General features: G+C 37.6%; 4 protein-coding genes, 2 long non-coding RNA genes and 3 pseudogenes across 12 annotated transcripts; 7 read left to right on the forward strand and 2 right to left on the reverse strand.

The window, feature by feature from the left end:
- Positions 1-689: 689 nt before the first annotated feature.
- On the reverse strand, positions 690-20349 carry LOC103700041 (uncharacterized; annotated as a pseudogene). Its single transcript, XR_015974659.2, has 5 exons — positions 20247-20349; positions 11556-11955; positions 2879-3428; positions 2684-2750; positions 690-2489 (listed from the first exon to the last, which is right to left on the reverse strand). The product of XR_015974659.2 is annotated as an uncharacterized LOC103700041 (transcript).
- On the forward strand, positions 16054-17997 carry LOC120103904 (uncharacterized; annotated as a pseudogene).
- A 10040-nt stretch (positions 20350-30389) lies between the features above and the next one.
- On the forward strand, positions 30390-31086 carry LOC149750913 (uncharacterized). The gene is made up of 2 exons (XR_016398983.1): positions 30390-30591; positions 30801-31086. It is a non-coding gene; the product is annotated as an uncharacterized LOC149750913 (long non-coding RNA).
- A 4165-nt stretch (positions 31087-35251) lies between these two features.
- On the forward strand, positions 35252-40384 carry LOC103696962 (uncharacterized). 4 transcript variants are annotated; one of them, XR_016398972.1, is made up of 8 exons: positions 35252-35420; positions 35493-35547; positions 35689-35739; positions 38349-38440; positions 38531-38608; positions 38705-38825; positions 38983-39069; positions 39986-40124. XR_016398972.1 is itself a non-coding variant. In XM_039131816.3 (6 exons), exons 1-6 carry the CDS (start codon positions 35365-35367, stop codon positions 40134-40136), a joined length of 483 nt encoding a protein of 160 aa, XP_038987744.1. In that variant the 5' UTR covers positions 35252-35364; the 3' UTR covers positions 40137-40384. The 4 variants fall into 4 exon arrangements, 2 of the variants coding, with proteins under 2 accessions (XP_038987744.1, XP_088570231.1); XR_016398973.1 differs by lacking the exon at positions 38983-39069 and having other exon boundaries at positions 39986-40122; XM_039131816.3 differs by lacking the exons at positions 38705-38825; positions 38983-39069 and having other exon boundaries at positions 39986-40384.
- Positions 40385-41817: 1433 nt separating this feature from the next.
- On the reverse strand, positions 41818-53944 carry LOC103696963 (pentatricopeptide repeat-containing protein At2g30780-like). 2 transcript variants are annotated; one of them, XM_089928430.1, is made up of 2 exons: positions 53642-53944; positions 41818-43896 (listed from the first exon to the last, which is right to left on the reverse strand). In XM_089928430.1, the coding sequence occupies exons 1-2, from the start codon at positions 53879-53881 to the stop codon at positions 42898-42900; spliced, it is 1239 nt and encodes a 412-aa protein (XP_089784556.1). In that variant the 5' UTR covers positions 53882-53944; the 3' UTR covers positions 41818-42897. The 2 variants fall into 2 exon arrangements, with proteins under 2 accessions (XP_089784556.1, XP_008776923.1); XM_008778701.6 differs by having other exon boundaries at positions 41818-43893; positions 53642-53943.
- An 11162-nt stretch (positions 53945-65106) lies between these two features.
- Positions 65107-75514, forward strand: LOC103698876 (E3 ubiquitin ligase PQT3-like; annotated as a pseudogene). Its single transcript, XR_016399009.1, has 16 exons — positions 65107-65309; positions 65622-65721; positions 65947-66028; positions 66213-66379; positions 66557-66636; positions 67041-67106; positions 67212-67320; positions 69613-69660; positions 69746-69894; positions 70020-70184; positions 70267-70563; positions 70962-71003; positions 71159-71417; positions 71607-71729; positions 73531-73612; positions 74938-75514. The product of XR_016399009.1 is annotated as an E3 ubiquitin ligase PQT3-like (transcript).
- Positions 67559-69393, forward strand: LOC149750914 (uncharacterized). The gene is made up of 3 exons (XR_016399010.1): positions 67559-67807; positions 68687-68731; positions 69340-69393. It is a non-coding gene; the product is annotated as an uncharacterized LOC149750914 (long non-coding RNA).
- A 30207-nt stretch (positions 75515-105721) lies between the features above and the next one.
- Positions 105722-106919, forward strand: LOC103722460 (late embryogenesis abundant protein D-34-like). Its single transcript, XM_008813027.4, has 3 exons — positions 105722-106133; positions 106227-106517; positions 106612-106919. The coding sequence occupies exons 1-3, from the start codon at positions 105783-105785 to the stop codon at positions 106774-106776; spliced, it is 807 nt and encodes a 268-aa protein (XP_008811249.4). The 5' UTR covers positions 105722-105782; the 3' UTR covers positions 106777-106919.
- A 15355-nt stretch (positions 106920-122274) lies between these two features.
- Positions 122275-124026, forward strand: LOC103722463 (uncharacterized). Its single transcript, XM_026810545.4, has one exon. The coding sequence runs from the start codon at positions 122343-122345 to the stop codon at positions 122994-122996; it is 654 nt and encodes a 217-aa protein (XP_026666346.2). The 5' UTR covers positions 122275-122342; the 3' UTR covers positions 122997-124026.
- Positions 124027-127899: the final 3873 nt, after the last annotated feature.

Consider the following 127899-nt stretch of genomic DNA (forward strand, 5'->3'; position numbering starts at 1 on the left):
AACCAGCCAAGGTAGGAGAGCATGGGTGGAAATGAGAGACATGAGTAATTTTGCATAGTAATTTTAAGAGATTAGTCCTATTATACTTGGTGAATGTTCCAAAAACTGTTAATTGCAAATTAACTTGGTGCATTGTTGGTGAATTTCTGGGATAAGTAGGTTTTTCTTTGCAAATACATAAGATCAAGATCGTTGTATGAAAATTATCTACAACGGGAGGAGCTTTATGCTAAAAGACTATTTACATTTACCTAACAAAAAGTTAAGGAACATTGCTTGGTGCAATGGTAAAAGGCTTGGGTTAACAAGCGCGGTAGCACAAGTTCGAGTATAGGCTAGCCACTTTGTGCGAAAAGATGCCAAAAGGTTAGGTTTGTCCCTTGTTTGCTCCTCTCAGGACCCTAGATTGTTGACTTCTATTTACCTCACAAAAATTAATGGTTCTTTGGTAATAAATATGATAAAAAAACAATCTTCTAGAATTCATGAACCATCATATTAACATACAATAAGTAAATTATATTCTTCTGCTAGGATAATGAGTGACGCCTCTTTAATGCATGGCTTGTTATTAAAATTTCTATAGCAATATAGAAGTTGAATAAACAACATCAATACAAGGATGATTATGAATGGGTGATATGGTAGTTTGATAAAAGGAGAAAAACAATCAGCTTAGAAGTTTCATAGACAAAGGAAGATTCAATATCTTTTGTTTCATGGAAGAAAACCAATTTTTAAAACATCCATATCTAAAAGGCTCAAAGCCTTTCACCGATAATGCATCTTTGTTTCAGACTTCCGATGCTACAGTATGTTAAAGAAACATCAAATAAGAATTTAAATATAAAAATGCTGAATAAACTAGAAAATATCATTTGGTGACAATGAATCCACTGCAGAACCTACAAAAGATGGAAAGTTCGGTAACTAGAATGCATGCAAAACCTGCATGGTATAACAAGAACATATTGACAAAAAAATGCTTTGAAAGAAAAAGGGCTTATATTAGACCAAGGTTTTAAAAAACAGCTGCAATGTGCACGTGGTCAAAATAATGCATGGTGCATATGCAGTATGTTGGTGCATTTGCACTTTGTATTTAGAACCAGATAAAGTTCATATATAAGACAAAAATAAGTAAACAAGAAAGAAATACAAGAAATCAGGAAGCAAAAGAAAATCCATTTTAGTATAATCTTAAATATTAACATAAAAAGTAACAATATATCCTATGAATTATGCTCAACTTCAGGTTCACTAATGCAGCAAAAGAAAAAAAATATAATTTTCAAATGATGAACAATCAAAAATCAAGCAAAAAGAATGCATGATTTAAATGATAAGGAAGCCAGGTTTTCTTGATCTTCTTTTTTTTTGGATGTGACCTATCAAACAAGAAGCAATTGTCATTACAATTCAAATGAATTTGAGCTTCATATGCAAGTTATTCTGGTCTACATAGGCTCCTAATGGCTCAATATGCGGCCAAATGCCACTGTAGTCTAGTCATCAGGCCTTATCTGCATATGCAAATAAATATGTACCTGCACTGGACTGCATTTTAAACAATAATTAGAGCATGAAGTGATCAGTGGGCATGATGCGTGTTTACTTACAGGTGCACATTGTTAGCTTGAGGTAGCCCATAGTAATATGTCTATAATCTTCTCTCTTCTCTTCAAAATGCCTATCCTTGATGATGCATGCATTTGAGCTAAGAAAAATGTTTCTTCACAACCTTTTTCCATATTGTTTTCCTTTACATTACTTTTATGGACGTGGATCCAAAAACCCTGTGCCTAGTTTTGGAGTTGTCTAAAATAATTTTGTTTGCTCAGGAGTGGCTGTTAATGAGTTCTCTACAATAAGTGCAGTCTAAACAAGAACCCTTAAACAACTATTTGTCGGTGTTTCAATATTTTGAGGACATAATAACCACAAATCTCCTCATCCACCAACATAATTTGAATGTTGTTCAATGTTAATCAAATGCTGATAGACTATCAAGCGTGCAAGGTGCTACCTTAACAATTTGGTGGATGTTTAAGAAGGTGGCATGGCACTAATTTTTCGGAAATACAGGATAGATTTTAAAAAAGTCATCCCATGAACTTTTACTAGTGTTGTGTGGAAGGCTTATCAAGCACAAGACCCAGCCGACTGCAAATACTTCGAAGAAGATAAAAACATGATTCATTGTTACCTTGCTCTCATAAGAAAAGATGTCCATTAGATAACAATGTAACAATACTAGCATCCCATCCTAGCATTGATGTTAAAGAAAATGGCTTCATGAAAATGATACAGACATGAGGAATGACAAAGGCACATTTGTTATGCCGGCTTAGAAAATTAAAGACTATGAGCAAAGCAGACGATAAAGCACTCAAGAAACACTTAACCAAGCATCCAAGCTTTCCTAAAATGAGATTAAAATAGATGACAGGTGAAGCACCAAAATATTTGGGCAACTGAGACTGAAGTACCTGTGAAAACATTGATAAGTCAGAATAAGGTTTTACGGTACTAGGGATCAACATCCAAACATAAGATCAATTCACACCTCTATGGCATTTTTTTATAATACCATATTATCTATATCCAACTGCTACTAACTGTAATAAATGTGATGAGTTCCACAATAATAATCTCCTAAGAAAGAGATGTAGGAAAAACTGACCTGTAGCAGACAATGAGATGCCATCCTCCATCTTCCAGATTTCACCAAGAGGGACATCTTGTTTAAGCTGGATCAAATATCACACATAATGATGTTGTTGAGAAATCATAAAATGAGATGAGGGAAGAAATTCCCATGCATTACAGATGCAGCACCTTGCAGTGAAACTAAATCATAAAAAATTAAAAATAGTACCTTATCCAAGATAAATCCAATCTGGTTCCGAAAGCTCTTTGCTCTCATTTGATCAGAGCCCCGCAAGATGCAGAAGCCCAAATTTAGAATTTTTTCAATATCACCCCAGGAGTCAAGAGATTCACATGTTCTTATAAGCTTGGCCACATGTGATATAAGGTTGGTTTTATTGTCACAATGCCTGCAATAATATTCGACATCCAAACCAATAGCTCCTCCAACAGTCCCACCCATGTAAGAACGAAGGGCACATTCAATATGTGCAACATGCCCACAGATAAGATTTTCATCCACAGTTGCCTCACATCTAATAAAGTTATAACCTCCAAATGCCCAATCAATAGTTTTGCGGCACAGAATACAACAGCAGTCCTGACAGAAACCATCTTCACTACAGCAGATATCACAATCCTTGGCCGGCAATCTGTAGCTTCCTACTTTCTCTTGGAGGCTTTACAACCCCCCATCCCTAGTGCTGATTCAGATCCAGAAAATTCATTAACATCTAAACTATTGGGAGATGCATACATATATACGTTTTTCTCAATACCTGCAAAATGTGAACAAATAAATGCAAGTATCACAATAAGTGGATGAATATAATTATCTAGAACTGTAATTTTTGAAAAAATATAAATAATAATTTAAATTTGAATCTATTACATCTAAAATGAAGTGAATTAACATAGAAGAACGGAATACAGAATGGGGTTATGAACCCAGAAAGGCAGAAGAAGTCAACTTGGAATCTACAATAGAGTTTGCAATTCTTGCTTCCATTTGTCCAGGGTGGCAATATAATAATTTGAAGTATTCTTTTTCTGAGGAAAAAGAATAACAATTAAAGTAGTTGGTGCACAGACGTGTGCCTGGGAATCTAGTGATAACAAGCATTAGCTTGCCCAAAATGAAAGGCAAGAAAGAAAAAATGAAAAAAAAAAAAAAAATTGACCAAAACAACATATTAAACTTGACCAAGATACTCTTCTTTTCCTGTAGATCTGCTGAATTTTGAATGCTTCAACAGTTGTACTTGTACAATCAATTAATGAACAATTAATCAACTTGTGGTCGAGAGTTCTCCTAGACTGATGATCAATGGTTAAAAAAAGATCCAACTGCAATACAAAGATTGATTTTTAATGCTAAATCAAGACAATAATGAGACAAGGTTTTTATGGTTGTCAAAACTTCCTATAGAGGATGATATTATGGTATCTGAACAGAGAACTGTTAAGGAAACTAGTTAATAGCACGCAAATAGGTAATGGCTGATGTTTTACCATCTTCTACATCATTGTGACACCATCACAGCCCCCAGAAAATAATAGTTTAAAAGGTTTGCCAAACCCGGCTGAACCGGACGGTTCGGCCCGTACCAAGCCGACCCGGTGGGGGACCTGGTTGGTTCACCTCTTTTTTTTGGAGCTAGCGCTGAACTTGCCGAAACCAATTCCAAAATTGCCGAAAGTGGTTCTGAACCGATAGGAACCGGCCGAAACAGGCCAGAACTAGTCGCAAACTACCCGGACTCGGTCCGAACCGACCAGTTCCATGCGGAACTAGTGAGGAACGGTTTGCACCGAGTTGAACCGATTTCGAACCGGGCTCCCTCCTTCTCTTTCTTTTGTTTTGAAGACTAATTAAGAAGGCCCGAGAAGTTTCTCGAGCCTTCCCAACCTATCCGAATACTCCCCCTTTTCCCATAGCGAAATAAATGTTGACTCAGCATGATCGAAGGAGGATCCAATCTAAAATAAGATACTCTTCCTCTCTCCTATCTCATTTTCTCTCTTTTTTTCTGGATGCCAAAAAATACCTTAAATTTGCAACATAAGAGAAGATCATACCAAAATTTTTGATTTTGGCTTGATTTTATGATATGTTGTAGATCTATGAATAATCTATACGATGACATAAAAATTTTTAATTTTCAGATTATATATAATTTTAAAAAATTAAAACTATATTGTAAAATTAAAAAAAATTCAAAAAAAAAAATTGTAAAATCAGAAGTGTATTTAGGGGCATGCAAACTACTCTCCAGCTAAATTTGACGTCCATTTATTCAAATTTTGATACGATCATACGTATAGTGGCCTAGGCCTAACTTTGGTAAAAATTGAGAAATAAATAGCCTTTGATACATGGGCCTAAAAAAATATATGTAGCATCCATTGTAAGCTTCTACATGGATCTGAGCTCAAATTATTTTTTTTAATATTTATATTTAAATATTATTTTTAAATTTAAAAATAATTAAAAATATATAATTAATGCCAAAAATTATGAAAAATTAGCAGTACGTAATACATATTTTAGAAGTATTTTTCGAAGTAGAAAACGCCTCGTCCCCCTCGGGGGGATATCCGGTGAATAAGTCTACCTAGAAGGGGGGAAGTGCTTTCTGCGCGGGTGCGTGGGAAGCACTTCATTCTTCAATTTATTCCCCCTGTGAGGGGGGTAACTCCGGAGTGAAAGAGGTGAAGTCGTAACAAGGTAGCCGTAGGGGAACCTGTGGCTGGATTGAATCCTTCGCGATGGAAATGCCCTCGCCTACTTGACTAAACTAAGGTGAATTTATTGTATTTAAACATATTTTTAATTTAAAATTTATTAAAAATATATAAATAAATAAATAATAGAAAATTAATATTATGTATTAGATAAATCAGATGTATTTTCCAAAGTAAAAAGTATTACCTTAATCGTAACAAAATTTTGTTATTTTTAAATAATTGATAAACTGACGTATTTGATAAATCTGCAAGAATGAAACCATCAAGGAAAAAGAAGTTACAGCGTGATATTGATTGGGATCATTGGCAAATGCTCTTGGGTTGGCACCATTGAAAGTGCAACTGGTGCAACATAGAGTTCAAGAAATGAGAGGTAATCAGGTTGAAGCAGCACTTAGCTGGCGGTTACCTCGACGTATTTATGTACCAAAAATACCCACAAGAGGTTCGACAGCTGATGAAGAAACACTTTGCTGATTTCAAAGTAACAAAGAAAAAAATTTTCAAGAAGAAGACGGAGGTGGCTGCCGAGCGGCGGAGCCACCTACCTATCACTCTAGCAAGTCAGAGGAGGCGTCCGCTCCAGATGACGAAGAGGCATAGATTTAGACGGTCATTCAAGCAAGCCTGGATGATCAGTGGCTGCAGGATGAGGTAGCCAAGCACAGGGCTCCATTTGGGCACTCATACTACAAGTCGGGCTCCAATTCTATAAGCAATAGGGCAGATCCAGAGTTCAAAAGAATCTTCTTAGTTAGAGAGGCCGTCAGTAGAGGCGGTGGCCGTATTGCATCTATGTTGAAAACTTTTGATAGCAGAAAAAAGTCCTCCAGAGAGATTCCACCAAAAGTCATCATCCATGATTTAAATCTATATGCCTTCCCCAGCAAGGATTCGAAGCAACAAAAGATTGATACAATGCTAAAGAAGGATAAGAAGAAGGATATGTAGCGAGCTATTGGATCTTGGTTCTACTTCAGTCACATCCCAGCAAATGTGGCAAACAATATGTAGGTCTGTCATTTTCTCCATACAAGCAGCCAATCCCGATGTAGATCCTCTAAAATCGAAAAACATCTACAGTGAGTTTTTTGGACAATAAGAAACTAGAGAAGTGGCATGCCTCATACAAGAGCAAATGGTCCACATATGGACTGATGATATGTATGATGGTGGGACTGATCCAACCAGGCAGAGCATTATCAAATTTTTGACATAGTGTAATACGAAGACTTTCTTCTATAAGTTGATTGATGCTTCCGATCAAGTGCACGACGCCACGAACATCCTCAGATTAATGGAGGAAGTGATTGATTAGGTAGGAGAGGAGAATGTCGTGCAAGTCAATACTGATAATAGGCCACAATATAGGCCGTCGAGGAGAACTTGATGGAGCGGTGACCGCATGTTTTCTGGACTCCATGTGTTGCACATTATAACGACCTCATGTTGATGGATATTGTGGAAATTCATAGGGTGCAGCAGATAATGGAGACATCCTAAATCATCACCGGATATTTTTATAACCATACATGGGTCCTTTCACTGATAAGAAAGTATGCAGGGGGAGAGATATTGAGACCAATATGCGGTTTGCTACCAACTACGTTGCACTTTATAGCATTCTTGAGAAAAAGCAGCTCTATGTTAGATGTTTGTCAGTCTCGAATGACAAAAAAGTAGATATGCGAGGATCGACACTGAAGAGAGCATTGTCGAGGACTTGGTAACGAGGCAGATATTCTAGCAGCAGGCCACTACGATAGTGAAGGCTATCAGACTATTATATGAAATGCTTCGAGCCATGGACAGCGAGAGATACCCCTAAATGGGCTTCTTGTATCATGTGATAGAGAGAGCAAAGATTCAGATCAAGAAGGCAAATCCGACATATGCCGAGGAGCATGGTCGGCGGAACTGTTCCGAACCGTCCAATTAGGAGCATTTCGAGCCGTACTTGTGGCGGAACGAGATGGTTCTGGTAACGAAACCGAGACCGACGATGGAGGGGGAGAAGAGAAAAGAGGAAAAGAGAGCGCGAGAGAGAGGAAAAGGGAGAGAGGAAGAGAAGCCGACCAAGGCTGGCCAACCGAAGCCGAGGAGCCGCCGCACGGAGGAGGGGCTCCGCCTCCAATCCCCTTTTATTAAAAAAATTAAGTAAAGTCGGCGATGTATTTATCGACTTTTACTTAAAATTCGCAAAAATAAAAGGAGCCCCCTCCGAGTCTCTATTTCGAACGAAACAAAGGACCAGAGGTGGAGCCCCTCCTCCGCGACTTTCCAACCTCTGCCTCCTCCGCACGGCGGCTCTCCGACCTCCGTCTTCTCCACACGGCGGCTCTCTAGCCCTCTGTTGGCTCTCTGTCGGCCTCCCCCTTCTTTCTCTCTTTTCCTCTCTCCCATTCTTTCTCTCCCCCGCCTCTTCAACTATGTCGATACAAGGGCGGCATAGCACGGGGCGGCATAGCATGACATGGGACCATACTGATCCGTACCGCCGGACAATCAGTCCGGAGCCCGGTACCAGCATAGCAGACGTTGCCCAGGAGTGCATCGACATCATTGAGCGGCGATGGAACTACCAGATAGGTAGAAACTTGCATTTAACAGATAAGCAAGAACATTGAAAATAAGACTACTTCTGTACTTATACAATTTTACTACGACAATTACGAACTCTATTTGCAACATACTACCTGAACTCGAGATTTCAAAACACCGTACCTAAAATCAATATTAATGACAAACTTCTGGCCGCTCTGTATAATGTGATTTACAAGATGGAGCCTGATCTAAAAGTCATAGCCCCATAGTGAGTAACTGGTATCTTCAATTATTAACATATTGTAACACGGTTCATTTTTCACAGACCAAAGTATTTAAAGAGGGCACTGAGAGCTTTGGAGTCTCATCAATTGTCATAAATAAGAAAAGTATGAATCCATGTATATTACACATCAACGATAATTATTACCTATCGTTAGATGGTTACTAATATGATACTATATTATATATAATTTTTTTAATATTTTTGCAGCTAAATGGTGAATTTATTTTGATTTGTCCACGAAATCTTAAGCGGCTAGCTATCCAAATCTTCTTCTAGAGGGTCTTCTTGAGTGGCTGTGAGCACAGCTAGTCCACCTTTGCCCTCATCCACAGCAAGTAGAGAAATCATCTAACACAAAAGCGTCTTAAATCTCAATGACCTTGTATATGTTCGCTATAATCTGAAGCTGAGGTTGAAGTGCATTTAGGAGGAACTGGAGCTAAAGTACATAGATCTGATCCATAATATTTTGGTTGATGATAAGGCACCTACATCCCCATGAAGAGTGTGGAGAAAGAACCAGTTCACTCATATTCAGAGATCAGGAGCTGCAGTGATGGTAATTCTGGTGGTCATGGATCTATTGGCCAAGGAGGAAGTGGACATGAGACTGCCATTTATGAGACACAGTCGTAGGATGTTCTTCGATTCACCGATGAGTCCCAGTTTATACATGCTACACAAGATAGGAACCAAGGTGCACGATCTAGTAGAGCCCGCGAGGATACGATTGCATATAGGAGACAGACTTCTCAAGGTCAATCAGAAGAATATGATACAGTTGCAGATGACCTCGCATGTGGAGTAGAATTCATAGACGTATCAAATTTTGAGTCGTACACTAGATCCTATTACCCGCAGCCATGGTCTACCGTACCGGTCCGTACCGGCCGGTACGGGCCGGTATGTACCGATCCGGCCTGGGACCGATACCGGATCAGCGTGAAATTCGGTACCGGTAGCTTATCGTTGGAGAACCGGTACGGACCAGTACAGACGGATACGTGGGCCATGACGATTTTGGCAAGGTCTTGAATGGATGGTACCTATAACCAGACCCAACTGTTGCAGTACTTTAGAGGAAAGAGAAAATTCTTCTCTTTTGAAAGGCTGCTACTTCTGCTAGAGATCGGTATGGGACCGATACGTACCGGTCCGAGCCGCCACCGGTACCGGTACAGCGGACCTTGCCCGCAGCCATAGGTAGCCTATGACTCATACAGATATAGATATGATGCGTTTGAGGCATTATCTTCCGATGGCTACTACCCTACACAGCTCTGAGCATCTAATGGGTCAGATTTTGCTGCCGGCATATTCGGATGGCCTCTCCACAGTTGTATTACCAAACAGAGGACACCTCTCAGAGCTAAAGCTTCAGTAAGAGATCTGAGACTGCTTATAACCCAGAGCACGTTCTTTATGGGATGAACATACAAGACTACCACGTTGCTTAGTTAGAGAAATAGGCTGATATGCCTCCTGACTATGCTAATAATCCGAATATCTGCGAGAGGCATCGCCACTCGACGAGATTTTAAATATCCGCATGTATGTTGTACTTTAAATATATGTAATTGATTGTATTATTTTATATTTTTTACCTTACTAGTTGATTTTAGGATATTTCATATGGATTCTTGTAGCATGCAACATCTCACTAATTATTTTATGTTTTGTATCACTTTAAAACAACAAGATGCATCATTTATGTTATACTGGGATCATAAAAATATTAAAAAACATCAAATTATACCTAAAATTGTTGAAAAAGTTGAAAAAAATTTATTACCACTTAATCAAACTTGAAAAACTTAAAAAAACTTGGGCATGCCGATTGTACCGTGTGTCTATACCGACTCGCTTGCCGACTGGTACGGATCTTGGTATTGGTTCGGCGAACCTTGGTTTAAACTAATACACGGGTTGCAAGGCATTATCTAATACACAATTCTATGATTTGCATGTTGCAAGCCAGCTGGCCAAGTATTTCCAATTTGAATGACTGTTAATTATGGCAGGATATCAATTCCGATGGGCAAGAAAACTAGAGTAAACACTAGTGGTACTTAAGACATTCGGATAAAATGAGTAATACCACTTGAGTTTCAAGAAAAGAATGATCACAGAGGAAGCATGAATCAACCTCTTTGAAAACCATATCAACAACTTGACATACAAAGACTGCAAAATGGTTTCTTATAACTTATTGCATAATAAAGAGATTCAGAGGTAAAGCTAAGCCAATGTCAAAATAGGCTACTCTTATGGTTCACAATACAAAGCCATGATGTAAAAATATTGTTTTCCTACAAACGGATACCTATCCTACAAGAAAAAAAAACCTAGAAGCATGTCTGAGTTACCCAAGGTCGGCGGAACCAGTACCGGGCACCGTACTGGTTCTCCGGCAGCACGAGTCGGTACGGGCCGTGCGAAGCTTGTACGACGGAGGAGACGGCACACGAACCGTGGGAGAGAGGAAAAGAGAGAGAGAAGGGGCAGAGAGGGAGGGAAAGGGAGGGAGGCCGGCGGAGGGCCGGCGGAGGCCGCGGCCAGTTCCCCTGTTTCGAGCAAAACAAGGGTCCGACCGCGAACTTGCCGACTTTACTTAAAAATCACAAAATTTTTAAGCTGCAGCCAAACCCCTATTTCGTTCGAAACAAGAAAACCGGCTGCGGCCTCATTCCCGCGTTCTTCACCAGCCTCCCACCCTCTCCCTCTCCCGCCCCCTCTCAATTATCTATTTGTTCATGCATGCACATGGGTGCTTGCAGACCGATGCGATCACATACAAGGGCTTCACAACATCAAAAGATTATTGTCTAATTACATGCCTAATTAAGAACCCCAAAGAATGCAAAGTGTTAAAGTTTCCAGTGACCAATTGTCACGTACAAGTGCATGTATCAAGATGCATAACATTGACTTTCACTTGAACATCATTCTTCTTCTTTCTTCTTGTTTTTTCTTTTGGCTTGATGGAGAAGGAATGCTTCAATTATCATCTGTTTGCTGCCGTCCTCATTTGCAAGTGGGATAACAAGGGAAAACATAGGTGATTTATTAAACAATCTCAAGGACAGGTAATAATGTCAGAAGAAGTGCTTGCAAAGCACACATTTACTAAAATGTTCTACGAATGGTACAATACAGATTCAGTTAACCAAGTGTCAATGTGAGCACTAAATCAAGTTGAATGCAAATTTAACGAAACAGACCTACAGACCTAAAACCAAGTCCCCTAACAAAATTAATGCAACAGAATGGATTTAGAGTGGTGTTAAAGATAACAATAGAAGAAGACAGGTATTATACGAAGTTGAACCTTTTCTTGGGGTGTGACCATCACAAGGAACCTTCCAAATAAAAGAGGAAAAGAAGGAATCAACATCCTTGTCAGGAAATTCCTTCCGAATATATTCTTCAAGTGATGATCTGCTTGGAAATCCCAGCTTGTTACCAGTAGCTTTTGGAAAATGAGCAGGGGGGTAAAGATATCTATCAATCCAGTGGCCAGAAGCAGTCTTTCTATTCCCTACTTTCCACCGCCATTTGTCTCCTGGATGGGGCCAATCTTCAGGAGCATAAGGCAAACCTTCACCAGATGAACCACCTGCAACAGGTGTGGCAGCTAGGCACTTTTCATTTGAAGATGGAGTCCGACAATTACTCCCTTCTGATAGATCAACCTCCATGGATTTGTTTCCTCTGGTGATTAACTGATACTAGTGACCCATAAAGCATTCAGTTAGTTCCCCAGCTTAGATAACTGATACAATTTCTGCATTCTAATATCATACATTTTCAGCAACTAGTCATTTGCATACTTTTGATTTGTCAAAGATGTTCAACAAATAATTGGCAGCCATTAAGCAAATTGTTTGAAAGAAATAGGACTTGAGGAGCACAAAATTATTAGCAATTCTAAAATCTTTGGAAGAAAGAAGAGCTTTAATATTTCAAAACAGCAGTAAAGAAGGGAAGAATTATTTTGCATTAAATTGCTTTAATGTTCCTAACTTTTATGATTCATCTTATCCTACAAAAAACACAATTCCAGCTTGTTTGCAGGATTCTCTATATTTATAACCACATACATATTCCTAAAATGGCATCAGTGATATTATAGAATAACCCCCAGAATTGAAACTGGGCTGGGACTCTCCACAAATACTATCACTGATCTTGATATAGATATTAAAAAACCAAGCAAACTGCTTCTAAACCATAAATCAGATCAAAACATTTAACTGTGTTATTAAATTGTCTATCAGGGGAATGATTAATGTGTAACTAGAAAATATCAACCCCTTGAATTTTTTCGCTAATAGGTGTTTTATGTTTTCAATTATGTTTAATAGTATGGATTTCCAGTTTAGATTTTTCATCACTGATTTTGAATATTAGGAGTCTCAATTCTACAGACATATAACCAATAATGGGCCTTTAAATTGAGGATCCACACCATTGATCATGATCTAAAGTATTTAAAAGGCCTAAAACATGATAATATATATACATATATATATATATATATGAGAGCATATGTATGTATGTGTGCACTTATATATTTTTAGATATTCTTAATATGCACCAAGTGGACCCAAAATGGATGATAAAGAGTAAGTGTGCTAAAATATATTGGAGGATGTAAATTGGAAAGAAAAATATTATTTTTTACTAAGCATCTTAAATTACGTATAAGCCTCTTTTTCAAAACAAAAAAAAAGTGTAAACCAAAATTCAAATATCGAAAAGCTTTGTGACCATAAATCTGATCCCACTATTAAAATTGATAGTTTCAGGACCACTTATGCATAAGTGGGAAGCATTCAAAAACATTGATCTTAAAAATTGAAACTTTGAACTTTTGGTCACTAGGCATTTTAGGTGTCCTAGGTCGTTTTATTTTGAAGATGCAAATCATGTGTTGATCATCAATGCAAGATCTTGACATCCTACATGTACAAATCACTTGAACAACATCCTCCAAAACAGAGTTGTGAAGTTAGAGGTTGGAGGGTTAATATTTTATGCCAATGTATAAGAATAACAAATTCAACCTTAAACCAAAATTCTGAGTGATTTAACTTAATTAACCTCCAACAATTCTCAAACCAAACAATTTTGGACTAGGCACCCCAGTTAAAACCTTCTGATGGATGCTCAAATGACAAAACCTTCATATTTTCTTAAAACAAATAAATTAAAAGAAAAGAGGATAAACAAAAAGAAGATAGAAAGGAAAAAGAAAAAGAAAGAGCAAAACCACTCCTCTCCTCCCCCATGCTTCCTACTCTCCTCCCCACCCATCTTCTTCATTGCGCCACTACCATGGATGAACTTAAGATCGATTCTTCAGTGACAATGCCATGGAATTGGTCTCTGGAAGACTAGCTCAACATCAACCACTCCCGGCACTTGCCACCACATGCCAGCTATGGCCTTATCTGAAATTTTGCAAGTATTTCAAGTTTTTTACAAGGATCATTTATTATCATTTTGATACAAAGTATATATAACAACTCATAGTGTAGTTATTTCAAAAGTTAGAGATTGATTCAAGCCAACCATCGATGATGAAAGTGAAAAAAAAAATGGTTTTTTGCATAGATACCCTTCTAAATATTGGATTTTGTATAGATACCCTTCCAAAATTGATATGTGTATGTATATCCTCATAAAACACTGTTATTGTATAAATGCCCTAATCTAACGGTTGTTCTAACACCATTAAAAAAAATATATATTTATATTAATAAAAAATAAAATAAAATGTTGAAACGACGTTATTATCCCTGCCTTCTCCCCTCTGCTATTGGGATCGCGATCGCGATCCCGCGGCCGATCCCACGGTTGATCTGCCTTGCGATCCCGTGATGCCATGATCCCGCAATCCCGCTAGCGATCACGATTGGGAGCCGCGAGCGGGATTGCGTTCGCGATCTTCTTCTCCATAGCGATCGCGATCTTCTTCTTCTCCACGTTATTATCTATTTCCTTTTTTTTTTGTTTCCAGTTGGTTCTAAATAGGGAAAGCAGTTGCGATCGCCATCTTCTTCTCCACATCGATCTTTTTTGAAGTCCTTTGTTTTGGATCTGTAAGTATTATCTATTTTTGTTTTTTTGTTTCCAGTTGGTTCTAAATAGGGAAAGCAGTCAGGATCGCCATCTTCTTCTCCACAGCGATCTTTTTTGAAGTCCTTCTTTGTTCTAAATAGGGATAGCAGTCGGGATCGCCATCTTCTTCTAAATAGGGAAAGCAATCGTGATCAATTTCCCTTTTTTTTGTTTCCAGTTGGTTCTAAATACGGAAAGCAGTCTTCAAAATCCCAAGGGTGTTTTCTCCCTCTCACCCTTTGATTCTTGAGATTTCTACTTTGCCGATTAGTAGATTCTCTTCTTTTTGCTCTGATTCAGCAAAAGGGTGCAGTACAACAATATTAAAAGTTTGGCTCTAGGTACATCAATCTGCCCTTATTTACTTATTCTTATTTTGCCCCGCCTCTTTTTAATGATCCAACCAGGGTTAAACTGATGGGTATTTTATGACGAATCTGGCCCAGGTTGATATGATACCTGGTGGGATACATAGAAGCTCAGTTATGTAATTGTAATACTGGTTTGTTAGTAACAAGTTCTTTGTGGCAATGAGTTCAACATAAATGTGAAATCAAAACAGTATCATGATTTCTTTGTTGAAGCTCAACCTTGATATTGTAATGCTGATTGCAAGTGTTAGAAGAACAATAATTATTATTGTAGCTGATTTTATTTCATTCCTATTTCTCACTGTGAACCTATATTGAAGTTCTATTTTTTTAGTTTCTAAACACATACCTATATACTTTATTTGATGGTAAGAAAGGTGAAGTATCACCCATTTTTTATTACCGAAATATAGTATGGCTATGATGTTTATATACTATTCCTTTTTTTCTTTTATTTTGTTAGCATAGGTTTGGTTGATAAGCACTCTCTCTTACAATTTATATCGTGCATATTTATTTATTCAATGTACAAGTTTCTAAATGGAGCAACAACTATTCAAATTGAAGGTGAAATTTGGAGGATATTTTAAGAAGATTAAAAGTTCTACAGGAATGAAGTACTACTTTGAGAGACAAAAGAGTTGGTTAGTTGATGTTGACTGTTATTGCTACAAGGACCTATATGATGATATAGTGCATACCTTTAATTTGAAGCTTGAAGAGACCATAAAGATTTGGTCTGTGATTAGAGATTTAACGCCTAAGTCTTACATGATATTAGACACAGATCAAAAATTGATGAGTTTGTTTGAGGAGTATAAGGATTTGAAAGAGTGCTTCTTATTTGTCACAAAAGAGGCCAATATTATACAACTTTCTCAATCAACACTAGACAGCCAAGATCAAATTGAAACATGTAGAAGTACTACAACTGCAATAGAAGAGATTCGAGTGGATGAAGTAAGAGAGAACCAAAGGCACAACGATAGTGAGCATCTAGCTACAATAGGCATTGATATCTTAGCTACTGCTATTGAAAATAATGACTATATTGGGGTAAATGATGAAACTTTATTTCAAGAGGAGCAGGAAACAAATATTGAAATTTATGGTTCTGAGAGTAGCTATCACAGTATTTATAATAGTGATTCTAACGATGATGATGAAAATATCATAGACCACGGGGGAGAGACATATGAGATGGACATTGAGAATCCTACCATGGCCGTAGGGGCAAAATACACAAGTCGAGAATAGTTCAAGGTTGCACTGAGTTAGTATGCTATATTGAATGAATTTGCCGTAAGAATTCTCAAAAGTGAGCTTGGTAGAATGACAGTGAGTTGCAAAGATGAAGCTTGTAATTGGAGGCTTCATGCTTCATTATTATGCGATGGTCATACATTTCAGGTATTATGGTTGAAATATGTTAGCTTTTCATTACAGTGCTTATGAAAAAATATTGCATGTATTAATATTTTGTTTTGTTTGTATGTGCAGGTTAAAAAATTAAAGGAACCTCATACGTGCTCATCTATAAACAAATGTGGCAACAAGATGGCTACACAATTTTGGATATGTGATAAGATCATTGGTTGGCTACAAAAAGAGGTTAACCTGTCGCCTATTGAGCTAAGAAGGAAATTGTTGCAATTCCATCATCTTGAGCCTCCATACCACTGAGTTTGGCGAGGAAAGGAGCTTGCCATGTCTATGATTCATGGTAATTGGGCAGATTCTTTTGAGAGAATGGAGGAGTTCAAGGAGGAGCTTTTGAGAAGAAACCGGGTAGTGTAGTAAAGCTAAAGTTAGATGTGGTTGGTGATAAGCATTGCTTCCATCACTTCTTTATTTGTCTACGTGCTTGCAGTACGGGCTTTTTAGCTGGTTGTAGGCCTTTCATAGGCCTAGATGGTTGCCACTTAAAGGAAAAGTACAGGGGTGTGATGATGGCTGCTACATCACTTGATGGAAATAATGGTTTGTTTTCAGTTGCTTTTGGTGTTGCAGAATCTGAAAATAGTGATAGTTGGACTTGGTTTTTAGAGGCACTTAAAGAATCAATTCAAACTCCAGAAGGTCTAGTACTTGTATCAGATCGACAAAAGGGATTGGAAGAAGCAGTACAACATATATACCCCCAAGCAGAACATAGAAAATGCATGAGACACTTGTACAAAGACTTTCAAACAAAATTTTTAGGACACTGGCTTAAAATTAAGTTATAGGGAGCTGCAAGGGCATACACAAAAGTCCAACATGACGATATCATCAATCAAATTAAGGAGGCTAGCTTGGAGGCATTCAAGTATCTTAGTGCTGAAAATATTGGTTTATGGAGTAGATCTCAATTTGGCATCACAGCTAAGTGCTCCTATATAACAAACAACCTTTCGGAGTCATTCAATGCTTGGATTTCTGAGGCCAGACATAGGCCAGTTCTTAATTTATTAGATGTTGTAAGACAAAATTATGGTGAAAATGGAAGCAAGAAGGAGAATGGTTGCCCGCTGGAAAAAAAATTTAGTTCCTGTGGTAATGAAGTATGTAAGAGACATCAGCCTTAAGCTAGGTGATTATAATGTTTATAGAACCAGTGATTACAGAGCAGAAGTAATTGAGACTAATGGAAGGCATGAAGTAATTCTAAATGAACAAAGGTGTTCTTGTCGTCTGTGGGAGGTGTCAGGCATTCCTTGTGTGCATACTGCAGCTTTTATTTGTAGTATGAGAGGTGCAAATTTGGAAAATTATGTCTCAGAGTACTTCACATTGCCAAGTATAAGATTGCCTATGCATTAGAAATTGGACCATTACCTGACAAGGCCCAATGGATAAAAGTTGATATTGGATACAAGGTATTGCCTCCTAAGCTCAGTCTAAGACCTCCAGAAAGGCCTAAAAAGAAGAGAATTAGGGGTACAGATGAGAATACATCGAAGAAGATGCACAAATGTAAGCGTTGCGGTGAGCTTGGGCATCATGCAAAGACTTGCAAAAATCTAGTAATGGAGGAATCTCAAGCTTTAATATCCTCTTCTTCTGCACCGAAGAAGCTTGGGAGGTAACATATAGCACTACTCTAACTTAATGATGTTTGTCCTTTATCACTTGCTTATCATTGAAATATTGCAGGCCTAAGAAAAATGGCTCAAGAGGAAGAGTGTCAATTACAGGAGGCACACATGCAATGTATATAGCACCAAGAGGAAAAAAAACAAAGGACGACCCCGCAAGCAAGCTAAGAGAATGGAAACTTTAGTTGGAGAAGATAATGCCTACCCACAATGTTGATTGGTATATAATTGGATATATTTATCCCAACTTTTGCACCTTATTTGCTTTCAAGTTATTTGGATCACTTTTAGTGTTATTACTAAACATAATTTATTAGTTGATATAGAGTTAATTCTCACACTTATTCATTTTCATTTTTTTGCAATTTGCAGATTTGATCGCATGTTTTGCTGGAGTAGTGGAGATAATGTTGGAGATTAACATCTCCACAACCTATCTTACTAAATTTTTTTTTTCAGCCAACATCTCATTAACAAAAGAATGTAATTTATCAAGATTCCCATGTTACACATAATCCTTTCATTCTTTATCTCTGGTTTCTCACAAATAGTGCAACATTCTTTTGTTAATGATGTTTGTCTCATTTTGTGGTGATCTACACTATATTCTAGTTCACGAGGTCGGGTGTCATATGCTAGCAATGCCATTTCCATCAAAGCATTGAAACAGAGAACCATCTGTAGGTTTCATTCTATACCAAATCAAGGTGTCAATTCAGAATGGAAGCCCAAAACAAGATGAACTGTATCAAATCCGAATCATCATAGGCATCCTACTGAAAAAGCAAAAATCAACAAAGAGCATCGGACAAAAGAGTAACAGATTTCCTAGTGCTAGTTACCTAATTTCTCCCAACCACATGGCGATGGGATTAGGTTTGCTATATATATTTATATGTCAAGTACCCAACTTCCATTCATGCAACTTCTACATTAATTAATTTGCTGGCTTTCTCCAATCCCACATTGAAGAGGTCTGAAGTCTCGACCATTTTACATCCTTTGACAAGTGACGATGCATCGAGAGAGGTTAACCGGCCTCTTCACTGTGGTACTATAGAGATGCACATGCAATAAGTGAAACCTAGAAGTTATTCAATCAAATTCTAAAAGCTATGATATTGACTAATAAATATAGAATTCTGAAGGTTATCACATTAATTAATGTATCTAAATTCTTTCCATCTACTAGGATTCTTTATGTGCATATATACCCTTCTAAATATCCAAAATTGTATGAATATCCTTGTAAAGTTGTTATTTGCTTGTATACCCTTATAAATGTTTCTATTTGCACGTCTATCCATTAAAGGTATTTTAGCCATTTTAATTTGAAACCGTTAAGTTTTTTAACGGCGTTAGATAGCATGGGTACATATGCAAAAATAAGAATAAAAAAGGGTAGAATAATAAATAAGTGTTTTATGAGGGTATACATGCAAATATCAATTTTGGGGGGGTATTCATGCAAAATTCAATATTTAGAAGGGTATTCATGCAAAAAACCCAAAAAAAAAAAAATCTCCATCCATCAACATCAAACTTTACGAGCAATTAGGAGGATACCAACTACAAAAGGAAGCGGTGGCCTAGTGCACGAGGCTCCTGCCATTGCAGGATCAGGGGAGGTTCAGATGTACTCAATCTTACAACCTTACACCATATGTAGATAGGTTGTTTCCATGTTTCAAACCAGTGATATCCAGATCACAATGGAGCAACCTTACCATTGCACCAAGACTGCCCTCTTGAATACCAACTAAAGACAAAAAATATTAAACCACTAATTTATAAAATCAGTGATAGATATTGGACTTCAAAGAACATATGCTAGGACAGCGGACAAGGTTTTTATAGCATGTTGGCTGATATCTTAGCAGCAATTTGCATGGAGGATGGGCCTGCTTAGCCTGTTGTCTGACACCTTAACAACCCATCCCTTGGTGGGGGCTAGGTGGGATTTGATCCTGAGAGAAAAACAAGTTACCGGAGTGGGGGGAAATTTTGATGATTGAAACGTCAACTAATGGAAGTATTTCTTACCCAAACAAAAAACCAGTGTAGAATCTACACATGGTACGTCAAAAAGTATGATACATTGAAAAAATAGGTACCTAAGCTTTCATCTTGCACCGAATTAAACAAAAAAGAAAAAGAAAAATGCAAGAAAACAAGTTTCAACCAGAAGAAATTCCCATTTAAATCAAATAATACATGACATCAAACAGCTTCCAACTGACACCATGATTCCCTTGCATACAGTAATCTGAATCGAGAAATTAGAGAAGAAAGAATCCGAATGAAACCTTGAGAGAACTAGGGTTTTTAGAAAAATCACGCATTGTTTTATGCAGAAAAAAACATTCATTTTTTGTGGAATTCTACCAATCTTTCATCTCATTATCAAAGTACAGAAAGGAGAAAAAAAAAGTAGGAGAGAAGGATTACCGGAGCGAATTAGGGTCGGCCGTCAGACAGAAGCGAAGGGGGGATTCGATTTCGATCGCCCCTTTTCGTATCTGAAACCAAAAAGGGAGAGCGAGATGAACGAGGGGGGAAGAACTGTTGCTTTTGGCCGTGGCTTTTTCGAACACCAAACCTCTAGTTCCCAAAATGCCCTCGGTGCCGGAAAAGATTTGCTGTCACCGTTACAGGTAGCAGATGCAAGCTGTCTGGCTCGTGTCCAGATTTGGTGGACAGCTCAGCCCGCCGAATCAATGCAGGATCCGCCCAAATGCCACGTAGAAACTTTGACACGTCACGGGGAGGCCAGCGTTTCATGTTTTACACGCACCGGGCGGTAAGACAAGTCTGGCTGGCTCCATATTTATTCTAGGGATAGCAAATGTTTCAAAAACTTGAGTCGCGTCCATTTATTAAATAGCTCAAAAATTTAGATCCGTACTTGACAATCTTATTAAACAGATAATTTAATCTAATCTACCATAAATTCAATTAAATTAAATAAATTAAACAGCTAAACATTTTCATCCCTATTTATTAAACAAATAAAAAATAAAGTAAAAAAAATAAACTGCTATGGGCCACATTGGGCCTGATTCTATCCCAGCTAAAACGGATGGAGGCCAACAATTCCAAGATCCAACGGCTGGGAGTGGGAGATGAGATCCAACGGCTCTTTCCCTCCTCCATCTCTCCCTCTCTTTCCTCGGCTACCGAGCTGTTGAAGGTCTCCCTCCGGCCGTCGCCTCTCCAGTCGTCCCCTCAGATCTGAGCTTTTCATGGGATTTGATGACGCCGAGGAAAAGCGGAAGATCCGGGGACGCCAGGCCTTCGATGATGCCGAGGAGGTCAGTGAGGAGGGATCCGACAACAACGACGGTGCTACCGGCGTCGGGGTCAGCGGAGGAGGCCAAGGGTCGGAGGATTTTATCGAGATCCGGAGGGTCATCGAAGGAGCGGAGGAGGGAGTGGTGGCCGCAAAGGGAGACGCGCAGGTCGACGGCCCAGGGCTTGCCGTGGTTGGGTCGTGGGACCTTCCGACTTCCGAGGCGGGGCTTCCGGAAGGTGGACGGCGGCCGGCAGCGGCGGACGAAAGGGGAGACGGATGAAGTAGGAAAAGCGGTGTCTTGGGGGGAGACGGGTGAGGTCTTACCAAAAAAAAATAAAGGAGAAAGGTGAGGGCCCGATTGAGGGGAGAACGTGGAGGGGAGAATGGAGAGGGCCTTGGTGAGGAGAGACAGGTGAGGGCCCTGACGAGGGGAGAACGGGGAGGGGAGGGGGTCGGGTGGGCAGCATGGACTGTTTAAACAGGTCGGGTGAGCTGTTTAAACGGATCGGATGGGCTGTTTAAACGGTTTAAACAGGTTACCTATTTATTAAACAGGTTAAATAGGTCAGGTCGGGTTACCTGTTTAATAAACAGGTCGGGTTCATGTTGTAATTTCTGACATGTTTAATAAACATGTCAAATTTAGGTTTATAATTTTTTGATCGGATCTGCATCCCGATCCGACCCGTTTATGCTCAACCCGACCCAATTACCACCCCTAGTCATGGTGTCAAAGGCCCATTGAGTGAATGTTGCAAGCTGGTAGAGGTGGAGCAGGAAACCACGTGGATGCTCGTGTCCAGATTTTGCCTAGTTCGAAGAATCTGTATATGATTCGTATTCAGACTGGTTAAATACTAGACACTTAGATACTATTCAAAGTTTTCAAATGTACCTTTTATTAATCGTTAGAGAGTTGGACTCCAACAATGAGTTTGATCCATTAAATTAGTTTTAAAGTGAGCTTTTTTAATAAAGAGATTGGTTAAGAATCTAAGTATTAAAATAACTTCGTTAGGTATTAAAATAATTTATTAAAAAAATAATAATTTTAAACTTGTATATGTGTTTTTTTTTCCCTGAGCATCTCATATGCATATTGGAAGACCCCGTCAACTAATACCTTTTAAAATTTTCTTTTATAAATGCATATTGGAAGACTTCTAGCCCATAGGTGCAATTAGACAAAATCACAAAATGAAGAAATTGGCTTCTAGATCTTAAACCTAGAGAGCTAGAAACATCTACCGAGAGCCATCTTGCTACCGGCTCCATAACCACCATCATGACCAAGTTCAAGAAGCTCAATCGTTCTATGGTCCACCGCATCTCTATGCTCAAATTACTCCACCCACCCTCTACTTTCAAAACCGATTTCTCTGTGTCAACTTAATTGCTCTTATTATAGATAATACTAGTGTGTAACCTGTTCAATTCATAGGAATGGTTGTCTTAATCCTATGGTTCAAATCATCCAATCATCTACGCCGGAATTCGATTCATAGGTATGGATGTCTTGATCCTATGGTCCAAATCATCGAATCGACTATGCTAGAAAAGGTATGCTCATCCAAAGTGAGTGTACTTATTCTTAATCTTTTATCTAATTTGAACAAAAAAATTAGCTAGGCTCACTAAACGACACTTCATGTATACTTTCGGATTGCTCTCCTATAGTCCTACCTCCATTTGATTTGCTGGGTACTTGTGAAAGAGTTAAAATGCTCGGATCCATCTATTCATTAATACTATGTCTACATAGCAATGAAGGACTCCATATAAGCCAAAACTCTATTATATATATAATACATGCACACACACATATATTAGATAATAGATAATAGACTTGCTAGCTTAATAGCCCAGGGATGATGTTAACAGATTATATCAAAACCGACGTAATCAATAGATGCTCCATCATTAATACGGTCATCTACATGGTAAATGGAGAGCTCAGCAAAGTTGAGCCTTCATTTTAGATATATATAGCTAGAAATAATGTTAATAAATTATATTAACAATGATGTCATTAATATATGCCTCATTATTAAATAGCATCCGTGCTGTGAATGGAAAGCTTAGTACAAGTAGAGCCTTCATATTATATAGATACATACATATAAGTGTATATGTATGTATGTATGCATGTATGTATATAAAATAGATTAGCCCAGGTGGTGGAGGCCATGGTGGAGATAGGAGACATGGTCATAAAGGCCCATTGGGTGGAGGCTGTGAGCCGATAGAGGTGAAGCGAGCAACTACATGCACACTTATATCTAGCTTATGTCTAGCTCCTAGAATCTATGGTAGATAAGTATTCGAATTGGACAAATGCTATTCAAAGTTTTCAATTGTAGCTTTTATTAATTGTTAGAGAGCTGGGACTCATTTCGTTCGTGGAAAAAAAAGGGGAGAAAGTATGGTCAATGGGAAAACAGGGAATACTTCATGCTTGGTTAGAGTTTTCAAAGAAGAGAGATGGAAAAGTAACTTTCTTATGGAAATAAGATTCCTACATTTTATGAAAAAAAACTCATGTGAGACAGAAAAATCCAATTTCCATTGGGGGAGAATTGGGTTTTTTTTCCAAAAGTGTCCTTTTTTTTTTGCTGAAACGGGCGTATCATACAATGCGGGTACGAATACATCCAATAGAATCGGCAAACAAAAGATTCCGGAATACACAGAGGCATCTCATCCTCTCCAACCCATAGGGTGCCTCCTGAGTAGTGCGCTACAAATGCCGCCACCCAGTTCGCTGTCCCATTAGCCTCACGATATACATACATAGCTTGAAATGTGACAGCCTCCCTCACCATCAACCAAATATCACGGAGCAAGGAATGAACTCATTTATCACCGTATGGGCCCTTCCGGACCCAGCTAATCACCGTGGCCGAATCTCCCTCCAAGAGGATGGAAGTCGCCTACATCACATGTCATACATAACGCAAACCCATCCAAGCTGCCCGTAACTCTGCGCCTGGAACCGAGGTGTCGAAGAGCTAACACCCCCTTGCTGCCACCATACTCGAAGTCGGGCCCCTGATGATAAAACCGGCCCCTCCCCTCCTACCACTATTCAGGACAGAGCCGTCAAAATTGACCTTGACGAAACTCAGGGTGGGGGCTCTCAGGTGAAGAAAATCGTGTGAGGAGCTGCTGAAGCAATGTGGGGGGCCCAGATATCCCGAGCTGTCAAAGGTTGATGATCTAAACTTGCATGGATAGTCTCTGCTGCCTGTGCCCGAGTGCGCTCCATCACGAATCGTGGGGATGGACTGCGCTTGCCAAATACCCTAGCGTTCCTGGCCATCCATATCTGATAAACTATGCAGGACGCTACAATAGCCACCCAACGCAACTGGGGGGCAGGCAGACCAGTGCCGAACTACCTCAAGAAATCAGTTCCTTTGGCTCCAAATATCCTCCGAGATCTTCCGGGATCCCAGACAGTCTCCATGTCTCCCTCGCCCACACACACTTGAATAGTGCATGGTCAACCGACTCGTCTACCTCACAATCCAGGCATAGTGGGGGGATGGCCACTCCACACCTGCTCAACACGGAGCTCGTCAACAAAAGTGTCCTTAAGCTTTTAGATAGAATGGGAAAAGATCCTTTTTTTTATTAAGAGCATAGGCATGTTACATAACTTTTTTTAAAAAAAATTATTTGGGCTAAAAGGTTGGGCCCAAGCTAAATTGGCCCAACTAATCCAAAAATCTTGGCCCCATACCCAAAACGCTTGGCCCGACTCGAAAGAGTCTCGGCAGAAGATCTTGGAGACTGCAACTAAGATAGGAGATGTGCTGTCAAAGGCCCATTGGGTGAATGCTGCGAGTTGGTAGAGGTAGAGGGAGCAACCACATGGATGCTCATGTCTAGCTTTTGTCTAGCTCCAAGAATATGTATTAGATTCATATTCGGATTGGTTAAATACTAGGGGTGGCAAAATGTGACCCGACCCGTGTTCGACCCGCCATAAACAGGTTTGGATTTGGCCTAAACGGATTCGGATCATAAACAGGTTGACCCGTTTAACCTGTTTATTAATTAGATCGGATACGGATTTTATATGTCTGACCCATGTAACCCGTTTAATTTTTGGGCTGATAGACAAGGGCCACAACCCACAAAGCCTAGGGCCGGCCCAACTCCCCGCCTCAGCCTGTTTTAGTTGCCTCGGCCCAACACACCGCGTTGGCCCAATTTATCGCGTCCGCACAGTCTCCAAGTCATAGTTCGCGATTTCACTTGCCGACTGCCCGAGTTCCCGTCTTCTACTCTTCTCCTTAGGGCTCGTTTGGTTCGCGGGAAGTATTTTCCCTCCTAGGAATATGATTCCTGGGAATCAGATTCCTAGGAAGAGAATACCTAGGAAAGTACTTTTGGCATGTTTGGTTAACCATGGGAAAGTGACAAATTTCCAAAGTGTTTATGTTTGGTTGACCATCCACTTTCCTAGGAAAGTTATGTATAATTCCTATTATGCCCTTAATAAAAATTATGTCTTTAATGCCTCTTTAATGCTTCTTTAATGCTGAAGGGTCCTTTTGGGAAAAAAATAAAAAAGGAGTGATTCCCACCTCATGGGAAAGTAACTTTCCCATGTTTGTCAGGGGAAAGACTTTCCCATGAAATGTGGGAATCATATTCCCATGGGAATACAACTTTCCCATCTCTCTCCTTTGAAAACTCCAACCAAATAAGAGGCATTTCATTACTTTCCCGTTGACCACACTTTCCCCCCTCCTTTTCCTGCGAACCAAACGAGCCCTTAGGGTTAGGACTTAGGATTTAGGGTTTGTGCTGCGCCGCCCAAGCTCCATTCAGCTATTCCCTCCCTCAGGTGAGGCCTCAGTCTCTCTCGAGTCTCTCTCCTCTCCTCCGGACCTCCGCCCTCTCCTACTCCGTGCCGACAACTTTGGCCTCCCCGTCGACAGCGACCGTGGCAGCTTGAGGACCACACTCCACCATCCGCGACTTCTCCTTAGTTAGGGACTTAGGGTTAGGGTTTGTGTGCCGCCCGAGCTCTATTCCCTCCCTCAGTCTCTCTCGAGTCTCTCCCCTCTCCTCTCCTTCGGATTCTTCGCCTCTCGAGCCCTCTCCTCTAAACCTCCGCCTCCGCCCTCTCCTCCCCTGTGCCGACAACTTCGACCTCCCCGTCGACGGCGACTGTGGCGGCTCGACGGATCCTGGGAACCAAGGTTGAATGGAAGAGCTCATAAAGAGGTCGGATCCTCTGCTCTACCGAGGTAAGAAAGATCTATCTTTTCTTCTTTCTTCCTTTGATGTTTCAGTCTTTCCTCTCTTCTTCTCTTTCTTTTTGAATGCTGGTAAAACCCCTTAGCTAAGAGTTTCCAAAGATTTATGAGCTTTGATCCTCTTAGTAACTGTTATTGCTTAACTGTTAGTAACTGTTATTCACTTTTTTTGGGGAAATAATAGTAAGATTTATGCTTAACTATTATTGTTTAACCGTTAGTAACTGTTATTCACTTTTTTTGGGGAAATAATAGTAAGATTTATGTTGAAAGCTTTGATCCTCTTAGTAATTGTTATTGCTTAACTGTTATTGCTTAACTTTGATAAGAGTTTTCGAAGATTCATATTTTTTTATCACTTTTTTTTTGCAGTGCATTTACAGTGACTTTCTAACTATTTTTAACATTATTATTTTATTTTTTTGCAGTGCATTTACAGTTGTTGGAAAGTAGAAGCAGTTGAACATCTAAGTATTAGAGATTATTTTGATAAATCTGACTCAGCAAAAGTAAATGCTTTATAACCTAATGGTTTCAACCTCAATGCTTTATGTTTCTGCTCTCTTTTCATATTATTTTCTTTCTAAATTGGTATTCTGATTTCTGATATAATTTTAAATTATATGATATAGATGGATAAACAATTCGTGAATATAGAGTTAGAGAGTGATGGTGATAGGGCAAATGAATCGACGCCCTTAGGTTCTAATGCAGTTGTAAGCGACTCCACACATGGAAAACGTAAAAGAAAATTGACTTCCCATATTTATCAATATTATCATATAAATGAAGCAACTGAAAAATGCAAGTGTATAAAGTGTGGTGAAGAATATTCATTTGGTGGTAAGGTTGGGACCGGAAATTTGAAACGTCATTTAGAGAATTGCAGAAAGAACCGTGACATAGGACAGATGATCTTATCACAAGCTCAAGGGTCCATATCAATGTGTTCTACTAAGTTTAATCCTGACAAATTTCGTGAATTGCTAACACTTGCAATTATTAAGCATGATCTACCATTTCAATTTGTTGAGTATGAAGGCATTAGATCTTTATTTGCTTATGTTCGTGAGGAGGCCAAGTTAGTATCAAGGAATACTGTAAAGGCTGATTTGTTGAAATTATATAAAAAAGAGAAGGAAAAATTAGTATTGTGGCTACATTCAATTCCTTCTAGGATAAGTTTAACTTCGGATTTGTGGACCTCTATTACTACCGATGGCTATTTATGTTTAACTACCCATTTTATTGATGATGAATGGGTGTTACAAAAGAAAGTTCTTAACTTTCGCTTCATGCCTCCTCCACATAATGGCATATCTTTATGTGAAATAATTTACAATTTGTTGATTGATTGGGGGATTGAAAAGAAATTGTATTGCATGATTTTAGATAATGCATCGGTAAATGATGTTTTTGTTGACATGCTAAAGATCCAACTTAATTTGAACAATGCACTTTACTCAGATGGTGAGTTCTTTCATGTCCGATGTTGTGCTCATATTCTTAACTTAATTGTACAAGAGGGATTAAAGGAGATAGATGAACCCATCTCTAAAATTCGTTAAATTATTAAATATGTGAGAGGTTCACAAGTTCGGAAACAGAAATTTTTGAAATGTGTTAGACAAGTTTCTTTGGAAAGTAAAAAAGGCTTAAGGCAAGATGTTCCTACAAGATGGAATTCAACTTTTTTGATGCTAGATAGTGCTCTCTTTTACCGTCGTGCCTTTCTTCATTTGAAATTAAGTGACTCTAATTACAAACATTGTCCATATGAAGAGGAGTGGGATAAAGTTGAGAAGATTAGCATGTTGTTGAGTATATTCTATGATGCTACTTTAGTATTCTCCGGAGCTAAATATCCTACATCAAACATGTATTTTTCTCAAGTTTTCTTGATTGAGCTTACTTTAAGGCAAGAGATGCAGAGTACAGATGCTTTCATACAAAGAATGACACGGCAGATGTATGGAAAATTTGAAAAGTATTGGTCAGATCATAGCTTAATCTTGGCCATGGCAGTTATTTTGGATCCTCGATACAAATTTCAGTTTGTGGAGTATTGTTATAAGAAGTTGAATGGGTATGGTTCTACTGAAAGCATGCACATCCGTGATTGTATGTTTTCTCTCTTTAATCAGTATATGCTTGCTTCTTCTAAAACTCCAACTGCTATCCCATCAACTCATAGAGATATGGAGACCGGTACTTCTTCTGAAACTTCTAAGGCATTTAGAAAAGCAGATGATTTTAAGGTAATATAAAACTTTTTTTATCTAAAATAAATGTATTGTGCTTGTATATGGTATTGTTTCTTATAAATAACTTATTCCATTTTTTCAATAATGTAGGATTTTGATACATTTGAAAGCTTTGATTTTGTTACTACTGCACAGAAGTCTCAATTGGAATTATATTTGGATGAGCCTAGAGTTAATAGGATGTCCAATTTGGATATCCTTGATTTTTGGAAAACCAAGCAGTCTCATTATCCTCAACTTTCTCTTATGGCACGTGATATTCTAACTATTCCAATATCTACGGTTGCCTCTGAATCTGCTTTTAGTATCGGTGGGCGAGTACTTGATAAGTATCGTAGTGCTCTTAAACCGAATATTGCCGAGGCCTTGATTTGTACTCGAGATTGGGTGTTTGAAAAGAAAGGTATATGTTTTATGAATTATATTTCTATTATTTTTTGAATGAATTTATTATTAATTATTGCAATATTTCAATGCAGATGTTGAGGAGGCCGAGTTAGATGAGACTGTAGAAGATGTCATAAACTCAAGTTCCTACAATGAAACTCAATTAACTCAATGCTCGGCCAATGTTGAATCTAATTCATAGTGAGATGAATCATGATCATGGATACTCCTTTTTGGTTTTGGTTTAAATATGGATGTTGTTATTGTTTCTCTCTTTTTTTAGTTTTGCTTTGACTATGGATGGTGTCATTTGACTTATGGAGTTATGGACCTTATGATGGTGGTTATTCAATATTAAGTTGATATTTATAGCTATTTGGTAGTTTCTTATTCAATATATGAATGCTTTATAGAAACTATGAATCTTGCTGTTTTCTTGAAATCATTCTTATATTATAATGAGACAGGTTCATTCTTATAATCTTATGTTATTCAATATAGCTATTTGATAGTTTATTTTGCTAGATTCTTTTTTTGCACAGGTTGCTATTGTAAGTTTGTAACTTTGGGACAAAGCAAGAAAATTCATCTGGAGATTGCCAAGCAAAAGGAAATTCATCTTGATGTATGCAATGCTGTTTTTATTTTTATTCAATAATAGTCTAATAGCCATCATCAGAGGGACAAGAGGTGAAGATATTAGGTGTTCAATTGGACTGATGATCTGGGTCTATGATTCTCGGTTGTAGTTCTATTGGCCTGGCTTTGTTTGTTAGGGATGCATGGAGTTGGTGCAGGCAACTGGTACTTGATATTCTTGGTTGTATGCAATGCTGTTCAGCTCTTTGCTATTGCTCTCTTGTGCCCGATATGAACTTAAATTGTGATCTGAAGTTGGTGCAGGCAACTGGTACTTGATCTGTTCGATCACATAACTTTTGTCTCCTTATGTTGAGGTACCAAACTCTTTTCTCTCCTTATCTTTTCATTAATTTTCTGCTATCTGTTATCGCAACTTTTTCTGCGATACAGGCTCTTTGATTTGTATTAATCAAGTTGTATTAATCAACTTTTTTGCGATACAGGCTCTTTTCTGCGATACGCTGTTGCTTTCTGGGTTATAGAAATATCATATTTTAGCAGCCACATTTTTGTCAGTGTTTATATTCTTGTGATTGAAAACTGACTATCTATTCTCTTCACCATTTCTACAGTAAGTTAGAGAGTGATATTTTGAGGGAAGCAATCTCTCAGATTGCAAATGATTCTTGGGAGAAGAAGCGCAATTTTACTGAAACCATTGAGCTACAAATTGGTCTGAAAAACTATGACCACCAAAAAGATAAGCATTTCAGTAGATCTTATGTTTACCTAATATAATTTTTAATGGCAAACATCATACAAATAACTTGCCCAATGCATTTGAATTCAGGGCCTGGTTGTTCTTCTATTGGCTATGGAGAGGCAGAGGAACTTGGACCTTTCTTAATACAAAAAGGTGTGCCAAAGCTTAAATTCAACAAGCATTCTTGGAACCGGAGAGAATTGCGACTCATCACTCGCCTATAGGCCCTATACTGGTAAGCTCATCACTTGTAAGCTCAGAAATACATATTATTGATTTAAAAAACTTAGGGACAAGATCACTAAACTACATCTGCAATATATCTATTGATCAACAATGTATGAAGAAAGATGAAAACATCTAGTAGCTCATTTTTCATTAATTACAATTTGCAGCAACAAAATATTATATTAAATTACTAATGCTTGATTATGTCTTCTGCAGACAGAGAAAATAGGGCTTGACTATATGGATGTTGAAGCACTAAAAAAATGAACAAAAACAAGAAGCTGATCAAAAAGCTTGCTAAGAAGTACCATGCTTTCCTAGCATCAGAGGCGATCATATATATTGACATTAGTTCTATGTGAAGCAGATTTTCTTTTCGGGCTATTCCATATGTAAATTTGGATGATTTGACTTGTATTCCTTGTCTTTGTAAAGATTAAATATTTTTTGAATATTGCTGGTATTAGATGAATGAATAAATAACTTGTATTCCTTATGTTCATCTTTTTGTAAAGATTGAATGCTTTTTTAATGTCAATGATGTTGGGACAAGATTTTTGTAATGTTTTCTAAATTTACCTTCTTTTTATTCTTGTGTTACTTAATGTATAAAACAGGTTGGGTCGGATTGGGTTGGGCTAAGGTCTAAGGCTAAGAGCCTAAGTGGTTAGTGATTACTTATTTATTAAATAGGTTTGGTTGGACAGGTTAAATAGGTCCAAATAGGTTAAACGGGTCGGGTTGGGCAGGTTAAACAGGTTGGGTTGGGCAGGTTAAACAGGTTGGGTTGGGCAGGTTAAACGGGTTGGGTTAGGCAAACAGGTTACCTGTTTATTAAACAGGTTAAACGGGTCGGGTCGGGTTACCTGTTTAATAAACAGGTCGGGTTCAGGTTGTAATTTCTGATCTGTTTAATAAATAGGTTAGATTCAGGTTTATGATTTTCTGATCCGATCTGTATCTAATCCGACCTGTTTATGTCTGATCCGACCCGATTGCCACCCCTATTAAATACCAGACACTTAGATACCATTTAAAGTTTTCAACTACACCTTTTGATTAATTGTTAGAGAGTTGGACTCCAACAATGAGTTTGATCCATTATATTAGTTTTAAAGTGAGCTTTTTTAATAAAGACATTCGTTGAGAATCTAAGTATTAAAATAATTTGTTAGGTATTAAAATAAATTATTATTATTTTTTATCATGTTAAACTTGTATAAGTGTTTTTTTTTTTCTGAGCATCTCATATGCATATTGGAAGGCCTCATCAACTGATACCTTTTAATATTTTCTTTTATAAATGCATATTTGAAGACCTCCCGTACGTGCAATTAGACAAAACTACAAAATGGAGAACTAGTTTCTAGATCTTGAACCTAAAGAGTCAGAAACATCTATGGTCCATCGCGTCTCTATGCTTAATTTACTCCACCCGCCCTCTTCTTTCAAATCTGGTTTTTTTGTGTCAACTTAATTGCTCTTATTATGGATAATACTAGTATGTACCCCGTTTGATTCATAGGTATGGTTGTCTTAATCCTATGGTTCAAATCATCTGATCAACTATGCTAGAATTCGATTCATACGTATGGTTGTCTCAATCCTACGGCCCAAATAATCAAATCGACTATGCTAGAAAAGGTACACTCATCCAAGGTGAGTGTACTTAATCCTTTAGCTAATTAGGACAAAAAATTAGCTAGGCTCACTAACCGACATTTCGTGTATACTCTCGGATTCCTCTCTTGTAGCCCTACCTCCATTTGATTTGCTAGGTACTTTGCTAAAGAGTTAAAATGCTCGAATCCATCTGTTCATTAATACTGTATCTACATAGCAATGAAGGATGCCATATAAGCCAAGTTGAGATGTTAACAGATAATAGATTATAGCATTTGCTAGGTTAATAGCCCAGGGATGATGTTAACGGATTATATTAACATTGACATAATCAATAGATGCTCATCATTAATACAATCATCTACATGGTGAACGGAGAGCTCAACAAAGTTGAGCCTTCATTTTAGATATATATAGTTAGAAACAATGTTAACAAATTATATTAATATCGATGTCATTAATATATGCCTCATTATTAAATAGGCATCCGTGAGGTGAATGGAAAGCTTAATACAAGTTGAGACTTCATATTATATAGATATATACATATAAGTGTGTGTGTATATATATATATGTATGTATGTATGTATGTATGTATGTATGCATGTATGTATGTATATAAAATAGATTGGCCTAGGTGGTGGAGGTCATGGTGGAGATAGGAGACATGGCCATAAACATAGTGCAACTGAACCTCGGCACGGACACGAAGGAGACGTCGAAGATGATCGCAGTCGGGGCCAACTGGGACAGCATACTTACCCTGGGGGCACACAGAGTCTTCAATAAGTACATTGACAAATTAAGTCATTCTTAAATAGCCGAAAACATAAGCAGACTGATAAGCTCTTCAAGGGGGCCAGTTTGATTGGCCCATTGGGTGGAGGCTATGAACTGGTAGAGGTGGAGCGGGCAACTACATGGACGCTTATATCTAGTTTATGTCTAGATAGTAGATATATATTTGAATTGGATAAATACTATTCAAAGTTTTCAATTGTAGCTTTTATTAATTGTTAGAGAGTTGGGACTCGTTTCATTGTGGGAAAAGAAGGAGAGAAAGTATGGTCAATAGGAAAATAGAAAAATACTTCATGCTTCGTTAGAGTTTTCGAAGAAAAGAGATGGAAAAGTAACTTTCTCATAAAAATAAGATTTTCATATTTTATGAAAATAAAAAACTCATGTAGCATATAGAAAAATCTAATTTCCACCGATGGAGAATTATTTTTTTTCAATAGTACCCCTAAGTTTTTAGATAGAATGGAATAAGATTTTTTTTTTTATTAGAGCATAACAAGTACTTTACATCACTTTTTCAAAAAACTAGATGCTCACCCAAATATAAGTCACTCTAAAATATGTTATTTTTTCATGATCAACCAAACATGCAAAAACTACTTTCTATCCAGACATCGGCTTTTTAGAAAAATATTCCAATAAAAAAAATTCTTTCCATGAACTAAATGAGTCTTTGGATTGGATGAGTTTTACCCATTATATTAGTTTTAAAAGTGAGCCTTTTCTGTTAAAAAAGAAGAGATTGGTTAAGAATTTAGGTATTGAAATAACTTACTAGTATTTTCTTTTATAACAGTAGACTTGTTTATGTGTTTTAGTTAAAACCATTTTTTTGTGCATCTCACGTGCATATTGGAAGACCTTCGTAACTAATATCTTTTAATATTTTCTTTTAGTTTTTTTTTGTGCACATGTTCTTCTAAATATTTAAATTTACATGAATATCCTTTCCAAATTGATATTTATATGTATACCTTTATAAAATACTTATTTTTCATGTAAACCCCTTTTTTTTCTCCTTACATATATGCCTACACCATCTAATGTTGTTAAAAAATTAGCGATTTAAAATTAAAAAATAAATAAAATATCCTTAATAGATACGTATACAAAAAATATTTATAGGGGTATATATATAAATAGCAACTTTGCAAGGGTATTCATGTAGTTTCACATATTTAGAAGGATTTGCATGCAGAAAATTATTTTTTTTGACTAGTTCAACTTGCTTTAATACTTGGATTAGTTTAGTGCCTGCTCCTCAATATTTTCTGTAAAAATATTGCTTGAAACAAAGATAGATTCGACAAATAGATAACAAAAAAAGTTATTAAAGTTCTTTCACTAATCATGAAATTATTTTACTTTATTCTACTTTATTTTTAACAATCACTATATCTTATTTCATCCAAAACTAGCTTGTAATTTTTATTATCATAGATGCATATATGAAGCATGTATTAGAATATAGAAAAGAATTAAAATCTCTTGAAGGCACATAATAAATCGCAATAATCAAGCTTCCTTACTACTGTTGTACTTATAGGCCCATCTTGTCACGACAATTTTAAATCAACCACCACCTTGTATGCAAGAAATTTTTTAGCTCTAAACAATATTAGAGAGGGAATAGTTTTGATCCCGAACGGAGGAATAAAAGAAAGGGATTGAGAGATATCGAAAAATTTCCCACAGGGGGTAGAAATATTAATTCCTAACGAGACCCGTTAACCTGTTACTTGCTTTAGAAATAAAAAAAGATAATTTTATAATTTTAATTAATTTTTTAAATAAATGTGATTTTTGCTAATCATGCCGGCTAAATTACTATGTCAAAAATATTCATACAAAAATAGTATTTTATAAGGGCATGCATATATATATTAATTGGTCACAGTATTCGTACAAATTCTAATATTTAGAAGGATATTTATGCAAAATTTAATTTTTTTGCATTTATATCCTCATAAATATATAAAATTATATAAATATTTTTGCAAAAGTATTATTTATATATATATACACACCTTTATAAATGTTTTTTTTCACATATTTATCCTTAAGGATGTTTCAATTATTTTAATTTTAAATTATTAACTTTTTAATAGCGTTGATGGTATGAGTACGTATACACCAAAAAAAAAAGGTATATATATATATATGTAACAAGTATTTTATAAGGATACATTTATAATTATTAATTTTGAGATAATATTTACCTCATGGGAGACCATGTGGCACGTGAGATGCACGTGCAATTGGACGAAACCACAAAATTTGAACTGGTTTCTAGATCTTAAACCTAGGGAGCCGGAAACGACTACCGAGAGCAATCGGCTCCGTCACCGCCACCACCATGACCAAGTTCCGGAAGCTCGGCCGCCCCGCGGCCCACCGAGTCTCTATGCTCAGGTAACTCCATTTCTCCTCCTCCTCCTTTTCAGTTTGGTCTTTCTTTCTTGACAAGCTCTTGCTTTCCTTCAGGACGATGGTCTCTCAGTTGGTGAAGCATGAACGCATCGAAACCACCGTTGCAAAGGTACTTCTTCCCCTCCTCTTACTGGTTGTAGAGATATGGCTGTTTCGGTTGGGGTGGGGTGTGTGGCATTTCGTCGGGCAGTTGGTGATCATTCGACCAGTGAAAACTAAGCTGAAGTCGTATTTGTTGGGATGATTGCAGGCAAAAGAAGTTCGTCGTGTTGCAGACAACATGGTGCAGCTGGGCAAAGAGGTTATCAAAATACTTTCTTTTATGCTTTAATAATTATTTTCACCCATCAAATTCTGCCAAGTTTGCATTGCTAATATTATCAGACACCAAAAATACTTCGGAGGTTAGTGGTAGACAAGCCAAATGGCTACAACATTGTAACAGTAATAATAGATTCTAGCACTAAAATTCTGACATGCTCGTAATCAAGATTCGCCGTACCGGTACCGAACCCCGTACCGGTGCCGCACTAACATAGACGTACCAAGTGTCGGTACGGTACGGTACATGGTACGTCAAACGTACCGATACTGGCGTACCGATACCGGTACCCATCGGTATGGGTACGGTACGTTCGGTACCGACCGGTACCGCATACCATGCTCGCAATAATGTATCAGAAAGCATAGCAATGAGGACTGGAATTTACTTACGTTACTGTTAGTGCAATTGATTTGGACAAAATTGATTTGTTTTATACTTTATCTTCATTTGTTCTTGAGTGGCTGACCTATGTTTGAGTAATTGTTCAGGCAAGCTTATTACCCATATATGGGATGCATGAAAACTTGTGATAGCATATTGAGGGATTCCTTGGGGTCAGGGACATGTAATAAGCACGGGAATGATGGAAATATTGGATAAAATGTCATATGCTGGAAGAGTAGATTTCCTTCATTTTGGAGGGAATACTACTATTCTGAAACTTGTCTATCCAATCATCGTGCTTATCAGATATTAGTTTCGTGGGCTTAAATGTAAGTGCCAACTAAACTAAGAGCATTTGGAATGACTCTAATATGAAGAAATTGTATAAATTTTTCTTCTTATGAAGGAAGGATATGGTTTTTAAGAAAAAGGGTGATTAGGGATTAAGAGACTGAATGAGTTGAACTAGGATTTTTGTGAGAAAAAGCTGGAGTCTTGAATATGATAAAAGTAACTAAACAGTGATTAGGAAAGGTTGTGTGATGGTAAGATTGCTATGGATAAGTCAAAAATCTGGGAGAATATCAATAGATGCTGAATACTTGAGCCATGTATTTTGATGTTTTGGAAGAATATGTGCGTCAAGCTGAGTAAGTTACATTATATCTATTATATGCAGGAGAATGATGGAGTACTTCTCAAACAGAATATATTGAAGTGGAAGAGTGCTACCTACTCTTTATGATTTAGAGAGCTCAAAAAGAGGCAGAATGTTTTAGGTTTAAAAGTGGTAGCAAGTTGGAGTCCTTCCATTAAATCCTTCTTATAAGTATTCTCAGTGATATGGATGCATTATGTCTAGCAAAAAGATAGTCTGGAATTATCTAGAGTACGAGCTTTCAGAAGCAAAACTATTCTAGATTGAAACATAACTAGTGATAAACTCTTGAGTAGGGTCTTGAGAGGTGACAAGAAGGGCATTCTTTGTGGCATGGTGAGTTGGTGACAAATTGACAAGGTGCCGTGTCTCATAGCATTTGGTACAAATGCCAACAGAAATTTGCAATTTTTGTCAGCTAATTGGAACAAAGAAACCGGATTGAATGCTTGAAACAATCCGAGTCATAATAAGGATGTTGGAAGACCAAACTTATACTTTCACATGCAGTGAGTCGGGAGATCTGGACAGATCAAAACAGAAGAATAGTTGAGTGGCCTATAGTGAAGGTGGGCATTTGAAGATTTGCAACTAACTAGACTGCTTTAATATTATTTAAGCTAATTTTCTTTCTGTTGTTGATCCAGCTTTATATCTATTTATTTATTTGTCTATCTATATACTATATATTGTTTATTCATTCTCTCAATTTGTAGTTTCTTGGGGATTTCCTCATTACCTTGTCAGCTTGATTATCTTTGCTGCTTCAAAACAAAGTTCTGCTTGATTCTGTATTTCATGTTGGCTTTTTCTTGATCTCATCTTAATCAGGTTAAATATGTCCTGTATAATTATGTAGAAGTCTGCAGATTCTATTAGGTTCCTTTATGTTTGTTTATTCTGCAGTCACCTTTAGACTTTGATATGACAATGTTTTTTTTAATATGTACTTTCTTTATTTTTTTCTGTTCTGTTTTTCATTACCTCATCACCGAGTTGAGGCATCAGTTTTGGGGGTCTCCGTTCTCTCTTATCTTGTTAGTGGCAAAGGATGAGAGCCATTATTCTCTTTTCCCATTCCTAGATTTGCCATTAACAATAGTTTCTTCTTAGGAAAAAAGGATCAATTCATTTATGCTGGGTCAAATGATACCAGAGCTAGATCCAAATGTGAAGAAAACAGAGCTGACATATGTGTACATTATGGTGTGGATCAAGATGCCTCTGACTTGGTTTTATTTCCCATGTTTTGTTCTTCTTCTGCTCTGTTTTATGTTTTTGAGCAAGGAAAGTTGCTTCATATATATTGTGACAAGCACTTTGTCTGAAATCCTCATGACACCCATAACAGCTGTCTAACATGTTGAACAGTTGCTTCCTGATAGATCTGTCATTTACTTAATCTGCATGCTTTTATAACTAATAACATTTCAGTATTATTTGATTAGTATGGTGTATGATTAATAAAGCTGATATTTATTTTGTATAACATTTCTCAGTAATAGCCACAATTATGTTAAGTCATGAGTTTGATTGTTTTCAGGGTACACTTGCTGCTGCGCGTCGTGCTTCTGCTTTTGTTCGTGGGGATGATGTCCTTCATAAGTTGTTTACAGAGCTGGCTTATCGCTATAAGTAACTATTTAATTTATTAACATTCGGTATGATCCATTCTTCCAAGTATATTGCTCTTTTTTTATGGAAGAAATTTCTTTTGAAAACCAGAGACCGAGCAGGTGGCTATACAAGATTACTTCGGACTCGCATACGAGTTGGGGATGCTGCACCTATGGCATATATTGAGTAATTTACCTTTTCTTTTTATGTTTCTCCTAAAATTTGTAATCTATTTTTCATGAGAATGATGCATGGATGTTTATATATGTTAATTCTCTTCAGCACATGCTATATGGGAGGGTGGATGATATATGCCTTCCATTTTCAAATCTCATGGAATGCATAGATACTCTGTCATTCTCATGTAGAGTTGTGTTTGTCACAATACAGGAAAGCAATTCAGGTGTTTATGATTACTGTAGTCTATTACTTTTCCTTCTTCCTTTAGTCTTCTCGTTCTTCTTATAAATTTGTTATGGATTTTCTTTATTCCTCTTCTTTTTATGATTTCTATTTTCTTTTACATTATTTTAATCTCTTGTGGATATCCTTTCTTGCAGATGACTATCCACTGCCATAACTTATCTCATCAGTTACAGCTGTCCCAAAATTTATATGACCTTTACCTTTGGAAAAGTGCTGGGGAAGTAAGTTTTAATGAGAAAAATATTTTAGTACACAAGCTAAAAGAAGCATCCTTAGCAAGCATACGAAAAAGCTAAAAGCTCTAGAAGAAAGAAAAATTGCGTGATTAATAAAATAGTCCCATCTGCTGAATTTAATCAATCTAGCCATCGAACATTTCTCACAAAATTAGATGCTACCTGAACTTGGTGGTAGTCAAGTTATACCACAACAGGTTAGCAAAGACCTAAGACTGAATTTTGCCAAAATCTCATTTTGCTGCGTTAGAAAACCTGTTTTAACTTGATATCAGGCTTTATCGTGCATGTTGTAGAACTCACTGATAAGTGATACCAAAGCAACTTATCCACCATCTCCAAGCATGCCCAGGCCATTAGCATGATGATGAGATGTGAAAACTGTTTCGCTCTGGGAGTGCTCATTAGCTAACTTTCTCATACCATTTGCTCGCTATCTTTTACACAGTTCTTATGAGCTTGTATGGTTGCACCTACCATTGCCCTGGTGTAATTCCACACCATATTCACCTGTACTTTTTAGCATATTTCTATCTGGTACAAGAGCATGTGTTAACACTGTTCATGCACTTACGGTGCCAACATCAGGTCCAGTGCTTGTCTAATTCTCACTATATAGGATTGAACAACTCAGGTCATGATTCCTTTGAGACACAAAAACATGAAATGACATCAAAATAGTTTATGTGATTCCAACTTATGATTCGAGACAAGAAAAAATAATGTATGACTCTTTTTTCTTTGAAGAAGGTATATGATTTCACTCAACGGTAGGAATGACATATCAATAAATAATACTTCCTGTTCTCAGCTGAATGTGTTTTGTATTGTCCAGCAGTATGTACATGTTCAGTATCAGCTATGAAGTATTAATTTTTTACATATCTGGATTTATATGCAGATTTGTTGACAGGGAAAATGAACTCCGAGAGGCTAAACCCCCAACTCCACAACCACCTCAGAGAGTCCCTCTTGATCCATGGACAAAATCCCGTGCTTGCCAACAATGGGCTTCTCCTAAAGAGAATCAGAACTCTGGATCAGAAAGTTAATTAGTATTTCTTGATGAGTTTGTGGTAGCATATACTTTTTTTTTGTTTCAAAGAACTTTTGTAACTTTTTCAATTAGCAATTAGATGAAAAAGAGTCCCGATGCTTTTAGTGAATCATGACATTAATATGGTAATAAATCATAATTTGTAAATTATTGCAATTGGTAAACCAGGGGATGTTCCGCCAGTTGTGACTATTATTGACAGTTAAGTCTGGATTTTTTGGTAATGAAATCATCCTTGATAAATCCCTGCTTGAAGTGTTCAAGGAGAGCAAGCCCATTTGAAAAGAAACAATGATGTTTATTATGCATGCAAACATTTTTGGGATGCTCATATTTGGCATAATAAGTTCTAAAAGATTAAAAACAAGGTGCAGATGTGCATTCAACCTGAAACATGTTGTCGTTTAAAACCTTTTTGATTTTGCTGTATATCATTTTTTTTAATTACTCTTCTAGATGAAATGATCAGATATAATCATCCTAGGTAGAAGATGAAAATAGGAACTTGTCTGTAGAAAATAATTATAGAAAGCTTTCATTGTTTCAGAGAAATACAGTTGGGATGCTACTGCCAGTGGCAAGTTGATAGCAGCACATACTTGGGAGCCTTACATATTTGGGGAGTCTTTGAATGACTTATTTGGTGTAGAAGTATACACTCCCGACCCTTGCCTCATTTATAAATTTCAATAAACTTTTCTGAAAATATTCTATCACCTGGTTTGAACTTAGAACTCTCACTTGAAGAGATAGGTGCCGACAAGCTATTGACCATAAATTTTTTGATCTTAAGATGATCTGTATATTTGTTTTTTGTTCTATTTTTATGTGCAACAAAAATAGTTTGTCAGCAATGAATCAATAGTGTAAGTAATTTAAAAATAATAAATCACATCTAATAGCTTGGCCCATTGATTTTGGACTCTAATTACTCAATCATGAGTTGACCAAACGTAATTGGATCATAGAAAGAGAGATCACAGAAAGCAACCATAGGCCTCAATAAGATCTGTTTCTTTTTATTTTTTTGTTTTTTGGTTGGTTGAATGCCTCTCTTTTTCTCTGTGTCTCAAGCAAGGAAACTTCTTTTTCCCTCTTCATTCATTCCCACATTTAAATGACAATCATGTTGCCTTATATGCACTGATATTTAATGTGAAATAGTATTTAGGGGAGTGTTTCTTCAGAATAAGCTTCTTTCATCTTATGATGCTCTTATTATATGAAAATTGGACCATCTCTAACTAGATAGGCGAATTGTTACACAGTTAGGAACTGCGCTTATGAACTGATTCAAACTTTGAAAATCTAAGAGCCAACAATTGGAAATTTTCAAAACCTAGAGCCAACAATCAAATAGATTGTGAGATCAAATTTTACAATACACTGTTGTTTATAAATAACAATGATATAAACATATTAAATATCATCTTCTTCTTTTAGTAGGATTAAATAATCAAATTTGAGGATTAACTAAAGTACCATGATAGTATTCATCCAAATATATCCACACCTTCAAGAGTTTATCTGAATAAGAACTGCTTTGTTTTTTCCAACTGTTCAACCATCCCTGTATATGATCTTGGGGACTAGACAAACACACAAAAGAGGAAAAAGGAAAGTCACTTCCCAAAGAATGCATGACCTACCTGCTCCTGCTCAGACTCATCCAAAAATTTGGAGGCAACATAAGAATAATTCTGATTTGAGTAAATGCAAGCCAAAATAAACAAGTAGAATACAGCTATATCAGGATTACGACCTCAAACAAGTAGGTGAAAGTTTTACTATTCGCACAGTGCCATACAACTTCCACCAAACACAACATCCAATTAAATTAGCAAAAAGGAAAAGTATCATTTGTTCTGAGAAAAAAACACAAGTTTCTCATCCTCTAGAATTGGGCAACGTATCTCAGTTGACTCTGCAAAAGATGATCCTCAGATAACACCATTCTATGCAATCCCTACAACAATACACATTTATTTCTGATCCCCTGCTCATATATCTCAATTCCACTTTACGTTGAGCATTAATGCTGCATTAGTAGGTTAAAAAGAAAATCAATGCTATCAAATCGGTACAAGAGCTAAACTGTTGATTGAGGAGGGCAATAGATACGATTTTCAACGGACTTTGAATATAAACTGCTAATAGGAGTCTCCACATGGTTCACCCCATCATTTTTTGAATGCCTTTTTGGTAACAATCTTTTTCAAGCCGTTCAACAAGTAAACTTGCTTGGTATCACAACCACATCACTCAACCGATGATAAGAAGTCTATTTAATAGCGTACCAAATTTTTGTCTATCAAGCTCTTCTGCAAGTAATTTCACATTTACTTGTTCAAACAAATAGCCTGTTTGATGCTTGCTTTTGCATAGCTGTGCACTCTATAGCTTCTTTTTGTTGATTTGTTTCGCTAATAGATGTACACTGCAAAATCAAATGGCAATAACTGTTCCATATTAAATGGCAATAACTGTTCCATATAGGCACACTTAAGCTATAAAAACCTGCCTCTATTATTATTTATGAACCAATCAGCAGCCAAGATATCAATACATCAAGAAACCACTCTGAAAATAAACGGTTCTTTAGACCAGTCATCGATTTAGTCCCGAAATACATGCAGTCTCTTGTAAGCCTTTTAACTGCAGTCGGCGAACACAATTAGCGCTGCTCCCTTTAGCACCCTTAATTTCACCAGATGTTGAAGAAGAGCAAGCAATCAACTGAAACCAACTGTTAGAAACTATGCATACCCAACATTTTTCATATCCTTTACAATCAAACCCAATCTCTCATGCAAGTCAAATTTGCGGTACCCAGAAACTAAGAGATCATAAGTAGATTTTGCAAGCTTGTATGAGCAACGTATCCGGTCCAAGAACAAATCCAGCCTAGTGAAAGCCTGCTGTCGGAAGTAAGAAGAGATGACTGCATCAACATCTTCTGGGCAGGTGAACGTCATTCCTGCCTTCAACATCCTCCCAACTGAATATTCCATGTCATCCAAGCTATCTGATAGGGCATACAATCTTATCATGCCACAATGGATTCGTGACAAGACACCCACATCTAGAGTTGGTTTGATGAGCCCAAGCAACTGTTCCATCTCTTTGACCAGGCCCAACTCCTTGTACATTCTTGCAAGCTTCTCAGCCATGGGTTCACTCAATTCCCACCCTCCATCTACAACAAACTTCAGAAACTCTTTGATACCATGCATATCCTTCTGTTTACAGAGCCCTTCAAGTTTGGACTCCAATATGGTTAAATTAGGCAAAATTTCATTTGACATCATTTCTTTATAAAACCGGTCAGCATCATCATACTTCTCCAATCTGATAAACCCTGTTATAACGGACTCATAGGTTTGAATATTTGGGGAAAACCCAGCTTTCTTTCCAGCCAGGTACCAGCCCACCATATTGTGACCATCTCCATATTTCGAATACATGGATACAAACGCATTGTAAGTGGCCAAGTCAGGCTTGCAGTTCTCATTCCTCTCCATTATCTCGAACAAGCTCAAAGCTGTAACTACATTGCCAGTTGACAAGCAAGAAGTAACCAGAGCGTTAAAAGTGCAAGTATTTGTTCTAATCCCTTGGGCCTCCATTGATGTGAAGACCTTCATTGCAAATGGAATGTTGCCCAGTTTCCCACAGAAATAGATTAGTTTTGAATAAGGGATCCAGTCCCGTATACCCTCCCCGCATAGTTTATCTAATTTCCATTCCAAGACCTGCTAAATACATGCATGAGCAGAAGATGTAGAATAAGATATTAAATACCTCTAATGAATTACTTCACATCCCAAAAATAACACAACATTAATGTTTCAATTACATCAAGAAATGAAAAAATCGATTAGCTAAAGTTTACACGAAGTGTGGATGACTGGAAAATAAAGAAATATTTTTTATTCTAATTTGCTATGATCAAGGTCGGAAGAACTGGTACCAGGCACCGTACCAATTTTTCAGTGGCACGAGTCGGTACGGACCGTGCCGGGCCTATATCGATAAAGGGCATGGTACCATGGAAGAAAGGAAGAGAGAGAGAGAGAGAGAGAGAGAGAGAGAGAGAGAAGGGGGAGAGAGGGAAGAAGACTGGCGGAGGACCGGCGGACGCTAGTGGAGGGTCGTCGGAGGCTGCAGGGGGCCAGCAGAGGCTGCGCCAGGTGAGGCCGCGGCCGATTCTTCTGTTTCGAATGAAAGATGAATCCGGTCGCGGCTTAAAAAACTTTGCGATTTTTAAGTGAAATCGGTAAGCAAAATTTTTTAAGCCGCGGTCGGACCCCTATTTCATTCGAAACAGGAAAACTGTTCGCAGCCTCGCCTGCCGCGGCCTCCGCCGGCATCCCGACCTCTCCTTATCCCTCCCCCGCTCACTCTCTCTTTCCTTCTCCTTCTCTGGCTCCAGCAACGGGTCTCATTTTCGTTGCCGGAACCGCCCAGTTCGGGACGATTCCGCCGATCTTGGTTATAATACTAAAATGAGAAAAATTGCAGTTCCAAAATTTATTAAATTAGAAAGTCCTTCTTAAACTCCATGGTTTTTTGATAAAAAAAGACCACATCGCAATGCCATGCCTTTTCCACTTTGAATTCTGATATTTTTTAAAAAATAGAGTATTTGAAAATTAATTAAACAAAGCCCTAGCCTATAAAAATTTAGCAATGAATGGCCTCCTGCCACTTCCGTACCTCACTATGCTTGAATGCTGGAGTGAAAAAAAGGCATAGTAGTATGCCACAAAAGCATTATTTCTGTTCTTTCATGGATCTCATGCAATCAGCATATCGAATAACGCATTTCATGAAGCACATGGTGTTGGCACTTGAGATACTGAGTCCACCCATCCATTGTGAAATTGGTAAAGGTCGCCAACTCTAGATGAAGTCAAAACTTTCAAATGTCAACTACATATGCTACCTGAAATCAGATTGAATTCCACTTTTAGAGCTGCACTTTAGGTGCCAACTCCATATCATTTCCCAAAAACCAAAGTCATCTCAATTGCATGTAAATGCCAATGTTATAGGATTTATAGCACAAACAGCTAAATTATCTGACACTTTTTAAATTTTAGTGCTGATTCAACATGGAAATTTAAATTAAACCAATGATACTTAAAAAAGAGTGGTCTGATGCACAAGACTCCCACCACTGCGAAGTCTGGGGAAAGTCATACGTATGCAGCCTTAACCAACCCCCCCCCCCCCCTCCCCCAACCACCTCGAGTGCGGAGAGGCTATTTCCAATGTTTCAAATCCTGACACCTAGGTCACAATGGAGCAACCTTACCGTTGCGTTAAGGCTCATGCTCAAATTCAACCTATAATACTTGAAAGGAATATACTATTGTAAAAAAAGACATGGTTGATAAAAATTGAACAGAAACTTTAGCTAACACTGATTTACATGCATTTTAATATTGACTTAGACATTTGTAAATTCAACTACTCGCATAAATTAGACTAAAAGTTGTAACTTTGCTTGCTCATATATTGAATACTCCGTATATCAACTATTAACACTTCCGCATAGAAATCGCTACTATAATATTGAAATAGGTCTACCGTTACAAGTATATATTGACCATGTTCCATCATATTGAACTGAAAACTAAACGTCTGAAAATTATATGCCCATAGATTGGAAAATATATGTACTGACTCGATGTTTCCAAGCCAAATCGTTACTATATTGATAAGGTTAAACATGGACGTGTATTGATATTGATAAGTCTGAGCCAAATCGTTACTATATCGATAAGGTTAAACATGCATGTATATTGATATTGACGTTTCCAAGCCAAATCGTTACTATATCGATAAGGTTAAACAATGAAGTGTAACAAAATCAATAAAATATATCAAACTAAACACTAAGACTTGTAAGGTTATACAGCTTCATTGAATTCTCTATTTACCAAGCCATCGAAGCATTTTAATCCAAATTGCACTTATAATATGTATCATGGATACCATTCTTCTATGCATAGCGAGTTTGGTCATGTAATTTCTTGTGTTTCACTTTAAATTCTTCTTGTTCTCTTCATATTCTTTAGTTTACCTTCATGAAACACTGTAGAACCCTTAGTTCAATAACCCCTATACAGTACAGTGTTCTATAATGCACCCGTTTCATCTTCAGCTGAATGTTTATTTTCCACTTAAACCCCAATCTAAGCAATTTCAGTGTGAAAAAATATAAGTTGAATCAATTTGCCAGACAATGCAGTCCAGTCCAAGCATCTCTTTCATTTAGTCTTGCTCAATGCACAATGTTCGCACAAATTGAACCAAGTTAGCTGCTCCAATGCAAGGAAAATAACCAATACATACCTAAAGGCTAAAAAAATTAAGTATGTATTCTTCAAGCTGAACCCAATTTTTACAAAATATTTTGATGATTGGTAGTCAACCCATATAAGAACAATTTTTATGACCCAATAAACAAGATCATCAAAATATTATGGTAATTCTAAAGACTGAACAGCCCAGAGGTTACAGTAGTTAGACTACAGAAAAGATTGCCTAAAAGCAAAGCAATACATAATCTTTATCTAAGGTTAAATCGCTTCAAAATATCTCTGATTATTCAATTATTGTAACTTTTTTGCCATAAGGACTGGAGAGAAAAAAAAAACAAGAAGAAGAGGGAAGGCGTGGGAGAATTGAAAAGTGATCCCAAAAAAAGGGTCTTGGCCTTGATTAAACTAAATAACGGAAACTACCAACTAAAAAAACTCACAGATTGCTTCTTTAATATTCAGTGATGTGCCTAAGTCCAGTCTAGTGTACAACCCAAAGTATTATCATATTCAGTAGCATTTACATGGCTTAAAAATCAGTAAAATTTGATAGAGTAAAAGGTGGAGGAGTAGGAATATGTATAGACTAGGATTCAGTTATAGGTTGACCATAATACTTCACCAAGGGTCCTAATTGCTAATCCAAACATATTATCAGAGTTACGAACACAATTTGCAAAAAGCCCTAATTATCTGTGGTAGATAAAAACTCGATTAGGATAAAGTAATATAGCCACCAATCGATCTTTCACCCACTCAAATTCTAATTTACTCAATTCATCACAAAGAATTCTGCAAGCAAGGATTAAAGGCGATGACAGCAATATCAAATACAACAACATTCTGCAAGCTTAATGCATGACAATGTAAAACTGACAGTTCTCTTGTTTCAGGGTGTTCTGAGGGCCAACCTAATTGGTTGGAAAGAAGGCATTTTTTTACATGGGCAAAATTACTGATTTTATTTTTCAGATCCCAACCTTTGCAATAGAATAAGGATAAGGTATCTTCCATCAACATAATCTTTCCAACTCATCAAGAATCATTATTCATGACTTCTTGATTTTATTAATTGTTCAATTTATTTATATATTCCCACGTTTTTGTTGGAAAAAATGTCATTTTGGCATGTATAATCTTCCTTGTTAATTGAAAGGTAAGCGAGCAATATCTGGCTTGCAATGGAGCATAGTTTGCAAGTCTGGTGTTATTTTAGTGTGTTAGTTCCAAGTCTAGTGTTATTTTAGTGTGTTAGTATCAAGAGAGGGAGAAAGCTTTCTTTTGCTTACAATGAAGTTTCTGTAGCCTACCTTTTGTGCTCGGAACAACCTGTTATGGGTTGTTTTCCTCCCATGATTCTAGTGGAGTGATAATTTATTTTTCATTTTTGTGCCTTTATCACTAGTTATATATTTAAGAAATTAGGCATTTATGGCAAATGGTAGGTATTAGTGCATAAACCCATGCACCTTTCAAGATGGGGGGGGAAGAACAAAAGGATGTGGATTTGTAGTGACAAAGGTGGAAATAACAGCTTTAGATGTGTTTGGCATCATAGTCACTTTTCTTTTTTTAAAAAAATTAGAAACATGAATTCTGTTTCCATTTTTTTCAGAATTTTGACAACAGAAATATGTTTGCTAGTTTTTTTTTTTTTTTTTTACAACAGAAAAAAGAAAACATGTCTGGTAAGAAATAAGTAACAATTCAAAGCAATTGTATTTTCTTTGCTATTCTCTAAGATATATGTATCTCTACCATCAGTATAGACATCATGGTTACATTGTTATATTAATATATGTCCACGCAAAAGTGAAAATATCAGCACAAAGACATCTAATTTGTCCTAGTTTCTCTTTGAGATATACTATTTGCTATGTTATCTTGAACTTGATTCAACTGGCGTATTCAACGTTGGGACATTTTTAGTTGGACTCTCTTTGGCAATATGCTGCCTCCTTGAGGCTGCACATCATCATCATCTACTATAATGTCCTCCCTCTTATATCCTAAAATAAACAATCTCTCACAAAATGTATTTTGATAAAATTATGTATAGCACAACATATAGTTACAATGTAACATTGTGTGCAGAGTTTATAAGGAGGCATTTGTTAAAGAATTGGAATCGAGTCTTTAGTGCTCCAAAGCAACGCTCAATAACATTGACTAATGATGAGTGTCTGCAGTTAAATGGCTCCTCTAGTTTGATAGGATTCTGTCCTGCTCCCCAATAGTCACTCAGGTGATATCTTTCTCCATGACATGGTGAAAAAAAATCTGGCATATTGGGGTACCCCGAATCAACAAGATAGTATTTCCCTATTTCAAGAACATTGCCTAATATGGCTGTTATGGATGTTACAAATAAATGTTTAGCAAATTAGTAAGCATATCTGTTATGGTTGAAAAAAATCATGTAATGTGTTAGAATGATGTGAAGTAATATTTGGTGATACTTATTTTTTTATGTGCTCTAATCATCTTTGATTGACATAACAGTATTCGTAATTTGATGGAATCATTTAGATCATTCTGTATGTTGACAGGTTGGAGAGATGGCATCTCAAAATCTCATAGCTACAACTGAACTCATCCGATAAGTTTTGATTATAATATAAATGATGGCTCATAAGAGATGCTATTGATTTTAGCCATTGCTGAATATTTTGACAAGTATTTATGCAAGCAACCTTGTAGAACCTCTTGCTTAACAGGGCATGAATATATAGTTGAGGTGCTCCAAGGTCATCCAAATAGATGTCATAATTAATTCAGAATGGAGCCACATTTATTTACAGATTTTTGCAACTTATTAAAGGAGAAACAACTTCTGAAAAATTGAAAGTTTTTATCTATAGAGGAGCAAGTTGCAATATTTTTGGTGACGATATCTCACAATGAGCGAAATAGAGTTATGGAAGAAAGATTTCAACACTCAGGAAAAACCATATCCCGACACTTCAATAAAGTTCTCAAACCAATTTTTCACATTGGCAAAGAGTTAATTGTTCCCCCATCTTTTGATATAACTCCTCCTGAGATTCGAGTCAATCCTAAATATTATCCATATCTTAAGGTAATTTATTTTAACCAACAACTTTATAAATTTTGCTATATAATATGAATAACATTTTGTGCTTTTATCTTATGCAGAGCTATATTGGAGCTATAGATGGGAGACATATTGCTGCATGTGTCCCAGTGGATGAGCAAATTCTATATCGTGGGAAGAGGATACATCCAACACAAAATATTATACCTGCATGTGCATTCAACATTAAACACGTGCTTTACATATGTATTGATGGAATGGAAGGAACTGCAAATGATGCTAGAATCTTTCTGGAGTGCCTCACAAACCCAGAATGCAAATTTTCTTTACCCCCTGAAGATAATTTGATATTATCTTATATTACTTTTCTTTAGTTATGTAAATAATGTAAGAAGAAGTACCATCTCGCTGAGTTGGGGTCCCTAATATGACAGGTCTTTTATCGTTATATCGTGGAGAATGATACCACTTGAGCGACTATAAGGAAGCAGAATGGAATCCTACTAAAATAGAGGAGCTATTTAACTACAGAACTAATCACTGCACAGTGTTATCAAGCATTGATTTGAAGTACTAAAAGCTCGATTCCCAAGTCTTAAACAAATACCTCCTTATAAACTATGCACACAATCGTAACTGCATGATGTACTATACATAATTTTAGCAATATGCATTCCGTGAAAGATCATTTATTTGAGTAATATGAGAGGGAGGCCATTATAGTAGATGATGATGTACAACCTCAAGAAGGCAGCACATCGTAGGAGAGAGTCCAAGTAAATGTTTCACAAAGTCAAACATACCAAGTGAATCAAATTCAAAATAACATAGCCAATAATATATGGCAAAGAGAGAATAGGGCTAATTAGATGCTATTTGATGTTTCACTGAACTGATATTTTCACTTTTGTATGGCTATAGTTGATTACAATATTGTTATGTTTTCAAAATTTTTAGGTCAACGAGTTATGAATTTGGGCTTGTTAACTATGATGTCTATAGCAGTTGTGGTTGTTATAGTCGATAAATACATCTTAGAGAATATAGGGAAAATACAACTACTTTGAATTGTTACTTTTGGCTTACCAAACATGCTTTCTTTTTTTGGTTGTAAAAAAATAGGGACTACTAAACATGTTTTTGTTGCCAGAAATAAAAAAAAAATGGGAATAAAATTCTTGTTTCAATTTTTTTAAAAAGAAAAGTGATAGTGATGCCAAATGCATTTTAGATTTGCAAAAATCTATATAAATTCCCACAACTAAGAAGTCAGAAGCCCTGCTACCAGCTAGTAAGAGATTGTGCAGAAAGTAGCTAGTGGGATAGTCCGATATTGCCATGTACGTATCAAAACCAAAGAAATAATAAAATAAGATTATGAAGCTAATGTTATGCAACCAAGAACTTAGGTGACATTTTGGTTCACAAAAGCCTCATAACATGAAAATCAGAATCAAAGAAATATCAATAGTGGGCTTTGAAAATGCCTTAAACATGAGTTAGCCTTTAAGAATAGGGCAAAATGAAGAAATCAAAGTCTTACATGAAATTGGTTTAGCTGCACCTTTAACTACTAGACTTTGATTCCAAAACCTAACTAATTACATCAGAATTGGATGTAGCTTCGGTGCACAAGAACATGAATGTGGTTCAGCAAAAAAAAAAATTACATAAGAAAACCAAAAAACTATAAAGCTAAGCAAAGCATATGAAGATCTAGAATATGTTGCTTGGGGAGAAAAAAGGAAAAGAAAGTGCACCTTAGCTAGATAAGTAGCCTGCTATAAGTGGCATAGTCACTTAATTGGCACTCAAATAGTCTATACAAGCTTAGGTGTGCCTACATAGGATGGGCAAGCAGGATGGCAGGTTATCTTCCAAGAAGGCAGGCTAGGGCGTACATGGATATATACAAGCAGGTCATAAACTCTAGCAAAGGCTGGCTGGGGTGCATGTGATCACCACAAGCAGATTATAAGCTTAAGCAATAAGAGAAAGAGGAGAGAGGAAGTAGAAGCACTGGAATAGGTGAATAACAGGCAGAGTGGGAAACATGCCCTTAGTGTTTACAGCTGACAGAAGATTAAAGTACTTCTTTTCCCTTTTGACTCCCATCCTTTTCTTCTTCTAACCCCTACTACAGCTACTACTCTTCCTCCTCTGCCTACTGCTGCTCTTCCTTATCCTATTCTACTTAACCTCCTCTAGCTCCTATCAACTGTTACTACGTTTCCTCCCCTTGTTACTATTCCCTTTTTCTCTCTTCTTTTATCTTCTTTCTCATGCCACCTGTCCTGCTACTATTCCTCTTCCTCCTTCAATACTATTGTTACTTTGTTAGTGCCAAGTTGTTGCTTATAAGCTAATTATTAATTAAGTACCATAGGCAACTGCTTTTTTATTAGCACCGCTTGATAGCTTATTTTCCTTTTCTTTGAATATTCTAATTTCTTTCCAACTTTCTACTCAAGTTATCTATTTCTAAAAATTTACAAAAGGCTCTGGATGATGATTGTCTATTTATTGATATTTTGATATTCCAAATAAAATCCATTAGGTGCTAGCTTGTGTACCATGTGATCACTTGACCTCTATATTGCAGTCCCCATCAAAAAATATAGAGGGGAAAAATTCAAAGTGATCGATGACATTAAATTACCCTAGTGATTTGTAGTCAGTCTTTCCATAATCCAAGTTACAATTGAAGAAGAGAAGAAGAATACTTGCACAGAAGGGCATGAGAGCTAAGGTCAATTAAGTAGAGGAAGAGGATTCAGGAAAGAGGCCCCTTGAGTTGTGGCTAGGAGCAAAGGACCCATATCGAGAGAGAGAGAGAGAGAGGGGGGGCAAGAGAGAGAGATGGGGGATGGGCTAGGATCCAAAGCCTAAGGGAGAGGAAGTGAGAAGTAGGAAATTACTATAGGTTGACCAAAATATGGAGGGACAAGGTGCATGTCAACGGTTGGGAGAGAGAAGTTACAGCTAGGGAAGGGGTGAACCAATGAGAGCAGAGAGAGAATGATTAATGGCTGGTTCAGGGTTTGAATAAGCCAATAAGAAATTAAGGATAATGATGAAGGGAACAGTGGCAATCAAGGACACTGAAAATAGGATCAAGAGGTGGAATGCAGTCTAGGGGATGAGAGGACCAAGGAGGATGGTTGACAAGAGAGGGTAAGTCAAAGTTGGTAGAGATGCTAAGTCAAGAGGACATATCAATTTTGGGAGATGTCACTCCAGATGAAGAGAGCCTAAAATCACTTATGGAAATAAATGACATTCAAATCCCAAACCAATCATAGATCAACACAGAATCAATGCTTAAATTGTCAATTTCACCAAGTTAAATAAAGTTGGCAAAACCCAGGTTGTCCATAGGTAAAGGTGATAGTGCGTGAAGTCAATGAGTGATTGCCAATTTCACATGAATCTACCGACATCAATATCTTACACGCCAAGTTTGTGAACTTGAACACGAGACCGAACAAACATTACACTTTGTAGCAGCACCATGCTAGTGAGGCATGGTATAAACATGGCATAATCCATTACCTATTTCAGGAGGAGGGCTATTTCATCAAAATTCTTGAAAAAATAAGAGAGTTAGATATAAGCCTTAGAATTATTATAATTTCCTTCTAATCATGGAAATGCAATAACATTATTTCAGGAAGAAAATTTTCACACAAGTAGTAGCGAGTAAAACAGTATCACCTCCAGATATTCAACTAAACATTTAAGTTCTACAACAACAATCATCCAGTTTATACATGTTTAGCATCCCATTCTTGTGCCCTAATACTCCAAAGTTGTTTAATAAGATTCAGTGTTTCACGCCAGTCAGAGTGCTGGGAATATCAAATTATGAACGTGACTCAAGCTAGGAATCGCCATTTTGCATTTCAAAACAAAGATTTCATTTAAAAATCTACTAACTGAATCTAAATAATTACAAAAGACTAATCCGGTATCCTGTAAAGATAAAAAAATTCCACAAGATTTCAATCATTATTACACGAAATCTCTTTCCAGTCAACTGTAAAGATCGGAGAGAACGGAGAATAAAATCATTCAAAAGGAATAAAATCAAATAGAATGGGGTGGTTTTAGCTTTACCAATTGGGCTTTCCTCGGAGCGGAGGAGAGGAGGGCGGCGATTAGGGGTTGCCAGAAGGAGGCGTCGCGCTGGGCCGTCAAGCTCTCCTCCTCCGCGTCCAGCGCGATCTTGATGCCCGGCTCCGACTCCCGTAGCAGCTTGGCAAGGAGAGAGTTCGCCGCAACTGTGAGGGAAGACGTTGGGGTTTGACGGCAAAAACGTCGTCTGGCGACGGCTAAAACCCCAGAAATTGACGCCATGTTTGAGCTGATGCCGGCTCTCCTCCTCGGATGGAAACCCGCTAAAAACTGTTTTTGCCGGATTAAGGACTCGCGGAAAGAATTTTTTAAAACTAGAATGCTTTTTCTTGGGAAATATGATTTTTAGAATATGTTGCTCGAAAAAAATATTTTTATCATATTTAATTGATAAAACAATAGTATAATTTAAAGTGATTTATATTTAATTGAGCGTATTTTTTAAGAAAAATTCTATAAAATATATATTATATTCTTAAAAATATTTATCCATGAATTTTAAATGCTTAAGTGTATTTTTGGAAAAAAAATTTAATTTCTAATAGAAAGTAGATTTTTCATATCTTTCATGAATTTTTTTCTTAAAATATAAAAATTCTATTCCCATGAAAATACTACTTTTCTGTCTCTCTTTTTTTTGGTAAAAGAATAGGAGGGAGGAGGGACCAGCCCACCCGCGTAGTAGCTCCCTACTGAGCCCCCTTCCATCACGAAATGTTCGATACAGGTCGCAGGTTTTCGCATGCCTTCCCCGACCCGTGGGCTCACCGCCTCACGTGTGGGTATGTCACCCCAGCGTCACCTCAATATAGGTGAAAGGAAAGCATATTCGCCAACAAGCCATCCGGATATGGGGTATCCGGTCCCTTATTTTAATCGACGCCCGTGCGTTTCGGATCCGGACAACTTGGGTGGAATTATCGCCCCTTTACCACCAGGCTACCACCTTGGTGGCTCTATCTCTCTTTTAAAAACTTCAAGCAAATAAGAGATATTTTTTTATTTTTTTGTTGACAATATTTTCTCTCTTTTTTTTTTATGCGAACCAAACGAGTACTAAAAGTCTTTTGGCTGGTTAGAGTTCGAGGGGCGGTAATCTTTTCTCAGAGTAAATATTTTTTTGTTTTATTCGAGCCTTATAAGCCTAGATATAAGAATGTACATTTTGGATTCAACCATGGTTTAAATCATGACTTTTAACAAGTTAGAGTAGCCATTAATATGGTCTCCCGGAGGGTGTGTTATGTTTTCATCTATAAATCCTTAAACTACACAAAAATAATTCATTTTTTATTTTTAAATTTAAAAAATAGCCTTAATCAAATTGCATTGCTAAGGATTTAAAATAGAGATTAAAATATTTATATCATAACTTCAATTAAATTTCTCTCTCAAAAGATTTAAAACATGCTCGATTTATAACATTGCCAGATTTTTGGAGAATAGGAAAAGGAGTAGAGGCAATACATAGGAAAAAATCTATTACCTCCAAAACAAATAAGGGAAAATATTTAGCAAGAAAGAAATAATTCAAGTGTGAGGCCCAAGCCGGAGGAGATGCCAGAATCCTCGGCTGCGCCTTCTCGAGCATAACGGGGGCGAGATCCGCGGCGGCCATTTGAATGGCCGATAAACCCGAGCAACCGCCGCTGAAATTGCGGCGGTGAATGAGCATAGCCGTTTGTAAAATCCCCCCATTGACCGCATCTGAGATCCACCAAGCACTCCTCCTTCTCCACCCCACTCTGTCTCTAACCCCTTTCTTCTCCTCCGCTGCTAGGGTTTGGAGCTCGCACCAGTGCCGCCGGAGAGAGTAGCCACAGCTTCTCTTTATAGCAAGGTATACCCTAACCCTGTGTCCTTTTTACCTTATAATAATGAAATAAAACAAAAGAAGAAGAGGGGAAGAAGGCGTACCTGTGGTCGTCTGCGCCGCCGGCTCCCGGCCATAAGTGCCGTTTGGTTTCGGCCGCAGCCACCGCCAGTCATCGGTAGGGACTGCAGCCGGATCAGAGCCTTTCCCTTCTCCCCTCTGGTGGGACAAAGGGGGCAACTCACGCCTGTCTCCCTGGGTGAGAAGCAAGAAAGAAAGAAAAAAAAAAAAAGAGGAAGGGGAACGCCGGCCACGGGCCGCAGGCACGACCTGCGACTGCGGGCGCCGGAGGCCGGGGACCGCCGACCGCAGGCACGACCTGCGACTGCGGGCGCCGGAGGCCGGGGACCGCCAGCCGCAGGCCGTGGGTTCGGCCACGGCTGCTGCCGCGGACCGAGGGCACGGCCACGGCCGCAGCTGCGGGCGCCGTAGGCACCGTGGGCGACGGCCACCGGCGGCGCATCGGCCGAAGGGGCGTCGCCGGCTGCCGTTCGGCCCTCTCGAGCCCGACCTCCCTTACGGGAGAAAAAGGGGGGGCGAGAGAAGAAGAAGAAGAAGAAGAAGAGGGGAAGCTTCGGGAAGAGGGGAAGCGTCGGGAGAAAAAAAAAAAGAAAAGGAAAAATAAAATAAATGATAATAATAATAAATATGTAATTAAATAAATAGAGAATTAAGGTAATAGATGTATTTAAATGAAATGAAATAATAATAAATAAATAAATTAAAAATAAAAAAAATGATGAATGAGTAGTAAATAATCTGTCTCTATGATGATGATAGGTACAGTGAAATTGTCATCTGGTTCTAGAGATTCGTGAGCGAATCAAGGTAAGTAACCCTGGCACTGATCTTATTAATTTAAAAATCACTGTTTAATTGTAAGAATAAAATAATGAAAAATATATTTGTTATGATGTATTTTCTTAAAAATAGGATCAAGCATATGATTGCATGTGATTAATGAGTTTGATTAAATTGCATCCTTCATAAATATTTCAATATAAATTATGGTTATGATAAATTGCATGAAAATAAGATTTGTGGCATGATTATGAATTTTATACATTACGATGAATTATGGTTATGATAAATTGCATGAAAATGAGATTTGTGGCATGATCATGAATTTTATACATTACGATGCCATTTGTCATTTTCCAACCTATGTATGAAAGTATGACTTATGAAAAAGAATAATGATTTATAAACTCTCAGATAGCTATGCCCACCTCTAGAAATAGAGGTCAGTCGACCCCTCTGGAGCTAGCATCCAACGAATATGGCCCTCTGCCAACGGGTTAAAGTTGGTAACGAATAAGAATAAGTTATAAAACTTGTCGACTACGAATACGAACCCTGTCACGGGATTATAGTGACCATAGCAGTACATCCGTCTAAGAGTAAGATTTATAAAGAATGGATGAATGGCAACATTTTTATAAGACTTGCATTATCATGTTTATGAACTTGCATGGTTGAAGCATATTTTGCTTTTTAAACCTGTTTGAATAGTTTATCTATGAAATGCTTTATTTTCTGTTAAGTTCTTCAAATGATGCATTGGCATGAGAAAAATTATGCTTGATCTAATGGGATAGTACATGGTTACTTACTGAGTAGCAAGCTCATACCTCCCTGTTGTTTTCTTTATTTATTTCAGATAATTAAGACGATTTGGAGCGGAAAAGAGTGAATGAAAATTGGAGTGGAAGCATAGTTATAGGGACTCTTAGAAGTATCTATGTTAATAAGTTTGGGTTGTAATATTGCAAACTCAAGTATTTGATTAGATGCACTGTATTTGCTTCTTTATGGTTAGTCAATAAACTTGATCGGATTTGGTTTTATTCCATAAAATAATATTGTTATCATGGGCTGCGTGTTATTGTGGGCAGGGGCGGCCCAATACATTTGGAGGCCTAAGGCGAATCCAATGAATGAGGCCTTTTTTTTTAATAATAAATTTTTTTAATAAATATAAAATATTAAAAAAATGATATGAAAATGGATAGCTATCAAGTACACTATTTCAACAAAGGTACATGAATCTAACAAAGATAGGCCAGAAATTTTTTTAATTTAATATTATTTTTGAATGGAAATGCAGAAAAGTAATTATCCTAAAAGAAGGGCCATAAAACTGATTAAATAACTGAGATAATGCTTGGCAATTTTGTTTATCATGTCAAGCAAGAGCGGAATAGGAAAAGGTCATCCCATGGCACTTCATGGTCATGGTAAAGAAAAGAATTTCTCCAGGAGCTTCTCTATAAGAGAAAGTAGGGGCATTATGGGAAATTGACTCCATCTAATTAATAAAAGTCCCATCCCTCCATCTCCCCTTCAAGTGAGTACCCAAGCAGCAACCGCAACATCACAGCACAGCAGCCATTCAACCCCCTCCCTCCTTCTCTCTCTACCACCCAAGAGGGGAGAAGAAACCGAGAGGAGAAAATTAAAAGAATCTCCACCCTCCAAGAAGTCCATTTCCAATCCCCCTTTCTTCCTGATGGCCCAGCTGGATCAGGAGTAATGTGAGGGAAGGAAAACCAAGACCAAAACCAAACAAGAGAAGGGATGAAAGGTAAGAGTGGCTTCAGGCGTGTATCAAGCCAACCAAATCCCTCCTCTCTCTCTCTCTCTCTCCATCCAAAACAAAACTACCGTCCCCAACTTCCTAAATTTCCCCTCTGCAGGCCAAGAAACTCTCCACCTCCCTTCCATCAAGGGGGAAGACTCGTAGCCAGCTCATCCCGTTTTATATGGGGCCTTTGCTTCCTTTTGGTCACGGTCCCTCCCTCCCTCCCTCTCTCTCTCTCTCTCTCTCTCTCTCTCTCTCTCTCTCTTCACCTTCCGGGGGCCTTCCGTTGGCCCGGGGCCTTAGGCGACCGCCTCAGTCGCCTAAGGCTCGGGCCGGCCCTGATTGTGGGCAGCAACCTACAATAGCACGGCCATGTCATGAGCCGGATCTGGGATGCAAAACAAAAAAAAAAAAAAAAAAAAATGTCCGGATTCGGGGCGTGACATCAAGAACTTGTAAAGTTATGTCTTAGTATCCATGAAAGTGAGATATAATTTATTAAACATAATTGCAAGTTAATTATTTTCATTTTTTTATAATTTGGGATTTAATTAAATTGTTTCAAATCTAAAATCTTTAGCAGCGACGTGAATATGCTCGTGCATCATAACTAGTATATACAAACAATTATTTAAATAAGAGATATTGTTTGACCATTAACTATTATAACAATCTATTATTGGAACAGTGGCTATGATTACTATTTTCATCATTAATATTATTTTCTAATAAAAATAATATTATTTTCAAAATTCAAAATATTTATAAGTTTTTTTAAAAATAATACCAGTCGAAAAATATTCTTTAATGTTCAAACAATATTCTGGAAAATAATGTCATTATATTCTATGATATTCTATTATAATAGCTATCACAACAATTATACTTGATGTTAAATAATATTAAGTCACGGGAGAGACAATGGCAATTATAACTATTGTAATGATAAATAAAGTTTTCAGCATGATTCATTGGAATAAAATAGTGTTGCTATTGAATTTTTTGATTTAATAGTAAATGGATAATTACTAACTTGGGTTTGCCTTGGTGGTAACACCTTTTTTTGCTTAGCAATCAAAGGTTCCGAAAGAGACAAAAAAATCTATTTTGGCCGAAATTTAAAAACTTGACATGAAAGAGTATGCCAAAACTTATCAGTGAACCTGAAATTTGTATGCTTTTCCATCAACTCTCCTTATGCATACATGCATTCATATCTCTCTCAATTAATTTTTGCAATTAAATGCAGTTTTAGGCTCACAAAATTGATTAAGTGGGCCTGTTAATATCATGAAACAAATTATATACTGCATTGGTTTCTTATCTCTGCTTTATACTGGTTTGTTGGACTTATGGATCTCTTTTCTTGTGTCTAAGCAATGGTATATATGAAAAGTAAATGCGTGGAAAATAATTTGAATTCCCTTGCCCTCTGCTAAGACATTTAGTGAGGGCATTCATCAACTAGCTGAAAGTGTTTATTGGCAGTTTTAATTCATATCTTCATGCAAACTTCCTGCATTTTCAGATCTTGTTTTTTAAGTGCTTGCTATTTCTTCACACTCATTTAGTAATTATGAAAAGGCATAAATAATACCAGAAAATAAGAAGCTTAAAGAATTGCTAGAGTTGTGATAACAATGCAGTATAAGGTAACAACAATAAACTCCAGCCCCCTTCCATTCATCTTGTGCATCTCATCTGAGATATCTGTGATGATATCTGTTGTGTCGGCATTTTGGGCACTTAGCAACAACAGTGGCCCTTATTTTCTCAGCCAATATCAACTGATATAACCCAAGATATTGGCAGACACAAACTAATATCAGATTTCATAATTTCCTTTTACTGCTTTTCTATCGGTTTTGTTTTAATCGCTAGATTTTAAATTAAAGTGCATTGCTTCGATATGTTTATAATATTATATTACAAAGTATGCTATTTCGGTATGAAGTATTGTACCAGTGCTACACTATTACTGTGTCAACATGGTATGGCACACAGCCAGTTCGGTATACCAAGTATCGGTACGTCTTATATACCGATACCGAATTGGTATGATATGTGCTTGATTTGGTATGGGACAGTACGGAAAATCTTATTATATTATTTGGTATGGAGATTTGATCCCTGCCCTCTGCTTTGATAGGACAAAATTATAACAGGCTAGCATCTTTAGCTTATAAATAAGTCTATAGTTTTTAGTCCTTTAACTAACTCTTTGAGCTCTTTGGTGTTCCTTTGTGCTGGTTGCCCAGAAAATTCTTGTTCCAGATGAAGTAGCAGTTGTTGCTGCCTGCATTGGAGCTATGACAAATACCATCAATTTCCAGCTGAAGCACTCCAACCCAATGACAAGGGCGGTATTTGGCATGGTATCTGCTTTCCTACTTGCCAGTGCTGATCATATTTCAATGCCTTTTTTTGACTAAAGATACTGGTTCGTTCCTAGAAACAGATCACCAGTAAAGTCTTTGAGGGTCATTTGCCCTAGACATCATATATATATATGTGGCATGGCTTTGGGTTTATTATGAGGCAGCGTTTCCAGTTGAAAGAATGTCTAATAAGTTCTCTTCACCTGTAATGTAATTGACTAGATGTTAACTTAAACTTGTATGATCTGCCAGTATTACAATCTGTTTGGTTATTGTAACAACCCAAGACCTCACCCAAAATAGCTAGCCGGAAGGTATTATTTGGGTTTCTTGATTCTGTATAAGTACCCAAAATCTACCTAGCGAATAACCGATATGGGACTAAACACATGCCCGCACGGGTCCTCACATACTCCCCCGTTTAAGCCATGACATTCTCGTCAGGCTAAGGGTTTAAATCTATTCAAATCTAATCATAAATACCACGATCGGCCTGTGGTCAGCTCCAATGGATCCGTGTTGCAATGTCCTATAGTCTACATAAGTTATGGGCCGGGTCTGCTCTAATACCATTTGTAGCAACCCAAGACCTCATCCAAAATGGCTAGCCGGCAGGTATTATTTGGGTTCCTTGATCCTGTATAAGTACTCAAGATCTACCCAGCGAATAACCAATGTGGGACTAAACACATGCCCGCACGGGTCCTCACAGTTAGTGATTGTACTTCTGTTTATCTTATGATTGTTGTAAGATAATGACTGGTATTGGGGACAAAATAGTTAACCTGTGGTTCCATGACTCTGCAATGTTGCCAATTTTCTTTGCTGCTTTTGGTTATTTCTACTATATACCATAGCATGCAATCACAAATTATGACATTTTTGCTCCCATCATTATTTTTATTTAATTTGGCTTAGCATTGAGAGCTCACTGTCATTACATTGCAGGGTGACAACCAATTAATTTGTTTTGTTCCTTTGGAGCTTCTATCTTTATTTTCTGGCAGGGGTGATGCTGCTGATTACTTCAGGATTGTGAACGGGGGAACTGGAAAAATAGCTCCTGATAACTACTGGATTGTGGAACTAGAAAAGCTACCGCCATTTTAGAACATCTGCTGCAACCTATGTATTGATTCCTTGAAGTAATTCAGCTCTTTATACTTTATTTAGTAGTTGATCTTGACATTATATTATAAGGAACTTGCAACCTTTCAGGGTAGATTAACAAATAGAAATAGAAACTTTCATGTAATTTTATTGTATTGTATGATCTTACTTCATTATCTGAATTTATAGTGGATTGAGAATTATTGAATGTGGAGTGATGTTTTGAAGCTACCTTACCTATTCAGGACTTCTCCATTAAACTTCAATCAATTATTTGTTATGTTAGTCACCAACTTGGCAAGTTCTGAATAAATGCCAACATATCCTTGTCTGACAAATCCAGAACAAATGGTTTGAATAGACATAATGGTCTGTTGTAGATGACCTATGCTCTTTCAAGGCCTCACACACGCTAGGAAGGGAACCAGATCAGCCAGATGGTGAATTGATTGGCTAACCATGTGATCTAGATTGGTGCTTTCGTCGCACTTAGTGTCTTGATTTAGATGCATTTGGTTGTACCTATTTATGTTTCAGTTGATTTGGTTTAATTTGGTTTAATTTCTTGGTTTAGAAGGAAAAGAGGATGACGATGAAGACGACGACGACTTCCCATGGAATCAATGCCCCTTCATTTCATTTTTAAGGTTAAGCGAGCGACAAGCATGTATAATGAATACAAGTCTTGGTAAAAGCTTTTTACCACCTCAATCTGCCCTGCACATAATCTGCAAAAGATACATTGGAGTCATCGAAAATTCAACATCTACTTGATAAATCTCCAATCTCCATTCTGCCCAAGAACAATGATTTATACAACAAACAAGCTTCACAAGTCACAACCCTGAAGAAACATGGTTAGCACAGAAGTAATAAAATCTTAGGATAAAAGGGCGATGTGCCTAGATGGCTGGCCTCTCGTAGTTACCAATCTTGGCGCTGCTAACTTTCATCCTTATAATTATTCATAATAGTTGTTTGTTATTTTAGAATGCTCTTTACCAAGTCACTCACACGTGCATTCGGCCTTCATATCCTAAATTTTTTATTTCAATCTACAAGTTGTACTCTTCTTCCAAAAGGATTGAAGGCTTAATCCTAACAATCTAATATCGATGATAGAGATTTCATATGGAGGATCCATATTATTGCTTATGAACTACATCATAAAAATTATCTTGGAACCAAATATCATGTGATGCTTGCATGATTTATAATTTGAAGCATTCAAATATATTGAATTTTAGTACATACATATTTTATAATATACAGACCATGATCAATGATATCATTTTTTTTAATTTACATGCCTATGATATAGTTTGCTACATTAATACTATTATAAATGTTGATGATTGTGCTATTTGATGAAAGGTTAGGAGGTTTCAAAGAAACATGATTTTTGGTTTCTTAATGTATATCATGATCAATGTTATGTATTCTTAATTTAGAATGTCATCATCGACTTTGATTTGGTAAGATAAAAGATCTTGATCCTTTCAAAAGGAGAGTAGACAAACACTCAATCTACAATCTCACCATTCTTCTTCTTCTTCCATCTCTATCATCGTGGTCTATAGTTCCATTGATTCTTTATAAATGTTCATTCTTCCAAGCATTCATTAGTTATAAAAGTTCTGACATGTCTTGCTTCAAGCTAAAATAGGCTTGTTTTATGTACAAGTCATGATTAGACTAAATTTTTTAGACTCAATAAAATAATGAACTCATACTTTTGATTACAATATCTAGCCAATTGAAATAAACCTACCAGTAAAGAGGGATTCTAAACTTTGAATTTTCTTTATGAGTGGAATGACTTGATAAAGATAATCTCTGTGGACATAATAAGTGGTTGGCAAGTTCACTACATGTGTGGCTCTATCTAAATATGCATTATGTTTTGCCTTATAATCCAAGTTGATCAACCCAAGCCCAAGCATACATTTGAGGCTCGATAAACTATTTTTCGAGTTTAAAAAGGTGGAGGAGATTTCTTCTTCTTCTTCTTCTTTTTTGAGGGGGGGGGGGGGGGGGGGGTGAGGCAACATGCTTTTCTGGTAAATTTTATAATACATAGCAAAGCATGTCAAGAAACATGTATAATTCATTTGTTTTTGTTGTTGTTGTTTGCGAGGGCATGTCATCCACATTTAGTCATGTACAACATGCATAATTCATATGACTCGGTATGCATGGGATCTTCGAAAGCATCAAAAGAGCAATTATTTTATGTATGGGAAATGCCTAATTCACCCGCCAAGTCATTATGATAACCCGATGTCGTGCTTTACTAAGCCAACACTTTTGACTTGCATGAAACTAGTACTCTTGCAATACCAAAGCATGCAATGTTGTCATGCCAATATACATGACCTTGATGTTCACAACTTTTTGCCAAACTTGGTGCTGCAGATAACCGTCATTGGCTTTATAACCAAATGCAATTCAATACCACAACTACAAATACTTACAATCCAATAGAACATAATGGATTGCCAAACCAAATGACAACATGAGTCCTCTATTCCTTCTTCTAATCTAAAGTTTAAACTCTAATCATATTAGAGTCCCATCTAAACTCCTGCAAGACCCAGCCCAAATGGAAAAGGACAAAGAGGCATGCATCTCCACTCCAGTGGCCTTCATTCTCTACCGTTTTGCTCTGGGCCCCACCTCTTTGGTAAAGTAAGGATTTTTTTTTTTTCGTGAAAAATTAAGATAAGCCTGCCGCCGGGATGCTCCTTAAAGGAAACTGGATTCCCTCTTTTCGTTCCCCACCTCTTCATCTCCGAGCGCTGGAGAAATAGAGGGGGAGGATCGGGGATTCCCTAACCCTAACCCCTTTTTTCTCCCCATCCTCTCTTCGATCCGATTCCACCCCTTAAATCTGTCCATCGCTTCGAGTTCTCTACGGATCCTTCCCTGGTTGATCCATCCAGGTCCCTCTGCCGTTCGATTTGGGGTTCTCTCGATTGTAGAAGCTGTCGTTTCTTCGTTCTCTTTTCGATTTTTCCGATTGGAGTGGTAGTTCAGGGGATCCTCGGATACGCCGCGGCTTCGGGCGATTCTGCTCTGGCGATGGCAGTCTAGTGAGCTCGGGATCCAATCTCTCCTCCTCCGGCTGAATCCCTTTGATCGAAGGGGTTTTTCTTGTCGCAGAAGCCTCTCTCCTCTTGTAGCGGCCGAGGGCGATTGGCGATCTTGGGGATTTATCTGCGGATCGTGGCTCTTTGCTGTTTGGATCGCTGTTCTATTCGTTCGGAACATAAAGGGGTAGGCGGAGAACTCATCTCGAGCTCTTCCTCTTTTCCCTTCCGGAAAGATCGTTTCTTGATGGGATAATAGAGCGTTATCTACATCAAGGATTGCTTGTACTCATGTCTATGATTTCTATTGTTCTAGCTCAATATCAGGCCTGCTTTTTTAATTTTCGGCATTTTAAATTCAGTTTGCTGCTTTTTTTTCCGGGCAATTTGTTCATTGTGGTCAAGCTGGTCTGCAATTAGATCAGAGGAAGGCCGGAAAGGGAAAAAAAAATAATGGCTGTGTATTATAAGTTTAAAAGTGCAAAAGATTACGACTCTATTCTAATTGAGGGTCAATTCATATCTGTTGCCAATTTGAAAGAACGAATTTTTGAATTCAAGCATTTGGGAAGGGGTACCGATTTTGACCTCATGGTCTCCAATGCGCAGACTAATGAAGGTTGGTTCTTCTTCTAGACTAGGTTCTCTTGATTGGTTTATTCATGCAGTTTACTTGTAGGAGGATGGTTCAGTTCATTCAGAATTAATTGTCATTAGACTAAAAACTAATAAAAAAAGGATTGATTGGAGTATTTTTAGATAATTGTGCTTGAAAAATTAAGAGATAAGGGGTAATGGAGTTGGGGTGAGATTGTGGCTACTGTTCGATTGATAGTGTATCTGTTGAGTTACCTTGCTCGGAGCAATGTAGGTTGCTCTAATCTCACTCTGGATTTTTATAGACTCTGTGTTCTTCCATTTTCGGTTTCAGAATATGCAGACGAAGCTGCTATGATACCCAAAAATACATCAGTATTGATTCGTCGCATCCCAGGACGGCCACGGAAGCCCATTGTTACAGAACGAGACGAGTACTATCTCACACTCTGAATCTTGAGCATTTGATGAGCTCTTCTATTTGCATTTACATTATGCTTTTGCTAATGATTTTTAGATTTGGTTATGTGGGAGGGATGTAGTGTTACTGAAATATTTTGAAACTTTATTAGGATCAAATTTTGTAAGACAACTTTGAGACAATGTGGATGACTTTCCTGACTGGATTTTGATATTGAAAGTTTGCATTCCATCTGCAGGACAAAAGTTGTAGAGGATAAGTTAGAAGATCTTCCACCAGCAAGTAACACTTTGGTTGGCGACCCATCTACTGTGAAATATGTAAGACTAATAATATTTGAATATGATTCTCTAGGTGCTTAATTTTTTTTTCCTTCATTCTGAATTGGTGCCAGCCACCATTATCTTAATTCTTGAGTGGATAATGGGTGTATCTTTCCTGACCGTTCTCATCTTTGATTGATGGCAAGGATATTGATAATACACATTCAATCACATTTTGCAGCCTGAAGAATCTGAATGGGATGAGTTTGGTAATGATTTGTATGCTATTCCAGAAGTCCTTCCTGCTCAGTCAAGCAGTCCAGTGGTAGATGTTTCTCCTGCAAATAAGGTTGATGAGGATAGCAAGATTAAGGCTTTAATTGACACACCTGCCCTTGACTGGAATCGGTGAGACATTTAATTGGACCATTGATATTTCTTATATTTCAGTGGTTTTATTTTTTGGAAATTAAAAAGTTTAGAGAAGTTCGAGAGAATGGAGCAGCAATAGCAGTCACATTTTGTTTACCAATGAGGAATCATTTATAACATAATGTTTTTCACTGGGTCAATGTAACTTTGCAGTCAAACACAAGAAGGTTATGGTGCTGGAAGAGGCTTTGGTAGGGGAATGGGTGGGAGGATGATGGCTGGTCGTGGTTTTGGTAATCCCTTGAACACTTGTAGAACTCTTCATGCTTGTCTCTTTTCCCGTCTTTGTATAGCTTTTTATTCTTGTGTCATTTTCCTTCTTTGACTGTCTTACACTCAGAGCCTCACAATAACGTTAACTTTTTAAATTGAACTAGGATTTGGTTAATTGCATCTTTATATATGTATATTCCTCTAAAAGTAGCATATACTCTCTTGGTTCCTGTATATGTTTGTGATGATAGGGATTCCACAAATGCATTTTAGGATTAAAACATTTGCTATCCATTCTTTTGTAGACTTTTTGTTGCAAAAGCAGTCGAATTCTTAGTTTTATGATATATGTTGCATGTATCACTTTATTTTATCTTCCCATTTTCCTGGATACTAACATTTTCATTTTTCTCATTAAATTAAGGCCGAGGTGGGCTGGAGCGAAGGACACCTCCAGCAGGCTATGTTTGTCAAAGATGCAAAGTGCCAGGTACGTTTATAATATGTTGACTAATGAGGTCATTGTAATTAATTGTTTTCAGCATTTGCGAGCGCCAGTTAATGTATGTTAAGAGTTTTTTTTAATTTTGTTCAGGTCATTTTATCCAGCACTGCCCCACAAATGGTGATCCAAATTATGATGTTAAAAGGGTGAGACCCCCAACTGGCATTCCTAAATCAATGTTAATGGCAACTCCTGATGGTTCCTATGTGAGACACGGGGCTGAAATCGGCAGCCCTCGCCGACTTCAGCCCCGATTCAATTAGGGGAGGAGCCGGAACAGAGGATCACGTTGGCGATCCTCTCCGGCTCCTTCGGGGGAACAAACTGGGCAACGACGCCGCGGGTATTCTGCGGCGCCCCCCCAGCCAATCCGCGCCCAATTCACGGCCACGAATCTCGCCCGACCGCCGCGATTTTCGCGGCGGAGGGCCGTTACGGAGGGGACGATAAAAACCCCACCCTTTCTTGCCCTAGAGCACCACCGAGCCCTCTCTTCTCCCTCTCCTCCCTCGGTTCCCTCTTCCCAAGCCGCCGGCGGGCCGCCTTGGCCAACCACCACCACCACCCGAGCCTCCCCTGTTTTGAGACCTTCTTCCTCTTCGGAAAGCACCGCCGCCACCGCCGCTTGACCACCGAATCGAGCACCGGCGGCCGAGATCTTCCTCCTACTGCCTCTGCCACCGCCGGTAAGCCCTCTCTTGCCTTGATTCCATGCCAAATAGCATATTTTTCCCCTTTGCATCGGCCCACACCGAGACCCTTCTCGGTTCTTTCTCGACGCCGGTCACCGCAGCAATCTGCCGCCGGCCACGACCGCCCTACCGACAGTTGCGCCCCCACGAGCCGCCGGCCGGACCACCATCCGGCCACCTAGACCGACCACCCTGCCGCCCCCCTTCCTTCCCCGTTTTCCCATCACCTCTGTCCATGGGGAGATCGGGAAGGAGGAAGGCCCACTGTGGGCCGTGAACACTGTGATGGGCCGTTGGTCCCTGTCCACTGCAGGCCCAACTTGGGCCCAGTCCACTGCAGGCCCAACTTGGGCCCAGTCCAGTTCGGTTGGGCCCAGTTGGGCAGTACTCTTGTGGGCCCAACTTGGGTCCAGTTCAGATCCGAACCCGAACCTGAAACCCGAACCCGAAAACCGAACCCGTTTAGCCAATAAATGAAATTTTGCAGATAAGCTCTTGACAGTATATTATTATTTCACAAAAAGGATCTTCTGTATTTTGTATTTGATCCCTATAGAAAAGACTTATTACGTAAAGGTCCCCAACAATATTTATTTAGTCCCCTCACTCAAGTTTTATTATAGAACAGTACCCTGTAATTAAGTATTAGTCCATGCAATAAATTTTATTGCATACAGGTACAATTAGAAGCCAACATTGGGGGCCCTAGTTAGCTGAGTCTATGTGGGCCCATTGGGCCGTATCCGATATGGGCCCTATAGGGCCATGCCCATTATGGGCCAATTCTAGGCCCTGTTGGGCTATGTCCAATAGAATTATTTCTGGATTTTGCTTAGTTCTAAAATTAACAAGGAATTAATTAAATTTAAACAGGTGAACCTGATCCGTCTACCTGAAGTAGGAATCAAGCGAGAAGAGGTAAGTAACTTAATGCTTCAAAGTGCATTTCTCCAAATTATTTGGTAAAGTAATTTATTACTGGATTAAATTTTGAAATATGTTTTGTGTTTAGTAAATGGGTCTGGCATATTAAATTTTATTTGAAAATTATATTATATGCTCTGAATTTCGTGAAACATGCCTGTACAATTTATGAAATCTATTTTTATATTTATGCATTCTCAGCATGGCTATGATCTGTTCTGTTCTGGCCCCGCCAATGGGGATTATACGTTGGACCTGTCGACTTGTAATCTGTGAGGAACCGGTTTCGACACCGTGCCACCGGTGATTAGAATAGTGGTTTCTGGACACCGTTGCCATCGGTGACTAACAATAGTGGTTTCTGGCACTCTGTGCAACCCATTCTACCGGGTTACGTGGCCGTAGCCTATCATGTTGAGATTCTGGTATCAGAGTTTTCGGAAAAATGATAATAAGTTTTGAAAACAGCAAAACAATGATATTTGTGATTGATTCCAGACATTATCCTGTATTTTGATCTGTTATGCTCTGACCCTACTTTGAGGTATTTTGTTGCTTGCTGGGCTAGTGTAGCTCATTATTTTATTTTCTCTGTTTTTCAGATCCAGAGGCTTGATCGCACGGGATTGGGGAGTGCGTTAGATTTTTCGATGATTTCTTCGATTATGAGCATTTTAGTTAAATTAGTTTGGATATTTGAACTATGTTGGCATATGCTATTTTGAAATTTTGTAAGACCGCTTTTATACAATTTAAATAATTATGTCATCTTTGAATAGCTGCATCTGCTTTGATATGATCTGCTGCCTTGCGCGCCCGTGCGGCCCGCCGTGCGGGCGTGCGGCGTCTGCCGCGCCTCGGGCTTGGGGCGTGACATCCTATGCGTTGCCTGGTGGTGCTGTTGCTGTTCTTAAGCCAAATGAGTAAGTTGATGACTTCATGCAGTGTTCCTTGTTATTACAGTATTGTGATAGAAATGACAGCTGATGAGCAACTTTTCCTATATAGAGCTGCATTTGAGAAGGAAATTGAGGGGCTACCTACCGCTCGTCCTGTTAGTGATCTTCCACCAGAATTGGGCTGCCCACTTTGTAAAGAAGTAATGAAAGATGCTGTTTTGACTAGCAAGTGCTGTTTTAAGAGTTTTTGTGACAAATGTAAGTGTCTTGATGCTTTGAACTCAATTTTCTTGTGTTATATTATTTGGCACACGTAAAACTAAGAGAGCAAAGTTTTAATTTTTCCCTTTTGATCAATTGCCAATTTTATTTTCTTCCACCAGGCATAAGAGATTATATTATTAGCAAGTCAGTGTGTGTCTGTGGTGCTACAGGCATACTAGCAGATGACCTTCTGCCAAATAGAACACTTAGGGAAACAATTAGTCGCATAATGGAGTCAACAACCAATAGTACAGAAAATGCAGGAAATCTTGTTCATGGTCAAGGTATGAATACTTTTCGTGGTTTGTGATATATAGTTATTTGTATGCGGTTGATGGAAATGTCCTGTATCTTCTGGTCTTTCAGATATGGAGTCAGCTCGCCTAGTACAACCCAAGAACCTGTCTCCTACTCTTTCTGCTGCTTCCAAAGATGAACATAAACAAGTTCCTCCACTGGAACGTTCTCCAAATGTGAAGGAAGGGGAGGCTGCAAGCAATGTAAAGGCTGCAATATTTGAGACAAATACTGTGGAAAAGAAGGTCACTGCAAATGTGAATAAATCTGAAGCAATGCCGGAATCAGCGAGTGCAAAAGAACCATCACCTGAGAGTGCTCCAGTTCCTGAAGAAGGCCAGGAAAAGTTGATTACTAGAGAGCAAGGTGGGTGATCTGCACTTGCAATGCAATATGATTTTTTTTTAAAATTTGTTTATTGTCTACTAGTTGTCTGTCTAAGTTAGAGAATAAATATCAAAGATATGCACTGCAAATGGTAAGTGTTTGGAACTGTTGCAAAGGTTCCGTAGAACAAGTAAACTATCCTATGATCTCAGATCATCTTTTAGATTAATGTAGAATCTGTTTATCAAAAAGGGTGCATCCTAAAGTGAGAGGTTTTGCAGTTGGTGCTTGACAAAGGAATTCCAGTTAGTTATATTTGTCTGGGCCGGTAACTATGCAAGCCAGTGATTATGATCAATCACTGGTTTTATGAAAACCTTTCCTTTTGGTCTATTCTGTTCCCTTAAGAAAGCTATTTCATTCCTTTTTTTTACCAGGAAAGAAGAAGAAGAAGAAGAAGACACGGATGGCTGGTAACGGTTAGTGCATTACCTTTGTTTTGTTCTACTTTACTCAGTGGTACCAATCTTTTATCTTGTACATGCACTGCAAATCATCAAATGTTTTGTGTAGTACGCAAATCAAAAATCAGTCTGACTACTTTACCTTTGCTTCTTCCCTTTCCTGTCTGCAGCTTCTGACATGCAGTGGAGGGCTTATCAAGATTTTGGAGCTGAAAACTTTGCTGGGATGCCTTTGGCTGCTTCGGGCTACAACCCTTACTGGGCTGGTAGTGGAATGCCATTTGGAGTTGATGGATACATGGCATCTTTCACTGGTCCCATGCAATACATGGGTTATACGCCTGGCCCCTTTGATGTTCCTTTTGGGGGAGGTATTCTTCCACGAGATCCATTTACTGCACAAAGTTATATGATGCCAGTAGTTCCAAGGTATGCTTGGTAGTTACAAGTCCTTGTAGAGTTATAAGACATCCTCAGAGCTAGAAGATAAAGAGAGATTTTGAAATTTGAAACTATAACCAACTTTTTTTTTTGTCATAGTTCCCTTGATTTTATATGCGTAGTTCACTTACAGCATATGTGAAAGCTGCATAAATTGAAAAAAATATACATTTGCAGGGATCTGTCCGATTTAGGCATCGTGGGTATGAACCAGGGGCATGGATATTTGACCAGGGAAGAATTTGAGGCTAAGAAAGCTGATCTAAGATGGAAGCGTGAAATGGACCGACTCAATGAAAGGTAATTCAAATGGTTCTCTTTAGTTCTGTTTTTTTTTCATTTTTCTGAATTTGTTGATGTTTTTGCAATGCCAAACTGAAGTGTTGCTTAAATGTGTATATACACACAGACACGCACACGCATACGCGCACATGAACAAGATAACTGTGTTAGGCAGCTGAGGAGATTTCAGCTTCTAGGTCCTAGAATGGTGTTTGGTAATTTTCTGAAAATTATGCTGTGAAATTTATGTGTTCAAGGCTTGCTGTTTGTGGTTTAAATGGAATTGAAAGATAAGAATTTTAATGGTGTTATGCGAAAGCTAATATACACAATGTTACAGCTATAACATTACATGCACATGATACTCCTTGATCTTTTTTTTTTATTTTTCAATTTTAAGTTTCTCGTAGTGGTTTATTTGCTATATTACATGAGAAACTAGTAGTATAATTACTTATCAGATAAGATAAAATAGTTGACCAAAATATGCACATATATTCATAGGCATAGTGTAGATGGATGTAATCATGGGTAAATATTTACAACATGTAGAGAAGAAAGGCAGTTAAAAATAAAATGACATTATGTGGTAGATGCAATAGTTTAGTCCGGGCTTTTTCCTAATATATCAGCAGCTAGTTGCTATCCTATTTAACTCCTACGTTTTGTTTCTTAGTGCATGCGCCAGGGTTTGACGCATTTCTTCAATCTGCTCTTATTATCCATCTTTTTCTTAATTTATCTGAAGTATGGTGCAAAATTCTGTAGTTCATTATATTTGAAATCTCGCATATACTGGTAACACGACATGTTACATATTATGTCCTTTTTCATATTTTTCTTGATGTCGTTGTTTTCTAAATCTTAACCTAGGAATCTGTGAGTGTAAACTATCTTTGAATGCATTGAACTTTTATATCAACAAACAACCCATACTTCATGTCTGGGTTCTCTGTTTTAATCCTTGGCATCGATTTCTTTATATTTCAGGCCTCCTCTTCTTGTTTGGACCATCTTTTTTCCATTTTATGTCATCTTCACCTTTTTCCTTTGCTTTATTTTCCAGTGGTGCTATAAATAAGTGTTTTCCCTTCTGGCTCTTTCCTTACTCTATACGGCCTTGTTTTACCATAAATTTACCATAGATAAGTGTATCTTTGTTACCGCTTGCTACGCTCATCTATGCATTCTTGTAGTGAAAACTTGTTGGATGAACAAATTTTCTGCCCCTTGGCTCTTTTCGCACTGTCAGCTTCAACACGTTCCACTAGAGTGGCACTGCATGAGATATATTTTATTTTGACTAATATATTATGTATCTCTATTACTCCAAGGAGCCTTTATTCTTCCATCTTTTTATTCAGCAATCCAATCTTCAGTATGTATTGACATGCACTGTTCCCAGGGTGAATACCTATTGCTCACTTGTAATCATTCTCCAATAAACGACATCAATAATATACATCATGCTTGGTATGCCTCTCAAACCACCTGTAGTTTCTTGTATTATATTGGTGGGATTATTATTTCAAGCAATGCCTTAAAGATCCTTATCATATATCTCTATATGTATCCATCTTTATGTGTATGCATGTATATATACCGATATCTTCTGCAGCTTTATAACATGGATATAGAGAGTTTGATGCTGCTGTTTTTGCTTCCATCGTTGTAATACCAAGTAGCTTTCTTTTTATATCGAGTCATTCATGTCATTTTCATGGATTTTGATCCTCTGGAGGTTTCAGGGAATGCCCTTGTGCTGCTTGTGGATTTTGTTGTTCCCTTTTTTGATTGCTGAAGTTGCTGTTTGTTTCAGGGAGAGGGAGCGCTCCAAGGATAGGGAGCCCAGAAGGGAACCAAATGGAACCAATGGCGTTTCTTCATTGAAGTTGAAGCCCGTCCGTCTTCTTTTGTTGATTCATTTGCTTATTCATTTTTGTACTCTGGGTATCATCGTATCAGCATTAGAGCCCGAGTTGCGGCAGCTCCGGATGATGATAGGGGGAATAGGGTTATCAAGAAAAGGGGATTTCCCAAGGAGATCTGAGACCCCAATCAATATAAGCATTAGCAGAAGATGCAATTCTTCAGCATTAGTACTTTTAGGAGGGATTCGTTTTTCGCCAGAATAGGGCTTTTCCTTGCATATGCTGGAAGTTGTTATTGGTCTTGGTCTGATGTAAGATGTGGATTCATCTTTGGGCGAGTGACGGTTTGTGATTCATCCCTCGAAAGCCCTAGATTTATCGAGTCGTTCTTGGTGCACTCGTGCGGGACATGTATGCTCACTGGATCATGGTCATCACCAAGCTGACCATGGTCATGGCATCTTTTGGCTACCCATTTTTGTTATTTGGAAACTGGTCTTCAGGCAGCTGTAGCAAGCTATTCTCCTAAAGTTGGGCTGGTTTTCGTGGATGCAGCGAGAATGTACGGCTCCTTTCCATTACCTCATTCTCCCCCATTGCTACTTCCCCTTCTCGTGGAAAGAGGTTTGGAAATCTTGTTTCTCGAATTGGGGGATGGCGTTCGAGAAAGGGCAAGCCTCTGATGGCTTCAATTAGACCTGCTGAGCCACGAGAACGCAGGGAACTTGTTAGAGGACCCATTTGAGGGGTTTTTCCCCCTTCTTTCTAGGTAATAATAAATCATGGACATACGAGAAATCGTGAGTTCTTCCATACTTAGCTCTTCCGGAGAGCACCCTGGAAGCCAAATGGCTCTTGGCTTTGTGCTAGTTAGGGTTCGCCTGTAACTTACTTGGCGCCGTCCATTGCCATCATGAAGCACAGTTAGGTTGAAGCCATCTTTTATGTAGTCCTTCGTTCGGATCATTTTCGTCCTGGTGGACCCATCTTTCGTATAAGTGGATTATACTATGTCCCCTATCTCCACTGAGAGCCATACATGATGGATTCAATAAATTGTCACGGTGTTACATTGGCAGGCATTGTCTGCCTTCAAATTACTTCAGTCATTGGTAACTTTGAAGAGGGATAAAGAGTTTATGAGTCAATTGATCAGTTTTAGCAATGTATGATGTATTATAGTAGATGATGGAAAGACGTGTTAATTTGTAACTTTTTAAAAAGATTTACCTTTAGCCATGTTGTGGCCACTGGCCGAGGGCAATTGAGGCGTGTAATTTAAGATTTAGCATTGTTATGTGTTATTTTTGTCACGTTAGGTGCATGATGAGCTAACATATCGTGTTTTGGTTCAGAGGCTGACGTCCCAAGGGGCGAGCGTCGACCGGTCCGACCGAGCAGACCGACACGGCCCGCCCTGCGACTCGGGCCGCCACTCCCCGAGCCGGGCCGGGAAGAGAAGGGCCTCGGACCACGACGAGCCGCTGCCGGCCGAGACTGCCAAGCTGGATCGGAAGCAGAAGGGCAGCGTTTTCTCCCGCATCAGCTTCCCGCACTCCTCATCCGCCGCCCGAGGCGGCGGAGGCAGCAGCCGCGAGGGGGCCGGCAAGAAGAGGAAGTCGTCGGAGCTGCCGCTAAGGAACGGGCTCAGGGACCAGCACGAGTCGGCCCACCGCCGGTCCAGTTCGGACGGGCATAGGGACGAGTGGAAGGGGTCGAAAGGTGGCGGTTCGTCGTCGGTCGGATGTCGGAGGGGCGGCGACGGTGGGGTACGACAATGAGTCGAGCGAGGAGGATTATCATTTCAAGAGGAGGCCGTCGTCGTCGTCGAGGAGGGAGGCGGAGGAGGAGGGGCGGCCGGCGAGGGGGTCCAGGAAGAGGGAGACGCATGAGCGCGGGAGCAAGCGCCGATGATTGTGCGTCTGCCTCTGTTTGTGTGCGAGAGAGAGGTCCCGATTGTTTGTAACGACTGCAGTGATGAAGGGGGGCTATGCCCGAATTTTGTGCACCCACACCAAAGTTTTTTATATATTCTGAGGGACATGATATTTTCATAACAAATTATTTTCATAACAAATTATTGCAATTTGATCTTTTTCTTAATGTATTTCTGTGTTTGGCTGTTAAAACTCTAGTGTGAACTTCTTGGTATTGCTTTTTTTGCTTTTTTTTTTTTTTAAGTTCTTGGTATTGTTATTTAGAGAAAAGCTTTAGGTTGTTTTTTCTGTCTAGTTGTTTAAGCTACCACTGAACTATTTTGAAGGATGTGATATAGCCACAAGTTGATGAATCTGGCTAGAGGCAAGATGAATCCGAGTCCCAAAAATATCTGTTATGTTCTTTAAAAGATGATGATCTTGGATAATAATAAAAATAAATAATATATAGTATAGAATGTAAGTCTTCTAAAATATTTATAACACTATATGAAAAAGTATGGCTGGCGTAAGAGTAGCAGATGAAGCAACAATACCACCAACATCTATGTATGATATCACTGATCTGTATTGGTAGTATTATTTGTTTGTGGCATGTAAAGATTTCGAAAATTGGTCTGAAATAAATCAGGAATTCCATGTATGTTTGTGAATAATTGAACAATCTTGAATTGATTCTTTTATAGGAAATAATTTGAAGAATTATTTGGCAAAAGGGAAAAAAATAAAATTTGAGAATTTTTTGATATTTCTGAAAAATTTATTGCAATAGATTGGATTAGAGATGAGATCACTAGCTCAAGTTTCTTATCATCTCATGCACCAAATGAGTGTATACAATTTTAATAAAAAAAATGGTGTCACCTAACTTTTATGATTCATGAAGGCTATATAATCCTTTTGTAATATTTCTAATTATTTATGTTGCTGTTTTTCCGAGAATGTTAACATGAACCGCCTCCGTGGACCTGTAAGGAAATAGGCAAGGATCAGAGAGCTTGCTGAATTGGCTCTAGTCGGGCCCTCCAATGCTTCAGTTAGAAAGAATTTTTTGGTGGGAAGTAAAAAAGAAAAAGGATGATAAAAGTTTATTATTAAAAGTTTATTATTTTTAATGGGCTCGCCGCCGTGGAACTCTGTTCGAAGCTTTATAAAAAGAAAATGGAGGCCCTTACAAATCTGTCATATTAGGAGAGTTTCTAAGTGCCCTTTTTGTCGCTTCAAGAGAGATCTCTGCAGAATTTGCTTGTCGAATCGTTGAAAATCGATCTTGGGTAGTGGTTTACTGCTTTTCTTCCATCTTTTCTTGTGAGAAGATCAATTCTCTTACTAATCTTCCTTTTTTTCCTCTGCTGTGTAGAATGGATTCTCCATAGGAGAAGCATCTTCAGAACTATGAGGGGATGCTTCAGTTGGCCTTGCAAAAGGCCGGGAGAAAACGGCCGAGGTAGAGGCCAAAAATGGGTCCCTCAAGAGCTGGCTGGTAATTGAGAAGGATTGGACCCAAACGACCTTGCTCCGAGCAGCGGCGGTGGAGGAACGTTGCTTAATTTCAGGTCGCCCAGGTCGAGAAGAGGGCTTCCTGGGCCGTGGAGAAGTTCAAGGCATCGGGAACTCTCATGCGTAGTTTGCCCTCATCATGGTTGATTCCTTCGTGGAGGGCTTCGACGAATGTTGAAGCCAGATGTCGTGGCTCTTCCCTAGGCCAACTTTAGCGGTCTCGAACTAGCCGCATACGACAGCAACAAGGTCGGGGGCCAGAAAACAATGGAGAGGTCGGGGAGCCGTTAAGCCTCAAGCAATATGCTTTTGTAGACCCCCCTCTTGTGCTTTTTGGTGCCACCATGGAAGTGCAGGATAAGGTGAAGGATGGTCTCCTGCATTGGGTGTCCTTGCCAGAGTTCATCATCTTGAAGAACTATAGATTAGCTAATCCCAGTCTTTTCATGTTGTAGTGGTCTAGTTTGGTCTTTGACCTACTATGTAACCATATACTATTAATTGGAATGAAATTATTTTCAAGTCTGTCAGCCTAGTTGATCCCCCGATAAGAACCCGTGAGTGATAGTTCAAAGAAAAAGCAAAGGGTGGCTGCCAAGTCGGCTGCTCTCCGTATCTCACTTATTGTTTAGATGTTCACTCAAGGTCATTTTAAGGATGCTAAGATGAGACAAAGATGCATGGATATAAGTTTTCGAGGTCAGCCAGAAGATCAAAAAGATGAGATAAGGCCATAATAATTTCAAGTGATCAAGATCGGCTGAGAGCTTTGAGACGAGGCCATAATATCAGAATGCCTTTAGAGGTTAACTGAGGTGAAGACCACAAGATCATGATGAGACGAGATCACATCAAGATTAGCCGAGTTAAAATATTTGTAGAAAGCAGCTGAGATAGCCATGAATGCTTTGGATATATGATAACAACGCCTCTTGGAGATAGGCTGAAGTAAGATTAGAATTCCATAGTAGCCATAATGACCAAAGAAATAAACTGAAACGCCTTCTGAATATATCAGACGGTAAGAGCAGAATTCTATGAAGTACTTGAGGTCAACAGAAATACCATAGGTGCATACTGGAGATCACCTTGTCGGAGTAGAATATAATCCTTTACGATCCTTGATAAAAAAGAGAATACTTGATTGAGGATGAATATAAGGGCCAACAGGTCTGGTCGAATCTCGGGGGCAAATAGGCTTTCAGTATATATGAGGATGAACATAAGGGTCAGTAGCCCTGCTCGAACATCAGGGGCCAATAGTCTTGAGAATACATAAGGACGGGTATAAAAGCCAACAAGCCCACTTGAAAATATACGACGACAAGTATAAGGGCTAACAACCTGCTCGAGAATACACAAGAGCAAATATAAAGGTAATCGGGCTTGCTTGAACCTCAGGGGCCAAGAAGCCTTGAGAATATATGAAGATGCGTACAAGGTCCAATGGGCCTTAATTGGCAAACAATTCGAGTGATCAAATCGAGTGTGCCTCTTAGGCCGAGCTAGGACTTTTTAGATGGAGTGATCTTTTGAAGGCAGGGTTTTATGAAATGATATGACTTGCAACACTTTTGACCCGTTGGAGAGAAATTGAAACATGAGGATGATAGTGTTATTTTGATGATTAACAAGCAATTATCTAGAGTATGTTATAAGCTAAATCGATACTTCATTTATAAGTCTATTACTCTCAGTATATTTGTATAAATTGATATAGATACATTTCATTGTTCATTTGAATGAATCTAACCTTGAGATGCAGCAAAGTGTGGATTGAGTCGACCCAAAGGATGATTGGGTCGACCCCGGTACATCAAGAAAACATTTGGCACACTTCTGCAAAAATGGCAAAGATGAACAGTGAGTTGGGTCGACCCAAGGAAAGCATGAGTCGACCCAAACATCAAGATCCTCAAAACAAGACAGAACAATGGTTCTATGGATTCACTGAGAGGGTCGACCCAAGAAGTAGTTGAGTCGACCCAAGCTTGAGTCGACCCAAACCCTGAGAGGGTCGACCCAAAGGCAAGACAGAAAAGAAGACAGAAAATGGTTCTCTGGAATTACTGAGAGGGTCGACCCAAGTAGAAGTTGAGTCGACCCAAGTGAACTTTGAGTCGACCCAAAGAATGGTTGGGTCGACCCATGGGAAGGAAGGCTGAAATTCAAGTTTCTGTGTTTTCTGAGAGGGTCGACCCAAGGAATGTTTGAGTCGACCCAAGTGAAAGTTGGGTCGACCCAAGGACAGGTTGAGCCGACCCAAACACGGGCTGAAGCATAACGGCTAGTTCTGCAGATGTACTTTTTGTCCTTCCCAAAGTCAGTAACGGCTAGTTTTTGAATTCTAACCATTGGGGCTTGTCCAATGGATGTAGGAGACTATTTAAAGTGGCACTATTCATCAGATAGAACTACTTTTGCAAGGAATATCAAAGAGTACACAAGAAAACAAAAGTGCCCTAATCTTCTTCATCCAAGTGCTTCATTCAAGAATCAAAGAAAGGGGTTGAGCAGATTCAAAGAGTCATCAAGAGCTCCATCCTCCCTTGAAGAGTGAAGCATCCTTGACAAAGAAGAGAGAAGCCACTTCAAAGCGATAAATATTTTCTATACTCTTCTTTGTAGTTTATATTGTTTCATTTGCTCATTTAGGAGTTTAAATCTTCTTTCTTTATTTGTTAAACAACTTGTAAAGGTTGGTTGGTGAGCCCGGAAAACCAACGGAGTAGGTTGATTGGTGAACCCGAAAAACCAATTGTAAAGGTTCGTTGGTGAGCCCGTAAAACCAACAAAGGTTTTTGATGAACCCGGAAAACCAAAGTGTAAAGGTTCGTTGGTGAGCCCGTAAAACCAACAAAGGTTTTTGGATTGTGAGCCCGGAAAACAATCCAACTGTAATCCGCGGGATTATAGTGAATTCCCAAGGGGTCGCTTGGGGAGTGGACGTAGGTGCTAAGGAGAGCACCGAACCACTATACTTCTTGTTGTTTGCATTGTGATTTGTTTAAGTTCACTAACTCATCATTTAACACAAGTAAGATAGTTAAAATTAAAAGAAACCAATTCACCCCCCCCCCCCTCTTGGCTTGTCACCTTGGGCAACAAGTGGCATCAGAGCAAGGTGCTCCAATAGTACTCATTGATCTCACAATCAAGAGTTAAAGATCATGACAACCCAAGTGGGATGTTCTATGAGTGAGGGGCAATCCACAAATAGACCACCTCTATTTAATGGCACAAACTACACATACTGGAAAGCTAGGATGAGGATATTCATTCAAGCTTTAGACTATGAATTATGGTACATTGTTACTAGAGGCCCTCACTCACTCTCTCACACTATTAATGAAAAAGACTTAGCACAATTGAATGCTAATGCTATGAACATACTATATTGTGCTATCCATGAAACTGAATTTAATAAAATCTCTGCATGCTTATCTGCTAAGGAAATCTGGGATACTTTAGAAAATATTTATGACAAAATTCAGATTAGCTCACATGTGCTTCAATTACACACTAACAGTGAGCCTGCAGAAAAAGATGTTGAATCTCCCAATCCGGAAGAAAGAACAACAAATGAAGAATTCGGTGATGAAAACAAGGACCCATACCCAAACACCGAAAAATTCAAAAGCTTCCTAAAGACAAAGAAGAAGAGGAAGCAAGAAGAAAGGAAGAAAGAGATAAAAAGCAAGAAAGCCTTGACCAAGGAAGAGTCAAGCAAGAAAATAAAAGTGAGGAGCAACAATAATGATACTAGCTCCAAAGAACTACAAGAGGTAACTAACTTATGCCTTATGGCACAAGAAGATAAGGTAAAATCTGAATCTGATTTCACACCTAATGAATTTCAGGAAGAATTCTCTTATGATGAACTATTAAATGCTTTTCATGATTTGTATGGTGAATGTAGAAAATTAGCTACGAAAAATAAAAATCTTAAAAAGCTAAATCTGGAAATGTCAGAAAAAAGAAATTCTTCCGCTGAAATGAAAGACAAATTAAATTCTGAGAATGAACGCTTAAGATTAAATTCGGAAGAATTGATTCAGAAAAATCAGAATTTAATTAAAGAAAATCAAAACTTAAGTGAAGAAGTTAACTAATTGAAATCTTTTATTAACAAATTCACTGTAAGTTCAGAAAGATTAAAAACGATGTTTGAAAGCCAACATGCTGTTTTTGATAAATCAAGACTTGGCTGGATTCCTTTGCTCAATAATAAACTCCTAAAGAAAAAGGTTATCAATTCGCCAAGCAAACCATCAAATAAGATAACTTATTTCAAACATAAAAAGATTGGGCATAAAAACGTTACCTATGATTCTAATACGAATAAATCAAATGGTAAAGTTATTACGATTAAACAGATTTGGATTCCAAAAGGAACCATATGCACTAACCCTCAAGGACCCAAGCAAGCTTGGGTACCCAAAATGAAAATATGAGGGTGTAGATGTAGATGTGCCAAGCTACCCATGGAACAAATGAAATTTTCATACAAATGGGTGCGTTGACACATAATTAAAGATAGTCTCAATTTATTCATTAAATCTAGTATAAGGTTTAACATTCTACTTCGTGTATTGAAATTATCTTTTTATGAAATTACGATACTCTCTGCATCAAAGTTTTTTTTTTTAATGCCTCATATGTTAAATCTTATCTCAACGATTTTAGCATGAAACTTTCTAGTGCTTGCATCATGATAAGAAAACAATGAATGGATATATATATAACCTTCTTTTTCAAGTTTACAAAATCTAAATTCCCTCTCTAGTATAAACACTTGATGCTGATTTCATACCTTCATGTTAAAACTTTATTGAGCATAATACTTATGAAATCTTATTTCATTATTTGTGAAGGTATGAGTATAATTTATCATTATATCACTCATTCCTTATGTGATTATTTGAAATATATTATGTTTTACTCTATAAGTCGCATGTATGCATCATATGTTTCAATCATAAATGATTAATGTGTCGTGATCATAATGGGAATTCTACTAAAAAGTTTTATAACAATGGATTGTTTTTCCTTTATAAGTAATTCTCAAGACTATTCTAAAAATCTAAGATTAATAAATCTGATCTTTAAAGTGTTTCATTTAGTATAATCATTGTATCCTTGATTGAATGATTAATATCCTTACATAAAATTATCTCAAATTCTACTGATTAATGTTAACATGTCATGTTTAATCTGAGCATAAAAATATTCTAAAAGTATAAATATTAATTCCTTTGAACCATCTCCCATAAGTCAAATATAAAATCTTAATTAATCTAAAAGAAAATTGCCTATCTCTCTGAAACAAGATTATTTGTATTGAAAGCTGAATCATAACCAGAATTTTGATAGAAACAACTATTTAAGATAATTTGATTAAAACTTAACTGGTATATCTTATTGATAATTATCTTAAGCAAATAGAATCTAAGCTAAATTGCTTCTGAAAATAAGAAATTGGTTTGACTTTGATAAATCTTCTTATTGCCTCACATGGGTGTCCTTGAACCATATTATTTAATAAAATTATCTCTTTAGTTCAAGTGACTTGTGCTTGCTTATATTTAGGCAATCTCTTGAGTAAAGTGACTCAAATTCAATTATTGTCATGTCTCATGTTGAGTCATCTAGTTAAGAAATATGTTGTATGAATATTTTTGTATCCTAGAGAACCTAATGAATTGCCTTCAAGAAAAGAAAAAGATTTTGCTAATGATACAGAATTTGTGAGCAAGAAATTTCAACTTGAAGGACACCTCGATGAAAGATACAATAAACATTCCCTTGGAAACAAAAAAAAAGGAAGATTTTCTTCAGCCAAGGGTGTAAAGAATATAAAAGGTATTTGGCTTGAAGAATGCTAAATGCACTGGTAATCTAAACTCTTCTCTTGTGAGTTAGTTGAGCAAAATCAATAGTCTGAAATTATATGGTAGCATGATTAAACCTTTAATTGCTGATCATCTTGATATCATGCTTCATTCTCATGCTAGTAATGATTGTTTCATGGTGTGATTAAATTGAAGTTTACTTTTTCCTATATAATGCATAACCAGGAAATACACAAGTTTATGCCTCAAACCTCTAATTCAAAATAACTTGTGATAAGCTATGAATCATTGGGCATAATGAAAATGCTGTTTGCATGATATACATTTATATGCAGCATATAAGATTATTTCTTTATTCTGCTCTTTCATGTAAATTACTTGAGAATAACAAAAAGAGAGAGAGATAAAGAAAAGAAAATGGATATTATTCAAGAGAAGTAAAATCTAAGTAAAGGCAAATACTTCAATCTTAAGGAAAAGCAAAACAAGCATAATACATTCGGCACATTTGTGAGACTAGTGAAAGGGATAAAATCCGTAATTAATTACACTTAAACAGAGAGAGTTTGAAGTGAACATTTTAACATTTCTATATTGCTCATCATAGGGATGGTGCCAATGGGGAGGCTAGTGGTAGTACCCGGCACTATTTGACCCAACTATTCGGTGTAGGGTATATTAGGGACGGCACAAGAGGGAGGCTAGTGGTAGTACCTCGTGCCCCTTCCAACTCCACCGGATAGGGAGCAAATAGAGTATAGAGCATAAGAAGGTAAAAATGAAAGTATATAAGAAGAATCAAGTCAAATTTTTAATCACTTGAAAACACACTTTAAGGATGAAATCAGTGCAAGATTATATTTAAATAGGAGGAGTTTATTTGAAAAGAATTGATTTTGATCATTGACATGCTTGCTCTTAATACTTTAATGCATAACTTAACACATAATATATTTTGCATATGGCATGATGTCTTGAATTATGGGTTCTCAATATTTTGTAATGCTCCAATCATCTTTAAAATCTGAAAGTTGAATAAATTTGTAAAAAGGAAAAGAGAAGGATATCTCTATTTAGGCAAAATGAATTGATTTTGTTTTATCCTTCAACTTGCCTAACTTTGGTATATAATTCATACCAAAACTCAACATAAATACAAATATTCTGAATATGCTCTTATATGTTTGAAATATGTGTTTTCAATCGTAATGATTTAAGATGAGCTACAATGTGAAGATACATATCTCAAATTACAACTTTGAAAGCCTCCTTGAGAATCTTTATGAAATTCAGAATCTGATTTTGTATAAAAGCTTAAACTCAATATGAATTTCTAGATAAAACTACAGCTTAAGAAAAATAGAATAATTCTGATGCCTTGATTGCTTGCCCCGATACGCATCTGAAACATATCATTTTTTATCTTATAAGTGTACTGAAATTGGTCTAAATGATGTGTTTTTCAATAATCTTGATTGCAAATAAATGGTTCTAAACATATGATATTATTTTGATATTAAAAAGATTTATGGTGCTTCATATATACATTGCTGAAAAACTATGACTAAGAAATTAATATTTTGAATATACACTCCTACATAATTAAATGCTTCTATCATTAAAAAGAAAAGCTAATTTTAAGAAGAGAGTTAATGATCCTAAAGCTTAGAATATTTCAACTCACTTCAATAATTCTTATAAGAAAGAAAATGTAATTACTTTTGAAAGAAATTTGAGCTTCAAAAGAATTATTTTCTGATTAATATTTCCATACATATTCAAAAAAAAAGAGGAAATATAATTTATTCTTGAAAGATTAAAAAGAGTGATTGCTATAAATTTTGAAAAATTCTAGATCACTCTACATTCTTGATATTATAGAAAAACAAAAAAAAAGGTTTGAAAGAAAATGCATCTTTTGAGGGGGAGCTTTAACTACTCAATCTCTTTATTGAAAATTATCTTCAAACTCTAAACTCTCAAATGGAATGATTAATTAAGGGAAAGAAAGAAAATTTCAGAGTGAGAGATCATATAGAACTTAATCGTATAAATTCGCATCTAAAGATGAGACAAAGAATACTAAATGTAAAGTGGTATTAAACTTTGTGCTTCATTGAATATCTTTTGAAAGTTGGATTTCCATCTGTACTCATCGGTAAATCATTTATTTCTGAAAATTTAATTGAAAAGGATTCCATCTGTCTTAGTTTCGAAAATCTATCTTGGAATCTACTTATGAGTTCTTATTGGCTTGCACTTTAGTGTTTCAATCCTAAGCCAATTCATTTTAATTGATTTTGATGCTATGATCTTTAAAGGAGTAAAAGAAAGTTTTTAAGAGAGCTCTAAAAGAACTTTCAAAGCCTTGAATTTTAGGTATCCTACACTGCATAAATTCATGTCTTGGTATCTATGCCCCAATACTTTTATATCATGAAAGAACTTTGAAGTCATTAAGAATTAAGGATTCAACATAATCTTATGTTTTTCGAGTATATAAGTTTTGATCTTTATTTGCTCTTATACTATACTCTGAAAATTAATTAGATTGCTCTCATCTTGCTATATACTTAATATATATATATATATATAAAGGTGTTGAATTTTCATTCGTGCCTTCTTTGAATATTATTCTTGATACTCCTTGAAATAACTTGAAAAAGATTCCATCTACACTTGATTTAAAAAAAAAAAAATATCTTTGGAATCTACATTTAGAGATTTCTTTTGGCTCACATCTTAAATGTCTCATTTCTAAAGCCAAACACATAGAAATAAGATATCATTTTATTAGGGATCATGTGCAAAATGGAAACATATGTATTGAGCATATATGTACTGAAAAACAATTAGCTCACATATTCACAAAACCCTTGAGTGAAGATAGAGTCTGCACGCTAAGGAGGAAATTAAGCATATGTGATCCTTTTTATTGAAGAGATATAAAAGGGAGCAAGCAGTCTCATGATACATTCCTCCCATTTCTAAAAACCCATGAAACATGAGTCAAACTTGTAATCTATAGATTCCTTACTCATGTATCATTGTCCTAGAAAGAATTTGTAAGGATTGAAAGCAAGGAAAATTATTTGAAGCGAAAAGGAAGAGAAAGGAAAAATTTCTGAACTTGGGTCGACCCAACCCAGAATAGGGTCGACCCAACGTTGAGTCGACCCAAGAAAATTCTTGAGTCAACCCAACGTCGGGACCCCACTGTTAAAAGGGGGACCCGTGAGCTATCTAGGGCACTGTTTACCCTTTGTCCTCTTCCGAAAACCCTGTTCCCCACTCTCAAATCTTCTCCAATCATCTCCAAACAGTAGATTACTTCAAGATCTTGGAGAAATGGAACCCAAGAGAGCCGTAGCCAAGCGATCCGGGAGAGTCTCACGATCTTGTTTAGAGCCTAGGATATGTATCTAGTTCTCATATGTATTTTGTGTTTATCATGTATCTTAAACTTTGATTACGGAACATTGTATTTGCTTTTATTTTTGGCATGAATGTACTAAAATGTTCCTATTTTGATCAATGAAGTTTGAATGGTTGTTATTTATTGCATCTTTTCCCATGCACCTATTTGATGATAACAAAAAGGGGGAGAAGTAAAGAAAGAGTAATAGGGGGAGAAGTAAAGATAGAGTAATAAGGGGAGAAGTAAAGATAGAGTAATAAGAGGAGAAGTAAAGAAAGGAAGAGAAATAACTTATAAAACAAATTGAAAATAGAGTAATAGGGAGAGAAGTAAAGATAGAGTAATAAGGGGAGAAGTAAAGATAGAGTAATAAGAGGAGAAGTAAAGAAAGGAAGAGAAATAACTTATAAAACAAATTGAAAATCATATAGGAAAGCATATACATCCAAGGGGGAGCAATTTGCAACAATGAAAATAGAGTAATAGGGGGAGAAGTAAAGATAGAGTAATAAGGGGAGAAGTAAAGATAGAGTAATAAGAGGAGAAGTAAAGAAAGGAAGAGAAATAACTTATAAAACAAATTGAAAATCATATAGGAAAGCATATACATCCAAGGGGGAGCAATTTGCAACAATGAAAATGATCAACTCAAAAATTTATATCAAATTTCAGAATTTGGCACACATAATTTCAAAATTTGGCACGCACCTTTCACACCTCGATACATAACCTGAAACTCATGTTTTATCTCAAATTTTTGGAGTTTCATCTTTAATGAATTATAAATGAAAGGGGGACTAATTCAAAAAGTCAAATTGGCAACATTTAAATGATATAGAGGGAGAATTCACTCTTATATATGAAAAGCTGAAATTCAGCAAGTTAAGCCCTTTCAAAAACTGAATTTAAGATAAGTATCAATAGGCTCATACTCTTTATTTTGTAATCATCAAAAAGGGGGAGATTGAGGATGATAGTGTTATTTTGATGATTAACAAGCAATTATCTAGAGTATGTTATAAGCTAAATCGATACTTCATTTATAAGTCTATTACTCTCAGTATATTTGTATAAATTGATATAGATACATTTCATTGTTCATTTGAATGAATCTAACCTTGAGATGCAGCAAAGTGTGGATTGAGTCGACCCAAAGGATGATTGGGTCGACCCCGGCACATCAAGAAAACATTTGGCACACTTCTGCAAAAATGGCAAAGATGAACAGTGAGTTGGGTCGACCCAAGGAAAGCATGAGTCGACCCAAACATCAAGATCCTCAAAACAAGACAGAACAATGGTTCTATGGATTCACTGAGAGGGTCGACCCAAGAAGTAGTTGAGTCGACCCAAGCTTGAGTCGACCCAAACCCTGAGAGGGTCGACCCAAAGGCAAGACAGAAAAGAAGACAGAAAATGGTTCTCTGGAATTACTGAGAGGGTCGACCCAAGAAGAAGTTGAGTCGACCCAAGTGAACTTTGAGTCGACCCAAAGAATAGTTGGGTCGACCCATGGGAAGGAAGGCTGAAATTCAAGTTTCTGTGTTTTCTGAGAGGGTCGACCCAAGGAATGTTTGAGTCGACCCAAGTAAAAGTTGGGTCGACCCAAGGACAGGTTGAGCCGACCCAAACACGGGCTGAAGCATAACGGCTAGTTCTGCAGATGTACTTTTTGTCCTTCCCAAAGTCAGTAACGGCTAGTTTTTGAATTCTAACCATTGGGGCTTGTCCAATGGATGTAGGAGACTATTTAAAGTGGCACTATTCATCAGATAGAACTACTTTTGCAAGGAATATCAAAGAGTACACAAGAAAACAAAAGTGCCCTAATCTTCTTCATCCAAGTGCTTCATTCAAGAATCAAAGAAAGGGGTTGAGCAGATTCAAAGAGTCATCAAGAGCTCCATCCTCCCTTGAAGAGTGAAGCATCCTTGACAAAGAAGAGAGAAGCCACTTCAAAGCGATAAATATTTTCTATACTCTTCTTTGTAGTTTATATTGTTTGTTGCCCAAGGTGACAACCCAAGAGGGGGGGTGAATTGGGTTTTCTAAAAATTATGTTCCCTAATTTTTACTTTGAATAGAATGCAGCGGAATAATAAGATGTTATTTACTTAAGCTCTAGGCAATTACAAGTAAAGCAGTGGAAGATTAAGCTAGAGCAATTATACTATGGCTTTAGGGTGCAATTGATCTAAAACTAACTTATAGTTGTATAATCAATTTTAATCTATGTGTATGGTAAGAATGAAGTGGAAGCTAAGCAAATCACTTATAACTCTATAGAAAACAAAGCTAGAGATATTACACAATCAAGCATGAATGGAAGGCATGAAATACAAGAGATAAGGCATCACAAACACAAAGATGTATAGTGGTTCGGTGCACCCCAGCACCTACATCCACTCCCCAAGACCTCTTGGGAATTTCACTATAATCCCTTAGATTACAGTCGGTTGTTTTACAAGCTCACAACCCAACTTGTTGTTTTGCGAGATCACAACGAACTCGGTCGGTTTTCACAGGCTCACCGACTAGAACCAATCGATTGTTTTCACGGGCTCACAATCCAACCCAGTTGGTTTTCCCAAAGGCTCACCAACCACAACCTTACAATGATTGTTTTCCGGGTTCACAATCAACCCGGTTGGTTTTCCCCAAAGGCTCACCAACTACAACCTTACAACGTTGGTTTTTCCCTTTGGCTTACCAACAAACCTTAACCCCTTGATTCAATCCCTTGATTGAATCAAGTTACAAGATACTAGAACAAGAGTTTATATCAAATACAAGCTTCTCAAATAAGCAAATATAGCAAATGTAAATAAGTAAGGAAAAGAGAAGAAGCCCTCAAACTAATTTGTAGATGGAGGAACTCGGCTTCTTCTTCACTTGCCCCTCTTCTGATTTTGCACGAAGTAGAGGATCTCCGAGGCAGCACACGGATGGAGAGGAAGCTTTGGGATTCACTTGGATGCTCTTCTTCTCTCTATTTTACTTTGAATGGCCCTTTTGTGCTTATGGGAGATTTTCCTTGTAATCTCTTTCAAATCTCTTCCCTAAATGTTTTCTCCCACTTCCATGCCCTCTTTCCTAGCTCTCCTCTTGATTTTATAGCTTTAGAGGGAGTGGAAACAAAAATCTAGCCGTTAGAGACAAAAATAGAGCCGTTGGAATCAAGAAAAAACTAGCCGTTATGCCTCCCAGCGTGCTCGAGTCGACTCGGCTGAAGTAGGAGTCGACTCGGCTGAAACAGGAGTCGATCTGTGAATAGTAGTCTGCCGGCACTGTAGCTGGGAGTCGACTCCTGAAGTTGGGAGTCGACTCGAGATCACTGTAGCGCTAAAAAACAACTCTCTATTTTTTTTGTTTGTTCTTAGTCGGAGTCGACTCGTAGAGTATCGGAGTCGACTCGAGAACTGTTTCTTCAAACTCTAGAGTGCCAGAGTCGACTCTAAACTTCCAGGAGTCGACTCGAGGACTATTCTTTTGAATTTTTCTTTGAATTTGCTCCTTCAACTTGAATTCTTTGAACTTGAAACTTGGGCCAATGAATTGTAGCTTTCTTCTACCTTTTCTTGAGAGTTTTGGAGGCCTTCTTGTATTCTTCCACCTTGCTATGTTCCTTGCAAAATAAATATCTTTCTTCTTGCAACACAAACATTAGTATTTATACTTCAAGGTTTTGTGATCATCAAAATCAATCTTTAAGTCACTCTTTGGGTCATCAGTCTCCCCCTTTTTGATGATGACAAAACTTGGAGTATATGCAATATAAAATATGTTGTGTTCTAGAACTAATGCATAGCTAAGTTGCATGAAGTAGAAAACATATATATTTAAAAACATACTTCATGATAATGCTTTAGATTTAATCAGCTTAACACAATCAACATATTTCAATTTAAGCTGATTTGTATTCAATTCAAAACATAAAGCATTATGAGCATATACTTAGATATTTCTCCCCCTTTTTGACAACATCAAAAAGGTTGTAAAATAATGAAACATTAAGCACAAAGATAATGGTACTCAAATATTTCTTTTTCTTATGGTGCTCTGATTTTTAGTTAATGCATGTTAAGTTATTGCAAGAATATGAATCATATAACTCAAGGCAATAATGTTAGAATCAGATTAAGAAGCATAGATCAGAGCCAATTAAGATAATTTCAGAGCAGAACACATCGAATGTGATTTCAAGAAGTTTTCTAATTTGATACCACAGATAGTTTTCTAATTAAGTGTAGGTGGAATCTTTCTTAGGTTAATTCAAGAAGTACCACAAATGATATTCAAGGAATGCACGAATGGAAATCTAACATCTCTTCAATAATAAGTATGAAAGCTTGTTCATTTAAGATCTTTTGCCCAATATATTAAGTATTTTATCAACATGAGAGCAATTTAATTAATTTTCAGAGTATAAGATCAAAACTTATATACTCGAAAAACATATCATCAAGTTGGATCATTAACTCTTAATGACTTCAAAGTTCTTTTATGATAATAAGAGCATTGGGGCACAAATACCAATATATGGATTCATACAATTTTGATATATCTTAGAGAATACATAAAGTTCAAAGCTTTGAAGGTTCTTTTAAAGCTCTTTTACAAACTTTCTTTTATTCTTTTAGAAAATAAGCACAATTTGATTCATATATAGAGATATGAATTGGCACAAGATTGAAGTTCTAAAGAGCAAGCCAATTAGGACTCATTAGTGAATTCCAAAATAGATTTTCTATGAGATACTCAAGAAAATTCAACACATTATTCTCCCCCTTTTTCATTAAGTTAGAGGCTCTTAAGATCAACTATTTGAATTGTAATTTGGTTCATGATTGATGCATAGGATATACTAACCAAATAACAAGCCTCAAGGTGTATCGTAAAAATTTTCAGATTTAAATTTCAGATGATAAATATTGGAGAGCATCAGGATCACTTTTCATTTAGTATTCTTCCTCTCTCCTTTAGTTATAGATTTATGCGATTAAGTTCCATAAGACCTCTCCTTCTGAAATTTTCTTTCTCCCCCTCAATTGATCATTCCATTTAAGAGTTTAGAATTTGAAGATAATGTTCAATAAAATTGTCAATCTCAAAAATATATTTTCTATAAGTTTCAGCTTATTTTCATAAGATTCAAGGTTTGAGATAAGACAACCTTTATAGAACTCATCTCAAGGTAATTAAAGCATGTCTTGCAATATAAGGAGGTTCATCAAAATCAATCCATAAAATTCAAGGTATGCATCAAATTAAAGTATCTTTAGGATAAGATACTGAATATCTAAAGCTCCCCCTCAAAAGATGCATTCCTCTTTAATCATTCTCTTCTTTTGATATCGAGAGTGATCTAGAATTATTCAAAATTTATAGTAATCACTCTTCCTAATCCTTTAAGAACAAGTTATGCTTTCTCCTAATCTTAGAGAAAATGTATAGAATTATTAATCAAAAATGATTCATTTGAAGCTCAAATTCTTTCAAAAGCATTTACATTTTCTTTCTTTTAAGAATCATTTGAGTGAGCTGAAATGTTTCTAGACTAAAGATCATTCACGAATTTGATGGAAGTCTTTAATTATGTAGGAGAGATAAACATGATCATTGAAGTATATATATTTATAGAACTCAATTTCTTAATCATAGTTTTTTTTTTAGCAATGTATACATGAAGCACAATAAATCTATTTAATATCAAAATAAAATTATATGTTTAAAAATATTTGTTTGCAATTAAGATCATTGAAAGACACATCATTTAGACCAATATTAGTACATTTTAACGATAAGAAAAGATATATTTCGGATGCGTATCGAGACAATCAACCAAGGCGTCAAAATTAATTCTGTTTTTCTTGTGTTAAAGTTTTCATTTAGAAATCATATTGAGTTATTCTCCTAAATGACACGATCATTGAAGCATATAACTAAGGTTACAAAGATGTAATGATATAAGCATTTTTAAGTTAAGTTTAAGCTTTTACACAAAATCAGTTTCTGAATTTTCATAAGAATTTCCAAGAAGGCTCTCAAAATTATAATTTGAGATATGTATCTTCTACATTGTAGCTCATCTTAAATCACTAAGATTGAAAAAAAATACATATTTCAATAACATTAAAGCACTTTCAGAATCTTTGTATTTAATATTGAGTTTCGATACAAAATAAAGGATATTTTAACAAGTATTAGGACATAATGTATCAAAGTTAGGCAAGTAGAAAGATAGATCAAGATCAATTCATTTTGCCTAAATAGAAATATCCTTCTCTTCTTCTTTTTGTAAATCTATTTAACTTTCAAAGTTAATCGTGAATGATAAAACTGAAATTTCTTTTTAATATTACAAAAAAAAAAACTTTATGTAGTATTTTAAACATTCAAGCATTGGAACACAAGATAGTTTGAGGCAAGGGTGAAGCAAAGATTTGTGAGCAATGTTAAGACATATTCCAAGTTAAGGCCTATTTCAATCAACTTATCCAAGCATGGGGCATTACAAAATATTGAGAACTCATAATTCAAAACATCATGCCACATGCAAAATATATTATGTGTTAAGTCATGCAAAATAATAAGAACAAGCATGTCAAGGATCAAAATCAATTCTTTTCAAATAAACTCCCCCTATTTAAATATAATCTTGCATTGATTTCATCCTTAAATTGTGTTTTCAAGTGATTTTAAAACAAATGACTTGATTCTTCTTATATACTTTCATTAACTTTGTTTTTCATTTTTACTTTCTTATGCTCTATACTCTATTTGCTCCCTATCCGGTGGAGTTGGGAAGGGGCACGAGGTACTACCACTAGCCTCCCTCTTGTGCCGTCCCTAATATGCCCTATACCGAATAGTTGGGTCAAATAGTGCCGGGTACTACCACTAGCCTCCCCATTGGCACCATCCCTATGATGAGCAATATAGAAATATTAAAATATTTACTTCAAACTCTCCCTGTTTAAGTGTAATTAATTACGGATTTTATCCCTTTCAAATGTGTCGAATATATTATGCTTGTTTTGCTTTTCCTTAAGATTGGAGTACTTGCCTTTGCTTAGATTTTTTATCTCTTGAATAATATCCATTTTCTTTTCTTTATCTCTCTCTCTTTTTGTTATTCTCAAGTAATCTACATGAAAGAGCAGAATAAAGAAATAATCTTATGTATCATATAGATGTATATCATGCAAACAACATTTTCATTGTGCTCAATGATTCATAATTTCTTACAAGTTATTTTAAATCAAAATTTTAAGCATAAACTTGTGTATTTCATGGTTATGACATATGCAAAGATATATTATAGTTTGGGCAAACCATGAAACAATTTCTAAAAGCATAAGTCAATCAATATATATATGATATCAAAAATTAATAATTAAAGACCTTAATCATGCCATAATTTATTGATTTTGCTCAATTAATTTATGAGAGAAGTATCTAGAATTACCAATTCATTCTGCATTCTTCAGTCAAATACCTACTAGATTTCTTATGTATGAACTTTTGGCTGAAGAGGGTCCTCTCTCTTGTTTGCATGTGAATGTTTATTGTATCCTACATGGAGATATCCTTCAAGTTGAGATCTCTCATTTTCTTGCTCAAGGATCCTGCATTATTAACAAACTCCTTTTCTTTCTTGAAAGAAAGTCATTAGTTTCTTCATTCATCCAACATATTTTTTGACTAGATGACTCAATATAAGATATGATAATAGTTGCATGTTGAGTCACTTTACTCAAGAGATTGCCTAAATATAAGCAAGCACATATCACTTGAACTAAAGAGATAGTTTCATTAACCAAGCTGGTTCAAGGACAAGCATGTGAGGCAATGGAAAGATTTATCAAGGTCAAATCAATTTTTTATTTTCAGAATCAATTTAGCTTAGATTCTATTTGCTTAAGATAATTATCAATAAGACATGTTAGCTGAGTTTTAATCAACTTTATCTTAACAGTTGTTTCTATCAAGATTCTGATTCTGATTTATTTGTTATCAATAAAATATAATTCATTAAAGTTAGATTGAAGTCTTGCACAAGGTCACATAATGAGCATACAATCTGGTCTACTAGCTGTATGATAAAATAATTATTCTATCATGCTTCACTACAGCTTTAAAACAATAGATCTACTTTGCTCATCCTTTTCAAATTCTACAAGATGGGGTTATAGACATACCTTCTTCATGCCAATCTTCTATAAGAGTTTTCTTGTGGATTAACTTTGGTCAATGAAGATCCCCTTTCTTGTTTGTCTTAATTTGGTGTTTGAGAGAAGATGTTAATTCATTCATCATACGTATTTCAAACTCACCTTACATGAGCTAAGTAAAATCTTCATATAACTCTTCATTAGTAGAACCAAAAATGATGTCATCAATGCATATTTTGAGCAAATAAGATATCACAAATTCTTCTTTTTGATGTGTAGATTTATCACTATTACTTTCTATCAAAAAGGTTACTTAAGCTTTTATATTATGCTTTTGATGCTTGTTCCAAATTATATATTGCTTTATCATATTTGTAATGAGTGTTTTCAAATATGGTGGTTATTTAACATATATCTTCTTTAATAAAGTAAGCATATAGGAGTCCATTCTACACACTCATTTGATAGAATATAAAGCTCATAAAGCAAGCAAATAATAATGGTGATCTTTACTTCTAATCATGCAAGAATCAAGATCTATTTCATCTTCTAAGCAAACAATTTTTCTTCATTAAATGTATTTTTGAAAAACTCAATTTGGTTATAATTATTACCATGTTTTCAGATTGTTATATGTAAAAGATTAACCGTATACATAAATAATTTAAATTTTAGTATCTTGATAATAAATCATTAATCTCATAAGGAAGAAAATGAATTGATATTTCTACAACTCGAATCTTTTCATTGAATGTTCTATATGCATTGCTTGATGAATTATATCCAAAGATAGAAGTATCTTTATCAGATTTGGCATTATTTTCAAAAGAACATATCAAGCATAACGTGTATGACTGAAAAATATGAAAGATATGCAATGGTTCATTTTCCATTTTTCAGAAGATCAAAAGGAGTTTTCATCAAAAAATAGATCTAATAGAAATCATATGTATGACAAGCAGTGATGATAGCTTTTAAAAATTATTTAAGTAGATGACTATCATACACAATTGTCTTTTTTCATTTCTTCAAGAATTCTATTAATCCTATTTTACTTAAGGTGTCCTTGGTGCTGAAATAATTAATTTCTGTATAAACTTTATCAGGATTTTGGTTTTCAACATTGTGCCATGATACTCTTTATCTTCACAATTTGGAAACCTTTATCATTTGAAACATTTTTACATGATTTAACAAATACAGAAAATATTTTAATTTTATTTGCCAAGAACAAATCCAATGTAAGCTTTTGAAAACTTAGTGATGGAAACAACAATTTAGAAATTGATTTTTGTTTATTTCCTTAGTTAGCATGCATAGCAAACTTTGACCTTTCAGAAGATAATCTAAGTAAGCCAATGGCAAGGTCTTTTGAGATTAAGTACATACTAGCATGAGTTGATTTTATATGCCAAAGATGGTTTCTTTAATCTTGGTATTCATAGTGCATATATTCAAAAGCACACCAAGTACACATTATCATATCTATGATCAATAAACAATAATGCCATGGATAAAAAACTCTCAATCAAGCATATAGAGAATTCATAGAGTTATTTTTAATAAATTGATTAATCATTTAGCAACTTATCCAATAGTGAGTAAAGTATACTATAAAATGAAGTGATTTGATTATATTTCCAACAGTATTTTCTATATCATAAAATTGATCAATACTTGCAATTCATATTTTAATCAAATACTAAAGCAAAAATAATGATGAGATGCAAGGATTACTGATTTCATTATTATTATTATTATTATTATTTATTTAAAAATTACTTTTCATAAGTATGTTTTAAGTTTCATTTTTTTTGACGTGTGTCTAGAACACCCATTTGTATGAAAGTTCTTTTTGTTCCATGGGTATCTTGGCACACCTATGTCTACATCCTCATATTTTTATTTTGGGTACCCAAGTTTGCTTGGGTCCTTGAGAGTTAGGACATATGGTTCCTTTTGGAACCCAAATTTGTTTAATTGTAATAACTTTACTACTTGATTTAATTATGTTAGAACGATAGGTAAAGTTGTTATATCCATTCTTTTCATGTTCGAAATATGTTATCTTATTTAATGGTTTGCTTGATAAATTCAAAACATTTTTCTTTAGGGATTCATTGCTAAGTGAAGGAATCAAGCCAAATTTTGATTTATCAAAATCAGCATGTTGGCTTTCAAACATCATTTTTAATCTTTCTGAACTTACAGTGAACTTGTTAATAAGAGATTTCAGTTGGTCAACTTCTTTACTCAAGTTTTGGTTTGTTTTGATTAAGCTATGATTTTTCTGAATCAATTCTTCTGAATTTAACCTTAAGCTTTTATTTTCAGAATTTAGTTTGTCTTGTATTTCAGCAATAGAATTTCTTTCTTTTGAAATTTGCAAATTTAGCTTTTTAAGATTTTTATTTTTCATAGCTAATTTTCTACATTCACCATACAAATCATGGAAAGCATTTAAAAGTTCATCATAAGAAAATTCTTCATGAAATTCACTAGATTCAGATTCTACTTTATTTTCTAGTGCCATAAAACATAAGTTAGTTACCTCTTGTAGTTCATTGTTGCTTCTAGCTTTCTTGCTTTTTATCTCTTTCTTCCTTTCTTCTTGCTTCCTCTTCTTCTTTGACTTTAGGAAGCTTTTGAATTTTCTTGCTGTTATTTCTTCCTCGAGTCGACTCGAGTTTACTTGGAGTCGACTCGACTGACTTGAGAGTCGACTCGAGATCTTCGAGAGACGTCTCGTTTTCAGAGGCCTAAAAGATGATTCTCTGTCTTTTGAATTGTTCTGCCTCGGAGTCGACTCGGGCCTTGTCGGAGTCGACTCGGCTAACTTGGGAGTCGACTCGGAACTACTTGGAGTCGACTCGTTCACAGGGTCTTCAAGACTGTGTCTCTGCCTTTCAGACTGTTCTTCTCTAGGAGTCGACTCGGACAAACTGGGAGTCGACTCGGCTACTGTGGAGGATTCTGCAATCTCATTGTTAGTACGCAATTGAAGCACATGTGAGCTAATCTGAGATTTATCATAAATATTTTCTAAAGTATCCCAGATCTCCTTAGCAGATAAGCATGCAGAAATTTCATTAAACTTCGTTTCATGAATAGCACAATATAATATGTTCATAGCATCAGCATTCAATTGTGCTAAGTCCTTTTCATTAATAGTTTGAGAGAGTGTGTGAAGGTCATTTATTATGATTTTCCATAAATAATAGTTTTGTGATTGAATAAAAATGCGCATGCGTGCTTTCCAATATGTGTAGTCTATGCCATTAAACAGTGGAGGCCTATCAATTAACTGTCCCTCTCCTAGAAAACTATCTATTTGAGTTGTCATGATCTTTGGCTCTTGATCATGAGATCAACAATTAATCTTGAGCACCTGCTCTGATACCCCTTGTTGCCCAAGGTGACAACCCAAGAGGGGGGGTGAATTGGGTTTTCTAAGAATTATGTTCCCTAATTTTTACTTTGAATAGAATGCAGCGGAATAATAAGATGTTATTTACTTAAGCTCTAGGCAATTACAAGTAAAGCAGTGGAAGATTAAGCTAGAGCAATTATACTATGGCTTTAGGGTGCAATTGATCTAAAACTAACTTATAGTTGTATAATCAATTTTAATCTATGTGTATGGTAAGAATGGAGTGGAAGCTAAGCAAATCACTTATAACTCTATAGAAAACAAAGCTAGAGATATTACACAATCAAGCATGAATGGAAGGCATGAAATACAAGAGATAAGGCATCACAAACACAAAGATGTATAGTGGTTCGGTGCACCCCAGCACCTACATCCACTCCCCAAGACCTCTTGGGAATTTCACTATAATCCCTTAGATTACAGTCGGTTGTTTTACAAGCTCACAACCCAACTTGTTGTTTTGCGAGATCACAACGAACTCGGTCGGTTTTCACAGGCTCACCGACTAGAACCAACCGATTGTTTTCACGGGCTCACAATCCAACCCAGTTGGTTTTCCCAAAGGCTCACCAACCACAACCTTACAATGATTGTTTTCCGGGTTCACAATCAACCCGGTTGGTTTTCCCCAAAGGCTCACCAACTACAACCTTACAACGTTGGTTTTTCCCTTTGGCTTACCAACAAACCTTAACCCCTTGATTCAATCCCTTGATTGAATCAAGTTACAAGATACTAGAACAAGAGTTTATATCAAATACAAGCTTCTCAAATAAGCAAATATAGCAAATGTAAATAAGTAAGGAAAAGAGAAGAAGCCCTCAAACTAATTTGTAGATGGAGGAACTCGGCTTCTTCTTCACTTGCCCCTCTTCTGATTTTGCACGAAGTAGAGGATCTCCGAGGCAGCACACGGATGGAGAGAAAGCTTTGGGATTCACTTGGATGTTCTTCTTCTCTCTATTTTACTTTGAATGGCCCTTTTGTGCTTATGGGAGATTTTCCTTGTAATCTCTTTCAAATCTCTTCCCTAAATATTTTCTCCCACTTCCATGCCCTCTTCCCTAGCTCTCCTCTTGATTTTATAGCTTTAGAGGGAGTGGAAACAAAAATCTAGCCGTTAGAGACAAAAATAGAGACGTTGGAATCAAGAAAAAACTAGCCGTTATGCCTCCCAGCGTGCTCGAGTCGACTCGGCTGAAGTAGGAGTCGACTCGGCTGAAACAGGAGTCGATCTGTGAATAGTAGTCTGCCGGCACTGTAGCTGGGAGTCGACTCCTGAAGTTGGAAGTCGACTCCTGAAGTTGGGAGTCGACTCGAGATCACTGTAGCGCTGAAAAACAACTCTCTGTTTTTTTTGTTTGTTCTTAGTCGGAGTCGACTCGTAGAGTATCGGAGTCGACTCGAGAACTGTTTCTTGAAACTCTAGAGTGCCAGAGTCGACTCTAAACTTCCAGGAGTCGACTCGAGGACTATTCTTTTGAATTTTTCTTTGAATTTGCTCCTTCAACTTGAATTCTTTGAACTTGAAACTTGGGCCAATGAATTGTAGCTTTCTTCTACCTTTTCTTGAGAGTTTTGGAGGCCTTCTTGTATTCTTCCACCTTGCTATGTTCTTTGCAAAATAAATATCTTTCTTCTTGCAACACAAACATTAGTATTTATACTTCAAGGTTTTGTGATCATCAAAATCAATCTTTAAGTCACTCTTTGGGTCATCATTGTTTCATTTGCTCATTTAGGAGTTTAAATCTTCTTTCTTTATTTGTTAAACAACTTGTAAAGGTTGGTTGGTGAGCCCGGAAAACCAACGGAGTAGGTTGATTGGTGAACCCGGAAAACCAATTGTAAAGGTTCGTTGGTGAGCCCGTAAAACCAACAAAGGTTTTTGGTGAACCCGGAAAACCAAAGTGTAAAGGTTCGTTGGTGAGCCCGTAAAACCAACAAAGGTTTTTGGATTGTGAGCCCGAAAAACAATCCAACTGTAATCCACGGGATTATAGTGAATTCCCAAGGGGTCGCTTGGGGAGTGGACGTAGGTGCTAAGGAGAGCACCGAACCACTATACTTCTTGTTGTTTGCATTGTGATTTGTTTAAGTTCACTAACTCATCATTTAACACAAGTAAGATAGTTAAAATTAAAAGAAACCAATTCACCCCCCCCCCCCCCCCTCTTGGCTTGTCACCTTGGGCAACAAAACATAATTCCATTAATGGTCAATATTAAAAAATACAAAGATTAGGAACCATAATTCTTACTGACTTTACACCTTGCTATTATGGGGCACATGTTTCTTGAGCTCAACGATTCAATAGATTCAACATGGATACTCCTAGATCGAAAAAGTTTGGCCGATGCTTCTTTCAAGCTGAAGGGCTCGGACTAATGATAGTAAGACCTTTGGAGATAGTGGCAATCACCTAGGCAAATGGCTGATCATTACTATTCCACCTTTCAAGGGTCCATCTATCTCAACTTAGGTTTTGATAATTGCTCACATAGCATCAAAGGTACCCCCATCGGATGGGGGCTACAATCTTATCCTTCAGTTGAAGGCATTTCTTGGTGTCGTGCCTATAATTTATGTAGAATTCGTAGTACTTGCTCATATCCTCTTCCTAGCAAAGGTTCTTAGCTTTCTAGGCTAGTGCCGGTAGCCTCGGTTCTGGACTTTCATCAGGATTTGGGTTCTCGAAGCATTGAGGGAGGTATATCCTTCAAACTTCTAGGGCGGACTCTGAGGTCGCACGACAATCTACTCTTGCAGGTTGTGCTTTCTCCTTGGTTTGTCTTTTTCCTTATAATCCTTGCATTTATTACCATATTTTCTCGCTGCTTCTCTTTGAGCGGCAATGGTCTCTTCAATATTAATGTACTTGTCTGCTTGAGTCAAGAGCTCGGCCATGTCCTTTGGAGGCTTTTTCTCTAAGGAGAAGCTAAAAAGTGAGCTCCTCAGCCTGTCCATCACTGTAGCTATCCCGATAGAATGATCTAGTCAGCACACCTCCAATGTCTTTGTGTGAACTAACTGATGTAGTTCTGAACGGATTTGTCTTCCCTCTACTAGATGGTGAATAGACTGGCAGTAGTTTTCCTCTACCTCTTGCTACTGATGAAGTGATTAGTGAATTGACAATTGAGCTAGTCGAAAGAGCAAATAGATCTCAGTCGGAGGCTATAGTACTAGAACTGAGCCACCTTTTTGAGTGCGGCCGGAATGCCCAGCATATCTTGCCTTCCAAAGCTCCTTACAGCAGCATGAGAAATTTGAAGCTCTTAAAATGTCCATCAAGTCCGTGGTACCATCATAGAGCTCAAATAGAGGTGTTTTAAACTTCTTCGGTAGGGGCTCCTCCAGAATCTTCTTGGTGTAGGCAGGTTCGTTCATTGTCTCAAAATTGTCCCTTGCTCCAATCATTTGCTCTTGTAGGGCCTTGATCTGGTTACTTATCTCCTTTATCTTACGATCATGGTCAGTCATCCACTTGGAGACTCTTCCTAGTTGATGTGGAGAGGAATTGCTAGAGATGGAATAGGTTACATAGGGGGATGGCGTCCCCCCCTAGTGGGAAGTGAGGAAGGCAATGAATAATAATGTCGGTACTAGTACTGGAGAGTAGTGGAGCATTCATCTTTATGGAGGGTTTTTCAGACCTTTTTATAACTAAAATTATATATCTTCCGCGAATCATATCCCAATAAATTTGGGGTCATCTCATAACCAATTTCTAATATGGCGTAACAACTGAGGGGGGTGCTGCAACCGCATAACACGTGATAGAATTGCTGAAGCCACATGCATACCCAGGTCAAGGGACCAGGTTGCCTCTACCATGAAGTAGTTCTACTCTGCTTGGGTTGGTCGCTAAGGTCTCCAAGCAGAGCTGAGAGATTTTGGCTCGCAAGTTGGCTACTTACAGTCTACTCATATTAGCTTTTAGGTTGGTTTGGAGGGAAGGGTAGCCAAAATGCCTTAAAGAATTTTTAGGCGCCTGGATCACCACATGGATGATGAGTTGGATGAATCTGGTTGTGCCACATCACCTCAATCATTTATTGTCATAATACTTCAACTCATAATGTTAATATTGTATTTACACTGCAGTTTTAAAACTTGTTGATCTATATCAACACTTGGTCTAGTGAAATTTGCAATAGTCTCTAGTGGATTGTATATGAGGCAGATTTTTTATACTGGTTCACCTTCACAAATGTTTTTATAATTTACTCTATATAATCAGATCTCCATCTATAATGAAAATCTTTGTGCCACACCTAAAATCCTTTGAATCTAGAATTTCTACATGTTTCTTTTTTAGTAGCCTGCTTATCCGAAATAAACATGCAAAAGCAGTATCATAGACATTCTTGAACTATTGCTACTAAAGTTCTATATTGATAACTAAAAAAAGTATTCTTGTAATATCTATACAAATAGTATCATGAGATCTGAATATTTTTACCAGCTAAAATGCAACAACCCAAGACCTCACCCAAAATGACCAACCGAAAGATATTATTTGGATTTCTTGATCCTGTATAAGTATCCAAGATCTATCCAGCAAATAACCAATGTGGGACTAAACACATGCCCTCACGGATCCTCAAGATTTACCCAGCGAATAACCGATGTGGGACTAAACATATGCCCGCACGGATCCTCACACACTCTCCCTATTTAAGTCCTGGCGTTCTTGTGCGGTTAAGGGTCAAATCCATTCAAATCTAATCACAAGCACTACGATCGGCCTGTGGTCAGCTCCAATGGATATGTGTTGCAGTGTCCCTAGTCCACATAAGTTATGAACCGGGTCTTCTCTAATATCATTTGTAACAATCCAATACCTCACCCAAATGGCCAGTCAGAAAGTATCATTTGGATTCCTTGATCTTGTATAAGTACACAAAATCTATCCAGTAAATAAGCAATGTAGGACTAAACACATGCCAACATGGATCCTCACATAAAATAATAAACTTTTGTTCGATATTAGTAATTTGAGCAAATAATATTTTTATTCTTCTATAATTGATCATTATTTCTAGCTAAAGTATGTTGCTGTAACTATAATTAGTTGATCATTAAATACTCCAATCCAGGCAAATCTGGAAAACAATGTTTGTTATATGTAATCATTTAATTAGGGTTTAGTAAAGGTTCCTTATAATTAATGGAATCAAAACGTCACTATTATTTTGCAGAGCCTAATTAGTATTTAAAATTTTATACATGGCATTGGATCATATAATTCTATGGATTTTATGAGTATTTATTTTCTTTTCCTAAAAAAAATTCTTGAATGGTTCGAGAATGAGTCTAAACAAATCATACATCTGCAACATGGGGTATGTTATGTTTGGGCTTTTTATATTGCCACGTTTCCTCTAATACCCATCTTAAAGAAGAAACCTCAAAATTATAGACTCCAACTAATAGAGTCGTTGGTTTCATGATTAAAAAATTAAAAAGAAGAAAGAAAATTGCGGTACATACTACATGACCAAGTAATATATGCCAAACAAATTAATCATTTAGCAAGTAAATACATATATCTAGATAAATCGATATACAGTTTGTAGGACATGATATTTATTGGTGCACAATACACAATTAGATAATACATACTTAGCAAATTTGTCATCTAGCAACCTAATATACATCTCCAAGCAACTTGATACACAATTTTCAGAATATCGTATTTACCACTATATACTATATAGCCGATGGTACACACTTATTGATTTTCTGATACATACTGCAGGCTCATTATATATACACCTAGCAGCGATCCAATTTGTACCTCCTGGTAAATCAATATATAATTTATAGAATGTATTTTTTACCAGTACAGACTACATGGCTAGATGATACATATAAAGCAAATCAATCATCTCTCAAACTAATGTATACCTCTTGGTAAATCGATACATAGTTTTCAAAATATAGTGTACATCAGTACTAAAATTAAAAGTGGGTTCGATTATATTCGATCGTATCTATTTCCATATCCAATTCGGATCCGATTTGGATACTGTTTTATTGGTCCAATCGGATCTGGATACGGATTCGGATAGTCAGTTAAAAAATCTTCCGAATACAGATACAGATACGAATACACCTAATCTTTTAGGATTCAGATCTGCATTCAATATATGTATATTAAGGATAAGTAAAACGAAGAAGTTTAAGTTAAGTTAAATCAAAAAACCAATTAAGTAATTAACCAAATCTTAATTAAAAGAAACCCACATTCGGATGACCGTCACTTAAGATAGTAACCTGAATATGGAATACCCGATTTGAATAAGATCTTTCGAATCACCTAGCATGCCTGAAAGGTACAAACCGCTCGCTTATTTGTTTCATCCCTCTTTTCTCTTCATCTTCTTCAAGAAACTAGAATTTTGAAGGTCTATCCATTTCATAGTTTTTACCCAGCGACTGCAACTGGCGACAGCCATGAGATACCTTAGAGGCGCTATAGATCCCCTCTACTTCAGTGACGAGCAACTTTGAACGGTATATCGTTTATGAAATGGTTAGTTTTTATTTTTGATAAATGCTTGTTAAAATTATATTTTTTAATTAATTTTTTTCTTTATGATCATATCTTTATTGCTAGTTTTTATCTTTGAATTTTGCTCAAATTTGATTAATATTAAAAAAAGCTTCCTATCTATATCCATATTCGGATAAGAAAATATAGATATTTAATATCCGATTCGTATCCATATCCGTTTAGAACAAATATGGATATTAATTTTGATATATGTTTAATATCCATATTTGTATCCATATTCATTGAAAAATATGGATACAAAAATGGATATGTTAATATCTGATCCATTTTTAGCCCTAATAAGTACCAATGCATAATTTTCTAGCTTTGTCAAACATAAGAAATTATATATATATCATTCCTTAAATTTCATGAACTTTTAGGTGCAAAAATCCTAGAAAAATAGAGAAAGATTTGGAGGAGAAAAGAACTCGGGTAGATAAGAAAGACCTCGCGGATGGGATAGACGGCTTGATGAGAAAGAGAATAAATGGAGAGGCTGGATGAGGAAGAAAAAGGAAATAGACGATCTCCCTTCGTGGATGATCTCTTTTGGAGTTAAGGGATTGACGAAATCTGTTATTCTTATTTGATTTTTGGGTTTTCTCTTTAAGATGGGCATTAGAAAAAATATCTCAATATATAAGTCCCTGCCTATATGATATTCTGTAGCACTTGTCCCATATAATTTTTTTTGGAGAGAGGTGTGCAGCAACCATGACCCCTAAATATGTCAATATGTTTTGCGTAAATTATGGTACTTGGTACTCATACTTCGATTTTCCACCGCCCATAACCAGTTACCGCAAAAAAAATAATCAAGCTAGTTCATTTTACAAGGAAAGGTAACCAAAATTTAAAAAGACTATCTAGCAAAAATTTTAGGAAGCACCATAGCAAATCCCTCGCAACATTTATTTGACTCCGATTTTAAAAATTTTGAACCAATTGAGTGAGATCTGATCGGTTCCAGATTAGCCTCTATCCTGGATCAGTCCAACCCATGTCAACCCTCGGCGGGCCAAAATGGAAGCCAAATGCAACGTGCTCCCGAACGAAGTTGCATGCTAATGTTAGGCGGTCGCGTCTTTTCCCAAAGCTATCCATTTTCCTTTTCCCTGCGTCAAGTCGGCAAGCACCGACCGGAGCCGAACAACGTGTCCCAATGACAAGGGTCCCATCCCCTTCCAACCTCCAAGTGTCACCATAAAAATTCCACATGTCACCTTCTCCTTGCTCCACTCGGCTATATAAATACGCATGCCGAAGATACGGCCATCTTCGTCTCTATCACATAAGCCATCAACTTGGTTCGAAGCCTTCGAGGATGAGCCAGGAACGGCCGAGGAGGGCTCAACTGAACCAGGCCGAGGCCTACGCCCATGTTCAAGGTGAGCCCATCAAGTACGGGGACGTGTTTAACGTCCAGGGGGAGCTGGCTCGCGAGCCAATTGCACCCCGGGACGCTGCCATGATGCAAGCCGCCGAGAACCTGGTCATGGGCCAGACGCAGAAAGGTGGCCCTGCTGCCGTCATGCAGTCGGCTGCCAAACGCAACGAGCGGGCCGGGCTCGTCGGCCACCGCGATGTCAGCGGCCTTCCGGCCGACCAGGGCGTCTCCGTCACCGAGACCGACCTCCCCGGCCGCCGCGTCGTCGCCGAGTCTGTGGGCGGACAGGTAAGAATAACTCCGGAGATAATATCACAATATATATAGAAGGCTGGTATTTTTCGTGTTTGTTTCTTTGAGCTGCTTCTGGCTTTCGAACAGATGGTGGGAAGGTATGAGACCCCGGCGCCGGTGAGTATGACGACGCCGGAGGGGGCTCTGCGAGGCGATGCAATTACTATCGGAGAAGCTCTCGGGGCGACGGCGATGACTGCAGGGGGGAAGCCGGTGGACGAGAGCGATGCGGCGGCGTTGCAGGCAGCGGAAGTGAGGGCGACAGGGCGGAATGAAGTTCTGCCAGGGGGTGTCGCCGCGGAGGCGCAGTCGGCAGCGGACGCCAACGCCCGCGTGATGCGCGACGAGGACAAAGTCAAGCTCAGAGACGTTGTCACTGTAAGTATTCTTCTACCGCCATCAGGTGGGTTCCAATCTATATATAGGCTCTCTGTCGTATCATAAGACTGTGATATGATGATGATGATGATAGGATGCGACGACGAAGCTTCCGGCGGACAAGGCGGTGACACGGGAAGACGCGGATCGGGTGGTCGGAGCGGAGATGCGGAACAGTCCGGACATGGCGACGCATCCGCAGGGAGTGGCGGCGAACGTGGCAGCGGCGGCTCGGCTCAATCAGAACCGGCAGTCTTAGGCTTAAAACGGGCGTCAGTTTTCGTAGTGAAAAATAGATGATAACAGTGGAAAAAGGAGTGGCTTGTTATAAGTCTTATGTATCTGTGTGCAACTGTTTCATGTATGTGAGAACTTTAATCAAGTGCTAGTTTTTTTGGTCAAGTTTAGCTCGAATGCAGTTTGTGATGGAAGTGTGTTGTCTGTCTGTTGTTTGTGACGACATTTCTTTCAAACATGATTTTCATAAGACCTTTTTTAGGAAAATAATGATGAAATATAGAAAGAGAGACTTTTTTAGAAAGAAAAGAGTGAAGAGGCGAAATATTTTTAAATTTTTTTTATTTATTTTGGCTCTTGCTTCGTCTTAAAACACTTACATAGTATTTAACATAACATATATAAATATAAATATATAAACTAGTATATAAAAAAAATTAAATATATGAACTATTTAAATGCACATAGAAATTTAAATATATGAATTATTTAAATACGCATAAAAAATTCAAATATATAAATTATTTAAATATACATAAAAATTCAAATATATGAACTACTTAAATATACATAAAAAATTTAAATATATAAATTATTTAAATGTATATAGAAAATTTAAATATATGAATTACCACTCTCAAGGTGACCTTTCATATATTCATTGAATTAAGTTTATTTTTTTCAACACTCTTTTTTAAACTTAATTTCTCGTAATTTTAAGCATCATTCTTAACTTGCTAAAATTCTCATACTTGAGAAGCTTCGTAAAAATATCCATAACTTGATCATGGGTCTTCACATACTTTATTTGTACTTCGTTCTTTGCAATACAATCTCTAAGAAAATGATACCTCATATCTATATGCTTGTTTATATCATAGAAAACCAGATTCTTCACCAATACAATGGCCGATTTGTTGTCAAATATATCTTTGTAGCCTTCTTTTGTGGCATTTGTAACTCTTTCAACAATTTTCATGAAAAACATAAGATATAGTGGCAACATATTTAGTTTTATAAGTAGAAAGTGTCATAATTGATTGTTTCTTCAAACTCCATGTCGTATCCTTTAAATAGAAAACAATGCCGATAGTGCTCTTCCATCATCCATATCTTCGACTCAATTACTATTATTATAGCCCACAAGCTTAAATTCATTAGAAAATAAATAAAGTAAGTCAAAACTAATTGTACTTTCGATATAACAAAAAATTTGTTTCGCCGCTTTGAAATGTGTCATACTTGATGACCCCATAAATCAACTAACAAGCCCAACTCTAAAAAGTATATCCCTTGTGCAAGTTAGGTATTTCAAAACAACTAGATTCTTAAAGATTGTAAAGTCTACATTTTCTCCTTCTTCATGCTTAGACAATTTGACTCCATATTTTACTGGAGTGCTCACAGATTAACAATCTTCCATCTTGAATCTCTTAAGGATCTCCTTGGCAAAACCTCTTGGAAAATAAAAATTTGATCCTCCATTTGCTTGATCTCAATGCCAAGATAATAAGACATGAGATCAATATCCATCATTTCAAACTTTCTAGTCATAGCTTGCTTAAACTTTCCAAACACACTTGTATTATTGCCCGTAAAAATTAAATCATCAACATATAAACAAACAAGCAAAATATCTTTATTTTTACATACCTTAGCATAGAGAGTATACTCATGTGGGCACTTAGTAAACTTATTCTCTTGAAAATACTTGTCAATCCGACTATGCCAAGCCCTTGGCACTTGTTTCAAACCATACAAGACTTTCTTCAACTTCAACACTTTGTCTTCATGGCCTTTGATCACATAGCCCAAAGGTTGTTCAATATAAACCTCTTCTTTAAGAATGCTATTTAAGAAAGCCATTTTGGCATCCATTTGATAAATCTTCCAATTCTTTTGAAATGCAAGTGAGATTATCATTCGGATGGTCTCCAACCATGCAGTGGGAGGAAACACTTCATTATAATCAATCCCGGAATGTTGGCTATATCCCTTAACTACCAACCTTATCTTGTATCTCTCTACTTCATCATTAGCATTCTTCTTTTCTTTACAAACCCACTGTGAAGATCCGTGCGGGCGTATGTTTAGTCTCATATCGGTTATTCGCTGGATAGATCTTGGATTCTTATACAGGATCAAGGAACCCAAATAAAAACTTCCGGCTAGCCATTTGGGTAAGGTCCTGGGTTGTTACAAATGGTATCAGAGCGGATCCGGCCCATAATCTATGTGGACTAGGGGTCACTGCAGCACGGATCCATTGGGGCTAACCATGAGCCGATCGTGGTGTTTGGGATTAAATTTGAATGGATTTGAACCCTTAGCCTGACGATCGTGGTGTTTTGTAAGATCTCCCATGCTTGCTAGGCGGTGGTCGCATTAGCCACTCTTTCGAACATGGCTTCATCCAAATATTGATGGATGAGAGTGAGAGCTTGTTGGTCCTTCTTCTACATTCTCTGCAAAGCCTTCCTTTAAGTAGGACTCATCGTAGCTTCCTCATGAGGCTCCTTATAGCCTCCATCCACGATCTCCCACATATTTTGCGATCCAAGCAAATTTTTCATCTGAATGCACCAATTCTCATAATTCTCTTTTGCAAGGCGAGGAAATTAAAATGGAAAGATGGAATTGACCATCTCCAAGATCAAAAAGCTGGAGCTCTGATGCCAGTTTGATGGAATATAGAAAGAGAGATTTTTTTAGAGAGAAAAGGATGAAAAGGCGAAATACTTCAAAAAATTTTTATTCACTTTGGCTCTTGCATCTTGCCAAAACCACAAGACTTACATAATATTTATAGGACTCTTAGATACATGTATAAACCCAAATACATGAACTACTTAAATGCACATAGAAAACTCAAATACATGAACTACTTAAATGCACATAGAAAATCCAAATATATGAACTACTTAAATGCATATTGAAAACCCAAATACACGAATCACCACTCTCAAGGTGACCTTTCACACATTCATGAACCTCCCAAAAGATATTTATTGAATTAAGTTCTATTTTTTCAACAAATAATGATTCTTGAACCTAAATGTTGGGTTTTCTGCATGGCTTGGCCGTTTTGTGGTAAACTTGGAAGGGTATTTCATAGCCGGTCCCTCCACAGGAGTTTTTAGAGTATTTCATAGCATGTTGAAAGTTTCAAGTATTTCTTTTTGAGTTTTTGGTCTCTATGCATCGATATTTTCTAGTATGTATACAGTTATAAATGTTGGAAAAGTTTTGCCTAGAAACTGCTATATTTTATTTATAAAAGTATTATAAAGCAATAATCTACTAGAATAAAATCAGAAGATCGAAAAGAGCTTGAGTGGATAGAGACGTGTGATATACACTACCCTAAGAATATGATTCGTCCCCTTGGTACAGGTTTGCGGCAATCTCATCTCCAAAGTACAACAACTCGGCTCAGCTCGATCCTTCTCTAACGAGCATGATCGCTTAGGAGGTTTGACCTGACCAACTCCTTCAGATACCCAAAAAAGATAAAAGATAGAAACAGAAAGTTGAAGAGTAAAAAAACTCTCTGTCTGTGGAATAAACTCAAAGAAGATAGATTACCAGTGAGAGAGAGAGAGAGAGATTGGATTGGTTTAGAATTAATCCCAGAAGAGTCTATTTATAGACTTTATTCGAAAGACTGAAGAGACATACTAGTTCTGAAGATACGTAATGTTTCGAAAACACCATATCTTTTTAGAAACCAACACTCTCTTTCGAAGAGTCACAACTCTTCTGAAAGAGACGTCCCACAAAAAGATTTTTTAAAGTATTTAAAACAACTAAAGTTCGAAGAGTCACAACTCTTCTGAAAGAGACGTCCCACAAAAAGATTTTTTAAAGTATTTAAAACAACTAAAGTTTAGGGGATAAAAAAATTTAAATTTTTTTAATTAAAACTCCAACAATCTTCTACAAAAGATTTAAATTTTTTGAAAATCATAAAGTAGAATATATGGGCAACTTATACTGTGCAATACATGACGTATTCCATGGACTTGAACTCTACATAGTGTTGATAGTATCTATCTGAAGGAAACATAGTAGTATCTATCTGAAGGAACCATAGTAGATTAGACCTTGAACTAGATCCTTTGACTCGGACTTCTACTTATTACACACATAGTATGGATTGATTGGGTCGTTATGCGGTCAGCGCCATTTAAAGGCCTTGCTCTTAGTACCTTGATTTTCATGAGAATTTTATTAGGGTTAGCCCAAATCCCTAGTCGTGGCCTATACGACAATTTTCACACAAGTAAGTCCTCCAAGGGTATTTGTAACCTAATATCACGTAGATTTTCTATCTTGGACTTTTAATAACTCAACTTTTTCGGTATATATTTTTGTCATTGATAAGAGCACTCATCAAAGGGATGGAAGGAGATATACGCCAAAAAATTGTGTTTTAACATGGTCACTCAATCAGTTTTATTTCTACTATATTGAACCTTCTTCATAGGATCTCCAATCACAGAGGTTAGGTATCCACTGTCGATGATCAAATAGTGGGCTTAAGCCCTATCCCCCTCGATGAATCTAGGACTCCATTCCTAGACAAATTCTTGGTTAGTTCATCTGCCAAGTTTTTCTCATACTTAAGAAATTTCAGAAAAATGATATTACTCTTTATGAGTTGTCTTACAAATTTATGACGAATCCGAATATGACAGTTCATCTTTTTGTTAGTACCCTTTTGATTCATAAGATTTTGAGTTAGATTCTAGATTTTGAAATCAATGCAATAATAGCAATAATATTAATAAAATTAAATAACCACACTAAGAAATATAACAGTAATATAACTTTATAATTTATGCACATTTTCAAAGCAACAGTATATATTTTGAGAACAAATATATGCACCATTTTTAAAGCAACAATAATTTCTGCATGATTTTTAAAAATGTAGGAGTTTTCTATACAAATTTTAAAGATGCAGAAATTAAAGATGGCAGAAAATAGAATGCACAAAATTTAATGCTGTAGAAAATCTGTACGGATTTTAAAGCTACAGTAATTTTCTACACGGATTTTGACTCTGCAAAAAAAATTTGCATGAACTTTAAAGTTGTAGAAAAATTCTGCAAATATTTTAAATCTATAGAAAATTTCTATATTGTTTTTAAAGTTTCAAAATATTTATTTGCATAATTTTCAGAGCAATATGACTTTCTAAAAGAAATGAATTTTTATGAAGATAACAACCTTCTAAATAAAATTAAGGCTTTTAAATTTCTATATAATTAAACAAAATCTAATTCTATACTATTAAATTAAATTTTGATAAAAATATATATATAGTAATTTCTAGTATAATCGAAATCACGTTCTTAGACTGTTAGAAAAGTTTTGCGTAGAAACTGCTATATCTTTATTTATAGAAGTTATAAAGGAATAATCAACTAGAATAAAATTAGAAGATTAAAAAGTGCTTACCTGGATCAAGGCGTGTAATATACATTGCTTTAAAAACGTGATTCACCGCATTCATGCAGGTTTGTGGCGATCTCATCCTCAAGGTACAATTACCCGGCTCAGCCCGATTTTTTTCTAACGAGCATAATCGCTGGAGAGGCTTGAACTAACTCACTCCTTCAGATGCCTTGAAAAGATAAAAAGATAGAAAGCAGAAAGTTGAATAGTAAACGAATTGTCTGTCTATGGAATAAACTCTCGAAAGATAGAGTACCAGTGAGAGAGATTAGATTAGATTAGTCTATTTATAGACTCTATCCAAAAGGCCAAAGAGACGCAATAGTTCCGAATATATGTAATGTTTTGAAAACACCGTATCTTTTCAGAAACCAACGTTCTCTTTCGAAGAGTCACAACTCTTCTGAAAGAGGCGTCTCACAAAAAGATATTTTAAGCATTTAAAACAACAAAGCTTAGGGAATAAAAAAATTTAAATCTTTGTTTTAATTAGAACTCCAACAATAAATAATTGCGTATACACTTGCAGGAACAGTTATGCTGTGTAAAAAAATTGTTGCAAGTGTGTGTGCAGTATAAATGTAATAAGTGCAAGTATGTGCAGATTTTGTATGAGTGCATGCAGGAGTAAAGTTTAAATGGTCAAAATCTCGCTTGTTAAAGTCCTTCCAAAGAAAGAATAGGGTGGTAAGAGTGTCACACCCCGAGCCCGAGGCGCGGCAGACGCCGCACGCCCGCACGGCGGGCCGCACAGGCATGCTAGGCATCGGATCATATCAAAGCAGATACAGATGTTCAAAACTGGCATAATTATTTAAATTGTTCAAAAGCAGTCTTACAAAATTTCAAAATAGCATATGCTTACAAAAGTCAAATACTTTAATCAATCTAACTAAAGGACTAATAACTGAAGGAATCGTCGGAAAATCTAACGCACTCCCCAATCCCGTGCGATCAAGCCTCTGGATCTGAAAAATAGAGAAAATAAAATAATGAGCTACGCTAGCCCAGTAAGCAACAAAATACCCCAAAGTGGGGTCAGAGCATATCAGATCAAATACAGGATAATAAAATAAATCATAAATAACATTGTTTTACTATTTTCAAAACTTATTATCATTTTTCCAAAAACTCTGATACCAGAATCTCAACATAATAGGCTACGGCCACGTAACCCAGTGGCATGGGTTGCACAAGGTGCCAAACACCACTATTATTAAGCACCGGTGGTACGGTGTCCAAATACCACTATTCTAATCACCGGTGGTACGGTGTCGAAACCGGTTCCTCACAGATTACAAGTCGACAGGTCCAACGTATAATCCCCATTGGCGGGGCCAGAACAGAACAGAACAGATCATAGCCATGCTGAGAATGCATATATATATATATAAATATATTTCAGAAATTGTCCAATTATATTTCATGGATTTCAGAGCATATAACATGATTTTCAAATAAAATTTAACATGTCTAACCCATTTTACTGAATGCAAAACATATATCAAAACATAATCAGTTTATTAAATAATTTAGAAATCACACTTGAAGTATTAAGTTACTTACCTCTTCTCGCTTAATTCCTACTTCAGATAGGCGGATCAGGTTCACCTGTTTAAATTTAATTAATTCTTTGTTAATATCAGAACTAAGCAAAATCCAAAAATAATACTATTGGACACGGCCCGACAGGGCCCAGAGTTGGCCCATAATGGGCATGGCCCGATAGGGCCCATATCGGACATGGCCCAATGGGCCCGCATAGACCCAGCTAAATAGGGCCCCCAAGGTTGGCTTCTAATTGGTTTATTTATGTAATAAAATTCATTGCAGGGACTAATACTTAATTACAGGGTACTGTTCTATAATAGAACTTGAGTAAAGGGACTAAATAAATATAGTTTGGGACCTTTATGTAATAAATCTTCCCTATAGGGATCAAATACAAATTACAGAAGACCTTTTTATGAAATTACATACTGTCAAGGGCTTAACTGCAAAATTTCATTTATTGGCCAAATGGGTTCGGGTTTCAGATTTCGTGTTCCAGATTTTGGGTTTCAGGTTCGGATCTGAACTGGGCCCAAGTTGGGCCCACAAGGGTACTACCCAACTGGGCCCCAACCGGACTGGAACATGGCCCACGTTGGGCCTGCAATGGAACAGGGCCCATCGGCCCATCATTCTCCTCACGGCCCACAGTGGCCTTCTTCTTCACCGAGCTCCCTATGAACAGGGGAGATGGGAGAATGGGAGAGGAAGAAGGGCCGGCTGGGAAGGGGTCAGCCAAGGCGGCCGGGGGCTATTGCTCGGCCGACTGCAGTGGCGGCCGGGGGCTATTGCTCGGCCGACTGCAGTGGCGGCCGGCGGCTTCTAAGGCGACGGGCGTCGAGGGAAAACCGAGTGATCTCGGTTTGGGGCCAAAGCAAAGGAAAGGAAATCAAGCATGTTCTGGCTAGATCGAAGAGCAAAAAGGGAAGAGGGTTTACCGGCGGTCGACAGAGGCGGCGGATCCTGACCGCAGGTGGCTCCGTCCGGCGGTCAAGCGACGGCGGCGACGGTAGGGCTTTCGATGGCAAAAATAAATCGAAAAACAGGGGACTCGGGTGGTGATGGTGGTTGGCCGACGCGGCACGCCGAACACTTAGGAAGTGAGAGCAGAGGGAGGAGTAGAAGGGAGGAGAGGAAGAGAAGGAGACGGAGGAGGAGGAGGGCTCACAGGTGATCTCATAAGGAAAACAAGGGGGTTTTATAGCTCCATTCTAACGGCTTTCCAATGCGGGAATTACGGCGGAGGCGAAATCAGCGGCCGTGCGTGCGGCCGCGAGGTGGACGCGGGATGACCGCGGTGCAGCCGCGGGATGCCCCTCTGTGCCCGAAGAAGATGGAGGGGATCGCGTCTGCGATCCCCTGCTACGCCCCTTCCAAAAGGGGCGTTGGGCTGAAGTCGGCTGGGGCTGCCGGCTTCAGCCTAGGATCTCACAAAGAGATATGAGTGTACTATGAAAGCTTTGTTAGTGACGCGAAACAGTTTCCATGTATTAAGCTGGAAAGTAAAACAGATTGACCTCTACCAGATTAGGACTTGGAAGAGTCACTAGCAACTGGTCTTCCTTCCTACTCACTGTAGGGAAGTGGCAAATCCAATCTTGACCTTTGAGATCATCAAATATGTGTGGAGAAGTTCATCTTGGCAATCTCAAAGCAATGCGAGAATATCTCAAAATGAATCATACGGTGCTACAGGGTGAAGGGTCAGACTCGGGCAAGGACCTAATCTGATTAACATTTTTGAAGGGGCAATCTAGTGCTTCTGGTTTTCTCTGTTCAGCTGCAAGAAAGAACATGACTGTGAAATTGTAGGAGTACTCCAAAGTTGTATATATTTAGTTCCCAAAAAGTATAATGATGGTATCAAGCTTTTCATGGATTAAAGAAGTTTCACAAGGTTTCAAACCTTGCACCTTGGATCTTTCGAATTTTTTGCATTTTGAACATTTTTTTGGTTAGTAGGAGGTAAAGTTATCAAGTTTGTTGCCAGCAGGAAGCCATGGAAACATTTCAATCTTACAAGAGCAGGGGAGTCTACTCCTGAAAGTGGTTCATGATATGCCTTGCCTTGGCCTATGACATGCATGGGACTTTAAAAGGCCTGATCATAACAAGCATAATGATATGTCTTGCCTTGGCCTATGACATGCATGGGGATATTACTAGTAGCTCATGGTAATGGTTCTGATTTATGGTAGTTTTATGTTGTCCTCGAAGCAACCAAAAAGAAAAAAAGAAAAGGATACATTTATTTTAAATAAAATTTTCAAATGGTAAAAGATTGGTCAATATAACATTTTGACATCTAGATAAGATTTTTGGCGTGCAATTGTGCGAAGATGTATAACGTGGGACAATTTTTATTTCCTTTGTTTTCTTTAGTATAAAAACTGAAAAAATGAAGGCAAATGGTCTGTCCTTCCTCTCATTGGCCTCAGTTAGATGGCACATTAAGCCTATGCCAGTGCTCTGTCCTCCAAGCTTCCTCCTTGGCCCACTCGAACCTATATGTCTATTATATGAAGCATAGATGGAGATATAAACTATCAAATCAGTTCCTTTTGTCCAAACTGCCATCTCATCTCTACACATCTTGGCAAGGTCCAAGTTTTTTATTTCCCCTCTTTTTTCCTCATTGTAGCAGCCAATTTTTTATAGCACCACATGCAATGGATAATGTTTTCAACTCCATTGTCCCCCTCCATTTGTTTAAAACATTGTGCCATGAGATCTCATGACCTCACAATGATTAGAAGATTATTTCTCACTTCATGGCCAAGTCCCGTGAACCTCATTGTGCAAGCCGTACTTCCAGTGTCATGTTACCTCAAGTCCACCAGCTCTCCTCAGCAGCTGCGTGTATTTTGTGATTCAGATTGGTCTGGTTGCCTCACTTCCTGATGTCCACTCACTAGTTGTTGCATCTCTTTTGGTCATAGCCTCACTTGGAAGTCCAAGGAATAATCCACCATTTCTCGACTGAAGTAGAATATCAATCCATAGCTTCGACAACTTGTGAAATTCCGTGGCCCTCCTTTCCCTGCTAATCTTCATTCTAAGAGTCTAGCTGCATTACATATTGCTGCCAACCTAGTTTTTCATGAGGCATATCAAGTACATCGAAATTAATTATCATCTCATTCGAGAGAAGATTCAAGCTAGCCTCATTCAAACCCATTACATCCACATTAGTCAGCAAGTGACCGATCTCTTCACCAAGCCTTTCGATCATGATCAATTTCATCATAAGCTTCTTAGCAACTTATCGGTAGTTTATGACATTCATGCTCCAAATTGAGGAGGAGTTTTATGCATATCATTCCAGCATATCACTTGTTACTGATCAACAAAATCACACAATTTCATCATTACATTTTCATACTCTTTTCTTTTATCTAAGTTGACCGAGAAAATCACAATTTCTGCATTACATTTTCATACTCTTTCCTTTTATCCAAGTCGGCCGAGAAAATCACTCAAGTTTAGCATTAGAGCATACTCTTTCCTTTTATCCAAGTTAACCTAATATACAGTTGTATATTTCTTTCCTTTTCTTTATCAAAATTGACCCAATAGCACCCATGTGGGTGAACAAAGAAAAAGAAACAGAAAAGGTTGGTTCTCCAATCTTTAGCGTCACTTGATTCATAACTACTATAAGAAAACAAGTGGGACATAAAATTACATCTAAATTTAATTTTTTTTATATTACTTGCAAATTTGCTTTTGTTTAAGAATTTGACACTAATGTCTAGAGGATCGATATTATGCTAACAATTAATCATATAATGATCTTCTTCTTTCTATGGGGCCTCCTCAATTGAGAGTTGTGATCTGCACTTTGATGATGATTATGATGATGATGATCTATGACCTAAGCTCGAGCTCAATGGTCAACCTCCTCATCACTTGGTCTTGAATAGCGGTATCTTAAGAATTTGACACCACATGAAAATTTCCCAAGTAAAAATCCTAGGTATGTGGTTTCGGGTTTCTTTTTTTCTCACAATTGCAAAACCCTAAGGTCACTCCCATTCAAATTCACTCTTGGAGAGAAGAGAGGAGTTTGGCCTTTGTTCTTTAGTGCTAAGAGGGTAAGTTCTCATCCTATATTAATTATTGTTCTATGCATCATCATGATCGATCATGGTAATAAAGTTTAACCAACATGTTTTTCTATACAAATCCTGTCCATTAATTACAATACTCCCATTGTATTTCTAAAACAGTATGCGAGGCTTAAATTTCCACATGGGCCAGCCAGGCTTATGAGTCTTACTAAAAGACCATCTTTTCCACCATGACTCGAGTCCTACAAACAAAGTTTTATAGAACATCCTTATAAGATCCAGCATTTTTACAGGCCTCGATACCTCCTCTTCTTTTGCAAAATAAATAAAACTTCCATCCCTCTTTCAAAAACTCAAAACAATAGCAATAAATAAATAAATAAACAAATGGATGATGATCGATGATCTTCCTGTAGCTCATGAATTACCATCAAACAGTTACCAGACTAAGATCTCTAAAAAAGATATCCTGCAAACCAATCCCCTACAGCCTGCAAAGAACTCAATCTAGTAGGATTTATCATCTAGTAGCACAGCACAGCACAGCATGCTACTATAGGATAATAGGAACACAATCTTAACCTTTGCACTGACATCCTCTGGACAATAAACAGACAACCGAGGGGGACCATCCTCCTTAATAAGCTAACATTTCGACGAGCTCTTATCTAATTAGCCGTTCGTAAGAAGTCCAACCTCTATGGACTCTTGTGGGAGAAACTTTATGGAGCCCCCCACCTGGTAGCCACAAACCTATGGTAACCGAGTCATTGTTGCACCAACTTAGAAATTTATTAAGTGTGGGTGTTGCCTCTCTCCAACGACACAGCCAAAAGTACGTCGTCTCCTTTCGTTTGAAACAGGGACGAGAGGTGAGTTTTGGGCGTTTGGACTTCGGGAAAGCTTCTACAATGGACGAGCGCTCTCCTGTGGACAAATAGGAGGCACGTGAAGCCAAACCAGGCGAATCTCTCGTTGTACGAAATCATGCAAATGGGGAACGTGGATTTGGGATAGCTCCAACCGGGCATCACGGATCTTGCCCACTAGATTCCCTGCGTTAGAATACACACAGCCACTGTCACCCCAGTTATCCGAATCTATAGACATTGGTAATTTTCATGTAACTTCCTACGTATGAATATGTTGATATCCTAGGGGCAGGAAAAGCTTGTTTAGTGTCATTAATGGCATAACTGATAGATTATACTCCCTCTCACATGTTGTTTGGCAATGCAGCAGGTGCATGCATCAGTATGTTAAATCTGACTATAGTTCCATGCACTTGTTAGAATATAGCGAGTAGCAGCATTGTCGATTTAGCTATAACTTTGGGTAGGCTAGCTGTTATTTTGATATCTAGTAAGGGGAGATAAGGGCTGTTTAAGACAAAAATGGTGAAAGAATATTTACTCTCACATGCTTCACTAAGATATTGGTTCCTATGATTTGTTAGGATATCTTTGAATTGGATTTTGGGTGAGCATTATGGTTGGGCCACTCTGCGTGCATCGATATTGTCAAACCATGGCAAACAGTGGATTGAAGTTCATCTGATTGCACTGTTATGAGATGAGTCAGTGGTCAGTGGTCATCAAACTTTCAACAGCATTCAGAGCTCACCTGTAGAGAATCTGAGATGACCTAATGCTATTATATAGAAACTAATATCATGGCTTATGCCTTCATGTAGTACAATTCATGTGGAGGTATGCAAGGTGAAGCTGCTATTGCAAGATTTTGGAGAGACATGATTACCTATGACGCACATGAAGTCTACAAGTTGTCTTTTCTTAATAGTGAGCTATTCATGATGATTTTTCTGATAAAAAGCACTGTCAATTGTTATTCTAAGACATCAAACTAGTTTTATAGGCAGAAATAATTTTTACAACTACAAGTCGAATATCAGATGCATTTGTGATTTGGTCTACAACATCCAAGCTAAAGTGATCGAGTTTTTTAAACGTTATGAAATATTTAGAAGCACGATGTTAATTACATGACTCATCTGATTGTGATTACCTGCTATAGGTTTATTGCAAGATATAATGTGAGGCTGTGTAAATCAAGCATCTTCTATTGAAAATCAGTTTCTAGTTAAAATCAGTTTCTATTCAAGTTATGTTTTTCTGGTCTCGCTATGTTTGCAATATTTTGATTTTTTAAATAAAAAAATTATTAATTTTAGTTTTCATTTCCAATTTATGATTTTAATATTCTTAATACATATTGTTTGGTTACTGAGAGAGTGAAGGAAAGTGGCATGGGATATGAAGAGTTTACAAATTCATTTTTCTTTTTCCCTTTCCCTCAAAATTGTAACATGGAATGAAGGAAAGCTCAAGCAACTTTGGAAAAAATGGTATTATATTTTGTAAAATTTTATTTTAAATTTTCTTTTGATTGTGAATACTAGCTAAAATATCCGCTTCTTTTTTTTGAGAGAGAGAAAAAAAAATGGGTGTAGATTCGCCCAATCTTTAATAACCCAAGTTTAGAATTTTAGGGATGCAGTATTAAATAATTGAACCTAAAACCTCCGGTTGCTGAGCGAAGAGGTATGACCATTAGAGTGAAAGCAAATATGCTTTTGATAATTCTATTTGTGTTACTCAGCAATCAAACAAAGCTTTATTGACTTCTTTTAGAATTAGGATAAGAGAAAATTCAGCCAAAAATTAAGCAAGCAGGATTTAAACCCGTCAATGGTATATCAATCCCTAATAACTTTACCAAGTGCACTAGTTGACAACTCTAATAATTAATTAAGGTTGCATTAGTTTAAGTAATTAAAATTACATAACATATACTGCATTCCAATTAATAAAAAATTAAAAGATTTTAATAATTAAGATTTTAAAAATTGAAGCATCGTAGAATTATATCACAATGGTAGCATAAGCTTGCACAAAGAAGCGATTCTCACAAAAATATGTTAATGTGTGAAACAAAATCAATAAAGAAGCTCTTAGAAAGCTTGTGAGGAAGTTTTCTCAAAAAAGAAAAAAAAAAAAAAAAAGGAAAAACCAATTTACTTAAATATTTTTTCTTTGGAAAAAAAAGTTTGTTAACATGGATGCAATTTTTAGCTTAGAAAGGTGCCCAATGGAGTCCCTTTTTTGATAGGAAAGTTGATGCTTTCCCTTTTTCTCCTTTCATCTGTTTCTATCACCTACTGATGCTAACCCTGAAGACTCCTGCTTAGTGTACTTCTATTATCCTATCTTCATGATCCATTACATCAGAAGCTCATAAAATTTGATGTTTTTGTCTTCATGGTAGAATATAAATGAAAGGAATGCTAGATCTACACTATCCTGTAGATATGGAGGGCTTCACTACTGCTGGTCCAAGCAACAAGTATCACTGTAGATTCAAACTAACAAGTCATGTGATCTTATGTGACCCCCATGGCTCAACAAAAGAGTAAAAGGGCATGTACAATCTATTCTTTCTATGACATGTGGTCCCTCATATGCATGTGTTTACAATTTGGTTTTGCATGGTAAAAAGCTTCAGGGATTCCCTGAGTTTACAGTTAGGAACAGTAAAACCAAATTCAACCAATTTTTACCCTGGCATGAACCAACATATTGACCTAAGTGTTCAATACCAACATCAACCTAGTTACCCGACTACCGGTCCTAGGTTTTTCAAAAAAAAAAAAAAAAATCAAAAACATACTCAAACTCGGAGCCGGGGTTCTATATATCTTTTTTCTTGTGAATGAATGATTCATCTTTTTTTTTTATGACGTCAATCATTAGATCGCACGATGGCCACTTCAAGATCTGTGCAGATAGATTGAAAAAAGAGATTGGAGTGCTTTGAAATACATGTAAAATGCAATTCATTTATTGAGATTGAGAAAAAAAAATTAATTATTCTCAAGCCAAACCCTCAAACTAGAGCTAGTGAAACACTTCCTGAGAAGTGGAGCAAAAATTTGCAGGACATTCAATTCTGAAGATAGAAATCCTCCAAAACCTTCGTTCTGTGGACATTAGGACCATGCAAAAAGCTTAGCATACCCATTCGACCCCCTTCAATCTAAGGACAGACCTGCGTCCAAATTCTAACCCTTCCTGTTGGCTCAGTCTCCGAACCGTCCGGTCCGGCTCGGTCCAATTAAGTACAGGGCCCGGCTCGGTCCAATTAAGTACAGGGCCCGGCTCAAAAAAGCCGGCTGGAAACTTTACGTACGTTCTCGTATAAAATTCCTATAAGCGTGTTAGATCTGCCGTCCATCATCCCTATAATCTAATCGACTTCACAACATCGGACGGCTGTCCATCAAGGCGGCACGCGCGAAACTGACGGCGATCCAACCCTGGAAACAACTGCCTATTAAATATCCTCTTAATTAATTAATTTAGTTGATTACTGTACTAATTAATTAATTTAATAATTTGTGACAACTATAAATGGATCCAACCTCTGCCTCCTTCCTTCCCTCCCCTTGGCTTCCGAGAAGAGGAGAGAGAGGGAGAGAAAGGAGAGAGAAATGTTAAGCAAAGGCCTAAATCACTGCTTCTCTCGCTTCAAGCGCCCTTCCCATTCTACACCTCCGCCCATCCCCCATTCCCTAAATGCCCCCCCGGCCTCCGCTACTTCGTCTTCCTCCGTGGTCTTTAAAAGTTTCAATTCCCTATATGACCCCGCCGCCGCCGCCTCCGACTCTGAAATCCTAACGCTGACCCTCTCCTCCTCGTCGTCCTCGGCTGCCGCCGCAGCCGCCGGGGGCTCATCCTTCTGCTCCACTTCCGATTCGGCCGCCGGCACCGCGACGGCCGCCGAGGGCTCCTGCCCCTCCGACCGCGACCTCTCCACCGCCATCGCCTCCCGCCGCTTCTTCCCAGCCTCCCCCGGCCCGTCGAACTCGATAGTGGACTCGGCGGCGGTGGCCGTCGGCGTCCTCGGTGCCGGGGTCGCGGTGCCGACGTACTCGCCGGACCCATACTGGGAGTTCCGGCGGTCGATGGAGGAGATGGTGGCGGCGCTGGGGCTGGACCTCCGGGCCCACGCCGCCCACCTCCACGAGCTCCTCCTCTGCTACCTCTCTCTCAACCGGAAGCACGCCCACAAGTACATCGTTGGCGCCTTTGCCGACCTCATCGTCGGGCTCGCCGCCGCCGAGAGCCGCCGAACCGACGCCTGACCACCCATCCTCCCTCCGCCTCCGCCGGAAGTAAAGACCGTTGTTATCCTGCGCCTTCTCCGCTAACCTGCGCTCTTTCTTAGTTTTTGCCCTTTTTTAAAGTAAAACGGACGGTGTGGATGACTTGCCTTTGTTTTGTAATCTTATACGTAAACGCGATCTTTGTACAGCTTCTTTGCGAGCAAAAAAAAATGGGGTTTTCTTTCTTCGTTGTTGTCCCATATAAATTTTTTTATCATAGAATGATCTGTGCCGTCCATTTATAACCATCTCCCGCATCCTACTGTCAAGATTTTTTTTTTTTGTTTGGGTTGGTAACTTGGGGTTGAAATCCACAGGGATAGCGGGAAGCGGATAGCACGTTAAGGGGATAGTGAATACACACAGCATGCTTACGTGTCATTGTATGATTGGCAATTAAGTAGGGCCCAAATGTCACTGGGTGGACTACGCGTGGGCCCGTCTTGTTTGGTGGTGGTGGAGATGGCATTAGCGGTGAGTGGTGGTGTTGGTGGAAATAGCTGGGTGGAGAGCACGTTTGGAGGCAGCCAACGTTTCCGGTCTCCACCAAGCCGTCACCAACTCACCACCCACTAATATTTGCCGCCCGGGAAGCTTTGTTGCGAGAGGGGAAGTTTCCTGTGAAGTAATATAAAGCAATGTTTGGTTCGGGGATTTTGTGGGAGAAATCCTTGACATGAATTTGTTCAGCCAAGTACATGGTTTGAAGGAAGGGGAAAAATTGGCCTCATATGCGGCTAATCACTCTGAGGATGCTCAGTGGGTTGAAAAGAGAAAGTTATCTAGAGCGTTCCATGATTTGCTATTTTTTTGACCTTTTAGGTATATTTGTATTAGAACTAGACGGATCATCCGGTTTAACAAAAAAAATAAAAAATTATAAAAAAAATAAATTTATAACCAATGCTTTTTTTATTAACAATGGCGACTCATACACAACAGGCGTGGATGCAAGTAACAAACTTAGAAAAAAGAAGATAGCACAAAGAAGAACGAACAGACATATGATTCTCCCAGATGAAATCTTTAGAGTGATGCATCGCGTAGGAAGCAACTCAGTCAGCAATACTATTCGCCTTTCTGTGAACATATATAGCTCGATAAGAGTCATACTCGTCTAAAAGTCTGTTGATATCGTAAAGCAGCGGCATTTCGCCGGCAACGTATCTCCAACCCAGTTTAAATAGAGTCTTAACAACTAATATAATGCTACGGTGGTTTCAGACCCCATTTCTTACACCTTTGATAAAATAAAAAAGGAAAGACAGTGGCCAGTATGACACAAGATTTAGTGTTTCAATGGTCCATTGTAGCAGAGATGGAGGTTGTTATTTGTCATTTGTATCACTTGAAAATAAATAGTTGCTTATCAAGTAAACAATAATTTGGACAATAGTACTTATTATCATTTGCTATTTTCAATTAAATGTCTTAGATAGACATCAGACTATTATTATAACCATTATAATTATTATTATTTCAATAATATATAATTTTAAATTGCATAGTATAGGTAAATAATAGTCGTTTAACTGTTATAATGGTCCACAATGGTTTAGTGGGTTCCATGAATCCATATCAAAATGAACCTAGTTTTAGCACGTAGTCTGTAATGCTTATAATGTTTCATATCAAGAACCTATGCAAGAACCTAAGGGGCACCCTGTAACTTTCTCCTCCTCCACCTTTGTTCTTTCATCATTTTCCTATTTCCCCGCCGCTCTCCCTCCCTCATTTCTTCACCAACCACTCTCCTATTTAGCAAGAATGCAGATATTGGTGGCCATCAAAGAGTAATGTTTGAAGCATGCTTCATGTTGTTGGAGCTTAGTTTCATTAAAGATGATTAAGATTATTATATACACCTTATATTTATTTTAGTGAGATGTGCCGTTTCCAAATCCGATTGAAATTTCTCTTCGAGTAAAATAAAGAATTAGGTGGGAAGTTGGGCACAACCTTTCCTTACTTTTTCTGACCAATTTATATAAAATTGCGGTCAAGATCTACTTTTTTTTTCATAATATGGGTCGCTAGTTAGTGCAGAATTTTGAGAAATAAAAATACTAAAAATTTCAAATTTGAGCAAAAGCTGAGCCATGGCACCAACATCAACTTTATCTTCTGCTACATTGCTTAATCCCTCGCAGATTGAAAAATTACGGCTTTTTAAAATTGCGATTGATAATTAGGTTATATCATATAGCGGATCTTGCTTGAAAGCTCTATCTAGACCTAGCTGAGGCGGATAGAATGGATACAGTAGGTCGTGTAATCCTTCTACATCAATTTTGCTCCCTTACTCCATACCTTCATCCTTAGGACTCGGGCCAGGGTTCAACATTACTAATCTTCCTCTTCATATGAAGACCAAAATATAAGCCCTCAAGATCAATTTCGACAGGTCGGTATTGGATGGAGATACACGAAAAAGTACGGGCTTTGTTACATGGGACCCGTATTGCAGGGTGGTGGCAGCGGGACAGAGTTGCGAGCTACCTGAGCGGGTCTTCAACATGCAAGACGGGTGCTGCAGGCAAGTTCGGTTGCCCTAGAGGACAATTTGTCCACGGTGATCAGGTGGATTCAGGAGGATCCGAGGGACGAGAGCACGGACTACCCCTTGATCTGAGATATAGGGATGATAACGGGGAATGGGGTGGCCTTCCAGGCCAAGCATGTATTTAGAGATGCCAATGGAGCGGCCGACTGGGTGGCTGCCTATGCGGCTTACCACATAGGGTACACCCTCTGGTCAGAGGAGGGGAAGTTGGTACGGGCACTGTGTGAGCTTGTGTTTTATTATTTTATTAAGTGTATTCGTACACGCACTGTATAATGAACCCGCCAAAGCCAAAAAAAAAAAAAAAAAGCCCTCACCGATGTAGAAAGAAATGTCTTTTGAAGTGAGATGACCAGTAGAAGAAGTAGGTCACTCCTTAATTTTATGAAAGAGTTCGATGGGCTAGTGGGCCGCAGCAGTGAAAGTGAAGCTCGTGGATGTCATTTACCCAATATTTCAAGCCTCCCAATATTTCAAGCCTAGAGATCCACAGAAATGTCTTTTGTAACCAAGATACGAATACCTCGGCTTCCTCGTAGCTAAAGTCACTCAAAATTGCCACCATATTGTCCATCGTATCTGCAATTGGAGTAATAACACAATCAATAGCATTTATCTCCATCCACATCTTTCTTGAGCTGGACTAGGGCTTGGTACTGGGAGCCATTACTTTCCTAACGATCGTGATCATTGATTGATCCTTTGGTTAGAAGGCAACTTAGTACAACTATCCTATTCCTTATTCAGTCTATACTTTTGGCCTTTGGTTGTGAACTTTCCGGAGGTGACGAGGATCGATTGCAGTGTCAAGGGCGGTAGTGAGGAGGAGAGAGGAAGGCAAGGAAGAGGAGAAGCTTGTCATGGTGAAGTTTGAGGTGGAGGAGGTAGCGGCGAAGAGGGACTCGAGAGTGAGGCTAGAAGGAGAAAGAAAGGGAAGAGAAGGAAGAGGATGAGCGAGAATTTTTTTTTAACTAATATCTACTTGAGTAACAGCAATTCGTCTTGTTGCCATTTTGACGGTAAGTCGACCTACGAAAGGCAGCCATGAGTTGTAGCTGAACAAGCAGCTCAATTTACGGTGCAGTTTGAGTTGATGGCATCAAAACAAGTGGGCTTGTCTTCATCTACAACTTGAGTTGCATGCAACTCCACCCACAAGACTCCAAGTTGCCTTCTATTTTACCTATCATCTCGATAATGATGGGGTGGTGCTAGTTTGGTAAACATCGGAACTTCTGCCAGCGAGTTGGCCCTTCCTAAGGGCAGCAGGAAGAATTGTGATAAGGGAAGGATTGGTGAGGAAGGAGGAAGCCGAACAACAGTTTTAGTCAGAAGACCGAGAGAGGAAGGCTTCTTTTTTTTTAATACTAAAGCAGATATTTTATACATTACGAGTATGGATACACTTAGTAGAGTCGGCAAACAATAAATCAGCAAGGCCCTTCTACTGGACGTTCATGGGCAGAGATGGCTAAGGAAAAAAACAATGGATTGATTACTCAATATGTCTCAGATGAGGTGTCAAGTTTACAGTCTTAACATTCAAGAGAGTTATCAGGTTCTGTAAGGAGGAGATGGCTGAAGCTTGGAAGGAATGGTAGCTGGCCCTTATTGAAAGAATGGTTGGTTAAAGGCTCAACGTAAGTTCCTTGCGAAGGTACGACGACATACATGGAAATCTGATATAGTTTCCTGCCGGACCGATGGCTAATGGACACAATGTTTTCCACTTCAAAGATGAAACCGACACAGCGAAGGCTCTGACACAGGTGATAGCAGGGCAACTTCATGGAAGGCCATTAAGGCTCCTCTTTCCAGACTGCAGGTTGGATACGCTTTGATGACCGACCATTGAAGTTTTGGAGAAGACTATGGAATGCTGAGGATTATTGCTGCAGCAGGACACTTTATAGCTGGATAACAATAGGAAGTATTTGGAGAAGATTGCCCATGCGAGAGTCTGTAGTGGCCGGAATCCGACATTCATAATGTTCAGATCAAGTTATCTTCCACCACCAAGGGCCCTCTGTCAAAATACTGGAGGTGGAGAATCTATGGTGGACTCGACCACAATGGCACAAACAGGAAGTTGGATCAAGAAAACCATGGCTGGTGGATGGAGGAGGGGGACACGAACCAAGTTACCAGCACGGACTCCAAAAGGAAGGGGGCTCAGGACAGGAAGGAAAGGGTCCAATTGGTTGGCTCGGGTGAAAGACTGGTAAGTAGACTGGGAGGTAAAAAACCAACTGATGGCAGGTTTCTGCCATCCAAAGGTCTGAGATGTCCCAATTCCCTCAAACGAAGAAGAAACCAGAA

This window comes from Phoenix dactylifera, chromosome 18, assembly GCF_051530095.1.
Source record: "Phoenix dactylifera cultivar Ajwa chromosome 18, Ajwa_hap1_PhDact_Kaust_v1.1, whole genome shotgun sequence".
NCBI lineage: Eukaryota > Viridiplantae > Streptophyta > Magnoliopsida > Arecales > Arecaceae > Phoenix > Phoenix dactylifera.

Excerpts from the sequence above, each read along its gene's own strand:
- LOC103696963 (XM_089928430.1), bottom strand. The coding sequence starts at position 53,881 with ATGGCGTCAATTTCTGGGGTTTTAGCCGTCGCCAGACGACGTTTTTGC. Across the intron at positions 43,897-53,641 it reads CTCCGAGGAAAGCCCAATTG|CAGGTCTTGGAATGGAAATT; the intron begins GTAAAGCTAAAA and ends GCATGTATTTAG.
- LOC103722463 (XM_026810545.4), top strand. The coding sequence starts at position 122,343 with ATGTTAAGCAAAGGCCTAAATCACTGCTTCTCTCGCTTCAAGCGCCCT.
- LOC103696962 (XM_039131816.3), top strand. The coding sequence starts at position 35,365 with ATGACCAAGTTCCGGAAGCTCGGCCGCCCCGCGGCCCACCGAGTCTCT. Across the intron at positions 35,548-35,688 it reads TCGAAACCACCGTTGCAAAG|GCAAAAGAAGTTCGTCGTGT; the intron begins GTACTTCTTCCC and ends GGATGATTGCAG. Across the intron at positions 38,441-38,530 it reads GAGCTGGCTTATCGCTATAA|AGACCGAGCAGGTGGCTATA; the intron begins GTAACTATTTAA and ends TTTGAAAACCAG.
- LOC103722460 (XM_008813027.4), top strand. The coding sequence starts at position 105,783 with ATGAGCCAGGAACGGCCGAGGAGGGCTCAACTGAACCAGGCCGAGGCC. Across the intron at positions 106,134-106,226 it reads CCGAGTCTGTGGGCGGACAG|ATGGTGGGAAGGTATGAGAC; the intron begins GTAAGAATAACT and ends GCTTTCGAACAG. Across the intron at positions 106,518-106,611 it reads AGCTCAGAGACGTTGTCACT|GATGCGACGACGAAGCTTCC; the intron begins GTAAGTATTCTT and ends TGATGATGATAG.